Raw genomic sequence first — 123,083 nt, 5'->3', positions numbered from 1 at the left:
CTGGCATTTGAAGAGAACGCTTATGTTATCCGAGTTGGGATGTTCTTCCAAAGGTACTGAACACTGAATGGGAAAACTGTGGGTTTTTTGCGATAGGGTAAAGCCCTCTAGTGGTTAAATGTGGGCTAACCCCATGCACCTGGGGCAGTCTGGTGATGGATCTCATGGAAAAACAACATCCCTGTGTTCAGTTGTGCATCGATACACGCAGTGGAGTTTGCTTCAGATGGAGAACGGGCAAGTGCTGCTACCAAACTCTGTAGCCTTATTAGGTTAGATTCCTTTAAAAATAAAACTGAACAGGTTGTTCCGTGGGCAGCAGAACCTGGCAACCCTGCTTTTTATAGACCTGTGCCTTCTGGTTTATGTTTCTCTTACTCCCTTCACACCAAGCCTTGTCCCCTTTCATCATCCTCATGCCAAGCCTGGCTAACTGACAGCAGTCATGGCTATGGATAATTTAAAGCTCCATCTGTTTTTGGATGGGCTCTTGGTACGTGTGTGTTGATAGGGTGGCAAGCAGAACGCTGAAGAGCTGAGCTGTCCCAAATTTTCCTTCACTTGGACATTATTTGGGTCCTTCCTTCACGACTTTAGCTGTTGTCACATTAAGCTTCAAGGAACATATGTACCCTTCTGTTCAGCATCTGGACAGGCAATTTAAAAATTAGAGGGGGCAGGGCAGATTTTTAGGAAAGATTTGCCAGTACAACCACTTAAGCCTCTAAGGAAGACAAGCTAAAACCATCTTTGTTCCATGAGTCTGTTTTTAAGTCCAAAATACCATCCAAACAACCTGTTGTTCATGCACATATTTTTAAGAGTTATTTTCAGGACTATCTGCTTTGTTGTGTTTCTGATGTAAATAAAAGCCCTGGTGCATTGGCAAAGCACATGTAGAGCAACTACAGATACCTGAGCATGGATCTGTGAGGAAAACTGGGGGATCAGGCACTTGTTTATCAAAGGTGGGCTGATACAAGAGCCCTTTTGAAAGAACTTTGACCCTACTGGAAGTTCTTACTCTTCTGTGTTGTTCTCTTCTGTATGGTTTCTCAGAATGTGGGAAGACTATTTACCAGCTGTTCAATATTAAGGTTGAGTGCTTCCTAACAATTAGGGAAAATTTTGCCAAAGTGTTATGTAGATAGTTAAGAGATTGAAGTTACTTTTGGAAGCGTCAAAAATCAATTTTATTTTCAGGTAAAGCAGCGTAGTTAGAATGTGGTATATATACTTTATTTAGGAGAGACACTGATATTGCTGAGTAGAACTTATTCTAGTTGTGTTGCATTTAATTTTGTGGTATCTGGGTAATACAAAACATGCAAGGAACCAAGATGTAACATCTGCCACTTCTGGCCCCCACTGTATTTTTAGATTGCCTATCCTATTCATTCTTTGAGCTTAAAAACTCTTACCTCTTGGATTGTTTTTAAGCACAAGAGAAAACTAATTTATCCAAAAGGTGCTGATTCATACACTCGAGAAATAATTTCATTTTGAGTGGAAGGGTTGGAGCTTATATTTGTGGGTTAAAGTGGGGCCCAGCTGTCTGTGTTGGGGCCTTTCTGTCTATCCAAGTTTCTATTGAGAAAGTTCCTGGGAGGCACAGGGATGGCTCTAATTATTAACAAAAACAATGTTCCCTTTTGTGTTCCTTTAGAAAGGGGCTGTTCCATTTCTGCTGAGAAATACTCTGTTCTCAGAAATATGAGTGCAATATAGAGATGAAGATTTGTGCCTGCTCTTTCATTCCACTTTCATGTGCTGGAATCAAAGATACTTTGGAGCACTGCAGAGGGCAGTAAAAGTGCATGTTTAATTACAGGCACACAAAAGGGAGCTCTGAGTTGCTTTACATTTGTTGTAAATGCCAGGAATCTAATTATACTTACTGATTCTGACCTCAGGAGCAAGCCATAGTCCCAATAAAGCCCCTTCAAGTCTGTCATCTTTCACTGTTCTTTCCATTTCCAGTTTCACTTGATCTTAAGCCCATTATTACAAGGAATGGAAGATAATAGTAACTTAACAGCAGACAGAGGACAAATGGACTTCAGGGGAGGAAAAAAGTCTTCCTGACAGGATAGTATGGGCCTGCCTGTTTTTAAAATCCTTAGTGCTCTACAGTGGAAGTATCTGAAAATGTGTTTTTAAATTGTTTGAGAGAAAACTTTTTTTTTTTCCTGAGGATTTGAGATTTCTGAGGGAGAATTAATTTCAGGATTTTATCCACAGCTAACTAGTTTCAGAATATTCCTGAGCATTGAATCCGTATTATTTGACATGTGTTAGAATGTGTTTGTCTCCTACACCTACTAAACCCTCAGTGCTCTAATAGCATTGCTGTCTGAATTAAAATGACACATTGTAGCTGGACTGTTGGAATTGAAATCAAAGCTGGGAATTAGCAGCAACTGAAAGGAGGAGTGTGTTGGTGAGGTTACCATGTGTGGTGAACAGGGGAAAGAAAGTCAGAAAAAGGAATATAGAGAGAGCCAGTCTCATCTACAGACTGCTCACAGAATGTTGTACGCAAGGACATGGCAAATTAATATATATATATAAAGAATAAATTGACATTTTGGTGGTCCCCTGCACCAGAGCACTTATCTTGAATGAAAAAAGAAAGAAAAGTTAAGCCAGGCAGGCTTATCTGGAAGCAGACCCAATGCTTCCATATGCAGCTCGAATTTCTGCAACAATGTGCTCCAAAGATAAGAAATGTGTAGCATTGACTAACAAAGAATGGTCTGGCAGTGCTTAGAAGCATTTGATACTAAGTCTAGAGACCTGTAAATTTACAAAATAACCATTTACTATTTTTCTGACATTTGATCGTAAAAGATGCCTTTATTTATTGGAGAAACTAAACTGCCAGGAACAATCTTGGTGCTAGACCAAGCATGGCATGAAGTGTAAGGCACAGAGGTGAGGCTTCACCTGATTCTTAACCTATTTTCAATGGAATTCTGACCATTCTATAGAATACTTAAAAAGAAACAGTCTGACTTGTTCATGTTCTCCTCCCAGTAGTAAATATAGATATATCAATCATTGGGATTAAAATATTTGTGTAGATATATAATATTCTAAAAAATTTTCAGAAGTGTTGGCAGAACTGCTTCCAGTATGAGTGGATCCCATTATTTCTCATAATAATAATAGCAACTCCATAGACTGAGACACAGTGCAGTTTTTTGTTGGGAACTAAAAGGCTGGCTGGCTGGAACCTGCAGGTTTTGCAAATCACAGTCTGGGCTGGTTGAAGCAGTTGTATTCAAACAGGGGGTGAGCTCTTCAGAAAGTGTCTAGAACTGGGCAGGGATAAGATTCTCGTGGTGTAAAACAATTTCTGTACACCAAAGCTCTCTTTTTTAGTGAAAGAAAAGCAAAGCTGTCCCTCTGAGGAACTTGGATGCAGATCCTTGATGTGCCTGTGGTGGAGAAAGCAGCTAAACCTGGACTTACCTCCCTGCAGGCTCTTACTTGTTCTTAGTTGGGGACCAGGCTCTTGTGGTCAGAAAATATTCCCAAAGAACCTTCCTGTAAAAATGTCACCAAGTCTATGTTTTTACACCAGGAAATAAATTCCTTAAGATATTCCCTAAAAAAAACTCCTTAGCAAATCTGACATGAATTTTCAAGCTCTAATTCTAAGAGGTCAAGTGGATTTGGGTAGCATGCAGTAAGATAAACTTTGTCTGCCAGCACCAATTTTTTTTTAATAGAACCACAGGTAGAATTTAGGCCCTTTGCTGGAATCCAGCATTAAGTTATTTTGGGGTTTTTTTGACATTAATGCAGTATCTTAAAAAAGTTATGAAAACTCATGTGCCTAAGAACACTGAGATCTGAAAACTGTGACTTCTTTCATTGACCAACATTGTTTTTCTTGCTTTTATAGCCTCTCTTGGTTTGGCTGTGATGCATTAATAGTGGGAAAAACCCCACCAAAAGTGTTTTACAAATTAAAATGTGCTAGTGATGGCAGGGGAACACATTCTTGAAGATCAACTATTAACAACAAAGTAGAGCCCCCATGTGAACTTTGTTGTAAATCAACTAACAACATATTTAAAGCTGAGAACAGCATTTTGCTCTCAGAGTCTTGCTGCTGTGAGTTCTGCTTTTCATGAGGATGCAGATGAAAAAGGGATGATCCCTTTAAGAGCTTGATAGGTTAAGTCAGAAAATTCATATCTTGCACACCAGGCAAAAAAAATATGCTAGCAACTGCTGGGAAAATGACAACTGCAGTGTCTGATCGCCTGTCAAATCAATGAGGCTTTTCTCTCCTTTTGGTGAGAATTTATTTGCAGGGGTTGGTGAGCTGAGAAAATAAGATTCCTGACCTAATGGTCACCCCCATTGGTATCTCATTGTGGAAAATACTCTCTGCTGCAGTCCATTCAAGTGATTGGCAATGACAGCTTGGATGGATATTGTCAGTTGACAGGGCTTTGCACTCTCTCTGTTTTAAAAATGATGCGAGAGATCCCTTCCCCGGCGTGCCGTGCCACAAGTCGAGTTTGTGAATGAGTGGATGAATGCATGCTTCTCTCCTGTCATCCCCAACAAAAAAAAAAAAAAAAAAAAAAAACCAACAACAACAACAAAATATTCCAATCCCATCCCTGAAATTATATGCTAAGTAAATTCACACACATGCATTTAACAGGCAAATGGTGCCCGAAGGCAAGCTGAGCAAGTCCCTTCCAAACACTGGGGCTGTATGTTTGGGGTGGTGTTGTTTTTTTTGTAGTCATTAGGAATTTCATGGAAAATGTGAAACTGCCCATTCGATATGGAAAATCTCCATGAAAAATGTGAAATTCCAGTGTTTCCAGCAAGGTTTTGCTGACAGCTCATGCATGGAGAATAGCCTGAAAGACATGCATGCAATTAAGGGATCCATATAGGCGAGCTGGGGAGAACAACACAGGCAGTGGGGGATGTGGCCTTTGCTAGGGCCATCTGGTGTCTGCTCCTGGACTCTCCGAGGGCACCAGACCATTGAGAGAAGTGGGGCGAAAGGGGGGAAAAGAAAAAAAAAAAAAAGAAAACACAGAAGCTTCAGAGAAAATGAACCAAGTCTGTCGGAGAAAATCCCGGAGCTCCTAGGTAACCCTGTCCCTCCCCCTCACTGGATGCCCCGAGATGCAGCCCAGAGTGTGGCACACAAGTTTCTTGTCTTCACAGACGTGACAGCAGCGATGCAAATAACCGAGGTGGTGGGGGAGCTTAGCCAGGGAGCCAGGTGCTGGGCTGGGAGGATGAGGATGAATGGTTTGGGAGGGAGGGTGTCTAAATTGTGCTCTGTAACCACGTCAGGCCTGTCACGCCACTGCTTGTCAGGGGTGTGCGGTTGAGGAGATACTTCTGCACCCTCTCGTCCTTTCTTTGCCTTTCCTGAATGGTTTAGCCCTCCAGGGAAAGGCTCAACTGTTGTATTGATTCTGGAAGAGGGACTGAAAAACCTTCGTGTGTGTTACTGAATGTGGAGGGTAAAGCTGAGAACTGCAAACCCTCCCCTGCCTCCCCCCGTTGTGGCTGCAATAAAACAGTGTAACACTGCAGGTACTGACTGACTCCTCGCCTTGCCCGTGGTCATTTGTCTGCCGTCCAGTGACACCAGCAGCACTCTGTCACCTTAGCTCCCGATTTAACCAGGATTAGAGGGAAAGGGCTGGATGGTTTGTGGGCTCTGGGGGCTGCAGGTTCACAGAAGGGAACTCTGGGGCACAGGCAGAGCACAGCCTTGCAGTGGGCGTTGTTCTGAAAACATCCCCTGTAAAGTCTCTTAGCACCATCACTCCTGTCTGACAGGGCAGGTGTTGTGTCCTGTTTGATAGAGCAGGTGGGGACATACCTGCTCTGTGCTGCGGACGTGCTGAAGTGGGCAGTGAGCTGCGCTCGGAGGAGCTGCGTGGATCGCAAGCAGCACGGCTGCATTATCCGGCTGCACTGCCACAGCTCCTGGTGCTGCTGGATCACCCTCAGCTGGGATGTCTGCTCTGTGCTCCTGGTGCCGTGGAGACCAGGATTCAGTGGTGTACACAGCGGTACCACGTAAAGGAGTGTCCAAGCAGGGAAGGGAGTTGGGAACGAAGCAGGAGGCCAGTGGCTGGCTTACCATTCTTATTTGGGGGCTATTGTGCAGTTTTCTTGCAAAGCAAATAGGGCTCATTTGTACTGTTTCATTTGCACTGAAATGCCTCTTGTATGCCATGTTTGGGAGAGAAGGTGAGAAACAGAGGGAGTCACAAGAAGAGGGCAAAACGAAACACCGGTTGGTGTTACGTGGGAATTTAGAAAACGAAGCATTGGTTGGTGTTGTGTGGGAATTTAGAACACAGGTCTGCTCTGTGGGCAGGACAGATGACTTGAGGAGAGCCTGCCCATGGAAACATTATTTCTATTTAATGAAGGACAGGAAAACTATGCAGCTTCAGAAATATCACAGCAAAGTCATCTCAGTTGCCCTCTCACAGCTGCGCCATCAAAGGAATTACATTTAAATGTTTTGTTTGGACTCTTCTCCCTTTCCCCCTCCCTTCCCAAATCCCTGAGCACTCACCCCCACACACATGGAATATATAAACCATCCAGCCAAGGCTATGAGAGCCCTGTAGCGTGAGCTTTGCAATTGCAAAGAGGGAAGGTAAGAGGCTTTCGCTGTTCTCCAAATCACTGTCGTTGCAACTGGAGTAAAGCTGTTAACTCGTTGGCTTAACCAACTTTTCCCAGAAAAGCTTGGGCATCCTGTGCAGCAGTGATGCTTTGTTTGTAGAGATCTGTTTGCTTCACCAACCTGCCTGCAGTCCGGGGGAAGTGGAAGCAAAGGGACTCCTTGTTAGACCCCATTGGCTGAGACTGCAGCACAGCTTATAGCCTTGTTTTGGGGTTTGGGGAGTCATTTGCTTCCACCTCTCCTGATTTTTAGCTCTGTTTGTGTTCTTTTAAAGAGAGTGTCTTGTGTGGCCCAAGGAGAGCAGCGATGTGGGAGTGCAGAGCACAGGAGGGGCGAGCACTCAGCAAATTTCAAGAAATTAAAAGACCTACCAGGCGTTTCTGGTAAAACAGAATTATCTGTGATATGGGGCAGCAATTTAAGAAGAAGATACTGGTTGATGGAGAGGTCCTCGGGGAAGAAAGTAAATCCAGATGTGCAGCCCCTTCCCCTGTGCACAGCAACATCTCAGTTAATGCACTTGCCCTGTGATGCTGCTGGTTTGCAAGTGATATAATGTGGCATATATTGCCTGGCAATATATGCTATGTATATTGCCTAGCAGGGAGCAACATGCCTTTATTAATGTCAAATTCCTCACATTTTGGAAGGTGAGCATGTTGTTTTCATCACCATGGATATGCAGGGCTGCGGTTAACTGTGGAATTGGCTCAAATCGTAGGTATTGTCAAGGATTTGGGTGCATTCACTCCTAAAACCCATGGAGTAAGGTGGTGGTTTAAATACGAGTCAGCTGGGCCTTTGTCAGGGTTTGGCTGTGGATTAGGACATCTCATCAGCTGAGTGTTTTATATCGATAAACAACTCGGTGCTATTTTGTGTTTTATCTCATTTAGCTTGCAGAAGGCAAACCAGCTTCAAAAGGCAAAAAAAATAGCTCTGTAGTTCTGTAATATTACTATTGCTTAAATAACTGATTTCTCTTCTTCCACGGGGAAAAGGCAGAATTGTACCAACCAGGGCCAAATAACAAGAAGAACTGTGTTTCCCTTCATCACTCACATGTGCATGACTGGAATAGCCCCACACAAGACCAGTCTGGAGTAAAGGTTCTTTCACTCTGTAGATAAAAATAATTGTTCACAGAATAAGTCACTTTTTTTCTGTGACAGATTCTTCTGTATAAAAGGCAGTTTTGCTGTTGCTCCAATGGCAACAGCCACAAATAGATCTATCCAGAACCAATTGCACCAGCCAAGCCTCTTCCCTTGATTACTGGGCAGAATGTGGGGGAAATGATAAGGAGTGCATGGCAAATTGAAAATAAAAATGATGCATTGTTCTGTAATGCCGAGGCTTCACTTTCTGCATATGTGTCCTTCGTGCCATCGTCTTTTCAGGGGGAAAAATATTCTCATTCTCTCAAAATGCTGGTGGTCACTCAACCATGGTGAATGTGCTTGAATCTTAAGATTTATGATCACAATCCTGTTATCTGCAGTGTCAGGATGATTATCCCAGCAGTCCTGTGGGATCAACCTAAAAATTTTTGGACAAGAAAATTATTTGTCAGGAATTACAGCAAGAAGATGATTTGTTCTGAATTTGAAACAGACATAGTTATTTGCAGCTGCTCTGGCTGCCCCCGTCTCATCTTTCCCATGCTGTCCAAACAAGATGAGATACAGGTTCTGGTTTCTTCTGTCAGCATGTTCTCACTTATTTTCTTTATTTTACAGCTGTGAGTGTGCAATAGTGGCACTGTATCTTAAATACAATTTAAATAAATTTTTATCTTCTGTGTCCAAGGATTTGATCTCTTGTATCAGGGTCGGTATATTTAATGGAGCAGACATGAAATACAGAGAGGTCTCTTGTGTGCAGAAATCTGAAGAAAAGTGTCTCTTTGCCATGCAAAGCTTACCACTGCCCAAGTTCTAATCTCTTTAACCAAACAAAAGACAAGTCCAGTGACAACTGCACTACGTATTTCAGTATAATTTCTTAAAAATTTATTTCTCTGGTCAGCTTTCTGCAGCACTTTATCAGAAAATAAAAACTGGTCTTCAGACCAATGGAGTGTGAAAAACCATGAAGTTTCCCTGGAAAAGAGAGGATCACTTTTATACTTTTTAAAATAATTTCACGAACATTCTTTCTCTAAGCAACCTCCCCCCTCAACTATGTCTAGAGCTCATGCTAGAAATTAACTTCAGCATCTGTACAAATTTGAGCAGGTGGAAAGTTCTATAGACTTCAAGGACTGAAAGATACTTGTATCTCAGTGCTTTATAGATAACTTGTCTGATGAGATACCTGCTGCGGTAAATGGAAACCTCCCACTGACTTCAGATGGCTCCCAGATTAGGTGTTTGGGAAGGCCACAAACACCACCTGTGATAGAGAAGTGACTCAGGTTGTGTTACATGAGGTTTTCTGGCTCTGTCTGATTCCTCATTCTAGATGTGCTAATGGTGCTGGGCCTTGTCTTCTGCTGGACGTGCTGAATATTGTTTCTGAACACAGGGCTTCACCAGCACACAACTGGGTGGTAGGATTTGAATTCTTGCATCTATAATCGTAATTTGATTGACTTGAACATCTCCCATGAACATCCAGGGGCCAGGTGAGGATGTCTGAGAGGCATCTCAGAGCAATTATGAGTGGACTTCTGGGGAGCTCTGTGAGGTCTCTGGGCACTTGCTCCTCATCCTTCACAGTTATCTTGTCAAAGAAGTGCAGCAGAGCAGACTCCTCTTCTGTCCACGTTGCGCAGCCACTGATGACTCTGCTGTGCTGAAGGTCAGAGCCACTTGAAAACTGTTTATGTAAGTCACAACCCGACAGAATTCCAAATCTGTTAGTTGCTCTTGCATTCTTATGGTCTCCAGTGATCCTTCTAATCTGTCTATAATTTATAGCCACATCTGTTTTGTGGAAGAGGTGAGTCAAATTCAACGGCTGAAACAGGGCCTAGGTAATGCCCAACATCATTTAAGGCTGGAAGAGACCTCAAGACAACCACATGGTCCTGCTACTTATTTCGTACCATCTCTTGTAGTCGTCAGACTCCTTTGTAAGCAGGCACCACCATCACCTGGACAAGAGGTGCAAGCAGCTGGTTAAGAGTATGAAGATATTTTGTAGCCAGTGTCCTGTCTGCTGGGTGCTGGAACAGAAGACAAGGACAGCAGTACACGCTGAGATTTCTCTGGTACGCTATCCCAGCTCAGCAATCCGTGGCTTAAAGGCTTCCTGAGTTAGACATGCTTTTGTGTTTTGTGGCCCTTGGCATGCTCTCCCCCTGGAAATTCATTTTTCATGTCTTTGAATCCATGAAAACTTCAGCATGATAATTGATAAAAGATCCTCAGATGAAAGGAACCGTAGTGATATAAAAACAGATCTTGCAGGAAAACACCAGGATTCCTCCAGTATCATGAAAAATTCATGTAAACAACACAATGTTTTTCCTATTTATACATATATATAAAAATGAAAACAAATCAAAAAATATTCAAGGACTGGTAAAATCCACATGACTTTTGCAAAACCGTTCTTCTGTTTTACTCTTGTTCCTCTTACATAATGGAAATCTTTCTATATTTATGCTGCTCCTACACAGCCTAAGGGGTTTTGCCCATATTTACAGTGACTCTGTTTCTCTTCCTGCCTTGAGCTCTCACAATGACAGAAATTTGGGAGCTGTGGCTGCTGCTAGAGGTGTAGGTACCATGGTGTAGGGCTACTGGTGTGGCTTTGGAGTGCCAGAACCATCCAGCAGCCACCTACACCCCGACTCCCAATGTTTACCAACACAGGGGAAAGCCAACTGATATTATCACCAAAAACAAACATCTTAGTAACTTCCTGAGCCTAAATGGGAAGCTGGCTTCAGAGAAGAAATTCCTGCCTTATTTTACTTGAATAAAAGAGAATAATTTAGGTTAACAGGGACATGAAACCATCAGATCAAACCTCCACCCCACTCAGAAGACAGATAGCTTCAGTTGCTCAGGGTTTTTGTCTGGTTTAGTTTTGATTATCTCTGTGGATGGAGATACCGCCATCTCCCTGGCCTCCTGTTTAACCACTCTCATCATGAAGTAATCTTTCTTAATATCCATTGGAATTTCATTGATGCAGCTTGGATCTATCACCTCTCATCCTCCCACTAGGCACATGTGAGAGGGGTCTGGCTTCATGCTCTCCATAATCCTCATTCAGTATTGACTACAGGTGATGTAGTCCTTTCCACTCCCTGAAAAGAGGGTAGAGCTGTGAAGCAGAAGTGCTTAGGTCTCATCCCTCACCACTCTGGTTTTTGGTTTGTTTTCATTTTCTGTGTGACTTTGGGGTGGTGTTCCTTGCACTTCTCCTTTTTTTTTTTTTTGGCTCTCACTGACATGGCAGATTTTTCAGGTGACTTTCACTGTGCTTGGCTTCTTATATAGCCCCTGTTACTGTGGTATGATAACCCTGCTATGGCTTTATTACCACCTGTAGGGACACTGAAAATAAAAGACACATGAAGTAAAGACTTGCAGCAGAGCCCCTGGGTTGGTATGAGGGGGTGAGACCTCCAGAACACAGCCCAGGGCAAGAGAGAGATTTACAGCCCTGGGTGTGTGTCAAAGGCTCATGGCCATGTTTTTTGGCCGTTCCAGATCTCTACTAAATGTCTGAGCTCGGGGCCAGGACCGAGGGCACAGACCAATCCTCTCTGATGAGTTTTGCTGGAGGAGGGACGAGAAGCTTCTACTCCTTTCTGCTTCCTGCGGCGTGGAAGGTCACGACACATCCAGGAAAGGGCTTGTGTGCTGGCTTTCCAACCAACCTTGCAAAACCTGCTGCCCCTGTCCCCTCCCCGTCCTTGGCAGTGACCCGAGCAGCCCGGGATGTGTGTCCCCCACCCCGCCTGCTCCCTGGCAGCTGCCGAGCAGCAGCGCTTCCAGCTGTGCGTCTGGATCTGCTGGAGCGTGCCTGCTGAAGGGGTTTGTTTATCCGAGTGCCTCGAAGAATCCCCGCTAAAGCATTAGGGTGGAGACAGATTGCTTCTCTTCTGCAGGAGAGGGAAGTCTTGCACCGGGAACGGCGGAGTGGAAGGTGTTGGTTTTACAAGTGTTGACTCGGTCTCTGCAGGGAGGGAGCAGCAGAGCTCTGCCGAGGGAGAGCTCCCTGGAGTGATTTGCATCGCTCTGTTCCATGTGTTCAGTAAAACCAGAGCAAACCTGTCCACGGGCACTCCTTACTTTGGTGTACTTTCTCACCAGATTAAAGCAAACCGGTAGAAGCCTGGTTTTAATACGGTGCAGGAGCATCCATCCCTCTCCTCGCTCCGGGGGTTTGTATTAGTTTAATGAATTGCTTTAAATTAACATCTGGTTGAATGGGTGCAACTCTTTCATGTAGATGAGGCCTGAGGCCACGAGATAAACAAGAAGTGAGGTGAGAGGACCTCTAAATTATTCACAACCCAGCAGAAACCCAGATGAATGGACTGAGATCTATTTTTGTCTTTATTCTCCTACCTTTTAGAAGGAACCATAAAATGGCTGGAATAACTCTCAGCAGAAAGCCAGGGCCAGGGAGTGGGAGGAGAAGAACGCCAGAAGGTTATGGGTGCAACTCTTGGAGCTTGTACCTGCGAGTGCCTCATCCTAAAAGGCGGGGGAGCTGCCAGAGAGCTACACATGTGCAGCACATGAATGGGTGTAAAGAGGAAACACAGGGAAAGGCTGCAGGGCTAAATCCCAATCCCATTTAAAGTCAGTGGCACAGCTCCACTGACTAAGGCTGGCCCTCAGCCCTGAATTCATTTGTTCCGTGGGTTTGCTTGTGCAATTGTTAATCTGTGCTGATGAGCAATAATTGCTACAGGAAGGGAAAAGTGGAGAGGAGGCAGCGGCAGCACAGGAGCCCTGGAATCTGTCCTGACCCTGCCTGGACTCAGCATTTCACTGCATGGTTTCACTGTGCATTGCTGGAGGGGAGCATCCTGCTTGTGCCAATGCCACATCAAAGGGCAGTGTGTTGTGCAAGATTTCAGCATCCCAGGGTAGCAGACAGTAGCGGCCCGAGCTGCCTGTGAAATGAGCTGGGATATGGGACTGCAGCTGGATAAAGGCTCCCATTCCTTATGGAGATGTTTGGGAAAACTTAAAATCTGATCACTCACATGGAGGGATTCAGGGAACTCTTGTTGTACAGAGAAAGTGCATGTGACAGTCACAGAAGGGTTTTACATATCAGTGGTGGTTAACATCAGCCCCAGGTGAAGGATGTTGGTGTAACATTATCACAGTTCAGCTGTAGTTTTGTGGTCAGGGATGATAGTCATGGATGAGATGATGAGATTGTTCTCTGTCACCCCTAATTCCATCATCTGGGATTTTCTGTTGAGGGTCTTTCACCATCTCTAGCTGTGATGGGCCAGTGGCACAACTTCCATGGGCTGGGAGGCAGCACAGGACAACAGCAGCTGTTTTCCACTTTCAAATCCCCATCCCAAATGTGGAAGAGCTGGCAAGCTCCCATCTTTTATGAATGCCTGAGACTTCATAACTTCTAATCTTGGGTATCTGGTGCATTTTCTTCTCCATATCTTCCTTTCCTCAATCCAGCCCGCCAGCCTTAACATCTGGAGTTGGGTTGGGAAGATTACCAATGTGCAAAGGCCTGAGATTGCTCTAAACCACACAAGCCAGCAGGCTGTCCTGTGCTGGTGCTTTCCCTTTCCTCTAAACACTATCCCATCTAGTGTTCCCTACAAATAGTAGGTGGCTAATTTTGGTCTCTAATAATAGGACTCCTTGTCCACCCTTTATTTCCAAACTGGAATTAAAATGTCAGTATTGCTTTAATTTGCATCAATAATCTTAGCACGAAAAAGATTGGGCAGAACTGTTATTTCAAAGTGTGTTTTCAGACTTGGTTCTTCAGAGTAAATACCCAGAACAAGTTTTTCTCACGTTCTCTTTCACTCTCATTTCAAGCACTGAAAATGTAATTAATATATAACAAATAAAATAGAAAATATAATTAAAAACTTACTCTTCATTAAACCTACAACCTTCTGATTCGCCCAAAAGAGATCTGACCACTAAAGCAAATTTAGCTTTTTGTTATGTATCACTCAGATTAACAATTAATACTAAACAGCTGTACAGAAGTGTTTAAAAGAGTTTAAAAAATTAAGTTTTTACTTAGGAATTACTTAAAATTTTCACAGTCTGTTAATTATTTTTTGTTTCTGTGGTGTGACTGCCCTGGAACACTTCAGACTCCCAAGCCTGGTGTTTCACAGCTTCCGACAGTGAGGATGCTGCAGTTGGTTTATTTGGTTTACTTGACAGTATTAAGGATGTAGAGGAGTGAAGACAAGACCTGTTGATGATATTTCTGGGTAAAATGAATGAGCAGGGCAGCAGGAATATTTAAGAGAGTAGAAAAATGAGGCAGAACAGCCTTGGAGAGCGGAGCAAGAAGGAAAGTGACAGTCATTTGGAAAAGCGCAAGCTGGAGAAGCAGTGTGGTGCTGGGTGCAGCTCCTGGGCACCTCTGCAGAGGCTGCTAGCTTTTTAAAAAATGGGAAACGTGCTTTCCTCATTGTCTGACTGCCTCTCACTCCCACCTCCTCCTGCTTTTGTGCAACAGGAACTGTTCTTCACTGAATGCGCTGACCAAAAATAAACACATTTCTTAGATACCCTGCTTTAAATCTTCTTGTCCCAACATGACTTGGGTTCTTCTTGTTCTTAAAGTATGTAACCTAGTAAGGCTGACCCACTCAATTACTGAGGTAGTCCTTTAACAATATACAACAGAACGTTTCCAGAGCAATTTCAACAGTTCTGCAGCAATTTCAACAATTCCTAGTTCAAGCAAAAAAAAAAAAAAATCCCAACCCTGGAGCTCAGGATTCCAAGGTGTGCTTAGCTTACACTTGTTCTCCAGTGTGTTGTTTCCCTCTTTGTGCACCTCTTTCAAACCTGAGCTAATCCATCAAAGGCTCATCCACCTCTCTGTGCAGTCAAATATTCCACTGGACAGCGTTTCCTTCAGTCAGATGATATCTCGTTTTCCTCTGGAAGAGCTGGAAAATGCAAATCAAAATGGGAGGACCTAAAGCTCCCTTGGTGTCTGTCTTTGATTGAAGTCTGAGTGGTTTTGCAGCTTTTACTCCTTTGCACACTTTAGCTCTCCTTACCTAGTTACATCCAAGGGATAAAATCAATGCAATGCCCACCTACCTGCAAAGGAAGCTGGTGTGAGAGAGATAAATGTTACAATCCATCTCTAGATGGATCCATCTCTGGATGGATGAAGAACTTCCCTCAAGGGCTGAACTTGTAACAGAATTTACAGAATAAGACTTTATTTATGGGGCAATTATGCCCCCTGGTAAGTCCTAGAAGGTGAAAATGTTCCTTTCCTTGGTGGCATCTATGTTGCTAAATAGAATGGAGCTGATGTTGCTTTCTGGCACAGCCTGGCTACATAAAGTCGGTCTATGGTGCTGTGGTTTCCTCTGGGCCCTAAGACATCATTGTCTGAAGCTCAAAGTGCCCAGATCAATGCCAGGGCTGTGCTGTATCCCACCTAGATGGTTTTTCACAGTATGAAACTGCAGGTGTGTATTTTTGGTGAGCCCTGGTGTGCAGCATGAGGAGGAGACAGACATCCCTGAGGATGCAAAGTTTGCTGAGATGGTGCTGGAGGACCATGGGTGGAGCCAGAGCTGGCTCTGGACTGTCCATACTGCCATGCCAGGCATTTCCTGGGAGGGAACTGATGGGCAGAGGCCACAGCTATATGATGAAAGGCATTTCCAGTTTAGCAGAGTGCACAGTTAATAGTCCAGAGCTTGAATTTGATTCAGTTCCAGAATTAAGCACACCTGATCTCTCTCCAGGGGAGATATATATCTATATCCATACCTGTGTCTTTATATCAGTCGGGCAGACTGTGTCCCTCCACATGTTCATGCAGGCTGATGCACCAGTTATTTCCTGTGCTGTGGCTTTGGGTTGTTTTTGTCACACATAATATTTTTGTTAGTGGCACAGACTGACCCAGAGCACACAGTGAAACCGCTCTTTGCAGGTATTGTGACAATTCTGGTGTCAGCTTGTGATGGAAGAGAGGTTCCATGGGGGGATTTTTTCAGGATGGCTAAATATCTCCAGCTGCTCAAAAAAAACCTGCTGGGGTTGTAGGGAATGGCAGTTCTGAGGACTGGGCCTGAAAAAATTATTGCTGAGCATTTTGCTCTGCAAGGGAAGAAAAAGGGAGGGGATGGGAAAAGCGAGATAAGGTTTGTCATTCAAACCGAAACACGGAATAGCCTCACCTTATATCTTTAAATCTGCATCAATTATAATGCCTTGTTCACTTGCAAATTTCGCTTTTAAGATAAAGAATCATGCCTGGTTTGTTTGCCATTCCTACAGCCAAAGACAAGCTTCACTTACTCCCCTTTTATTTTCAATGACTAAGACTGAAAGAGCTAAATTACGTTTCCTCCCCCCCATGGAAACCTGATGAACCAGTGTGAACCTGCACCTGAGAACCCCCGGGAACGCCGAGGATTTGGCCACACAGATCGGACAGTTGGATGCTTAATTGCGTTCCGGGCACAAAGCCTGCCTGAATGTGCGTCTTTTATGAAGTGTGTGGGAGGCCAGCACAAAAAATTAGACCCCATTAAGGTGCCAGAAGGAGCAGAGTGGTGCAAAGGCGTTGCAGTGCCTGACTCTGCTGCCCAGAGGAGCAGAGTAAAATGTACCCTGAACATGTACCCTGAACATGTACCCTGAACATCAGCCTGGAGCTCACACAAAGATTTGCTGCAGGTGCTGGTAGAGAGAGACCTGGATGAATAGTTGTTTATGGAGCTGATAAATAAGGTTGGTGCCAGGAGCAAAAGCTCAGGGATAGAGAAGCTGAAAGGATGTGAGTGGAGCAGCAGAGCACAGGCAGAGCAGCAGGAGTAGCTGAGGTGTGCTGGGAGCACGTACACCCTGCAAGGCAGATGATACCTCAGTAAAAGGGTTCAGCCAGAGATGGAGGTGAAAAACAGGGCTTTGGTCAAGATAGGGAAGTGGTGAAGAACAAGGACCAACAAGCACAATGGAATGAGTTCAGGAAGTGCAGATTTTGTTAGATAAAAGAGCTGTGATTTCTCAATTTGTAAAAAAGATTAAATTAGCGGTGCGGCATTCACTCCAGATCTGTGTTTGCACTTTCCCAGGCTTTGCAAAGTAGGTGATAGGGAGCCTTTTTCTGGATGGGAGCCTCTTTATTGCTCTGTGTATCTTTGCATGAATTGCTATGGATGCTTGTAGCAGGAGTGAGATCCAGGCCTCCCTTGGAAGTAAAGTAGCCACTTTATGTGGCCCCTTTCATCATCTTGGTCACTGGGTGAAGATGCATTGTACTGCTGGCACACAGATGTTTGCTGCTTGCATCAGTCACGAACAAGCATAGTGTGTTATAAACAGACATGTTAATATTTTGAGTTTCAAGACCTTTTCAATCACCTCCTCATTATATTTCGTAGTCACAACCCAACAGAAGCACAATAAGCCAGTATAGTTAGTGTCCAATATATCTTACGGTGCTCACTCAGGATTTGTAACTCGGGGCTGTCCTTGGACTCTAAATCAGGACATGAGTGAAGTGCATTGAATGATCCCATTAATATAAATAGCACTAAAGTTAAAAGCAGGGCTCCGTGAAAGGACTTTTGATACACTGGCTACCGTCGCCCTCGAGTCAGCAGGTGGCATTATAGAACAATCAGGAATCACCAAACCTTCGCCGCTTCCCGCCCGCAGCCCCAGACCTGAGCCCACGGGGGAATGAGCATGAAACCCGCCTGTTCAGCACAGCTGAAACCGCACAATGAGCAGTTGCCAATTAGGGCCGGGGCTATTGTCTGAGAAAGGTCAAGTGTTGGCCTTGCTGAAATCTTTCAACACCGGCTCCGGCGAGATTGGGACTTAATATATTTTATACAGCCTGAAAACTCGCTTGGCCCTACTAAGGGCAGAGCCAGCCTTTCCTCTGCCCTTCCCCCGTATTCCCCAGGCCGGCAATACGTGCTGGGAAACCTCGGCGAGGGAGGAACCTGCCTTTTTAATCTGCTGCCACCTCCCTCCCTGTAGGTATTGTGGAAGAATTGAGTTGCTGGCAGGGTGGTAGAAAAGGAGGTGGTTTGGCAACGTGGGCAAGGGGAGGGTGTTTGGGACTGGGTTTGTTTTACCATCTCCCAAGAGATTTTCTTTATAACTCCGGTGGTACATGTTTTTACAGCTTACTACTTTTAGTATCTGTCACTTGAAAAGAATAGATGGTCTAGATACAGGGGGAAAAAAACATGTGCAAGCAGCAACACGTAACCAACAAAAAGAAAACTTTCCCATGAAATACCCAAGCCATACAGATGTTGCAGGGTGCTTAAGGAACCGCAGGTTAGGGAAAGACAGAGCTTCTGGCTACCTTCTGGACCCAGAGGCTGCAGATGAGAGCCTCCAAGCTCCCTGGGATCTCATGCCAGGTGATCTATCAGCCTAACGACCATGCCAAGACACAGTACCTTGCAGCAGCTGCAGCTGGCAAGGACCTCTTCCCAGACTCCAAACCAGAAACTGGAAGTCCACGTTTGCCTGTAGCCCCAATCCTGTGATGAACTGCTGCATGGAAGGGCAGTGCCTGGTGGGGTTCTTGGTGAAACAAGGGTTTACACGTGCACAAAGGCAGAGGTGAATCCTCTCCCTCAGTTCCCAGTGTGTGATGAGCTACTGGTGTCAGTCCTTTTACCCTTCCATTTGGGGCCAGCACTTATGGTGGCTTTCATTCCCAGCCCACAGTGATGAGTGACTGCGGTGTCCCTGCATGCCCTGGGCTACCGTGTCCCTTTGGGAGTGCAAGTTCAGCTTTCAAACCCCTGAACAAGAGCTGACCTTTGTTTCCACCAGTGGCACACTTAGGATGGGCTCAGGGTGGTCCTGGAGAGGATCTCAACCTCCCTGTAATTGCTGGTGACAACAACCACAGGCTGGCACTGGACGTGGCCCACACACTTGTGTTGTCACCACTGCGCTGTGTGACTTGGTGAGGATGTTTTCCAGTGGGCACTGGCATGGAGCCAGGCCACAGCCCAAGTTACTGCCTAAACCCACTGGTTTTAACGTGCTAATCCCCAAGTTTGAACTACGTGTATTCTGCGTGTGTGTGTGGTCTTGAAAACTCACCAGTCTACTTGCAAATTAAAAAAAAAAAAAAAAAAAATCCCTATGATATTTGCCCATTTGTTGCCATGGTGATGAAGGAGTGTGGGACAAAAGAAAGATATTCCGGTTGCCCCGGGCCTGTGAACAAGCAGAATCGGGGAAAGTTGGTGAGAATGTGCTGTTAATTGTAACCAGAAATGCAGCATTCAGCCACCACCGCTGCAAAGTGTTCTTCAAACCCCCTTTCATGTCCTGCCGTAGCAAAAGGACATCCTCTGAAAGCTGGGTGACAGGAACGCTGACAGCTGGACTTCCATCCCACCAGGCTAGACTTGGCCCATAAATTAGGCAAGCTGAAAATCCAGCCTTGCTCCCTCCAGGTATTCGTTTTCCTCACTTTATCGATAACCTGGCACGAGCAGATCTTGAACCAAATGTTATCTCGGCGCTGCCAGGACTTGCCGGCAGCTGGAGGGGGAAGGCAGCGCTGCTGACTCCCAGAGATAACAGGTGGAATGCAACAGGCGCTGCTTTTGTCTGCCATGACTTGTAGTTAAAGCTCTCAGATGCTGCCAGGCCCTTTGCTGTCCCAGCCTGCAGACCTTGCTAGACAGAGCACCCTCCTGCCAGCCTGGACAAATGCAGGCAAAAAGAAATCCGAGGCATTTCACAATTTCCAGGATTGGGAAAAGAAAAAAAAAAAAAAAAAGGCATAACCCCCCCTATAGAATTCCTTCCCCCATGCATTTGTGATGATAAGGAGGCACGATGCTGCTTCCTGGGTACAGAGTACAGGCTCAGAAATTAACTGTGATTGTTGGTTCTCACTCTGCACATGCACAACATTTGGCGTGAAAAGTGTCTGCATCTTCTTTAAATCCTTCTTCAATTGTGTGGAAGCGATGAGTTTAATTTAAACCATGACTGCTCCTACCTAGCTTAAAAATAAAATAACGTAAAAATAGAGCCACCCAAATCAGTCATGGTATCTTGGTCATGTTTATGCTACATACATAATGTTAAATTTGCCGCTACACAGATGGAAACCTGAAGCCCACTCTCAGAGCTACTCAGTTTGTAAAGTTTCAGAAGGCTGTTGGATCCATGTAGACTTGGCTCTTTCTGCTGAAAAATTATTTTCCCAGTCTCGACCTACATTCTTCTATTTGCAAGAACCCAGAAGACGATGCAACCTTCAGACCAATTCCACAGTCAGGGAAAAGCCAGCACCCTCAGTTCATGGGTGTGAGGATGCCCAGGCACGGCATTTTTAGAGGCAGTATTATATAGCTCTTGGTAGGTTAAATGGATTTTTCAAGAAGTGAAAGGGTGGTGGGTTAAAAACGTGCCCAGATCAAATGCAGTCTAATTGATGCAGTTTTAAATACAACGCTGGTCAATACAAAGATGACAGGATCTGGCTTATAGTTGTCAGAGGCAGAAAAATAAAGCTCTGCAAGGGCAGAATCTAGTCCCTCCTAACAGAGGACTGGCTCTCATCTTTCGTTGCTCTTTCTTCCATTAGCGTGATCTTTGATCTCAGTTCCTGTTAGAAATATCTGTTAACAGTGACGAAGTTCTAGGCCATTAACCAGATGTACAACACAGTGAGAAGATCCCCGCCACTAACAGACCATCTGATAAAAAAAGACACGTACAAGATTAATGCTTAATAATAATAATAATAATATTTTTCAGGAAAGAAGACACAGCATTTTCATTTCCTGCAGGATCTGTCTGCCATATTTGAAGCAAATCAAGCTCCTGGAAATGCAGTTCACAACAGCCCTTTCAGAATCATCAGTCCCGAGCATCCAAAGCCAAGCTAACATTTAACAAATAGAGGAGTTCAGTTTACCTATCTTCATTACTTGCTACTCACTCCACCACCAAGTTTTTGACAGAAAAGGTACTTGAACAACAGACATTACAGAGACTGACCTTGTAACAGGGTGTTGTGTTGGTTTTATTTTAACCTTGGTCTATACAGAGTGCAAATCCCTAAAGTTTCCAGCCCTGCACAGGTAACATTCTGGGCATTAGCTCCCATGGCTAATGCTGTGGAAGGACTGTACTCTCAGACAGAGCTGGGAGAAAACTTCTGAAAGGATCTGGCTGAGCCCAGGATGATGACCAGGTAAAGCTGCAAAGTGCACCTTTTAATTCACAAAGTCTTCCCCTGATGTAACTGAAACATAAACCCATGCAGGCAGTGTCCACTGAGGAAGGGACATCAGAAAAACCCAACAGTTTTACTCTAAGTTGTTATAGCCCAGTAATTTTGCACAGTGTTGATTGGCAACACATAAAGGAAAGATGTGTGGAACAATCAGGTTAGAGACTGCAATTCTATGTATTATATATCCATTCTTCATAGGCTCTGGCTAAAGCATTATTTAGTCCCATTCACAATCCTGAGTATTTAAAAGTTCAGTCTTAAGCCTACCCTTGCAAGAATGAGGCAGAGAAGGAGATCTGCTTTAAATGTAGTCCTAATTACTGCTAGAGAGCTTTTATGAATAACAGACCATAGCACTTCCTATTGTTTTACATTTTGGGCTGTTTTAGGGATTCAGGAGTGATGTCATAACAGGGGGAAACTTGTCATGGACACACATTAAACCCTGAACACAAGGAGAAGACCTTTGATAACAGATATTTGGATACATAGACAGGTAATTCAATAAGGGGAGAAAATACTTAAAAGCAATGAATTACAAATGAATTAAAGACATTTTTAGAGTTACTTATATGCCTGTCTCGGAAATTCTACCGCTGTTCAGAGAGGCGCATGCTGAACTGCAATCAAATTGCTATGTCCAGCTCTGCAATTTCAATCATTTATCCCACTTATAGGGGTCTTTTTGTCTTGAATTAGGCAAAATGTGAGCCCAACAGGAAATTAAGCAACCAAGCAAAATCAGGAAATTCACTCAAGTGGCTTAGGCAGTGGAATGCCATGCTATCTTCAAACTAAAACTCCAAAGAGGTTGAACTGCAGTCGGATTTATTTTCAAAGTGGCTAATGTGCTTTTAATTTGTACAAGGTTGGTAACCAGGAAAAAAATACACTGCTCTCATAAAGCTTGCCTTTAATTTTATTCACAGAAGGCCTCAGCATACAGACATAATGAGCTTAAAAATGCGCCACTTGTAAAAAATTTACAACAGCTATCTTAACGACAAGGTTTGAGACGCTTGTTTTAAATAAGTACTGTCTTTAGAACATTAAAAAAGAACTGAAACAGAAAAAGTACACTCAAAGATTGCACTTCTTCCTCTAAAAAACATATTTGATGATAGCCCTCCGGGAGGGGAGAGAAATTCTTTTAGCTGTTTCCAGCGGCCTCCCTGCATTTGGGACCTGCAGATCTGTATGCAGAGTATTTTAACTGATTTTTCTGGGAGGACAAGCTACATTTTTTTTTTGTTCACACAGAACACTCCACTGCCCTAAACCCTCAAAGCAATTTCTTGCTTGCAGATTACCATTATTATTTATCTGCCCAAAGTATCTAGGAACTCTTGTGGTGGTCCAGGTCCCTGTTATGCTGGGCAGTGCACCAACACAGAGTAAGTATATAATCCCTGCCAAGAGGCAAGAAAAGCCAAGCAGTGTCCTTTGGTAGTTTAATGAGAAGACAGAGGTTCCATGGTTGATCCTTGTTATGATTCTGGTGGTCCTCACTGTGTTGATACATTGCAGTTTTAAATTTTTTGGGTGGTTGTAAACGTGTGCTGCTGCCTACGTGGCAATGCACTGTGCCTGCCTTTGACTTAAACCAAGCCATGAGGTGCTTCATTAGCTTCAAGAGGAAGCCAGGCAGTCTCACCCTGTGGGTGCCAGGTTTGGAGCACTGGAGCACCAATGCTGCTTTCTGAGCCCTGTACCTGTATCATTCTCTTCCTGCTCAGCTCCTTTCTGTGAGTCAGGCTTTGTGCACAGCCTTCAGCTGACTTGTAACAACCCCAGTTTAGTATTCCAATAATGGCTATAATCAAATCTCCTGTCTTCAACCAATAGTGTGGCAGATGAGGGAGAAAAAAAAAGCACAGATTTAGAAGAGACATAAAATATTTCATGATGAGCATGGTAAAGCACTGGCACAGATGGCCCAGAAAGGTGGTAGGTGTCCCATCCCTGGAAACATCCAAGGTCAGGTTGGACAAGGCTCTGAGCAACCTGACTTACCTGAAGACATCCCTGTTCATTGCAGGGGGGTTGAACTAGATGACCTTTAGAGCTCCCTTCCAGCCCAAACCATCCTGTGCCTCCATGATAACACGTAGCCACTGTTGCGTGTCATCTGTGCCTGTCTGTGCATACCTGTACACGATGCAACAGATTTAAAGCCAGTTGGGCAACTTCAGCTGAATTTGGTAAAGGTTTAGAGACCTTTTGGAGGTTGCACACAATTCATGGAAGTAGCCAAATGCGAAGAAGACACCCTTCAAATGCTCCCACTGAAGACAAAGCCACTTAATCAGCTCCTGCATTCTCAGACTGCAGAAAGCACAGAAAAAAAACCTCGACACTTGTGAAGTTTTCTCCTACCCCAAGTGCAGAAAAAGATTCAGTCAGGACTTGCATCTTAGTCAGTCAGCCTTGAAACACATCCAAAAGACACCAAGTTTCATTGAAACATATTTTAAAATTTATTAGCTCCAATATTATCTCCTCCCTTCTTCAGAAGCATCCAAGATGTCTCATAGCTCAAAACACAGAACAGTTTAAATGGATGCTTTGAAGTGATGAGGAAACCCCTCTTTCTACAGGACTGATGGATGTCTCTTGCTCTCTGCACAGGGTTGATTGTGGGTCAAGAATACATTTCCCTCCCAGTCAGGGAAGCAAGGACATGAAGATTCATTTTTCTTTTTTTATCCCCTTCCTCTACAGCCAACAGCCTGACTGACCTCCTGAATCATTCAGGCCATCATAAAAGCCTCAGGCCATGGTGATCACTCTTGTTTTCTGCTTGTGAAACACAGGTTACTCTCCTGAGAGTGAAAATCCTTTAGTTTAATTGAAACCTTTGGGCTTAATATATGAGTATCTTTGTGAAATGTAAGAGCCTGAGGTAAGTGGAGGCCACACTGGGTGATCTTACGGTGCAGTTTGTGGTGTCTAGGGGGCTCAAGAGGCAGAACATCCTTTGCTTGAGTGAAAGATAGACAGAGGCAGAACAGGCTGTGAAGGGCTTTGAATGGAAAGATGAGGATTGTGTGTTGATACAACAAAAACAGAGCCACCGGAGAGTTAGGAGGAGGAGGCTAAAGGACACTGCAGCAGCAGAGTGAATGGGTATGAATGGGATGAGATTGGATTAGTGGGGGAGGAAAGGGAGAGAAAATGAAAAGTTCTGTTTGAGTCACAGTGGGCTCGATCTGTCAGTGACGTGTCTGGGACAGGATTTCTGACAGGAGGAAATTTTAGCTGGAGCAGAGGAGGCAGGTCTTGGAGCACGAGGAGAAACGTGGCGTTTGAATTGCCCTCTGCAGGGGAAATTATCCAAAAATATAAGATGTAGAAGAAAACCCTTTAATACTTGACTACACCTGATTATTAATATGCACAAATCTATGTGAAGAATTGATGGTTAAAATCTTGGGTGTGTATCACTCTGCTCAGCTGAAACACAATGAAAATGCATCCCTAAATCCCTGGTGTGATTTGATGATTAAAATAGTTCCTTCTTTATCTAACCACAGTCAATTTAGGAATGAGATGGAGTGACATACAGATATTACTGGCTCTGTTTTCCAGTCAAGTTTCATGTTTGGAAGATCTTTGTTTCCTGGAAAATGGTAGAAGATATTAAGGCCTGACACCATGAACTGCCCACTGCACATCTTCTACCACTTTACAGCAGATTTTGAGGTAGAATAAAAGAAAATAATATCTATGCAGGTATAGACAATTCTTACACTATGGAAGCATTTACCCAGTGTGTTTACAAGGAAAAATTAATTTGCTAATTGCTCTCTTAGATTTCTGCGAAAAGTAAAAGCAGAAAAGAACTGGAACAATGCTAACTACCATCCCCATAAAACAACAACAAAAAAAAGCAAAACAAAATGAAACCAAAATGACCAAAACCAAACCAAAAGAAAAAAAAAATGCAAACTCAACTCATAAAAAATGGGAAGCAGATGAAATGGCTCATACAGAAATTCTATATTAAGGATGGTGAACCATAACAAGTGTGGTACATCGTGCAAAGCATGCTTTAAGTAACAGGGCTTATTAATCAAACTTACTTGTTGGTGATCTGTCTTCCCTATGCCTGGTGTTGGAAATCACTAGAGGAGTTTGCAGGAGCTCCATAAACCTTGTCCTGGCAGAAAAAAAAAAAAAAAACAAACCTGCAAACTTGAGAACCTGCTGCACCTGTGCTGCCCCTGGCTTTTTCAAGGAGACACAAGCTGGGAAAAAGTTCTGGGCTGAGAAAAGGCTCAGTTAGGAGGTGAACAAGCCATTCGGAAAAGCAGACAAGTGCAGGAAAGGTCTAGGAAGGAAGCACAGCATATTGCAAAAAGAACAAGGCACTTGGAAACTTATGTAGGAAGGACTAGAAACTTGAGTAGGCAGAAGATGCTTTGGCTGAACTCTTAGTGATTTAGAGTTCTCAGGCCTGGAGCTGTTCCTCGGGGACTGCAATGGAAAGCTGAACAATGCTGTATTGGCTCAGCACTTGGAGCTTGATTTGCCCTTCTTGAAATCCAGTGGCTAATTCTAACCCTGAAAAATGAATTCTATCCTGGCCAGATGGCTCAATTTAAGAAGAAACAGGCAACTGTGTAGCTGGAATAGCAGGTAATGGAGGTGAAAGGCTGGGCGTAGGGAAAGTCAGCTGTGTACAGGGGGCACAGGATGGAGTCACTCTTCCATGAAATCCAATAAAACCTGATCTGGTCGTGATTAACTCAACATTTTCAAAATCCTTTTAAGAGTTCACAAAGAACATAATGTCTAGCCAGCTCATAGTGGTATATGAGAGACCCCTGACTCTGATATCCCAGGATGTCAGCCCTCTTCTTGTTTCAGATTTTGATGCCGAACACTTCTTTTCTTCTCAATTGTGGCTTATTTATTTAGAATTCTTATTGCTTTATTTCATTTATAGCAAGCCCTTGAACATAAGTGAGGAAAAGTACATTATACAGAAACCTCATCTGTTTGAGCAGTCTGAGCAAGGTTTACATTAAACCCACCAACTGATACATATAATTAGTGGCAGAACTTCCTCTTGTGCCCAGAACCTGTGAAACTGGTCAACAAAGAGAATGGAGAAGTGTGAAAAGCAGCTTTGATGGGGCTCAGCCATGCTCAAACATCCCCTCAAAACAGGAAGGATATCACAGCACCCCTCAGTACCCAAGCCCTGTCTCCTGTACCTGCTCTGTGTCAGACTCCAGAGTCAGTCCAGTTTCTTTCTTCACCCCCTTGCATGGGGACTCCCTGGGCTGGGAGACGGAATCCACATTGCCCTCTTGCTCCCAAGGGTGAGTGCAAAATGAACCTGAAAGAAACACGATCAGTGAAGGATTTTATTGGATCTGAACTCCTTCTGACAGGCCTTCACAAATTTGTCTTTTAAAAAAGAGGCCCCTTTACCATGATATGTATTTTATGGGGAAGCAGGTGAGTGGCTAACAGTGATTGCTACAAGAAGAGAAATACCATGATTTGGGATAAATTTACCTGAGAATTGCTATCCCAGCTGAGACCTGCTATCTCAACCCACTTGTCTTGCTTCCTTAACTCACTGTAAGAACACTATGTAGTAAATACACTAACTTTTGGCTTACTGATATTGGCTTAATCAATGTACACAGCAAAATACTTCTGAAAAATCAATTTGAAATGCTGTTGGAAATGCTTGTACGAACCTTACAAGCCGCTGTGCACGTTACGGAGTGCCTGAACTATTTTTGCACTTCATGTCTGTACATCAAATAGCTGCTGGGCTCCTTATCTACAAACAGTATGAAAATAACAGCAAAAAAAAGAAATGAGTTGCATAGTCTCCTCTGCTTCCCTTCTATATCTTAGGTGGTAATTTGACTAGAGTGGCAGCAGCTTAGGAGTAACACTCACACACGTAGCATTAAGGTCTCTCTGTTGTTTTTGCCTGAGAGGCAAAGCCAGTGTGTCACTCACGCCTATCTACCGTGTTCTGACAGAGGAGGGGAAAACATTCCCTTTCTTGAATAACTGGATATGTGACCCAGGTGTGGAGACAGGAGGTAAGAGCAACAGGACACAGGGGGTCAAGATGGGCCAAACTGAACATGTAGTGAAGACTTCTGTGATCTTTATGCAGGAGTTTAGGTGCATAAGATAATGCCCAGAAGGACATCTCAGAGCAGCCATGCCATCCATCAGTTCCACTAGGTGAAAACTGTCTCCTGAGGTTCATTCTGATTGAACCTATTTCAGCTCATTCTCTAATGTAAATAAAGCTTTGTGTCTCTAGTTTTGGGTTTTTTTCCCTTTCTCTCTCCTTTTTTTTTTTTTAATTTAGAAACCTGCCTACATTCATGTCTCACTGTTTGTTGGAAACAGATGGCCCTTCCTGAAGACACACAGTTGAGTGAACAGACACCGACCACTTTACCATGTGGTAGCATGCTTGTAATTAGATATTTAAAGTGCTAGACAATTACTATCGAACCTTGTCATGAGGGAAATTTAGGTCTGTGTTTACCAAGATCTGAATTATAAACTGGATCCCTGCCAGGGCTTTTACTCTTGGGTATAAAATGAAAGAAGACTCTGGCTGAACGCTGAACGACACTGATTAAAGCTGCCACCTGCCCTGTCTCAGACACGACCACTCACTCCTGTCTCCCACCCTGTCCCTTGGCTTTTGTTGACCACTGTATATGGTTTGCCCATGTGATGAGTTTTGGGATGCAACCAGCTGATCATAGGATGTACCACCTCTGTAACATCTCTAGTTTAGGGCTCAGCCTACCACCAGGTTTTGGACTACAGACAGCTAAAAGCAGCTCCACCCCAAGAGAAGTATCAGCCGTTATCACGATGGGAAAAAAGAGCTGATAAAGTTGGAGAAGAGAATGGAAAGTGATAAATCAAGGGAGACATTACAGGGGAGCATTGCAGAAAAAGAGAAAGAAGCTCTAAGAGTTATCTAATCTGTAAGATAATTTAATTACTGCAGAGTTTTGCCCTAGATGGAAATATCCAGCCTATGGAAGCTGGGAGTAGCAGCACTGGGTGCTGGGGGAGCGTGGCTGTGCCTCTTTCATGTGCCTCCCCCATCACTGCAGCCACGGCTGTAACTAAACAGTTGCAATCAAGAAACATCAGCTCCAGAAACACAAAGTTCCCTCAGGTTTTAATGCAGGAGGCTGAAGGAAAATATTGAGGCTTAACCGTGGGAAACATTACTGTTTCAAAACTCTGGAAAGGAAAACCAGTTTTACATCAAAATCTCACACCTAAGCTGCTCTGCTCCGGTGGAATCCTTAGACAGAATGGTTGTGAAAAGTAAAATTATATAATGACTTCATTTTTCTAAAAAAACAAAATTGTGATTTCTAAGTTTGGACAAGGATTTAGCAATGAAATGCTTTAGGGATAACTTGTTTTCAGTGGGGAATTCTGTGTACAAAACTGATTACAGGATGGAGCCAAATCCCTGCCAAGGACATGTACAGGATCATGGAAGCAGATGAGCTAAAATTTCCCATGCACTAGAATTCACAACAAGGCCAGGAGCAAAATGAGCACAACCAGAAAGCATTTCAAGAGCCAGGACTGAGCGATGGGAGAAAGCTGTGTACTTTCCTCTGTGTACCTGTAATCGCTTCTGAGATCTTTCTGAAGAGAGGCATGTGTTGATCCTACTGAGAACTAGAACACTAATTTAAATATTCATTGTATAATCAGGGAAAGGAATCTTGGAATACTATTTGAAAAAAGCACTACAGAATTGTACAGAGTGCAAAAGACGAGAGGACAGTGATGAAGACCGGAAGCAAAACTTTGTAATGCTGATTGAAATAAACTTGGGGTTAATTTTAAGGACAACATTTGACAGCCCAGAAAGGAAGCAAGCCAAAGTAAGCATTTCCCAGGAACACAATTTCGGCTTGGACTCCACACTTCAACAGTAACTTGGGCATCTATCGCAGCATGTTATCTTGTAATTCAGCAAAATTTCACAGAGGTTGCAGAAGGCTGGAACAACAGATGGTTGTTGCAGGGACGAGAAGAGCCTCGCTAACAGCTACACCCGTACCCCGCTAACGCTGGGCCTGTGGGCAACACTAAACGCGGGGTTCGGTTTCTCATGACGTGAAGGATTATGCACCCACACAAAACAGCCTCTGCCCCGACAAGCGCACGGCGCAATTGTTGTCCAAACACATCCCACTTCCCCGCCACGGCTGACTCAGAGCCGCTTCTGAGAAACTCCCAGAGGAACATTTTCTCCTGGAGTCAGACCCGGGGTAATTTTTCCTGCCCTCCGCTTCGAGGGGCGAGGGAAGGGCGGCATCGCTCTGGGGGGGACGGAGGTGTTTTCCCGGCGGAGGGAGGGAAGCAGGGAGCGGGCAAGCAGAGGGCAGTGTAAGCACATGGATGCAGCACCGGGAACGGCCGGGAAAGGAGCGCGAGCGCCGGGAGATGCTCGGGGCGGTGCTGGGGGTGCCTGGCCGTCATTCCCGAGGGTCATTCCCGGGGGTCGTTCCCGGTCCCTCTGCAGCGGGCCTGGCTCTGAAAGGCAGATTTACGTTACGCCTTCATTTAAAAAAAAAAACCAAAAACAACAACAAAAAACAACAGAATTAACTCTAAGTTCGGGTCAGGGTTTAGCAATGAGATGCTTCAGGGACGGTAACTCTTTTTTCAATGGGGAATTCTGCGTGAAAAAAAAAACCCTGATTATACGGGACGGAGCCAACCCCCCTGCCGAGGGTATTGGCAAGGATCACGAAGGCAGACGAAGCATAATTTCCCATTGCACGCGTTAGAACTCGCAGTTCAAGGCCAGGAGCAAAGAGAAAGAGAATTAGGAGAAGGAGGAAGAGGAGGAAGAGGAATGGGAACAGGAGGAGGAGGAAGAGGAGGAAGAGCAGGAATGGGAACAGCAGCGGGACGATGCGCGCCCCCGCCGAGGCTCCATCCGGGCACGCCATGACGTCATCGCCCCTCCGCGCGCGCCCGGCCCAGCCAATCAGAGCCGGGCGCGCCGCCGCAAAGCCTCCTGGGGGCTGTAGCCCCGCCCCGCCCCGCAGCTGCGCGTCCCCCTCCGCGACCGGGGCAGCGCCCCGCCCCGCCAGCCCCTTTGCGGGGCGGGGCCAGACTGCCCTGCCGGCCAATGGCGGGGCGGGTGAAGGGTCGGCGGGCGGGCTCCGCGGCCAATGGGCGCGGGCGGGCGGCGGAGGGGGCGTGGCCGGCGGTGTTTTGTTCGGTTGCCATTGAGGCGCCCGGGCCATACCGCGCGGGGGAGGCGGCGCGGCCGCGCAGGTACCGCGGGGAGGGCGGCCGTGGGCTCTCAGGGGGGTCACTTCAGCGAGCGCGGCCGCGCAGGTACCGCCGGCGCCGCGGGGAGGGCGGGCGTGGGGCACGGGGTGTGCGTGGGGGCTTAGCTCAGCGACAGCCGCGCGGGTGACGGGTAACAGCCGTGTCGGCGGCAGCCCGACGGGTAACAGGCAACAATTAACAGGTAACAGCCCCGCAGGTACCAGCCAGCCAGGCGGCAGCGCCGGGCGGAGCGGAGGGGAGGGGAGGCGGCCCCGGCCCCGCTGGCAGAGCCCCCCGCGGGCACCGCGCAGCTCGGGGCGGGCGGGGCGGCGAGCGCGGCCCGGGGGGACCCTGCGGGGCGGGGGTGTCCCCGCGGCCGCCCGTGCCTTGCACCGCACCGCTGAAGCGGCGGGGCTGTGTTGGATATTCCGCTGTTGTTGTCGGCGCTCGGCGCGGGCCGCGCTCCCCCCGCACGGCCGGCGCTGCTGCCGGGGCTGGAGGCGGCGGCGGCCCCGCCGGCAGGGACAAAACCCCTACCCTCTTCCTCTCCACAAAAAAAAAAAAACCAAAAAACAAAAAAACCAAGTCAACTTATCGTGTTTAATGGTGCCGCTTGGGGCAGGATCCGGGCACACGGGTGGGACACACGGCCCCCAGGGCCCTGCCCGGCCTGGCTCTGCCGTGCGGGCAAGGGATGGGATGGGAAAGGGATGGGATGATCCCCGCACCCGGCGGGGCTCGGACATTCCTTTGTGCCGCTGCCCTGCACTCACATGTCTGCAGGCACGTCCCCCCGTGATTTTAAGGCGATTCCCCCCCCCCCCTTGCTCAAGGATAGAGTTACCTCCGAGTAGGTGCGTGTTTTCCCACAATAGCCGCCTTCCATAGTGGTTCTTGGGTGGAAGCGGAGGTTTTCTTCCTTCCCCCCCGCCCCTCAAGCAATAGGAAAGTTGATTTCTAGTTTATGGCCCCCGAATTGTAAGGACCAGTTGGACTCAGTGGGCGAGTGAATGGGCTCATTGTGTCATTCCAGCTTTTCTAAGGGCAGTAACGTGGCTTTGTTCTGGTTATTTGGCTTATTAAATGTTTTCTGCCCTGCAAGAAGGCTGAACAGGAACGGGTTCTTGAGATTCTGGGTGCTTTATTGGGAGGTCGCTTTAGGTCTTGCGGAGGATCCTCAGGGCTGGCCTTGAGTCGGGGATCTGAACTCGCGTGGTCGGGATCGGCACGTTCGGGGGTTTTCCCCTTTGGGGAAAAGACATCTCCAGCACAGCGCTCAGAAACCAGAGACTGGGCTTTGGAGCAGCACCCCAGCTCTGGGGTTGCAGGGCTGAGAGGGGGCTGGGTGGTTCAGACCCGAGAAGTCCCTGGATTTTAACGTGCATACCCGATCCTAGGCCTTGGGATGAGTTGAGCCAGCTGGTCAAATCCATTTTCTGGTTCGCTGTGCTTACAATTAAAATTAGCTCCTGAGAACAGTTATTTTACAGCCTTTACTGTTGCACTGGCTCCCGCTCATCCGCCTGACTGATAGGAAATATTTTTGTCAAAACCGTTACTGGCAAGAACCAGTGAGTTTGTGTATCTTGTGGCAAGCTGAAGCATCTCTGGATGTGCTTTAATTGTGAATAGTCTGCTTGCTTCGAGCCTGGCTTATGAAACCTGGAGTACATTGTTTGCTGAATAGCACAAACTTTCCTGATGAAGCATGTGACTTGGTCTGGTTTTATTGGAGGTGCAGGGTACGTGTTCAAGCCCAGAGAGCTTGTGTCCTCCTGAAAATGCCTGGTAAAGAGTTGCAGTCGGGAGTCAGAAGGCTAAAAAACGTACATTTCAAGTAGATCTTAATAAGCTGGTGGAACTCCTAACCAGAAAATGCTTTTACTGCTCATTCATTTTGAATTTCTGGGAAATACTGTTGATATTAATATGTCTGCTATTTTTAATTGTCCCTATTTTTTGCATCAGTAGCAAGGTGTTATTCGTCATCATATGGAAGTACATGCTGCCTGTTAGACAGACTTAAAATACTGCTCTGCAAGATCATCCCCCTAAAGATATGATATCCTTTTGGGATGTTCCTGTGGTAGTCTGGCAGTCCTCTAGTGGCCTTTACCTGCCAGTGCGTAGCCAATAGTTATTGTCTCTTTAATTGGAGAATTAAAGTTGATTAAATAATTATAAAGTGATATTTTGAATTTGGGACAGTTAAATTTTCCTGCTTCCTTTTGAAAAGCTGTTTTTCTGCAGGGTGCTGTGATTCAGAAGAATGACGAGGCTGAAAGGAGAGTTATTTATATTTGCAACTACTGTGTTAAACTTTGCTAGTAGAGGTATAAAACTGTATTTATGAAAATATGGTGGACAGATAAACTGAAAGCCTAACTGTAGTGAGAAGACTGCAATTTATTGCATGGATTGCTTTATTTAAAACAAAACCTTGAAGGATTTATTCTTTCCTATAGGAATTCCTTGAGAGTCTGGTAGCCATTACTGTGGCTCCCTTTTTAAGTTCCTTTTTTTCCCTTCTCTGTTCTTTCTCCCCCTTCCTCTCTTGCCTCCCCCCAATCTACATTCCTTTGTGTTAACAGTGATGATGGCAGTTCTAGTCACCTCCTGTGGTTTGATAGATTATTCCCTTTAGAAACATGGTGTACTTAAAACTTTCCAAACACAATTCTTTCCTCACTCCTCCACTTTTTGGTGCTGGCTCTGAGTTTTGTTCTAAGAATTTGTCCTCTCTGGTTCTGCTTGTGAGTTTTCTTAAATGCTAGCAAGAAGTCTGGTTAAACCTTTAGTTGAAAATATTAGTATTTATGTTATGATTTACATTTCTCTTTGTGTGTGTTTATGGTCATAATATAAACAGAAATTTTGCCTTTTGGCAACAACGAGTTTCTCTCTGCCCTGCAAGCTCACAGGTTTTGTGCTTTCTTTAGGGGCAAAACTTTGTTTGCTTTAAACTTTCATTTTGATTTGTATGAAATAAACTTCTTGGACTATTTTTAGATTAGTACAGTCTTGAGATCTGATAGTTATGTAAGAATGATCTTGCAGGTAAACGTTTGTAGGACTTTGTCTTTGGTCTTACACAATCTGCGTATAAACTTAAATTTTGAAATGGAGTACTTGCAACTTTTATTGTAGATATTGTAAGTAACATAATCTTACTGGGGAGGGTGGAACTGCTCACAGAAACCTGTGAAGGGCTTTATGAGCACTCCTGAAGGAGGGGTTAATGAGCAGAGGGAAGCCCTGTTCAGTAATTCTAGGGAAGAAATTCATGGCTAGGAAAACAGGTACTTGAAATCAGGGCAGTATCTGATACTGTCTTGGTGGGTAAGTTTCAATCTCTTGACCCTGTACACCTGCAAGGGAGCTATTTATGTTGAAAATGTGGGGTTTTTTTGGTATATTATAAAGTTTGTGTCCTTAAGATCTTAGCACTGAAGTATTACAGTCCAGTGATAGATGCAGAGTCTGTACAGAAAAAAATCATCTTCACTGTCTTGGTTTCTCTGAACTGTAAACACTCTGTTAGGGGATTGAAACAGTCATATTTTCAGAAAAAATGGTTGTCTTTAAGGATTTTCTTTTCCCTCAAGAGGAGGTCTGTAAAAATAAAGGCAGGGGAGGGGCATATTTTTGATTCTTTCTAGGCCGCTCTACAAATTTTTCTGTGATACAGCTGGATATTGTGGTACTGTTGAGTGTAGAAAAATCTGAAATCAAGGTAACTGTCAGCTCTTTAACATAGCCATTTCTGCATTTTGTGCTGTTGTGGCTTTTTTTTGTTTGGCCAGTTTGGGGAATAGTGTCATGAACAAGCTGGCAAGAAGCTGCTCAGCTAACTGCTAATGCTTTACAGTGGGCGTAAATAACTTCTGAAGGCCGTGTTTCTGCTAATTTTTAGGTTGAGGGGAGGAAGTAGGCAGGGTTGTTACTAAATACATTATCTGGGTTATGGCTCTCAGTTTACTGACAGCATTTTTTTTTTTTTTTAAGCAAGCAGTTGAATATCATGCTTTAGATAAAATGAACTGTTTCAATTTGGAAATTTACTGAGTTACAAAAACAAAACTAATATAATTGCTTTCTGCTGCCTGAGCTTGATTTTATTTTAGTGAAAATGCTGGCTGTCATGTTTTGCTTGTTGGATATTAACAGTCAGATCAAGGGTGCTGATTACCTAAGGTTAGCATTGTTGCTCTGAATTTGATATGACAACATGGTTTTAAGTTCCTGTAGGAAAATGTTGGGAAAAATTCTGTCAGTGATGTATCAACTATATCAAAGTGCAGGCCCAGAGCTTTGGACATCCAGGGCCAGTGATGGAAGCTGCTCTTCAATGTGTGTGTGTCTGTCTGTAAAGATAGAAATAAGAGTGTGAAATCAGTATTTTTGCTTAGGGCTGTCATTACAAGTGTCATTTGCAAAACTGACTCAGTATACCAAGACCTACATGTCGTTGTGGGGAAGGCATCTGAGATGGAAGAAAGCTGTTCCTGCATTTGCTGAGCTTTAAAATTGGAACCCAGCTGGTACAGGAAATAGTTGAAGAAATAACTGCAGCACCACTGTCTGTACCTTTACTTCTCTGCTTTAGCCTGAGCTCTGTGATGCTGGAAGATAAGACCCAAATTCTTTTTTTTTTTCCTGAAAAATACTTGTTTTCCCTTGACACTCCCCTCACCGAACCAGCCTTGACACCTGGCCTTTTTTTTTTTTTTGTTAATTCACTTTTCTTAGGTTATGAAAGATCATGTTTTTAATTTGTCAATTTCTGCATTAAAGTTAAGGTGGGTTAATGTTAAAAATGAAGGAAAATCTTTACTGTCCTAATAAGACCTCATACAACAGGGCTGTGGCTTCTTTTCTACTGTCGCCTCCCCTTGAGCCATGAATGGGAATAATAGGAACTTCTGTCGGTGTTATATTAACTTTAGGTCCCTAATTTGCATCTCAAATAACATTATGAACAGCATTAATGCCTTCGAGGGCTTTGGGAGGTTTTTCAATTTGTAGGGTAAATGTATTTTTTAACCTAATTGGGCAGTTCATATTATTATTGCAGCATGTTTAATTTTTGCTCTGTGCAGCTCTTGTTGATGTCAGTGGCCCTAAATCATTCCTTCAGTGCTGTGCACATATGTTTCACCTTCTTAATTGTGGCTTTAGATTTTTGTCTTAGTAAAGTATTCCTCTATTTCATACAGTTAATGTTGGATATTGGGTGATATTTTTGTTCTTTGTTCTACCCTCCAAAGTCTGTGTATAGTGAAAATTCTTGTTTTAAGGGTACTATTTTCTCCAACTTTTTCTGCTTTTCTAATGAAAAATGCACTTTCTGTATTCCTTCAAGGTTTCTGTTGATCTGCTTTTGGTTTTAGAGGGAAGCTTATCATGTTTAAGGAAGGGTACAAGTGTGTCATTAGGGTCTGTGAAACCCAATTGCTTTATCAGCTTCCGCTGTCTAAAAGTAGCATGCAGAGTATGGAAGAGGTGAAAGTTTGGAGCCTCGTGTGTGTGCTGTAGGTTATGAATCAACAGAGCTATGGAAATACAGTTGAGGCAGGATGGGTCTGGATCTGTGGGGTTCTGCCCATTGCAGCTCAGCATTTCTCAGTCAACATGTAGGTGGCCACTGAGATTGCAGGTGGGTTTTGTATCACGTTATGAACCAGCCTTGTTTTCATAACATAAGAGACTTCTGCTCTATGGGCAGTTTTGATTTATTTGTTTTTAAGTGCTGGTCTCTATTTAGATACGTAGGATCTATTGGTATGTCTGTATAGTGTTTTTGATTAACTGACAGTTACAATTTCAATCCTAGTTAAAAAAAAAAAAAACAAACCTCTTTTCTCAGTTATGCCAGTGTGATAGTAGTGACAAATAATAATTCATTATGTCCTATTTGGAATGGGGGTAGTGGTGTGTAAGCGTGCCCCAAGACTACTGCTGTGCCTCAGAGCCTAATTTGATTCAGTATTTAGTAAGTGAGAGAAGAGAGGAGTAATGAAAACAGCATTCAAGAACTACTTACTTGAATTGGCTAAAATACAGTGTGTGTTTCTTCTAGTGGGAAAGGGGAAAGGAGCAAGTACCTGGCACTTCATCTTTTCATTTCTTAGAAGCGATGAAATGAAACAGTGAAGTCGAACCTTGATGAATTTGAGAAGTGTGAGTAACTTGGAGGCTAAACTGAAGGGCTGTTGCCTGCTTTAAGGGGCTACCAAAGGTTAAGACACAACAGCAGTGTCGCTGATGAGGAGGTTGTGCTGGCACTGGAACATGTGCCAGCATGTCCCAGTGCCAGCCTGTCACTTGGCCCGTTCACTTCCCAGGATGTATGGGGGTCCCCTTGAGCTTGGCTGCATATGTGCTTGCTGACCTCATCATTTTCTTCCATTAGCACTCCATCCTGACCAGACCTTTCTGGTTCAGTATTTGGATAAGAAATTGCTGAACTCCTGCAGGGTAAGGTGGATTGTTGCTCCTCTTTTCATGTTTCACAAATCAGAAGAATGTCAGTTAATAAAGCAGACAAGAACCTGGATAAATACTTGTAGTATTGAAAAAGGATAGTATTTTGTCTTTGGTTTATGCTTCTTAAGTGGCCTGTTTATGCCTGAGCTCTTAAGAGTTAATTCTCCTGTGCTTTAGTGACTTTAGCCTTTGCAGTTTAAATGTGAACACGGAACAGATTCTCTGTCTGTAACTAATGCTCTCTGCTCCAACTCCCCATCTGTAAAATCCTGCATGTTTTAGTTTTTATTTTGGATTATTTGGTTTGCATGCAGCACTTTACATCCTCAGGAAGTCCTAACCAAGCCTAAGGCAGTGGTTGTAAAAGCAAAAGGTGTGTGCATATGTTTGTGTGACAGTGCTTTGACACCACAGCAGTGAAAGCCATTACATCACCCTGCTGGGTTGTTAGGAGGCAAAGCACGCTTGTCTCTGGTCAGAAGAAAAATACAGCAGGATACTGCAATATTGTTGGAACTTGCATACTGCCACGAGAAATGATTGGAGTGGATTTATTTCTGTGTGAAGAAAGTATGAGGCAGGTGTTGACTTTTTTTTTTTTTTTTGGTATAGTAAAATAAGCTGGATATGCAAATCCTGACGTTTTAATTTGAAAAATCAGAAAAGTAACTTCTAGCTTGTTGAAACTAAACACACACCGTAGGAGGATAAGCAAAAACGTTGCAGTGGCTTGAAGTTGAGTTAGTCATTTAAATTGAAAAAAAGGCAGGACTGCAAAAGGTGTAGGCTGGGTGTGAATCCCCTGCCCCATGCTGGTATTGCACATCTAATGAGATTCATAAGAGGCTTGAGCAGCTCTTTTTTTTATTCAGTCCGGTGCTTTGCTGTCCTCAGCATTAAAACTTTTTCTGAGTATGGAACCAGACATCTTCCTTACTGCAGGTCAAGCTCATTGCCTAATTCCCTGGGCATAAGGGACAGCTATTCTTCCCCTTGTAGTAAGTAATCTTATAAAAATATTTGAACTGTGCTTTGCCATGTTCCTGTTTCCTTGTGTCTTGCCCTCCACCCTGCAACCTTGTGATACTTTTGGCCTAAATAAAACTAGTGTATTCAGGTCTTCCTGAGAGGTCATGTTTTTTCAACTCTTAATAATTTTTTTCTTCTCTCAGGTTAGTTCACATCAGGCTTTGAGCATGGTGCTTAAAGCCCAAGTTTGTGCTACAGCCGAGGCTTTCCTGAGCTGAGTGGAGTAAAAAGACTGCTTCGTGTGCCCTGGAGCTGATATTCCTGTTTATGCATCCCCATACATTTGACTTTCTTACACCAGCTTAACACTTGTTTCAAGGTCAGTCTGTTGATCCAGCCGAGCCCACAGCTTTCTTCTGAAGAATTTGCCTTCCTGTTTGTTCATTTAATCCTGCCTGAGCGCACCTTTCAGAACTCAGTTGTATCCTGTTACTTTCAGAACAGTTTTTCAACTTGTCAGAGTTTTATATAGAATTTTAAGGCTGCCTTGCAGTTCTTCCTGCCTTTCTCCTACTTGTAACAAGCCTGCTCTGCCAGCAGCAGATCATGGGAAGCACAGAAATGGAACTGAGCTGGGTTTTCCCACTCACCACTGGTAACTGCTCTCTGGGTATGGTTGTCCCCCAGGTATTCCACTCACTGTAGAGCCTTTGCTTACTTCCCAACAGCAGAAGTCTGTAAACCTTGGGTATATGATCTCACACGTTCTCTCCTGTCTCTAAACCCTGTTATTCTGATGTCCAAGTGAACCAGGTGGGTGCTGAGCACCTCTTTGTTGCTTTTCAGTGCTCACAGAAGGTTCCCACCCTCCCCAGAGATCGTGTGGAATGTGGGGAATTGGAGACCAGTCACATGAATTTTGACCTTTCTTCTGAAGGCAGGCATGGAATGAAGGCAGGCCTAACCCCAGAAACTGATATCCAGACTTTTCTTTTTGCAAAAAGCATGCCCTTTTCCTGTCTGTATTGAAATATATCACATAGCACTCCAAATCTAGTACTTTGCCAATAATTTCAGGTGTTGGAGTGACTGAAGTCATCTGTGGCTAGGGCTCTTTTAAGCTCTCCATTCTTGAGATGAAATTGCTCTTGCATTGCAAGCTGTGTGTTGAAGGATAAGCTCTGCTACTTGGAACAACTTTTCTTTAGTGTATTTTTCTTAGATTTGTGTTTGTAAGTTTTTGTTGACATCTCTATAGGCGCAATTTTCTCTCTTTGAAATCTTAGTTCTCGTATTATCTCCCCTGCCGAACTCTATTCACATAATGAATCTTGTGCTGCATAGAAATGCATTTCTCCAAGCCCTGTCTCTGTTGGGGTTGTTTGACCCACTTCTCTAAGTACTATTTGTTGTTGCTTGACTCCAGCACCTCTCCCTGTAAACTTTCAAACTATTTTGCATCTCTACCATTCAGTAATTTCCTTAGGCTTGCTCTAATCTTATGCCTTATATATGGTTTCTGAATATGTAGCAGTCTATTCCCATCACAGAGGTGTATTTGAGTGTAGTAAAAGTTTTGTTGTGCCTGGCTACAAGATGGAATAGTGAATCTTCTAACCATCCATTCCACTGTGTACTCTGAGGAGATGGACATCTGTCCTTTGAGATCTTGCTGCAGTGTTAAATTGAGCAGAAGTTTAGAAAGTCTGATAATCCTTCTCTAAAGATGTTGAACGTTTGCTAGCTGGGATTACCTCGGTGATCCCTTGGAACCCACAATATGTTACCAGAAAAGTAAGGCAGCATCACCTGGTGTTGAGAAGCTACAGGCAATGTGGGTGGTGAAATGTGTACTTCAGGCTGTTAATAGGTGTTTTTAAGTATTACAAACATGATAAGATGGCGTTATGGGGGAGCTGTGTTCAGAAAAGCTCTTTTGGGGGTGGGTTAATACTTGGTTGTGGCAGGTGTTTCTGTATTAAGTGTGATACTCAATTTTTAGTAATGTGGTCGGTTGCAAAATGCCACATGTCCTTGAGACTAAACTTTATAGTCCTGTTAAATACAACCTTAACCTGGAACTAGTTTGGGGAGGGAACCTTCCTTTCACCCTTTTCTCACTTGAGCACAACCTGATCAAACAAAACCTAGCCTATTTCTGAATTCTAAATGAGTTATTGAACTAAGTGTTGAACTGAGCCAAACTGAACTGAAGTAAATGCCTGTTGCACCTGCAGAAAAGGCTGCAGCTGTCAAAACCTTGTTTATCACTTCAGTACTCCTTGGTCCAGGTGCTCAGCCAGTGACTTCCCTTGCCACAGTGGTTTGTTTGAGATCTTCAACAGAAAAGATGTGACTGCTTCATGCAGACTGCAGTGTGCTTAACGTTTGCATGTGTGAAGATGCCAGGAACCCAGATGTCATTTCAGAAGCTTATTTTGAAGGAAATTTAGATAAAAGTACGCTTTTTATCAGCACTGGAAGATAATTTGAAAGACTTGAGTTTTCAGGTGAAGAGCTGGAAGGATGCTCTTGCATCTCTTATTCTTGACTTCATCAGATCTTAAGTGTGTTGTCCTTCAACCTGGTTACCAGAGCTGATCTTGTGAGAATGCTGTCATCTGCAAAGGTAACTGCCCAAGTGGGAGGACACAGATTTCCCTTGCAGACACTCGTGATCCTGTCCTCTCTCACACTGTTGCTGTCTGTGGATGTGACATGCTGAGCTTGCCAGGTGACTTATATGACACCCTTTAAAGCTGCTAAATTTCTGTCCCAGTCAGTGAAGATTAAAACTAAAGGCCTTCCTCAGCACTCATTTTTCATCTGGCATTTTTGTGCTCAAATGAAACAGTTATTTTGCCTTACACTGACTGAAGTGTGGTCCGCAGTACTTGTGTACTGATAGGCACCTGTGCCTGGTCACCTCCCATACAAGGGAATGGTTTTGCATTAAGGCTCCATAACCTGTCCCCCAGGAGTAAACTCCTCTGTGATTTGGAATTCTAGTAACTTCTATGAAACCACTTTGGCAAGTGAATCTTTCCTCAGAACTTCTGTAGCATTAATAAGTCATTCATTAAACATCTGATAGTGCTGAGGTAGCGCGCAAATGCTGAGCTTTTCCATCATGCAGAAGGTCGTCTTTCAGTATTTAAAGAAAAAAAAATTATACTTATGTAGCTAAAACAGTTCACTGTTGGGGTTTTTTTTCTGACTGAACATAGTTTTCTTCTCTTATATGATGTAATTTTGCTTGCCTCATGAGATTTCTTTTAGTTGATGTAATTATTACAGATGCTTTTTCTAGATACCTACTGTGACATGTACCTCTTGGTGTGTGTCTTGACTTGTAGCACAGCCTGTCCTGAATCCAGCTGTTCAGTGTGCTGCTGAAGGCTGAATGCACAGTGAGAAAGTAGCTGTTTTGCTTTTGAAATGGTCTGATGAACTGGTAAGAGGTGAATAGCTCAACTGAACTAGTTTTTACTGAAGTACCTTAATATGTCTGGCAAGAGGGATGTCCCCAGTGACACTTAAAGTAATATCTGAAAGCACACACAGTACTGACATGTGTGCACTGCTTTTGTCTTTGAAATTTCATTCTGTTATTTTAATGGGTTTTAATTTGTGGTCTGCTCATACTTGGGGCATTTGTGGACTGTTACTGAGGGCTCACAGGTAGTGGAGCAGTTTCTGTGTAGTGCAGGTCTCTTCAGAGACTTCACCATTCAAAATCTCATGGTATGTGTGAAACAGAAGTTGGACACCAAGAAATAATTAAGTTGATAGGAACTGTAGCTTTAGCAAAGTAAGGAGCAACAACAAGAAATTCTTCAAAGTACCATTCAGTTTTGGTATCTGTGGTGTGATAACTGGGACCTCTTTATCTTAAAGAAAATTTTTGCTGCTTAAAAGCTGTGTGGTGTTTCAAGACTTTATTTTCTGAATTCTAATGGATTTGGTAACTAGATGAATGTGGTAAAACTTGAGGTCTTTCAGTGGGCCACCTCTCAAAGTGGTGTCTCCTGCCAGATGAATTCAGGTTTCTTCAGTAACAAATGACAGATGGTCAGCCATGATAGAGGCTGGTTGGGGCCATGAGATGGAGCTTGGTTGTCAGTTACACAGCATATTTCATATCTGTTCAATGCATTTCCATGTTCTTTCAGCACAGATAATGTAGCACCAAGCTTTAACTACTTTATCCAAACCTGCTTAGAATTTTACTCATGTATAAACTCTTCTTTGTAATTCACCTTCTTTATACTTTTGGGCTTTATATGAAAATATGTAAACAGTGTATTTGTCATACACTCGTAAAAGGAGGATACACACATACATGTGCTCGTTCAGTACAGCTGCACAGTGATCTTCTGGAGAGTTACAATTTTGAGGCAAAGACAAACTTATCTTACACTGCTAAATTCAACATAGTACTTTGTCCTGAGAGGGAAATATTACTTATAGTATGAAGAATTAAGACAGTAAGGCTTGGAGTTGCTCTCAGCATTAAGATGTATGGATATTTACAGAATACTGCTCAGCACTTGAGTTCTAAATTTAGTACTATCTGCAGTTCACCAGCTGTACTATTTACTGAAAAATATTTGGACTGCCATAGGTTCCTCATTTTTAATTTCCACAGTTGTACACAAGCTAGTGTAGGGAGACTTCCCTGGGTGCAGATTATATAGCTCATTAGATCCCTGAAATGCCATGAAGGAGCATCTTAACCTAAGTGTTTTCCACCTGGCCCGAGGCCTCCAGCAAGAACATTTCACACTCGGGATCATAAAAACAAACGTACTAGCTGGGCTTTTTATTTTAAACAAGCCAACCAGATGTCTGAAACACTTCAGAATGAACCTGAAGGCAAACAGGAGGAGGTTTATTAGCTGTGTGTGTTTTGGGAGCAGGATGTATGGAAGAGATTTGTATAATCCCTGAGCTCCAAGCCCATAGGCCTTGGTAATAGGATGGGACTTCAGTGCTGATATTATTCCATTCTGTTATGGGGAAGCAGGATGTGTGTGGGGTAGTCATTGTTGTCACTGCCATACAAGTTGAGGGTCAGTGCTGTGTTTTTTTTCAGACCTGGGTATTTTTAAATCATGCACATGTGCCTGTTTTACTTCTCATTTTTAACAGCAAATACAAAGACAAACTAGGTGATACTATTCCTTATCTTTATTTTTTCCCTCTGGCTTCTCTAGCTGAAGGAAATATCTCAGCAGCAGGACCACTTAATTGTGATCTATTTCTTTATTCCCCAAGCCTCAGAGTAAAATAAAATCTCATGGGTCTTGTACACTCTGGATCACTTGCTTTAGTAGGAGTGTACAAGGTTTAGACTGGTGGTAAGTATATTTCTCCAAACACTAATATGTTGTACTCAAACACTAATAGTGTAAATTATTATTTGAGTCTGAATTTTGTATTTTACTGGAGGCTTTGTATACTATATAAATACTTCCATTGGTTTTAAATAGCATATGTATAAAAACAGTATGTGGAGGTGAAAATAATCTGTGTAGGACTTGAGCTCCAAGCTTTCAGTAATACCCTAGACTGGAAGTTACAGTAATACTCTTAAGTGGTGTTTTTGGTTCTGAACTGCTCAAACAGGCAATAACTCTTGGTTTGAGTGTCGTATTCTTGAAATAATGACATTAGCTCATTTAGTTCATAGTTATGGCAAAAGCCAGGGGCTTGGTGTTCAAGTGTAAAAGCCTCAGTAGACCAGGTTTTCTGTTCCTCAGCACTGTATGTTGTAGCTTTGGGATTTCTGCTGAGGAGGAGGAACAGTCCAGAATGGTACACTGAAGGGAGATGACTGGTCACAGGCCAGTGCTGATGGCTAATTCAAATGGAACTCCAAACAGAGTAGATGTAAATAGTCTTCAGCAGAATTAATGCAATCCTTGCCTGTCATTGTTGTGTAGATTATTTTAGGAAGGAGAACGTAAGTAACTTTAACATCTTGGAACAGGATCTTTGTACAGCATCAGGCACAAGGCACAGCCCAGCTCTTGTCCTGTCTGACAAAGACACTTTAAAAAACACAGGATGACTTGTCTGTGGTGTGAATATTAGGTGGTCTTCGGGTCTGAAAGACAGGTTTAAGCCTGGGAGACTGATTTCTTAGTGGTATGAGATGGCAATAATAAATGCTTTAACCTCTGGCTGGGTTGAGTTCTTAGCCCTAGTTTTCTGTAGTGATACATTACCTGCTTTAATTAGGTATGACCTGGATTAAGTCCCTGGAGCGTACTTCACCACTTCTGTTGCTTTGAGAAATGTACTTTATAAACTGTGACAAAGGTTTAACATTCCCTGTCTCAACCTTTTTTTCTCCTTTGTGGAAGGAGATTCTTCTCTTTGCTAAAAAAAAGAAAAACCAAACCACTGATAGTAACTTGTGAAGTAAAGGGTAGTATATTTATTACAGAAAACAGTTCATTGTGTAATAGAGTACAAAAAAATTTCCAAGTTCAAAGTTTATTAAATAATCTTTATTTTGTATGTCCTTCAGCCAAGCTGGGTGAATTTTGCATCTGAAGAATGAGAAACAATACAATCCAAGGCAATACCTCAGTATTACCTTTAACCTGTTTCCAGCACATCATCTGTCTGAACTTGCAAATTGGAAGCCAGCAACTGAGATCAGTGTATTCTCTTTAGTTCACTTCTGGTGCCTCTGCTTGCAGATTTTCTTCATCTCACACAGGAGGCTTTGAAAAAGTCTGTTTCTTCAGTTGGAAAACCGAGTGCAGCTTTTTCCCTTTGAATTTGAGGCATTTGTCAAATGTGTTGTGTTTTAAGTAAACTGAGATCCAAAGGCTGTGTATGATAGTTGAGGCTTTCCTTCCTTCCTTCATTCCTAGGAGCTCTTGTACCTGAAGTGTGGGAGATGGAGTAGAAGTGAGTGTGTAGGATGCAGCCTTATTTTGGGAGCAGTGCATATTTTGTCACAGCTGACTCAGTGACCAGTTGGTGTTAGTGATGATGCTTTAGGGTCAAAACAGTGAAATTTTGGGCTCAGTAGTGGTTTTCTGCATTTCAGGCAGGTGGACTTAATATTTGTTCTTGTCTACCTCTAGACATATTAGCCCATATCCTAGTTTGTAACCTTAGAGTGGTGAATTACAGTCCTGCCTTGCACAGTAAGTGCAGTATGTTCTTCAGCAGATGGTTTTGAGCTCTTGGTATTGCTTATGCTTCCAGAGCCTGTGGAATATCTGAGGAACTTGACTCCAGTGGCTATCTGTTAATGTAAAGGATGCTTTCCAGGGTATTTTTCTTGTTCCTTATTGTGGTTTTGTGCTGGAGTTGTGTCAACCTTAATCCAAGTCTGAACACCTCAAAATACTGAAGCTTCCTTCTAATAAAATCTGGCTTATGAAAGCACTTCATGGAGAAAGCAAAGAGGTTCTATAGCTGAAGAAATATCTCTTTGGTCCTTTTAAAGAAACTCCAAATTGCAAAAGTAGGAATTGGCTTCTTTACTTTGTTCAGAGTTCTAGCATGTGTAGAGTGGGGTGTTGAGCCTTACCTTTTTGTCACATCTGAACTGTTCAGGGAAAAAAATTATGATTTAAACTTAATTTGCTAGATACTCATGAAACAGTTCTTACAGAATACAGACTACACTCGTTGTCGTCCCTTTTGGTCAGAAACTGTTGTTCAAATACACTGTTTTGAAACTTTTTGTAGAGAACCTCAGAAAATAAAGGGGTGCTAGTTAATTGCATTAGAGAGGATCCCTCAAGTATAATGTGCTGGAAACTGAAGTGTCCCGCTCTAATACCTATCTCTGCATAATTTTATAGCTGCAGGAAACTTTCTAATTAAAACTGATTTTTTTTTTTACTTGATATGGAATTTTGGAAGGTTTACAGAATAGCCATACTGCAAATTGGTGCTAAAAAGAATAGAGTCCAAATAATTCGCTTTTAAGTGCCTGCTGTCGAGAACCTTTCTGGGCTAAAAGTTAATAATAGACTTATGTTGTAAGGAATGCTTAGCCTCCATGTGAACTTCTTAGCACTGTAGTAAATATGTATTTTTAGAAGTAGAATGTTCTCTTTCCTTTTGGAAGCTGGAATTTTGCATTGCCAGAAACCAGACATTCTGTAGGTTTTTTTTCAGATGGCATAAGGCATTAGCTTGGCAGTTTCTGAAAAGCTGGTCTTCCAACTTAGTGTTGCTTCAAGCATAACTGGGATGGGACAGACAATGCTCTGTTAAATCTTGATCAGTTCTGTGTGATGTTTCAATTTTGAAATGCTCCTTGGATGCTGCAGAAAGTGCCGGGAGGCAAAAAATCGCATCATCTTTCATCTAGAGTTTAGTAGCAAAATCATGTAGATCTGGAGTTAGTGCTGCTGGAGTGATTAGCTACTTTGGCTTGCTGAAGCAGAGATAATATTTTAAAGGGCCTACTTATCCCAATTGGAATTTTGACTCTAGTTAATCCTTTTCTTCTGCTGGGAGCAGGCTAAGTGTGTCTGCATGGGGTTGTTGGTAATAAGGGTTCCATGTAGCTCTCAGAGCAAAGATAGGAGATAGAGTGAAGGAGCAGAAAAGAGGGGACAACCTTCTGTGTTCTCACAGGTATAATTTTAGTACCACAGGCAGAAAAGATGGGGTTGCGATCATCAAAAAACACCTACATTTTGTGTTACGGAGAAATCATCTAAAAATCTTGTGATCTCCTCTTCTTTATCCAAGATGGAACTTCCAGAAACAGAGAAGAAATTGTTAGAAGTGTTTCAAACAAATGTAAATTTTCCCATCGGGATGAGCTGTTGCTGGAACATTTTGTCCTGCAGGATGCAAGGAGGAGGAGGAGTGGGTTGGAAATGAGTCTGGCTGCCTTACTTTCTTAGAGCCAAGAAGAGATTTTTGTATTGGCTTTTGTGTTCTTCATCAGGACTCTTCATCTCTTTGAAAGTAGGTTGTCAAATTGAATGAGCCTCTGACATCCTTTAATTGACTGGGAGGTTGGGTAGTCTGTATTTTTAGTAGTCTTCCCAAAAAAAGACACCAGTGATGTCACTGAGAAGATACAGAATTCGTGACATGAGCACTTCTTTTCTGTCTCCACTGTTAATTTTGGCAGAGGTTTTACAAGTCATTACTACTTGTGGCTAAACTTTTAAAGAAATAAAACCTCTCTTCTTTAGTAGTACTATAGAGGTAGAATAATGAATCTTTACTTTTCTCAGCCCGCAGAATGAATAAAACAGAACTTCTAAATGAGAGACAATGGTGATGCTGATTCAATCACGGCTCATTCTCCAACTGTGAGGAATGTTAGCTTTGGCTTGCATTTGGAGTTTGATTTTTATATTCCATTTATTCCTTTTCATTACTCTACCTTTCAACAATAAAAATAACTTCTTCCCCCCTCCTCACCTCCGCCCCCCAGCTTAAGGAGATCCTAGGAAGATTAAGTCTCTCCTAGGACAGAGACTGACTAACATCTTTTGTTGTGTATGTTTATCTTGGAGGTCTCAGCTTTCTAACTATTCTCCCTAATCAGACTGCATAAAGGATGGTGTGCTAAGGGAAAGGTGGCCATAATCTTGTAGGACTTCATCCAACTTGGCGCTCCAAGGGCTGTTGTTGCTACCTCAAGGCTTGGAGGATATCAGTGTTTGAACTTGCATGCCTGGCTCCGCTGCTGCCTGTAGAGACTTGGTGGCACAGAGGTGTGTGTGCCTACAGGTTACATGGAGAGCAGGGCAGAGCTGAATTGTGCCAAGGTCTGTGCCATGAGGCAGCTGAAACAAATGGTAATTCAGCAGGATCCGTGTTGCCCTAACAAGGATGGTCAAATGGTTCATATTACTGAAAATCCAATTAGTTTGAAGTGCCGAGCAGTTTGAGCAGATTCAGCCTGATAAGCATAAAGTGCGTAATAAGGAGAGGCTGAGAAACAAAGTTCACTGCCTTTAATTACCTCTGGAAAAACAGTATGGTGGAAAAAGTACATAAAGTAAACAATTTGCTCTCTCTCTCTGGGTGCCTTAAATACATAGCACAGCAGAGGGTCTTGAAATAAACAAAAACGCCCCAAAAGATGAAGATACAATGAGAAGCTTCCTTCTAGGAGGTAATAAGGGACAAAATGCTTGAAAATATTAAATATTAATAAAGTTTTAAAATAACAGCTCAGTGAAGCTAAGAATGCTTAAGAACTCGTAAGCATCTCTGGTCTCCTGGCAGCCAATATTAGCAAAGATGAGGGAAGCAATTCCTGATGGAGTAGAAATATTTCAACTAAAGTGAACCAGGATGTTGGTCACTGAGTTGAGGTGCTGAGGCTGCAGGGGTGATTTTTGGATCGCTTCGAGCTGTTAAGTTTGACTAGTCAAAGGAATATGAATTGTAAATGGAAAATGGGAGCAAAACATGTTGAAACCACGCTTCAGGAGGAGATGTCTAATTCCTAATTATAGGAGAATCTGCCTGGCTCAGTGTAGGAAATGCTGATGTCAACTGGCTTTCTTGTGTGGCTTATTTCTTTTTTTTTTTTTTTCCTGATGCTGTAGTTGGACAGGTACTGGGACAAGCAGTGTCAGCGTCCCACAATGTGCCCACACAAGCATTTGTGTCCAGTACATGGCAAACCAGACTGGGGAACCGATCCAGCTGGAAAGCAACCGTTCCCAGAAACAAAAGGAAGTGCTTTGGTTTTATCCAGCTATAAAAATTCCTTGATCTAGTTCTCTGTGATGAGCAGAAACACTTGTGCTGGCACACTGCTGCGGGCCACAAATAGCCAGGGAAGAAAATGTGTTGGCAGTTGTGATGGCAGCTGAGGTGTATCAAACTGCAGCCTAGAATGGCTTTTGTTGGTAGGAGCTTGTTGGTGCCATTTTGTCCCCTTAAACATTCATTGTGTCATCATTAACAAGAGCTGCCCAGTAGGAACAGATTTGTGGTGTAAAACAGTTAAAACCGATGTACTGAACAAGCATGTTTGAGGAAGATGAGGAGGGAATTCACTTCCAAAGCCTGCTTCTGATCTGAACTAAAGCCCCTACTCACTCTTAGGCCTGTGCTTCATACTGAGAAATGGAGTTTCCCCTCACAAGAGGAGCAGTAGAAAGTGGGAGCAGGTAGATGAAGGGTTGTCTGGCTGACAGCACCTTTTCACCCCCGTCCCAAGATTCTTGAAAAAATATCTTTCTCAATGGAGCATGTCTCCATTTGAAAAAGTATTGCTGGTAAGTGCGAGCTGCTAAAAAGAAACTTTTTTGGGGAATTTCCACATTGGTTGTGTTTCAGAACTGATTGGGTTTCGTGATGTGAGAAAGGGCCTGAGTGGCTGCAGCTCCCAAGTATTAACTTTCAGTAGGTGGTAGGATTTACAAATGCAGGTAACTGTACAATTCAGCATGATTCTGAAAGGGCCATGCTTCAGTGATCTCATTTGCTTTCCCTTTATCCTTTCATTCAATTGGTTCCTTAACTAAAATCTAATATCATTCTGTCTAGTCTCCTTATTTTAGCTTGTATTAAGCTGACTTAAAATTTCAGTGAAATATTTGAAGATGAGAAGTACAAAGTAAAATATTAACAAAACACTATAGTTAAATGATTAAAAATCAAAACTTTTTTTCTCCCACCTTTGGTAGTTTTATTTAATTTGTTTTTTTCCTTGAGGAAAAAAAACCTCTCACACAAATTCTTCTATGATCCTTCCAAACAGAAGTAATTAAACATTCTGCTGATCTTGTTCGTATTACTAGCCTCTTACTTGTGGAAATACTGATTCTTAATATGGATCTGAAAGTCTTTGCTCCAGTTACTAAGCTCTTCAACTTCAGTGTGTTTTCAGTCTGCATAGGGACAGTTTCTGACCCCCAGTCAGCCTTTCTTTTGACTTCTAGTCTGGGTTTCTAGATCTAGTTTGAAGCTTCACCCAGGTTTAAAAGGAACACAGCATTGTTAGGTTGTGCTACTCTAAATACTGCTGTGTTGACATGCTTGCCCTTAAACTTGCTCAGCACTTCATGAACCACACTTGGCTTTGACAGATGCTCATATGGAACAGTGTATATGTATATGTAACTTTGGTGTTTTTTAATATTTGACTCGATGTAATTTCAGAAGATGTGGTAAATATTTCAAGTTGTGTGCTTCCCCAAAAGACAGGGCACATCCATTAAAAACAGACCAGCTGAAGTTCCAGCTCTCTGGGTGGCATTATTTGTGGTGCAAAAGCACTTCTAAGCATCCTATCTTATAGCACATACAAAAAAACTAGATACCAGAATGATACCAAAACATGGGCAGAAGTTGTGTTTGTGGGACAGCTTTTGGGCCAAGGGGGCCACTCCGGTGAGGGTGAAATAGTGTATGGTTAGCATATGAAAATCATATTTGAGGATGTACTCAGAGGCAACAGGTTTAAAAGATAATCTAACATCACCATTAATACTATTAATAGCTTAGTTTTAAGGGGGTTTAACTTGGCTCGTGGCCTCAAGTGGCTTTTTTCCTTGCTACTACTGGTTATTTAAATAGCTGGTGAGTAGCAGTGTGGAAAAGGCAATACTTTATAGAAACATTAATTGAAAACTACTATTTTCTACTATTCTTTTTTACTGTAGACATTAAAAACTAGCAAATGGAAGTAAAACTTAAGGTCCTAGCAGCATCAGTGTTCCTTCCCCAAGCCTCATGTTGCTTTGTTTAAATTTGGAAATAACCTCTGCGTGGATCTCTTCCCTCTTTTTATTCCATAAGTGGTCACTGAATATGCTTGACCAAATTAAATCATAAGCAAGAATGGTTAGTGCAGTACACTAGAGAGAGGGGAGGAAATTATGTGGGGAATGTTTAGGATAAAAAGAGGCAGCTGGTGAACTGAGTGCTTTTGATTTAGATGACTGCTCACAGAATAAAGATATCTAAGTTGTTGTCTGTGATGCTTTTATGTGCATGGGAATCTGTCCTGCTTATCAGCGTAAGATCTGGTGTTTGCTGACAGGTAACAATTATGTAACCTTAAAAAAAAAGAAAAAGCAGGGAAGGATATATTAAAAGTAGCTGAGGGTTTGGGAAGTGGTTATAGTGTTGGAGCTACCCACTGCTCCACTTTTCTTTTTAAAGAGGGATTAGTGATGAAACAATGTGGTAGAATGTCTTGAAATGGCAAATAGTGTTAAACATGCAGAACAGTGTGGTGGATATCTGGGTGTTTCATATGCTGTTCCAGAATACCTGGCTAAGACTTCAGTAGTTTAAATGAGGAAAAGCTTAAGTCTTTCCTTCTGCCTTGGATCAAAATCTAGATAGAATCGGTTTAGTAGTAGGAAACAGCCAAATAAGACCCTCATCTTTACTGGGTATAAATCTCATCTCCTTTCTGAAGCTGTAATCATTGAAACCTCATTAGGAGTATTCTTTCATGAGTGGAGGCATGTAATCTGAATTGCCAGGTGTTGGCACTGGTCACAGAGGGATATATTTACATGAAGTATTTTTTCAAGTAAGAGTTGTGTTATTGCAATATTAACTACAATGTGCATAAGAATTTTTCTGACTCTTTTTCCTTTTTCTACTCCAATTTTACAGGAAATCAGAGATGATACACTGACAGCGTTTGGAAATAAACTTTGGCAGTAAGATGGAAGCATAAATCTCAAGACTTTAGGCCAAAACAGAAATGGCTCATGAGTATTGAAAGAAGAGACCGAAGAGCCTCCAACACTTCTGAGTGAGCAGTGGAAAAGGAACAACTACCATGGTAACACTAATAACTGAAAAGCTGCAGAACCAGAGCTTGGATGATCTGACCTGTAAAACATACAATATTAATCTGGTAAGGATCTACCAAAAAAACACATGTCACTCAGAACTACAAAATGAATTCAAGAATGTAGATCAGCCAGAATTCAGCTATTTAGGTTAGGGCTGGTTTGCAAAGTGGGGTGAGAGTTGTAAGAGGGGTAGAAGTCCAGCTTAAGTGTATGGTCCCTTCTTGAAGCGATGCTTTCTTGTTTTAATGATCTTTTTAACCTTACTGCTTCAATTTAGACAGCTGTCTTCATGGTGTTCTAATGACTGAAAATAATTATCAAATCTTAGGATTTCTTTTTTACTAACAAAAAGACACAAGTACTTGTGTAGGTTGAAGTTTTCTTCACTTCGTATAACCAAGAGCATGCTTCATGTCGTTGTATCTGATAACTCACAAAAATCCCTGACTGCCACACAGTTAACTACCAAACACTGGGGAAAAAGGAGAACAGGTCATCAAATAAAAACAGTTCAATTAAAAGTCAGGCTACTGTCAGACTGTTGTTTGATGCTAGTATAGCAGGTCATTGCTTTATCAGTGTCTCAGATGTCTGGTGCTCTGAAAAATTCTGTAATATTTATAGTGTCATTTTCTGCAGTTTAATCTCTGGACCCATGATGTGGTTCAAGCATGTTATTCAGACACTAAGGAATCTATTCCCTTGTGAATGAAATACTATCTACTCCTGAGTGTGCAATGCAGAACAGTCTCTCACCAATTTTAGATGCCTGCCTGAGAACCCTGAGACCATATTGTATATGTAATGCAGAATAGCTTTGTTTTACTGACTGTAATTGCAGTGACACCCTTCTGTAGGTCAAACTTGAAGGTTCCACAATTAATTTGACTAAAAGTCAAAGTATTGTTCAGCTTTAGTTCTGTTACTTTTAAAAATAATAAGCAGACATCAGACCTGAAGCATGTCACTTTTACAGTAAGATTCTGTACCTCTGTTGTAACTTGTATTTAAACAAGTGAACTGCTTCCTTATTTCATGAGCACAGAGCAGGTGAAACATATCTTGAATGAGGTGGAGTTTGTGCACAAGCACCTGCTATTCTCATGTGTATTCTCATTCCAGTGCTTTGTCCAGTAAGGATATCTAATAGGAGACATCAGTCAAGTGGTTTTGTTTTCAAAGCTGTAGCAGGTCCATTTAGAGTTCCTCCAGAAATTGCTCTTACTTTTTTCTTCATCTTAAATACATGCTATTCTTGAAAGGCAGATTTAAGGTCGCGGAAGGATGTTAGCTCTCAGAAGTGCTCACTCACTCAACTGGCATTTATTTTGTCTAGTTTGATGAAGCCCTTGGGTTTTGTAGGAGGATCTGCTGTATCTGTGAACTAGCAAAGTTATCGTTTGTAATTAATCTGGGCTTAAGTGTGAGCCAATGATGACCTGTAGCAGTGTTTGTAACTAAACATGTAGTGACATCTTGTAATTTCTAATTTCTGAGGTCCTAAAGTTTGCATCAATTTGGAAACTGAACTCTTTACTGATAGTCACTGTAGGTTTTGGACCAGAGACCTCGAAGAGTAGAGGAGGATGTATTAGTGCTTTTGCACTGTGTGGAGTCTGTACCAGGAGTATGTTCTGTAATGTGTTGTAGCTTGGTTGTGGTTTATTCCTGTCCTTATCTGTACTTACAATAAACCCTGAAAAAGAACAAGTGGAGCGGAAAATGGCACATGATGCCTCATCAGTTGTTTCCTCCTCACCCTTCTCCTGCTCCTCTCCTCCTTTTATCTGTCAAGTAATTGGTTTTGTAAGTGCTTTAGTTCTTCGAGAAAATGGGTTCTGGGGCCAGGAACAGGTTCTGTTTGTACACCATGGCACCCTGAAAAAGTGTGGAAATTGCGGAGTGAGGTGTGGGAATAGAGAAGCAACTGTGAATTAAAGTGTGCAACTAGGTTGCTCCCGACTAAAAGGGATTCCTGACTAAATGCAAACTTAAGAGGATAAAAAGTATCACTGGTAAAGATGATTGCTACATTTTAATAAGAGAAAAAGACTGCTAGTTGGGGGTCTAGTATCAGTGCTAGCACCTTTAGTCTTTTTGGCAAGAAGTTCAGGTTAATGATGTAGTTTCTGCTAATAGCAGCAGCAATTTAGAGCAATTCTGAAATGATCTTGCTGCACCTTCTGTTCCTTGTGCTGGCACAAAGTTTTGTGGCACCATGTGGTGAACAAACATTGTGAGCTGGTCAAGGATTAAGACTAACTTCTCTTGCCTGGGTTCATGTTGTTAACCCTTATCAGTTTCCTGGTACCTTTTGCAGTGCATCTGCACAAGTTGCCGTATTGGCACAAGGAGATAAAGTAGCTGGGGAAAAGCTGTTCTGTAATACAGCTCGTGAATGAGGGTTATAAAAGGCAAAAAAGAAGAATAGTGCTTTCAAAGCGATTTGCTATCCATCCAAGCTGGGCATAAAGACAACATGTATAGGCCATAGTGCACTTTTTTTATTTGTGTAAGCTCTATGATGACCGAGTACCTTTCTTTTATGTTGTAAAATACTGGCTGTACCTTTTTACTGCCCTGTTAAATGACATGCTAATTTCCCAAGGTGGTATAACTCAGGTAATTTGGCCAGTGCATGCTCAGGTATGTTGTATAGCCTTATCCTGCACCTGCCTTTAGAAAGAACCCCAAATGATTTGAGTGTCCTGCTGTAGAAGCAGGAAGGCTGTCCCAGGCTTTTACCTCGAGTGAGTACTGTAGCTCACAAGGTGAAGTCGTGTCCCTGGTTGCTCAACTCTACCTTGCAGCAGTGAGAAGTTCTGCAGGCACGTGGTGGCTTTCGTGGGTTGACAGCACATGGTTGGCTTCTATTCCCGTGAACACAGATCTCTTAAATCAAGAATCTTGAGGATTTTTCTGTACATTCTGACTAAGCTTGTACCTTTTGGTGTTTGAGTTGGTTTGTGAAGTAACAGCATGTGAGCTGTAACACTTCAGGGTGTGGTATTAAGAAGGAAATGCGAAGATCTCCAGACAAGCATTTGTGAAAGGAAGAAGTTCTACTGTAAAACCCTTCAGTGCATGTGGGTTTTCATTTTTAATTTTTGAATCTTGTGTTGAAAGACTCAGAATTGGGCTGACTTCCTTGGATGGAAAGCCACTGACCCAAAGACTTAACATCCTGAGAAAGGGTCAAAAGTTCCTCCTCACTCTTCCCTAGGTCGTTGTCTTTGAAGGATATTTGGTAGAGAGATGGAGGTCCAGCATGGCCTATTTAAACCAAGTCCCTTCTTTGTGGTGGTGGTTAAATTAGTACTTGAGTGATGAGCACTGACTTCCCTGTGGTTTGGAAAGAGTGCTGATAAATTGGAATGACTCAGATACACTTGTAAACTGGGAAAAAAGGTCTTGAAATTGAAGCCACTAATTTTAAAATTATGAAGTCCTCATTCTGAGAATAATGAGGAGGATAGCACAGGCTGTGAAGTTGTTAATGTAGTAGATTAGAGTGTAGAAGAATAACCAGAATTATTTTTGTTGCAGTTGGCTTCCGCGAGCAAAGAACACTTTTTAAATTAGTGATGGAAATTATAATTTGTTGTCAGCCTCACTTGCATGGCTCTACCACTTACTCAGTTCAGACTAGGTGTCTTCTGAAGTGAATATTTTAACGAAAGAACAGCTGCTAAGACTCAGTAAACCAACTGAAACTTGCAGCACCGTTCTGAATGTTGTACCACACGTTTCCTTTCCTTTTGAGCACAGTCTCTCCAGATGCACAAAAAAGGTTCTGTTTGTGAGCAAGCATTTCAATATAGATGAACTCTTTAGCATGAAGCAAACCATTCCAACCTCAGGTGAAAATTCAAGTTTTATTGTTCTATGTGTCTACCTTAAAATCTGCCTTTTTTGCCCTAGAAAATTCTCAGGAGGCAGGAGATCTTGGTGGGTGTTTTAATTTCTATTCAAAAAGCAGTAGCTGGAAGATGGATGTATTTCCTCTTCAGGAAAGTGACCTTGTTGAATAATTTGGCCTTATTCTAAAGGAAGATTTCCTTCACAAAGAGGGCAGTAGACTTCCCTGTCAAGGTTCTCAGCAATTGCAGTCTCTTTTCAATCATAGTCATAAAACAAGCACTTCATTGAGGAAGTTTCAGGTAGATCATAGCACAGAGGGAATGAATGGGGGAGGGTAGAGCATGGCCAGCCCAGGAGAGCTGATAAACTGGTTCAGTGCCCTGTTACAGTAATATCGAGTGGGACTTGTGCCATGTGCTGTATAGATATAAAGATCCTCCCTCCCATAAAGAATTTTACAGCCTGATAATCTACACAAGTTTGAACTTCCAGACATCATTAAAATGCACCAGCAGACAGTGTTTCCAAGTATTTTAGTTTCAGTTATAGAAAACCCAGTATATATTGTAAAGCAGGTTTGTTACTTATTGTCCCCTTAGTCACTCGCCCCTTATTTCAGTACCTTGAGCTTTTACTGGAAATGGTGCAGCTTGTTTTCGTTTTTCAGCCTGTGATGTCACATGTGATGTTCTTAAGGTTTTTGGTCAAAAAACAAAGAGCTTTTTGATAACTTAGCAGGATTCTGTGTAAGTGATCACTTAAGAGACAAGTTGCAGAGGAAATACATCTGGTCTGTCACAGAACTGAGCACTGACTTCAGTAAAAGCTGATCAGAAATAGCTCCAAGGGCGGGGTTGCTGTCTGTGTTGGAGAACATTTGCAGTTCTCTGGAGTACAGATAGTCTGTGTGTGATCCCACTTTTTCCATCCCACTTTTCCCCTCGAAAAATGCTTTCAGTGCTTCTCAGCTGTCAAAGATACAGTAGTTTAATCTTTACGTGATGGACAAGAACTTTTTAAAGTGGTTAAAGTGCAGGGAGTCAAACAACTTGGGCACTGGTGAAGAGAACCTTGTTAAAGATGCATTTGTCTGGAAACTATTTGTAAAAACTAAATTTCAGTCTAATAATTGTCACCCAGGATTATCCTTGAGTTTCTGTTCCTTCTGAGCATTGAATATCTTGCCCTGTGTACATAAATAACCTCTTAAACATCCCTAATTATTATGTTAATATTAAGTCATCTTACTGCCATTTTCTGTGTGGTTCAAGATAAATTAGCTATAAAAATTTTTGACACAGAATTTTGTCCCAAAAACGTCTTTTACTTAGTTACCCTCTGATAGTTGAATAGGTTGGTATTGCCTTCCATTTGGGGAAAGTTGTAGAGGAGGAATTTGCTGAAAAACCTTATCTTTAAGTAACTTAATTTGTTTCCCCTTTAGGGACAGCTGAAATGCTACTACTGCTGTTACTCTTGTATTCCATGTGAAGCCCTGGTAGCTGATTAAACGATTGATACTGATTTTTCAAAATATGGATACCATATAACTGACAGGTTGCAGGCTCCAAATGGTTTGAATAGGTCTAATTATCAGCAAAACCAATGGAGGTTCAAACTTGGAGTTCTACTGATTATTTAAAGTAGCTTCTTTAAAAAGAACTTTTATAAATGTATCTACAGGTGCAAATGTTAACTAAAAATGAAATGACTTGTCTCATGTGCAGATGCTGATAAAAAATAAGATTAAAGATCCGATTGGTGCCCAGTCCTTTCATCTGTTCCCTGTTATTTCCTACCTCTAAAACAATAACACCAAGGGAGTATTACCACAGCTTAGTGTTTCTCTTGTGTGGGGCTCAAGGATATAAAGTTGTCACTAGCACTGTGTGCTGCTGTACAGCAAAATAATAATAATAATTAAAAAAGCTCTGTAGCCCAAGGATGTTTGTTTAAAAATCGACTTTGTATCTGGAAAGGAAGTGTATGTACAATGCTATCTTCTTTGGCTATACACAAAGAACAATGTTCACATAAAGTGTGTTGCTCTTTTTTAGAGCAATCTTCCTCTCCATCCTGAGGTGGTGGTGGGGGAGTGAATAATGACCCTTGGGCTGATGGAGCCATGAGCCATTTATTTATAGCTCCTTTATAGGAGGCTGGCTGGCAAGCTCTATGCTTTGTCTGAGAAATCTAGACCATTAAGAATGCCTTTGTAGCAATATTTTCTAAGCAGAATTAGTGAAGAAAATGGAAAACATTCTGCACACAAACTTACTTTGTCTTACTGTGCAAAAAGATGTTTGTGAGGATAAGACAGATTTTTTTTTTTTCCTCAAGGGCTTTTCTACCTCGAAGAAATAAGAGAACACTTTGATACATTGATTATAAGTAAATGTAAAATACTAGCAAAGCCTGATTGGAACAGTGTTCATGGTGGTGAACCTCAAGAGTTTGTGTATTTAATTTAGATAAAGCTATTCCTGTCTCTTAGTTGAAGATGAAATGTTTTGCCTTCTATCCTTAAGATTGAAAATGGAAACCCAACTGCCAGATTGTACTTTCCTCTCCACTGAAATGAGAATTGGATCGAAGCTTTTTCATTAAGGATGAATTATCACTCTTAATTTTCCAGTTTATTCACATGAGCTAATGTTGCAACTCTTGAAACAGTTTGATACTTAGCAGTATATCAGAAAATGTTACAAATAATTACATACCAGAGGCTTTATTTATAAAGATCAGCTGTGTGGGAATTTCTTCAAGATATGCTGCAAACCCCCATTCTTTTAAAGGCATTAAGTGTACATATAGGGAAACTGGAAACTGCATGCAGTTTCCTTGAAGTGAATGCTGACTCTTTCCACATTTAAAACTTTTTTTCTCTGATTTCAGTACTCATCTGAGAAGCTGAACAAAAGTGGCAGCTTGTTCCCTTTCGAAATCAATGGTAAGTTCTTCAGAAACCTTAGCTGTGTTTTACTGAGGTAATTGGTATAGCAAGCAGCCTTTCTTTTGTAAATAAGGTGAGGGGGATGGAGCATGCTGCTGTAGAGCCTGCTGGTTTAAGCTGGTCTTTGAACAATACTGGGAATAGCTGGTTGTTAGTTTTGTACTTGTGATCTGCTTTGCATAGTAAAAAGCCCTTGTAACACTTCTTTTCTTGTTCAGTATCTGCTCTGGTGTACAGAAGCACAGTAATGCTGTTTTTCATGTTAAACATTTCTTCAGGTTCCTCAGCTAGTAAAAGTCTTTATGCACCTTCTTACAGTCTTTGCCACATAGAATATCCAGCATGTTGCAACCTACAAGTTGAAGTCCAGTGCCCTCATACAAGTGTTGTTTGCTTTTATTCCCCCTGGTCCTATTAGAATAAGAGTAAGTTTTATCTAGCAAAACCAAATGTTTTACTTATTGATATGTAAAGTTGGTACTGCTTTAAGGGATGGACTTGGAATTTTGCACGCCTTGTTTTCCTTAAGCATGGAGGATTTTTATTTGCTCAGTGGGACTCCCCATAAAATGTGAATCTTGGTTTGTGTGGGGTTTCAAAGGCAAATGGTGTTTTGTCTTAAATGGCATTGCCAACTAGGCAGGTATCCTGGTGGGAATCTGTTACAGACCACCCAACCAGGATGAAGAGGCAGACAAAATACTCTCCAAGCAGCTGGGAGAAGTCTCACAATGACTGTTGTCATGGGGTACTTCAACTTACCAGATGTCTGCTGGGAATACAATACAGCAGAGAGGAAACAGTCTAGGAGGTTCCTGGAGTGTGTGGAAGAGAACTTCCTGACAGAGCTGGTGAGACAGCCAACCAAGGGAGATGCCCTGCTGGACGTGCTGCTTGTGAACAGAGAAGGCTGGTGGGTGATGTGCTCAGAGGCTGCCTTGGATGTAGCAATTTGGGGACTTGATTCTTGGAGAAGTGAGGAGGGGGATCAGGAGAACTACCTCCTTGAGCTTCTGGAGGGCACACTTTGGCCTATTTGGGTGGCTGGTTGACAGGGTCCTTTGGGAGGCAGTCCTGAAGGACAAAGGAGTCCAGGAAGGCTGGATGTGCTTTGAGAAGGAAATTCTAAAGGTGCAGGACCAGGCTGTCCCCATGTGCTGAGAGATGGGCCAGTGGGGAAGATTGGTCTGGTTGAAGAGAGCTTTGGCTGGAACTTGAGTTAGAGAGTTGACATTTGGAGGAAGGGGAGGCAGCTCAGGAGGACTTACAAGGATGTTGTGAGGTTATGCAGGGAGAAAATTAGAAGGACCAGCTTCCAAAAAGAACTTAATCTGGTTGCTACCAAAAAGCCTGATCAAAAATTGTTTCTATAAATGCATCAGCAACAAAAGGAAGGCTGAGGAGAGTCTCTGTCCTTTACTGGATGCACGGAGAAATATAGAAACAAAGGAGGACAAGGCTGAGGTGCTTAATGCCATCTTTGCCACAGTCTTTATTGTAAGACCAGTTGTCTGGGTACCTGTACCCTCAGCTGGAAGAAAGGGGTGGGGAGCAGAAGGAAGCCCCCACAATCCAAGGGGAAATGGTTGGTGATCTGCTACACCTCTGAGACACACATAAGTCTGTGGGGCTGGATGGAATCCACCCAGGAGTACTGAGGGAGCTGGTGGAAGTGCTCACTAAGAGACTTTCCATCATTTAACAGCAGTCCTGGCTCACTGGAAGTGTCCTGGGTGATTGGAGGTTGGCAAATATGACGCTCATCTGCATGAATGGCCTGAAGGAGGATCTGGGGAACTACAGGCCCAGCCACTGTGGCTTTATGAAAGGTGGGGCCTGTTTGACCAACCTGGTCTCCTTGTATAACAAGGTGACCTGTGCAGTGGAGGAGGGAAGGGCTGTCAATGTTGTCTACCTGGACCTTAGTAAAGCATTTGACACAGTTTCCCACAGCATTTTTCTGGAGAAACTGGCTGCTCATGGCTTGGATGGATGCACTGTTCCCTGGGCAGAAAACTGTCTGAATGGCCAGGCCCAGAGAGTGGTGGGGAATGGAATTACATCCAACTGTTCAGTCATCAGTGATGTCTCCTAGGGCACAGTGTTGGGGCTGGTTCTGTTTAGTATCTTTATCTGGATGAGGGGATTGAGGGCACAAATTTGTGCTCTGGAGAACAAATCTTATGAGGAGCAGCTGAGGGAGCTGGGGCTGGAGAAAAGGAGGCTCAGGGAAGACTTTATTTGTCTCTACAACTCCCTGACAGGAGGTTGTAGCCAAGTGGGATCGATCTCTTCTCCCAGGTAACGAGTGACAGGACAAGAGGAAATGGCCTCAAGTTGCACCAGTGAGGTTTAGATTGGATATTAGGAAAAATTTCTTCACCAAAAGGGTTTTCAAGCATTGGAACAGGCTGCCCAGGGCTGTGGTGGAGTCACTATTCCTGGAGGTACTTCAAAGATGTGTAGGTGTGGCGCTTGGGGACATGGTTTAGTGGTGGATTTGGTGGTGTGAGGTTAGTGCTTTTACTCTGATCTTAGAGATCATTTTCCAGTCTAAATGATTATGCGTTTCTACCACATAAACAATTAAAACACAGGTGCATCTCTTCTTTTTTATTTTTTTTTCTTCCTCTCCTGGCCTGGGAGAAAGCTTCCTAAGTATTTTTAAAGATCAGACCAGTCCAAGCTGGGAAATTGTCCTACAGTAGATGCTAGGAGTTTCAAACATTAGCTGGATCCCATTGTGTTGGCTGTTTTACTTGCATTGAATTATGGATGGTCCCTGCCTTGAAGAGCTTACATGCTTAAGGCAAAGCACAGTATGTGGTTGTACCCATCTGAAAGAATAGAGGAGGAAGGACAGAGGAATTCTAATAAAACATGTTTGAATAGGCCAGCTGTCTGCACAGTTAAATGATTTTGAGACAATAGGGTGTTCTTTAAATAAGATCCAAATAAACAGGATAATCCATGACATACTTTGAGCATGGAACATGTACAACTATTTGAGTTTGCAACTTTTAAAGCTACTCAGCAAATCTTTTATCTATTAACTACTCTAAAACTTAGCTTAGACAGTCAACCATAAGAATATACTAGTATTTAATGTTTAGGCTGTATCTAGGTTCTTAAAATAGGCGTATGGGAAAAACTTGCTGTTTTAAATATTCTTTCTTTAAAACCAGGATAAGTGAAACTTACTTGGCTAATTGGTTTAAATTAGCAAATTTTCTAACCAAGCATGAAGCACTGTTAGCTGGCCAACAGTTTTGCTGCTTTTCAATTTGCAAATCCAAAGTCTGCTGTAGTTCTTCTTACACTTCATTGTATAATGTGGAGGAACAGCTGTAAAATGTGCAGAATGTTCTCAAAGAAACGCTTCACAAAAGAGTGAGAGGCTGCACTGGCAGACTGCTTTTAACCCAGCATTGCCACTTCAGATGAGAAGTTGTGCACTATGTCTGCATTCACAGTAAAACTTGCAGGAGGTTCTTAAGGGATACTCAGTTTATGCATTGAATTAAGGTGGTTTTTTTTCTTATATCCAAAGTGTAGTGGGGGGGAAGGTAGCAATCTGATTTAACTTTATGCTGTTTCTAATTTAAAGCTTTTCACACCACAGAATTTGAATACCCTTTGCAAGTTTTCTTTAGTAAGGTGTTCTTAACAGAAAAGCTTAACAGCCAAATAAAGAACAGCTGTTTGAAGAGATTACCCTGCTCTTGCATTAAAAAAATAAGAATGAAAATTCCCCAATGGGTTCTCACATTACTTTTTAATTCCTTTTGGTTGTACCTGAGATTGTTCACTGTTATATGTTTTAACTGTGGTATGTGCTGTGCACTAGGAAACTGTCCCTGTTGTTCTCTGAGAAACACAGTGCTGTAATCATTCAGTATACAGGGAGAAGTATTAACAAGGTGTATACATTAGAATGCTCAGAGTGGCTCCTGAAATACTTCAGTCTTCGTGTTTTTGGAGTTTTCTAACGATTTTTTGAAGTGAATGCTTAATTATAGTGTGAAACTTTAAGAGCTGGGTATTTGTGGCTCATCCTTCTGAGCTTGACTTTAATGGTTTTACATTAAACTAGGTTTAAAACAAATAGGTTTTTTCCCTTTTCATCTTTCACCTGTATCTTTTTCTGTTTTCAGAAGAGAGTCCTTGGAAAGCTTTAAATGGGGGTTACCCAATCCAGGCTGACACAACAAGGAATTCAGCTTACCCTTTCCCAGTGTGCCCATTCAGCACCAGCACTGCCAGTAATGGTAGTCTGCAGTGGCAGCAGGAACCTTCCAACACATCCATGGTGTCAGGATGGATAAGTGAATTAAACCTTAACGAAAACTCGGGTCAGCCCTTGGCACCACCAACAAAGCGCCACTGTAGGTCCCTCTCGGAGCCAGATGAGCTGGCTCGCTGTCGGTCGCCGTGGAAGCCTGGCAGTTCCAAGGTTTGGACTCCCGTGTCAAAGAGACGCTGTAACAGCGGCGGCAGCGCGACCTTGCAGCGCTGCAACAGCCACGGAAGTGCAACCTTACAGAGAAGCACAAGCATCAGTCTGCCACAGAACATACTGTCCCTAAACAACGTCTTCACTATCACCAGCTTCAACACATCACCAGTACCCAGACCTTCCTCTGCCAGCAGCGGGTTTGTGGACAGCAGCGAGGGCAGCACGAGCTCAAGTACCCGCTGGAATTCCGGAGGCCCTTGTGACTTTAACCCAAGGCGCCGCCTCTCCCTCTCCCAGGAGCACATCACCGAGACAGGAAATCTCTTGCCTTCAGCCAACAGCACTCCCACCTCCACACCCGAGCTCAGCCGGCGGCAGGGCCTGTTGAGGTGCCGCTCTCAGCCTTGCGTCCTGAACGAAAAGAAAAGCCGGCTGAAGCGCAGACGGGAGGAGGATGTACGATGGAACAGGCCATCGTTAGACTTTTTTAAAATGACACGGGTGAGATTTTACTTTCCTCAGTGTGGGCAGGGGACTCTTGCAGGAAGGCTGTTTCTAGATAAACTGCGCTAGTTTGTGGTTGTTGCAGATTTGCTCGTGTCCCTGTGCTGATGGATATCACCTTCAGCAGGGTAGCAGGCTGCTGTAGGCTGCCATACCCTCTAGCAACTTACATTTTGCTTGCAAAACCTGGTTCTTGAAGCCCGGTCTACTTGATATCGAGTGCAGAGAACTCTGAAAAGCTGCTTGAGGCAGAGGCCAAAGAAAAATGGCTTGATTTTTCAAAAATCAAGGAAACCACAGAGAAGGGAGTGAACATGGTAGCAAAAAACTTATGTCACTGTGTTCCCAGGTGCAAATGATTTCTAAGTAATCTTATTTCAAATCTGTTTAATTAAGCCTCCCCTTACAGTTTGAGTAATTCCATAAGGCTAAATAAGAGCAAGCAAGCCCCTATAAATGGATTAACAAAAGAAACTACTAATAAGCAAGTTGGAAATAGTGTTCTGATACGGCAACTGCAGGTGCTCCAGCTCAATGGAGAGGTGTTTTACTCCCAGTTATTCAGAATTCTGCTTCCCTCCTGAGGGTAAAGGTGCTTATACAAAAACTAGTAAACCTAATTCATGCCTGTAACTTTGCATGTAATACAAATGCTTGTACACAGCTTTTTTTTTTTTTTTTGGAGGTTATGTGTCCACAGAGTTGAGTGCTACAGTTTAACATATAAAATTCAATCTTGTGGTCAGAGAACACTTATACTTGTGAATATAATCCTACTGCCTTCAACAGATAACCAGACCTGGAAGGTTTGTGTGAACCGGTCTGTTAAGAGTAGTGAGGAGGAGGTCGTTTGCAGAAGTAACAATAAAAATTTAAGGAAAGGATGTAGTTTTGCACCAGTGTCCCTTCACTGTGCAAAGGAAAAGCTGACTAGAATGGGATGCTGGCTAAAATGTCCAGTTTGTGGTACCCTGGCATTAGCGGGCTTTACATAGAAACGTCTGGGAAAACTGGTAAGGTGTTGGGACAGAACTATCTGATGTTAACTAATTTATATCCTCTTACCTAAAAGTCTATATGATGGCATCTATCCCTCTCTTGTGCTTTAGTGAGTCAACTTCCTTTATATCTTAAAGGTTTTTTTTTCTTTAAATGTAAATACTTTTTTGGTGAAGCTCTGGGGGGAGGTAATGGGTCAACAAACCATACAGGACAATCTGTTTGCTTCTTGACGAGGTTGGTAACCAGCTCTGTTCTAAATATGAGTAGACAGTGTTCAGAGTTTTGGTTAAGATGCAAGTTTACTAGGTAGCTAATCAGATCTTACCTGTTTCTCTGTGTTAATCACTGCTGGGATTAGTTTGCTAATCTAGACCAGAAGTATTATCAGATTTGCCTTTCAACTCCCCGTGTGGTCTGATGCAGGTTTCTTTATGTAAAATTCAGAACCTGCCTCTTTTTGTTTTGTTTTGTTTTGTTTTTTTTGGCTAGACTTGATGCTTGCATTCTTTGGGCTCTGAAGGTGTTTGCAGTATTTCAGACTGGCAGACCAGTTTCATTTGCTCAGATCTTACACCTTCTAAGTAATCCATATGGCGTGGGTATATATGGAGAGAACCTGATAACAGCCCATGTCTATAGGAAGCTTTTTGGCTGTTTAGATTTGCTGCAGAATTGTAGCATTAGACTAACATTCAGCCAGTCTTGACTACTTTTTCCTGTAAGACCTATTTTGAAATGATGTTTTCATGATAAGCTCAGTAGTTTATGCAACAAAGTTCATTCTCCAGTGTCAAGGCCTGATGGATGTTTTTTCCAGCTGTTTTCAGTAGAATCTTCCTATCAAGATACTACTGTGTATTTAATCAAAGGCAAAAAGTATAGTTTGGAGATACATCAGTTTCCAAACATGCTAAACTTTAAAAAAAACACCTGTTTAAAAATTAGGCAAGTACTGAAAACATTTGAAGTAAAAATTGTATTAAGTTTACAAGAAATATTGGGGTTTTTCAGTATGACAGTTTGCTTACCCATTACATTGGAAGTCTTCATATCTTACCTTCTGCCCGTGCCCCAAATCCTGGTAGATGTATATGCTTTGAAACTTACATTGTGGTGTTAAACAAAAATTGCTTCTGTGCAAAATATTCTGAACTAATACTACAGAAGGCTTGTTTTGAAGTGTCACACAAGAAGTGGATGTGTCCTATATCTGCATACAGCTCAGTGAAGATCAGGACTAAGATTAGGGGAAGTTCAGTAAGACCTTTCTTTCATGTATCTTGATGGTTCCATATTGTTCCCAAAAATACTTTTCCTGTGATTTCAGATTCACTTCTAAGTCAGTTTATGAAAGACCTCTGTTGGAAACAAGCGCTTTTAAGGATTTTTGTTCTGAGCTTTACTGAAAACATTTTGATGTCCTCAAATCTTCCTAAAAAGCTCAACTTATCAAGTAGTTGCTCAGAACCAGGTCAGCAGTTAGATGATATCGCTTGTGGAGAACTTAACATGGGTCAGCTATGCCTGATGATAGATCTGAAGGTGCTGGGAAGGGAGAATTCTCTATTCTGCAGTCCTATTTTGGAGCCACGACTGCGTGAAGAGCAAAGTTCTGGGGCTGCAGATGTTTCTGCCAATGCTCTGGAGTCCTGAGGGCTCAAAGTTGCTTAAGGCTTTTCAGCAAGGAGTTCTCTCAAATCAACATTTATCAGAATTAATGATTTATTTACTTTAACCTGAAGCAAGGGCTGTTGTATCTAAATGAAGATCTTGAATAGCTGTGGTTGGATGAAGCTTTAGAAGCAGAAGGGGATGAAAGGTGGTTTTTGGTTTGATGTGTTATGTTTTCTTGTTGTTGTTTCTGTTTTGGTGTTGGTTATTGTTTGTTTTGGGTTTTTTGCATTATTGAACAGGGTTTTTTTGCTAGTTGAGTTCTGAACTTTGTGATCTGCTTCTGTCCCTACTTATTTGTTAAATTGTAATACTAGAAAATCAGAAGTCTAATTCTGGAAGCAAAGTTTCCATTGTCATTCTGTTTTAATCTTAGAATTCATAGTGAGAAAATTCAGATTATTAATCTATCCCTACCTGTCCTTTATTTATGTGCTTGTTCATGGCTTGCTCCTTCCTCTTTAATATTCTAATTTGTGCCTTTATTCAAAAGAAGGAAAGAAAACAGGCAGCTCTTAACATCATAAACTGTTTATTTCTATGTACTTTGATTTTTTTATTCATCCACAGACTTTCACACTTCATTCCCCCTCTGTTTTAGGTTTTTCATGGCCTCTTGGGAAGGAATATGCCATATCTTCAGCTCTCATGTACAATGCTGCATTAATATCCAGTAAAGAGTGTGATTCATGTAGGTAGAAATAGAATTAAATGATCAGGCAGACTGCTGTACACCACTGCTTAGCTCTCACATAGTGCTAAATTCTGGAAGGATCTTTTTCTGGAATAGAAGCTGAAAATACAAACTCGTGAAACATCAGACCTTCTAGAACACGAAGACAGCTGTAAAAACAAAGTAGAAAAGACTGTAGGAAAAGATAACAAAATATGATAGCTGTTTTCAGCCCCTAAGGGCTCAAAATTACTTTTTCTATTCAGTTATGTGAGCAAGAAGAGCTGTATGAGTTGTAGAGCACCCAAATAAGAAACTGCTCCAGTGAGGAGTGCAGGCAAATCCCATCACCCTGGAATTTGAAGATGACTGTGTGGCAAAGAGCCTCTTCGGGCTTGTGCTCTCCTGCTAATATGCTCCATCTCAGAGGCCGCCACAGAATGAGCAAAGGTGGTGTTTAGACTGGTAACTGCAGTACAAGGACAGAAATGTTTCTCTACTGAAGTGGAAACTGCTGAGCTTTTTCCAGTGTTCTGCTTCATGAATTATGTCAGTTGATCCTGAGGTGCGACAAGTAAGGAACAGCCGAGAGGTTGCACGTGTTTTTCAGTGTGTAAGCAAGTCCTACTGTGACAGTGAGATTTAAGTCTGTTTCAGATCAAACAGCACACTCTAGTTTGAAGCCTTCCTGGTGTTTTAACATTCTTGTGCTGCTCCACCCCCCATTGTGGTGGCATGGGGTTCCAAAAAGTAATAATCCTGGTATCATACTTAAAAATCCCAAACTACAGTAGCATGTTATCTGAAGTGGTCTGTTTAAATAGTTAATACTAAGTACCTGGCTTTAACCACATAAGTAATAGTTTCAACTATTCAATATTATGGCATCTCATGCATTAATTAGCATTAGACTAGGTAAGACAACACAATGATAAGTTTTAAGGGTCTCTAAACAGTGAAGGAACTCAGGGACCGAAGTTGTGATTTCCTAGCACAGGGGACTTCTCTTCTTAGAAATGGTTTAAAGTCGTCTGGATTTTATAGTAGTGGATTTTCTTGGTGCTGAGGCAGATCCTGAGTGCCACACCAGGTCAGGCCAAAGCTGTAGCTGGCACCCTGCCCAACCAGAACAGCTGCTTTGAGGGATGCAGGAACAATGAATGTGCAATGTGATACTTCCTCCAGCATGGCCTGGCTCCTGCCACTGTGCATCTTGAGGCCTTCAGAGTGTGCACTGGTGGTTCAGACTCTGACATCCACTCGTAGAGCTCTTTTCTGTTGATGGTTTGCTCTTTTTAACCCCACATCTTGGACCTTCACAGTGTTACACAAGAGTTTAATTTTTGTAAACAGTTTGTCATCACCTGCAAATACCTGAATGCTTGGTTTATTATCTTTCCTGAAGTTTAAGGTCTTGAATAGGCAGAACACTTGTATAACTTTGATTTTTGAAGTAAATTTAACTAAAATTATCTCTCCTTTATGATTATTAACTTTATGCTGCAGGTCACAGTGATGTAATGCCTCTGTATATTAAGGAGGGTTTCTTACCGAAATGAGTGTGAACACATAAGTCAAATATGTCAATTTAGACCAAAACAGCAAAATAAGTATCACTTACATGTGAGAATAGACAGAGGAACTAGTTGATAGTGATTTCCACAGCAGTTTTAAAATGTTGGGAATGTTGGGGCTGGATATGTTTCCTTGAAGGGTTTGATGAGGTTGCAGTACTTAATAAAGGGCAGAACACCGCAGCAGTGCTGTGACTGAACTTGGGTCAGATGAGCCCTGCTTCTCCTGCAGAGATTTTCTGTGGTGTAACTCCTGATCTCTTTTCTCCAATCTCTGCATCTGCTTAGTTGAGTTTTCCTTTGTGTGGGCCAGTTTGCAGAAGCCAATGTGAATAGATGCAAGGGTGAGCTGTAATACTAATTATTTTATATAAGTAACTAAACCAGAGTAACAAAACTTGTGGTTGCTATCTGAGAACTCTCAGGCATTGATTTTGGGCTTTTTGCCCCTTGAGGTTACTGTAATGGTCAGTATGTGGACAGGTTTATGAATTAGCCATACTGTGACCTCACTAAGTTTAAGCAAAATAAGCTCTGAAGCATTCTCCTTGGATTCCTAGAATTCTTGTTGTTCAGAAGATTTTGAGTTATGCCCTGTTAGGCATAGTTACAGTAAATTTGTTCACTTTGATTTTGCTACAGCAGAGTGGATTAATGTTCCTGAGCTGCACAATCAGTGTTTCTGCTCTAAGTAGAACCCAAGAATGGACATGGCAAAGACTGTTTTCCTGCATGTGAGTAGTGTAGTGAAGTAGCTGTTCTCTCAATGTTAGGCTTTCTCCCAGGCTGCTGTTTTAGCACGTGCAAGATAAGTGGTACAGAGTCCCTTACAATTCAGTCAGGGTGTCCTGTGAGTCAGGCCTGCACTGGCTAAAGTAGGTTAAGTACTGGCTCATGAAGTTCATTCAGATTGTGTGCTGTAAATAGTAACCACGTTTCTTTAAATAGCTTGAGATGCTTATGTAAAGCTTGTAACCTCCTGTCAAAATGGGAACAAACAGGTTATTTGGGGTAGATGTAATTCCCGCTTGCGGATGCAGTGGAGTCAGCAAAGGCTGTTCTCTGCCCTGCACACCAGTGTGGTGTGATTTGGGGAAGATCTTTAATACGATTGCAGGTTTTAATCACTTGAGCTCTTGTGGTACACTTGCAAGGTGTACTACAGCATCTCTTGTTCAGTGTGTAGGCCTGATTGTTTTGGTGATTTTTCTTTTTCTCCCCCTACCTGTGGATGACACGTTGCAATTCAGTGGTGCATTGATAAAATAGATGGTAGATGTCCTTGCACTGTGTGTGGGGGTATCTTCTGCTGCAGGGCACCCCTGATGCCCTTGGCCTTTGGAATATGGCTTGTGGAAAATACAATACAGATGAGTAATATGTGGAGAAGGATTGGGCTGGGTTGGATTGGGATCAATAAAATGGTAGCAGATGTAAATATGCAGCACTGGTGGTTTTCCCTTTGTATTAGCTGAAGGATCAAAAAGAACTACTATGAATGAAGCAGTTCAGCCAGGGACAGAATTTTAGTTCTTGTTTGAAATTTTAATACCTATTCCCAGGGGAGCCTTTAACTTAGCAGAAAATAAAACTAATCCTGGCCTACCTGTGCTTTGAAAAGCAGTTCTGGGAATTTTTTTCTTCCCCTGGTAATAATTTCTGTAAGTGATCATAAACTGAGAAAGCAAGAGGTAACATCATTTGTATTTTAAATATCAAGATTGTCAAAAATCGTATCAAAATTGTCCAGCTAAATAAATCAGTAGCTTAAATCCACTTCTAGGCACAAACATAATTTATAGCTGAAAAGAAATTGTCAGCAGTGGACCTCAAGAAAAATGTTTCTGTTTGCCTGTACAGTGTACCTCTACATGTAAGAGGCTGAAGACTTCAATATTTCCAAAGTGTGTTATTTTTTTTTCTTTAAGGGTAACCTTATGTCTTGTAGGACAGATGTCTGAATGGAAATGAACACAGTAAGATACTTGTAGGTTTTCTAAACAGCAGCAGAGTGAAAGTAAACTACTGCTATGCCTGCAGGATTTTGAGCAATGAAGTGCGAGTCAGCTGCAATCTGCTAGAGGTTGGTCAAGCTATTTTATTTGTTCATTGGAAATCAGTTAAGAATCCAGAGAATTGCTAAGATCAGGAAGAAGTTGTCTTTGGAGAGGAACAGGTAGGTGGAAGGCTGGAGCAGTTTCCTGATATGTCTGTTCTTGTGGCACTTACAAAAGGGAGATGCTTCTTGAGCAAACTTCAGTGATGGCCAGTGACAGTCCCAGCACCACTGTGATTGTGAAACAGCTCAGAAATTACTGACCTCTGCACCTGTCTCTGGGTAACAGGTGTCTTAGGATATTTCCAAGTGTTTTGATTTGAACTGTATGTTAAATCTGCTTCTCTGAAGCTGAGCAATACACATCTGCTGTGTAGTGTGATTAAACCTCCCATATCCTCAAATTAAATAAAAATAATGTACAGCAGTTTGAGTCGAAGTTTGTGCTATCAATCTGTAAAAACCAGTTGGGGAATTCATGGGTGAGGAAAGATGTCTTAAATCATCCATTCTCATTCTCTGTTAGTGCATGATTACTTCCCACAATATATATTTTTCTAGTATTTGGTCCTCTGTAGCCTTTTAAATGCCTCCAGAAATGTGGTTTCCTTAGCAGATAAAGAGCCTTTTGTGGGGAGCAAAGGCAGTTTCACTTAAGCTGTAACATTCATTCAGACTTACTTAAGATAGTGTCATGTATTTTTGGATCTCTTTCCTACTGTCATGATCATATCTTGTGGAAATAGAACTTTGAGCTTCCTGGTCCTCTAGTTAATGAAAATTTATGAGTTGTCTTAGTCTCTATTTGAAAGCAGCTTTTGCAGGAGGAAGGATAGCAGGTATTAAGTATGGTATCTGGAGCCCAGGAACCTGTACCCAGTTACACCTTTCTGTTTTGTGAAACGTTTACTAATGATAGCTTTTTTTACCTGAAATATTTTTTTTCATGAGTTAGAATTACACAGGAGCAGTAAGTAGGGTTTTGCTCTAAGAAATCATAGTCAAGGACTTGGAGCTTCTTGCAGAACTTTGAGGACTTGAGTAGGACCAGCTGAAGTGTTCAGCTGGATCTCCATTTCCAGTCAAACATTTAGACTATTCCTTTTGCTAATAGTTAGGTCTCTGAATAATTTAAACCTCTTCAAAGGACTCCAGTAAAATAGGTTAATGAAATGAATATTTTGTAGAAAGTGATAAACCTTTTCAGTCGTCTTAAGCTTTATTTACTTTTGTTTGTGAATTGTTATACAGGTGCTGCTTACTGTGTTGAAGTTCTTATGTTAAAAATAATTGGCTGCTGTTTTCAAAACTGAAAAAAACCAAAAACCAAACAAAACCCCAATAAATTCCTTAACATGTATTGCATCAGAACAAAAGTCTGTAAGTAGACTTAAACTCCAAATGTTTAAAAAAAAACCCCAACCAAACAAAAAACCTATCCCAAACCAGCACAACTTTATTTTATGCAGTTATAATCAGCATAGCATTCTTTTAGATTTCTTAATCATGTGGTAGCATCTAGTGCTTGTCTCTTGCTGTGTCCATTGTCTGAGCAGGAACTTGCTTAAATAGCAGTAGTATTTTCGGGGAGGTGTGAAACTATTTTTGGAGTATACATTTGTGGCATAAGTAGTTGACTTAAGCTTAAAGACAGCTTTGTAACCTTGTCATAAATCTGTATTTTCCACTGGGCGTTATGCTACTATCTGACAATCAGTTTTGAGTTGGATTTTGTCATTTCAGGCATAGTTGTATGGCTCTTTCATCCTTCTAAACCTAAATAGATGAACTGCACATCTGTTGTGTGAAAATAACGTAGGAGGTCTCTAAATTTTTCTGTTTCAAGAGTGACTTTGTTAACATCAGTTAAAAGGCTTATCTATAATTACACAGTTCATTATTAACACTGTGGTGTTGTGAAACTGATGTTCATTTTCCATCCCTTCCCAGATGATTTTTTAATTTGAAGTGCTTGAAAAGTATTTTTAAAGCTGGGTATTATGCTTAATAACTAGCAAAACAATGCAGCAAACTAAGTTTTAGCTTTTAAAAATTAGTTCAAACCCTGTACCAGGTGAAATCAGAAGTTCTCATGGAGGAAGAGCCGAGTCTTTTCACCAAAATGTGTGTAGCAGCATTGCCTGAGGACAACCTTTGTGCCATGAGTGACTCTAAAGGGCCTTTGGGAGAACAAACATTAGGAGCTTTTGCTGCTGATGGGGAGGTGCAGAGACTCAAGCTTGGGTTTTAGTTTGTTGGTGTGCTGTGATGAATTTTTGTGGAAGTGAGAACAGTTTAATTTCCTAAAATGGAGAAAGATGATGGATTATACCATTCTTTCAGAGGGAGGCAAGTACTGTATAAAACTTCCAGCGTCTGTCTATAAGAAAGGCAGGACAGGTTGTAACTGAACTTGACAACGATTCTCATAGGGCTTAAGATCCCAGATGATGTTATGGTCTGTAGATACTTGACTCATGTGGGCTTTCCATGTAAAACTTGTGAGCTTTATCCAAGTGTGTATAAGGAACATGTAGCTCAGCTCAAAATGGGGGGAAAAAAATGCTGTGGATTTAATTGTCAGAGACACTGCCCTGTGGAATTAATTTTCCTTTTGAACAGTATGTGAACCTTTATGTTTGCAATCCATGTAGTAGATTGTGTAAGCTGTGAGGGCTTCCTGGCAGAGCAGTGCTGGCTGTAGAGTGCATTTATTGCAACAGGGAGGTGTAGGAGACTTGTGTAGCAGCAGCCTGGGTGGATGAGTTTGGATCCTCTTTGCTTTGATGGTAGATGTTGAATACCAACAAATGAAACTGGGAAGGATGCCTGGATTTCAAGGCTTTCAGTGTTTCTTTTCCTTTGGAAAAAAAGTGCTTCCTTAAGCAGAAGCACTTCTGATAGCAATTCATGTTTGCTATATCAGTTTCTTGAACTTTACAGTTCAGGTAGTTCCACAGTTGAACTAGAAATTCTACAGTTGGATGCAACTGGAGAAAAGGGCATCCTTAGTTAAATACAAAATGGGATGTTGAAACTACTTCTTGTCAACTTCCAGGTTTTTTTTTAATCTGGGATGTAGCTGAGATTGAGACTCCCCCCGTCCCATTCAATAAAGTGCTTATTGGGAACTTGAGTTTAATTTTTTCCAGAAAGCTCTGTAAGTGGAAAAAAGTAACTGTTAAACTACCTATTCTTGTTCTGAATTACAGGCCCTCCTTCATCACTTGCTTTAGTTTTCTTGTGTTTTGTTATGTAGATGAAGACATGCTAGCTGTGGAAAACTTGATTCTTTTCACATCCACTCTTGTGTAATATTAAGTTTGGGTTCTCCAAATTCTTATATTCATTTTTTTTAAGGGTGTCCTTAAGCAAATGGCAGTGTGCAAGGCATTGGTGGCAATGCATTATCTTCTCTAAAGCTGTGCTTTCCTGTGGTCATCCTGCAGCGTGTTGGTGTTGTGCATGCAGTCTGCTTTGAAATTATGGAGGGTTTGGTTGTAGAAGCCACTTGGGTATTTGTTTTTCCCTTCCTCACTCCCCTCCCATTGCCACCCCTGTGGTTTGAGTTTTGTATGAAGAGGACTCAGAGGAAGGGAAGCTGAATTCCTTTTCCTTGTTTTCATCTTTCAAATACAATGGTGATTACAATGTCTGCATGGAACAGGCATTATATTTTGGTAATGATGTTTTGTCTCAAAGTGAGTCATCTGAACTGCCAGGCTTCAGAATTAGACAGTCCTTAAGAACTTTCCATATGAGGAAGCAATAACAGACTTGTGGGATGGCTAATGAATCATGGATAATTAGTGTCCTGCTCCTGCTAAGCTTTAGCATCTGACAGGTATTTTTGCTTTTAGTGGGATGGTTTAGAGAAACATTTTCTACCGAGTTTATAATTTGATCTAATGCATGAAACCTTTAAATGTCAACTTTTTTATAGTGTGGTACAAAAGCAGCGTGAATTACTCTCACAGGGTTACCTGTTGGGCTTTTTTTTTTGTTCACTTAGTTCTTGTGAGTATATTCTAGGAGAGCAGAGATTAAAATTTAATCTATTAAAAACAATTGTTATAGTTGGGGAGACAAGAGAGATATTTTTGCATGTAGCACAAGCTTCATATTGATTTAGGTGAGCAGAAGAAGTATCCTTGATATATCACAGATTGTGTTGCTTTACCTTAGTTCAGAGTACTACAAATAATTACTTCAGCGAGCTAGAGGTTTCCAGTTACCAGTATTTGGCTTGCTTTGAGAGTGACCTGGGGTCCTTAATTATCAAAACTCAGTTTCTATTCATTGGGAGAGTCCTGCCCATGGCATTTGATGCCTCTGCTGAACATAAGTGGTCTTCCAAATCCATGCTATTTCAGTGCTTCTGATGGAGTTCATGTACAGCTCTGTGGATGGTGTAAAACTAGGGAAATTCTTGCTGTTAGTGATGAAGATTTTTGACAGTAGAGCTGTTAGCATTTGTAACTTTCCCAAGGAACAGCCATTATGAGAAGGAAGACCTTTCAAAATAGGTGTCTTAGAGCAGGAAAGCTTTTCCTAAGAGCTCCAGTGCACATCTGAAGCTTGTTATGTAATCTCAGACTTATGGTCCTGTCCCAGGACCTTCAGCCTTTACCTTCAGGCTTGAATTTGAACTCGGTTTTTATTTTTCCAATCCTGTTTTAATAAACAGGCCCAATTAACTGAGACTTGTTTTACTGTGGTGTCAGTGTAAATACCTGAGGATGAATCTGCAGTTTGCTCAAAGTTGCTGGAGATAATGCAAGTATTAAATTTAATGTTTTTGCTTCTTCCTGCCATGACCAAGGTGAATTACTTAGGTAGCTTAAAAAAAGAGGGAGCAGGGGGTTGGAAACTGCTCTCCATCTAGGGCTCCATTTCAGATGCGTCTGAGCTTGGGTAATCCAGATATTGTGCAATTCCCTCCTTCATTATCATAAAAAAGGTACTTTACTTATAGCTCTAATTGCTAATTAATGTAATCCTTAATTTGTTAGAAATACCTTTTAGGCTGAGCACTATTAGAGGGGAACATTTCTTTCCAGTCTTGCTCCTTAAATGATCTTTCTGTCAAGAACAGATTTAAGTTTGCCCTGCTGAAACATAACTGACAACTACATTCCAGACCAGGGCTGTACAGGTCATAAAGTTTCTTAAGAAGTGGCCTTGTGGTTTTTTTTCCTAACCACAGCAGAGCATTTTCTTGACCTAGTTATTTTTCAAAGACAGATGACTGTTTTTCTTACCTTGAATTTTGTTGCCTGAAGGGGTTATTCTGATGGCTTGACAAAGGGTTTGGAGAACCTTTAGTCTCTACCTCTGTTACTGTTGAATTTGGATGCTATTCTGCCCAGCTGTGTTCTTAAAAAAAAAAAAAAATTGATACTTGAGCTTGAAAAGCTCCTTCAGTAACAGGCCTTGAGAAAGGAAACCTTTCTGTCAGCACGTAAGGCTTTTCTTCCAGAAGAATGAATCTTACATGGTACAAACCTAAAGTATGGAACTGTTCAACTGGGAGTCAAATGGCAGTTAAGCATCCTTACAAAATGCGTGTCTGTGTTCACTGGGAATTGGCAAGCTGGTATGATGTCTGCTGACTAGTTCCACATGGTCTAAAAACTTTTTTCCTCCTAAGTGTTGCCAGCTTCTTTCCCCGTTTTACTGGGTCTGTGTGTGCCTGCCTGTGCTTGTGTTTTATAAGGATGTTATTTGCTGCTGTAGGCTCTCGTTCTCTTGGAGGGAGGACAACAGAATGGAATGTTGGAAGCAGGAGTAATTCTTTTTATATTACTGTGTGAGACCAGGACATGTGCAGAATTAAGTAGTTTACACAGCTTGCCACTCTTCACGTTCTGTTTGATGTATATTACTGTTCTGTGAGTCCCTTTTGGCTTTGCTCTGAGTTCCCTTTGCTCTCCTTGCTTTTCTGCTTTCCGTTTGGGGATTTTTCAAGTTCTTTGGTCTGGTGTCAAAATCCTGTTTAAATTCCCTTTTGGAGAATAACCGTGCAGAAAACCTTCCTGGTGCTGAGCATGGCAAAGTCCTGCTCTGTTTTCACGATGGCAGTGAGGAATATTCTATGCCTTCTACCATAAAGTTCCAGTGGAACTGAGTTCTCTGATCCTCTTCTGTGTGGTGGTGTGACCAATACTCAGCTGGTGTCTGCAGTTACTGCATAAATCCATGGAGCTGTTCTTAGGCTGCTGCAAAAAATGCCTTATATGAAACATTCCCTGATAGGTAGGCTTGGGATCCAGTGACCCTGACGTTTGCTGGATGGCTCAGTTGTAGCTGTAGCATGTTGGAGGGCCAGGCCTGAGAGTATCCAGCATCTCTGTTGCTGTGTGAACTCCCTCAGCATCTCCCTGCCCACTGTTTGCTCCCAGTCACCCCTATTGTAACAAAAGGACTGTGCTCCTATCCAAACTGGCTCAAATGGGATCTTCTTTACTGAAATGTGATCGGCACTTACTGAAACAGCACTTGTTATGACTTGTAGTTGTATTTTTCTAGTGAATCTGTTTCTGCAGACAGTGGTTCTGCAAGTTTAATGTTACTGTGTTAAATTGTAATCCACTTAGCATGTTTCTGGCTTTTTCTGTCTTAGTACATATTCTGAACAATATGAAGACCTCTGGGTAGCCATGAGACAAGTCTCACAAGTAAGATGTATGGCACAGTCAGCAGGTAGATGGTGGTGACAAAAGAGTAAAAACTGCCCAAAAGGTCTGTTCCCAAGCAGAATTTAGGGCTGTTTTTTTTTTTCCTTTGCCACTGTCAGCAGTTTGATAGTCTGGAAGTTAGTGCCTTAAAGCTATGGGTTAAAAAAAGCATGCTATTGTACTTCAGGAGGGGCTGCCAGCATTGGAGGGGGAAGGAGGGAATGTCCTCTGCAACCTTTTTAGTGTATGCTCTAGGTCTATGAATAGCTCTCAATGCCTGTCTCTTCCAATTATTATTTCCCTGAGCAGCACTATTTGTAAAACTGATGTTCTTTAGATGGCCTTTGGTTTCAAATGTCTTTTTAAGCGTAAATGCTAATTTTTTTTCCTTCAGGTATGAGTCTGTTGATACATGCTGGATCTTCTACTTTGGGAGTTTCTCATGCACCTCTGAAATAACTTCAGTTCAGACTCTTGTTTTGAGTAATGACAAAACCAGCTGCCAGTCATACAAAGCAAAAATCAATATTCTGCTGCGTTCACTGCAACTAATAGTGGCAATGTGAGGTGTTTTTCTGTCCTGCAGTAACTTGTGGGAGTAGCAGGAACTGTGACCTAAATAGGAAAGAGATTCAGACTACTGCTACAACATATTGTCTGCAGAGTGTAACAAGTGACAGGTTTGGGACACTTTGAATTTCTCCTCTGCTTATCTAAAAAAAAAAAACAAACAAAACCACAAAAACCCAAACAAAAAAACCCAAACATCTTTCTTTTTTTTTTTTTTTTTGCTTTCATATCTTACTGGAGATATTGCAAGCAGTACTGCTGGGCTGCTTTAGCTGCTGTCATAGAGGGGTGTTTTGTTGTTGGTTGTTCTTTTTATTCTGTAGTAGTGAGTCCTTCCCTTATTGTGAAATGGACTTAATTGTTCCTTCCATGGGGGATTATTTGATTTATTGTCATTCAGAGTGAGGGTCAAGTCCAGTTTTGTAATGATAATATAGTTTGAAATGTGTATTAGTAGTTTTACCTTTGGGTTACAGCAGAAATAACTTGATCCCAGAAATAACTTGATCCTTGAAGTTCATGCTTGGAAACTGTAAACCAAGGGATTACAGAGAAGGAAATGAAGAGGAGGGGCAGGATGTTGAAATGCATTTTCAGCGAACAGTCCTATTTGTAATAACCTCTAATCTGTAAGAACAAACCTCAGTGGAACTGTTAGTGAACTATGAGCGCTGCTGTTACTCCCTCTGTGTTAAAGCTCCTTCCCCTTCCACATGTCAATTCCAGATCAGTCATATTTCAGTTCCTTAATGTGACTCATACCTTCTTTGATTTTTTTTTTTCCCCCTTCCATCTGAAAAGGTTTTGTGTACACAGAGTAAGGCTGCTTTCACCCTTCACTGACCAGCTTGTGGTCAAAATATTTTTGTGTGATCTATTTAAATATGTTCTGAGATTTTTGATAAGTTTGTGCTTGTGCAACGCTCCCCACCCTACTAGTTTCTATTCCTCAGCCTTCTTGGTTAGACTCAAATACTGGAGAAACATCAATCTCCAGGAAGTGATAGCTGTCAGATGTATAGCCAAGCTGAAGTCTCTTGTTGAAAGAGGTTACACAGGTTCCCAAGCTTCAATGTACTGCAGAAGGCAAGTGAATAAAACAGAAGTTAACGTGGTTTGGTTTTCTTTTAAGATTACATGTGAGCACCAGCTAAGATGGGGTTTAATTTGAACTGGATTTTATTTTTCATTCCCAAAATGGTTGGTTTATGTCAGAAAACTTCCATGAAGAATAAGGTTGTGAGTAATTTCTTAAACTCAACTCATGCTGATTATATCACTTGTCCAAATTGTGTGTGTTCCTTGGAGCTCTTCCTTCCAGTTGATCCCTCTACAGTGTGCATGTTTAGAGAAAGTTATTGCTGATTGTCCCTTTCCCCATGCTAAATAAACCAACTGAACCTTTCCTACCTCTAGCTCTTTTCTTAATACTCTACATTTTTTTTTCTGTTTGCTTTTATTCTCTCTCCTTTTATGGCTGTATTGTGTTGGTGACTGCAGTCACTTGTTTGTCTTGTCCTGCTCTGACCCTTCCAACTGATGAATTCCTCGTGATGCAGTTTGATAGTGTGACCTTGTGCTTTTCTATAAATGTGCCCATGATATCATTTCAATCAAGTTCATGAATATTCCAGCCTTCCTTTATGTGGCTGATGTCACTTGACTTTAACTAGTGAAGTGTGTTAATATCATGTGCTCTTTGGGGCATATTTTCCCCTCCTTTTCACCAGTTCTCAGATGCATTCTCTGTAGATGGCCAGCTCCATCTTTGTGCAGTTGTTTTGTATTGATTAGGTCTGTCCTCTATATGAGGGTCTCAGTTATTGGTGCACTGAGCCTGGCAGAACTCAAAAATGATGGTTTAGCTGGACATAGATAGCATCAGAGTTGGGATTACCTCTGTGTGCCACACTAGAGGTAAACATACCAGTGCTGTCAAGTACTAGAAGAGATATACTTCTTTGAAAACGTTTGATCATGATGATCACTGAATGGATGTTCAGGAGAGCATTTAAGTTATTCTCTTCTGGACTTGTTTTTCTGCATGCTTTATTGGGGTAAGCAATCGAGGTTCAACGCTTAGTTTATTTTTTGTAGGCAGTGCAAGTTCGTTGCTATGAGGGCTTTTAATGCAGACTGTATCTTGACTTTTCATGCCAAGTCACTATGTCATAGTGTGGTTTTGAATAACTAACCCTTTTCCTTTTGGGATAAGGTGTGACTTCCAAGACTAGTTGTGTCATGCTGCTGTTATTGGCCCCCTTGGGCTGAAGTCTGGTCGCTCAGCTGCCTTGCCTATCTTAGTTATGGAAAAGTGTTTTAACTTGCTTTGATTATGTCAATAAGGGTAAGTAGAGTATGTTAGGAGTTGCAATTAATTGCTGTGCTGAGAGGAGTGTGCGATCCTTTCAGCTCTAAGGGATGATGAAGATATGCCAGGGCTGAGGTTTTTCCCTGGAACCATATTCTGGTTTAGGTCTGTTTCTTTGGACAGTAAAAATGGGCATGTGAAAGAGAACCAAACTAGTAATTCAGATACAGTTCAGAGGCTCTTTAAAACTTTCTCAAGTCTCCACCCAAGAAACTTCCTGTGAGATCAGTACACACAGGAAGAAGATAAGGAGGTACCAGGTTTAAGTTGGATTAGTGCAGAAAACTTGTCTTTTATGGGGGTTTTGATGTTCAGAAAGAGTTTTTGAATTCAGTGTGGTATATAAACGTATTAGAAAAAAATAACTTGCTGCAAAATTGTTTCCATAAGACTACTTTAGTGTAATGACTGCTGGGGATTTTGGATGAAAGAACAAAATTGACTTATAACAAATGCAGCTGCAATCCTGAGATGAAATGAGCTTTTGTTGTGAAAATTATGAGGGTGAAGACTTATATGTATCTGTAGAGGGGAATTTGCATTTTGAAGTGAGAATGGTTTAAGTTTGCAAAAAGCAAGAGGAATATTCTCTATTTTAGAAGAGTTATCTGGGAATCAACAGTGTCAAGAGGCCTCTCCAGTCTGGGGACTTTATTGTGGAAGGGAGAGAACAGCAGGAAGGTCACCCAGTGTTGATGGGCAGTCAACTGGTGAGGATGTTGAGTGTTTCTGGAATCCATGTGGGAATTTACCAGGATTCAAGTGGTCAGATGAGTGAGTTTTTTGCTGTGCATGTTGAAGCAAAGGATTAAAGAATTTTTGTTAAATGAAAAAAGTTGTGAAAAAGAAATTAATATGGTCACTTTCAGGCAAGTCTTTTTGAAGAAAATGAGGACTAAATGAGACTAAAGTTCTTTTGAGTCTTACTAGTTTCTTCATATCTTGGTGTTTTGAGTTGTCCACCTTTCTGTGCAAGTAGAGACCAAAAAAATAATTATTTTAATGTGCTTTTCTTTAAGTCTTGCAGTCTTTGGTTTTCTTAGTTCTTGAATAATTTTCTAATCTGAGTCATTTTTATGTATGTGTAGCAGAGGGAGCTGGTTTCAAATTTGCTCTTCAGTGATCAAGATTGAAAGTGTCAGTTTGGAGTGAAAAATACTGTTTGTATTTGGGCAACACAGGATGAAGTTAAGACTCTTGTTGTTTTGATACCAGGAGGTGTTGCAGCCTTTTTTTCTTGGCGACTCACTGTTGTCATGGTTATAATTTCTCTGCACTGTTCCCTGTGTTGGAGATCCCACCATAGATTTTTGAGGTTGCTTTGCCACATGAACACATCTGCTGTGTTGTGTATCTGACTTTCAGGAAAATACTTTGATCAGGCATCACCTGTCTGGTTTAAATATGCAATTAAATAGTTCAAGTAAATATTAGCATTAGCTAGCAAATAAGGTGGTACCTTGGAGATTAGGCCTGTTGTAATAATGAAGTGATGGAGAACAAAATGCAGCTCCTGAACAGGAGTTCTTAACTCTGAAGTGCAGTAGAGGGTAGTCAGAGATGAAATACAATTTCTAGTATAAATCATCAACAGGGTAAGTAATAGATGGGTCTCTCTGTGTTAAGCTTAATTTTTCTGTCAAAGCATGTGTCTTGCTGACTGTGTTTTTTATAAACCTGTAATGGCTACACTGGTACTTTGACTTTTTAACAGTAAAACTACAAAAATGTGAAGAGCTTGTCTCAGCTGCAGTACCCTGTGTGAAGCAGAAGCCCTGGTGGCTTTCCATTTATTAGTGTTTTTTTTTTTTAAGTTGCAATACTGATATGACACACTTTATCTGCCTAAGAGCCTTTTGTAAGAGTCTTGAACTTGCAGTAATTAAAAAAATGAACTTAGTTCATTCAGAGCTCTGTGTAATGGCTGTTCCATTGATCTGAATGCTTGCTTAATAGTACTTTCATTTTTTTTAACTGTCTTCATACAGCTTTGAGAAAGTAGCAAATGTATCCTCAGTTCTTAAATGGAACTGTTTCTGCTTACTCTCACTGTGTACTGAGCGCCAACACAGGAGTTCTGTGTGCTGATAACTCCATTATTAATGTGGTAACCTTGTAAACTTAACCAAGTGACTAAGCACTCAAGTGCTCAAATGATACAAAACCTGATAAACTGATGTAAACTAAAACATAATTTCAACAACTATTTTAAGTGTAACTAAAACATTTTGGAGCTAATCTTGACAGTTTATTTTTTGGGGGTCCACAAATCCTGTCTTCTGGGCATTGTAAAGAAGGATCACAGGGGAGGCAAAAATGCAGAATGCTTTGGAAACTGGGATCGGAGGGAGGATTTAACTTTTTTGCAGCTGTTTGAACAAATTTCTTTGTTCAACCTTGGGCCATTGCTTCCAGCTGCATGAAAGCCAGTGAACTCATCTGAACTGAATTTGTGTTTGATTGAATTCCACTTAATTAATGCAAGGTATACAGGATGATTTGACAAAGGATATCTTTAGATTGTCAAACGTGTTTCTCCTGTGGCAGGGAAAACCACCCTCTGGTTTTAATTTGAAAACAGTACAAACATTCTTTGACATGAATTGTTTTGCAGTATCACCAAAGAAAGCCTGGAATGTAAGAATTTTATTTTTCCCCCTAATCAGACTGCTGGTTTGACAACTTGTTATTTTGAGTGGATAAGTTGTAGCAGGGCCCCAAGTATGTATGAGTGAGTTGAGGCTTGTCTGTGTAGCACAGTTATCAAGTGAGAAGGGTGTGGGTTTTGAGGGACAGTGGTTATTGTAGAACAGCTAAATGCAGACACTTTTCTCTTAGTGCCTCTTTTCAGTTCTTTCTCTGCAAGTGGAAGCCTTTAATTATGACTGTTTTCCTCTAAAAAGGGAGAAGGGGCATGTTTTGGTATCTTGGGGTTTGCAAAAATGGGGACCTCATGGTCACACTGGTAGAATGTTTTGAATGTGAAGTATCTCTAGCATAAAGGTGGATCTCTGTTTCCATGATGCAGTGGGATAAAGCAGAGTTATATTTTGGAGGCCTGTTGAAAATGTTTAACTTCCAGTATTTGCATTTTTGGTAGCCTACCATTCCAGGATCATTGGAATCACTGTACAGTGTGCCTTGATCAGAAATATCAAAGTGTTGACACTTTACATGCAGAATTTTGTGCATGTAACTATATGTAAGTGTAAAATAGCTTTTATTTCCTCATTGAAGGGACATAATGCTTCAGTGCAGTGGGAAGGGAACACTGTGCACATCAGTGTAAGGGGGACGAGGAGTGGTAGATTTCACACTTGGGTAGACACTCAGGTTGCACCAGAACCTGGCTCAGTGTCCCTTCTGGATGCCCTGCTGCTTCACTGGGGTCACTGGTGCCTGTGTGGGTCTTGAGCCTCTTCTCCTTCTACCTTGTCCTTACCCAGGAGGGATGCATGGAACAGGAGGCTGCAGTACAACACTTGGTAATATTTCTATCCTCCTGCTAAAGAAACTCCCTTCCCTCAGCCTAGCCTGAATAGTAGAACTAGAAGTCACATAGCCCATGTGGTCCCTTTTCTCATGCAAGAGGTAGACAAGTTTGTCACAACTCAAAAATTCTGTTTATGATTGGTTGGGCCACTAATTACACTTAGAGGTTTTATAAATGCAGAATTTAATGGAGCCTTTAAGAACCAGGGGTTGACCAATTTAAACCCTGCAAAGGTTCTGTCCTTCTGGGATAGAGTTTTGCAGATACCAGGTGGTGTTAGGCCTGGCTGTTGATACTGTGTGAGGTTTTTTCCTTTGTATAGTTATATTTTAACTCTCAGCTTTCAGTTCTGTGTTGATCAGTGTGTGCTTTGCCTGCCTTATAGACTAATGAACATTAAGAGCGAGGAGCAGGAGAACTTTGTGGTCTTTGCAGCATTCAGACAAGAATACTGTGGTATAAATTGCTCAGAAAACTTTTACTCCTACTGAACTTCAGCTAATGCTGGGAAACCTTATTTCAGCTAGTGTTATAACTTGACCTTGTTAAAATACAAATGTTATAAGGGTATTTAGACTGCAATTGTAGGTTAAAATAAGTGATATGAAGTAGTGTTGTGATGTACAAGTAGCATGAAAGATCTTAAATAGGATCTTAAAACGCATGTGACAGGTGCTTGTGGCTTAACTGTCATGTCCTATTTTGTAGAGCTTCAAGGTTACTTTAACTGCTGTAGTGTGTGCTTAGAGTGGCAGAAATCAGATGTGCTTGAAGCACAGTCAGCACAGAGCCTCTCTGAAATTCTTCATTAGTGCACAATAATAAAACTGATCCAGAGGCCGAGACTTGTGATATGCTCTAAATCCTTAAAATGTAATCTTAGTGTATTGGTTTTCCCCTTCTCTCTTTTCAAGTTTTAATTAGTTTACTTTTGCATAATAGCTTGCCTAGCAGGGGTTTTTTGATAATGTTATTTGTCATACTTGTTTTAAGGATACCTACCTGAATCAAAATATAGACTTGAGTGTTACCAGGTGATGGTATGTTCCTGAAGTGCTCAATGCACAGTGGCTGTTGTGTTTAACATTTAATGTCATTTGGATCAGGTAGCCCTTGTAACTTGAGCGTGTGTTCCTATAGAACCAGAAATTCCTTTACCTTGAATTTCCAAGGCTTGTTAAAGTTGAATGTCCCAGAGCAAAAAAACTTGCTTTTAAAAATTTTGTAAAACTCTCATAGTTGGCACAATAAGGTGTGTTCTCAGGGTGTGCAAGTGGGCAGTTGGGCTGGTAAATGGCTCTTAAGCTTGTTAAATTGAAATACTTGGTCAGGTAAGTAGGAATGTAATAATGTAATATGAACAGAAATATTTATCTTCTCAGTGAAGTGTTTAATTTCCAGACTCACCTCGGATTTGTAACTAGAGAATATATACACTCCATGTTGAAAAATACTGTTTTCTGCTATTCCTGTTCTAAAATAACTGAACTCCTTCTGTTGTTCTCTCTCCTAAGGAGAGAACATATCTCCTAGAAAGTTCAAATAACCGTATGAAGAAGTAAGAATTTTCTCTCCTCTCTGCTACTGAGTCTAAGCTACTTCAATTGTAGAAAGCATAGGTCCTTAGTGTGATAAATGATCTTAAGTGGCTTCAGTATCCTGGAAAGAACTTAATTGATTCCCATCTTTTAAGGGGCTATTACATTCTTCATTGAGATCCAAACTGTCTGGTTGCTGCCTTAGCTCGTGGAAAAATCCCTGTTCTAAATTCAGGTTACCTTACCTCTTTTCTGTGGTGGTTGAACTCAAGTGCCTCAAGTCAATAGGGCACCTGGATATCAAGGGTAATGTTTTTGTTCCATCTTGCAGTGATACAGCCTGATGCAAAACCAATTTGATTAAACTTCAGGGTTACATTTAAGTCTAGTATAGCCATTCATCACTGTTTAATGAGGGTAGGATTTTGTAAATGCATACTTGCAATACCTGAAGTATGCACCCACTTCTTAAATGTTATCAACTAAATACTTGCATTCTCACCTTTGGCTTGAGTAAAGTATAATACAGACATGTTCAAGTGGCCTCCAGACACTGGTAGTGGACCTAAACCAGCATGTGCTTGTGAAAATACAGCAGTTGTAGAAAACAGTGAACTATTGGAAATGATCAATGAAATTTGTGTACATGTCATAGTAAAATGCTTCTGTTAGGAGCAAGGGTGATACTGCTCCAGATCAGAGGAGTTAACACTGAGTAAGTTAATGTAAGTGTTCTTGTAGGCTGGTATTGCTGTTTTCATTCTAACAAGCATCAGGAGACAGGGATTTGTTTGTGGCTGCTTGAAGAGCACATATTTATATATGTATTTGTATAAAGGTTTTTCTGTACCCTGTTCCCTGTGCTCTGCTTTTGGAGATTGGAGGCCTTGCCATGGAAACATGTTGCTGAATAATGATCACCATGAGGACTGGAGTAATACTGTTCAAAGTGCTAAGTAGTGGTAACAACCTTATTGAGGTTAAACAAATATTTCTATTGTATGACCCTTTTCTTTCAAAGTCACATTCTTCAAACTATACTCTGCTTTTGGAGCATTAATTTTGAAATTGGAGGTTGAGGATAAACTCAGACTTCACTTATGGATTTTATTAGCTACTTCACTAGGATAAATTGCAAATCTCCTAGTGGTTCCTGAATTTTGCCAATATATGATTTGATACAGTTGGAACCAGCTGTATATCACTTTTAACACAGGCTTGCCATGTAAGGTTATTGACTGAGAAAGGGTTTCAGTGTTGAAGTTGTGGATCACAATTGCTTAGACCCCTTAGACACTGGACTGGAGGAGAAAGATCTCTGAATGGATTAGGATATAAATGCAGGTTGTGCAGACTCTTCTGACTTGCCACACTTCCTTTCACTGGCACCCAGCCATCTCTCAGATGGGTATGGACTTGAGAGTTAATCACAAAGTCCTTTCTTTGTGATCACTGATTTTTAAGGACAGATAACTGTTGTTTTTCCATGGCCATCTGGTGTGTAAGGGAAGGGTGGATGGGCCAGCCTTATCCTGGCTCTTTTTGCCATCTTCTCCAGTCAGTTGCTTTCTGGGGCTGTAATTCATCTGTCCTCATAGTCCTGTCTTAATGCATAATCACAGGAAATATGCATATGTGCTAGCTAGTAAGGTGGCAGCTTTGTAAAGGGAGTCAGGTAGGTTACACCTTCCAAATCTGTATAAAAATGCATGGTTTTGTGCAAGACTGATACTGCATGCAGACAAGTGAGATCCTTGCCTACAGGAAAGTTGGATGCTTTGGTACAAGGCTTGCAACAAACCACATTTTTGAAGACTTCCAGATCCTCTGATTATATTCCTGGTTAATCACCAGTATTAGTTTGTTCTCATGTTGTAATGTATTTTCAGGTTATGCAACAGCCTCAGGGAATTGAAGTACAAGTTGTAAGCGTAGTTTTTACTCTTAAACATACTTGGCAGTAAGTCCTAAATTTCTTGCGACAGTTACTGTATATGTTGGCTTTTGTCCATGTGCTTTATGTGGCCACTGAAAGTACTGCAGACTGTTTCTCTCCTTTGCACAGCTTTTATTGAACTCTCAGTTGAGGCAAGATTGTCTTTTAAAGGGTGTCCTCTTAAAGCAGGACAGATTTGGAGCTTTTTTTCCCTTGAGAGGGACCGACCACTGGGGACATCAGTTGGGAGCAGGTCCTGTGCTTTGGCAGATGGGGCGCAGTGGTTGCTGCTGGGGCGTGTGGAGATGCCTCTCACCAGGAGCAGACCTTGAGCATCCTGGCTGTGATCCTGGGAATGGCCTGACTCTGTACCACGCTGCCAAGGAGCCCTTCCATCTACCTGGCAGTTTGTTGTACTTGCTGTTAGAAGTGCTGTTCCCTGTTTCCTCCACCAAAAGAAGCGGTGAGCTGGAAGGAAACATCCCGAGGGCTGCTGGGTGGGCATCACTGTTACATTTCCTTCACAGCCTGAAATTATCGTTGTGTAATGCCAGTGCCAAATGAATGCTACATTAATCAATAATATGGATTGCTTGAAAGTTTCAAAGCCCTCAGGACTCTGTTAGAACCCGTTCTAATAGCTGTGTGTATATCTGTTGTGTATTTGTAGAATTTGATTTTGACCTATGTGCTATGTGCTGGGATTTATTTTGGGTTTTTTGCTGCATGCAGTCTACTTCCCAGGAATGCTTGACTTGTGCTGCAAGACCTAGTAAACCAGTTTGCAACCCTTATTGCTGCTGCCCTTTGCAACGAGTAAGAACTCCACGAGCTCATATTTTGGATGAGTCTCCTGCCTTTGCTCTAAAGTAAAATTTCTTAATCTGACACAGCTAACAGTAAAGCTTTTGAATATTTGTGCTACTATTTTGGGTAAAAAAAGGAAACTTCTGTGAGCCAGGAGGATAAGATGAATATATTGCTGCTATCAAATGCATTTCTGAGAACTTAATCAGCGTGCAAGTATCCAAAGCCTTGCTTCCCTTGGAGTTCAAGGAACTGGCAACCCTTTCACTCAGTCCCTCTTGTCACGCTGCAGAGGCCACCAGTGTTGTGTCACATACTAAAAGCAGAATATTAATGTGAGCTTGAAGAGGTAATTTGAGGTTTGGGGGAGCTTTTGAGTGGGTGGCAGCTGCAGCTTGAAACTCCTCATCTCTGAGGCAAGGTGCCGGCAGCAGCTGCTTATGATTTGTGTCTCCCCCTCTTAACAGCAGCCTGGCCTGGCAGAATGTACTGGTGACAAAATATCTATGGGTTTAATGAGGGTGAAACTTGGCAACTATGGCCCAGAAAAGCACTGCCAGGAGTGTGAACACTTTTCAGATGGCTTCATGCAGTTAATGATCACTTGTTTCTTTCCAGATAGTAACCTCCTTTGTGTGAAGCACATTGCCCATCGTGTTAAAAAAATCTGCTCAGTTCTGTGAAGACAGCATATAGTGTTACATCAGCCCAAGACTGTCCTTAGTCAGCAGGTTTGATTTCCAGAACATGATTAGGAGGATTGCTGCACAATAAATATTCCGTGTGATCCTGATCTTGTGCTTCAGTTTAGGCTCTGTGCGTTCTTTTAAATGGGCAAGGAAGAGGGAACTGGGTAAAAGTGTGCTCTTGCCTAAGCAAGGGAACAAATTAGAAAAACAGATGGTGCTAAAAATAATTTATTACTAGGGTCTAAATATGGCTCTGTGATTCCCCCCCCCCTTTATAAATAATGCAGCTATAAATCCTGCTAGGTATCAATAAGTATTGAATTAACTCCAAACTGCTGAGTGTTACGGAACCCTTTTGGCAGCTTTCCAAGCTTGGTGTTGCCCTTCATTCATAGGATCAACATTTAATTCCTTAACAGGGGAAACCTGAAGAATTCATCCTCTTTGAATGGAAACATAGATGCAGGGAGCTTGAATGAGTAGCCACAGGCAAAGGCATCCCACTGCAATGGAAGGGGAGCCGTGCTTGATGAGTTCCTGCTAGGTCACAGCCAGGATGAATCTCCCCCTTTCTTTCCTGAAACGCATGAACAATCAAAGGCTCCTTTTTTATCTATTGTTGCCATGGAGGGCGTCCATTTAAAGTTCAAATTCCAGCAGGCTTGGGAAGAAGGAAGGGAGGTAGGAGTAGGCTGGGCTGGGAAATGATGGGCAAGCATCAAAAGTGAGCTGAAGACAAGCCAGCACTTTGTCCTGTGACAGGACAGACCAGGCTGGGGGTACTTGGTTTTGAATGGATGCCTGGAAGTTTTTTGGGCTTGTGAATGGAACGCTGCTGAGGTGGCAGGCGCAGGGAGCATCTGGCGTTCTGCTTTCTTTGCGCCGGCAGAGCAGATCACAATGTGAAATCAGGCCCGAAAGGGCATTTAATGAAGTGAGCCCTTGTGCTTGGAGGTTCCCTGCGCTCTGACAGCGAGGGAGTGTAAGCCTTGAGGAGAGTGAAGGAAAAGAAATCTCATTAGGGATGGAGGTTTCTCCCCCCCCCCTCTCTTTTGTAAATGGATTCTGTAACAAATGTCTTGCAGATACCCAGAGCTTTCCAGAGCTGTTCAGCACTGTTGCTTTGCCATACCTGGAGTTGGCTTTGTATGTGTGCTGTACTTTTCTGTAAGCAGTGTGCTAATAAGAGGAGGAGGCAGCTTAGTATCTGCTGCAGAGTTGCTTTTCCGGCAAGTTCCTGTATGCACAATAAGTATTCATTGCTGAAAGAGCTAATGAGTACCAGACCAGCTGCATTTGACATTATGAGAAAAGAAAGGGGCCATCTATGGACTCACAAGCCAGGTTTCAGCCAGCTGTGGATATTTTCTATTTTAATAATTACTTATCCTGTCAGAAAATTGGATTATGCTAAAATTATTGGTGATGTTGCTTGCAATACAATACAATATTGAGTTAAGAGCTATGGTCCAGTGTTATATATAGGGTACTTATAGTTAATGTGCCTAAGCTGCACCAGAGGGTTTAAAGAGAGGTGAGAGCACTTTTCTCAGGTTTTACCATCTGGGTTTTGGCAGGTGGCAGGGGATTAAGTTATTTTTTTCCCTTGCTCTAAATTGTAAAAGATGGTGGCTAGCAGAAGTGTTGAGTAGTGTTTCATCATTGATATGGGAACCTTTTTCAGATGTCTTGGCAAAAAATGAAATCCCAATGTAATCTTTTAAAATATATTAGAAAAATGGGTTATACCTCTTCAGATTTAACTCAGGGTAATTTTGGGAGAGTGTGCTTTAAATTTTCGGTATTCTTGTAATAACATGCTAATAAAATTAATAGATTAGTGCATTTCTATGGTACTTGAATGGAAAGACTCTTAACTCTGAAACTAGACTTTGGTCTTCTATACTCTGAATATTATCTGTTGTGAAACTTCCCTTGCTTTTTGATAGTCACTTTCTGACTTGATGCAATATTTTCTGATTCACCAGAGGCTTTGCTCTGCAGAGAGGTTTATTAAAACCACTTTGAAAAGTCTAAGTTTAACTGTCACTTTGTCTTTTGTTAGTCTTGCATTGCATAAATCAGTTCCTGCTGCATGTCTATAGTGGTTCATAGGTGTGATAAAAGCAGAAAATGTGAGTCAAGCCTGTGAAAATGAACTGATTGGAATTTCTCTACATCATTTAGTGATGTCAGTTCTTCCATTAGAATGGGAAATATTGACCTGTTTGCATGTTTTTTCAAGTATATACAAACTGAAGAGAAATTTGTCATTGTTTTGGTGTTGTTGGGATTCTTTTTAAACTGCTGTTAGATGCAACTTTTAATTGAGTCCAGTTAATAAGGAGGTAAGTGATCTGGGAGGTCTTGGTTCAGTGCTGAGGTGAGCTGCAGATAATCAAATATCTCATCTTTTCCTATACTTGAAAGTCCTCAGTTCTTTATATGCTGACAATGACACGTGCTTTGCAATAAAATTTGGGTATTACCAGAACTGGAATTTTAAATAAATGAGACTTCTGACGGGTTTCCGGATTTCAGTTTTCATTATTGTTGCAACCATATGACTAAAACTCAAAAGGCTTTGATGGTATGCTAGGAGGCTTGCAAGCTGGGGTAGCATGAACAAATCAGAGGTTAAAACAAAGTATATGTAATACTTGAATGTGCAGCTTTTTAAATGTTGCAACTTTTTGGGGCAAACTCTGCTTCTGTTACAAAATAGATGAAAACTGAGGCCATACAGTGAGAAGTTGAGCTCAGTTTTAGTGTTAGCCCAGTGTGTGTTTTAGGCATTTGAAGGTTGACTGTTACACAGGTCTTGTGTCTACTTCTCTTCTGATTTGGTACAATGTGTTTTAAAACATGTATTTTTTTTCAGTGCAACTGAAGGATAAAGGACCACTTTAAAAAAAAACATGCTGAGCATCAACTGCTGACACATTGTCAGCTTTGGCATTTGAACCAATAAACCAATTTGTCTGAATTGCGTTTATCAAACAGAAATTTTAGCACAAGTTGACTTGGTGTTAAAAATATGCAGCAGTCTTGCCACTTGATGTCAGGAACATCTCCCGAGCCACATCGTTTCAGAAATGTTAAGAATGGTCCAAAATCAAGTACCAAGCTAGAAAAATGCAGTACCATGCACTGTACACTCCCAGTCTCCAAAATTGATTCTGTTCCTTCTAAACAAATGTGTTGTGCAACTTGTCCCTGGAAATAATTAGTGGCGAGGGTCCACCTACAGCTTGAATTAATGCCCCTGGAAGAATTTACTGTTAAATTGTGGGGGTTTGCATTGAGTTGAGCAAAAGATCCATAACAGCACTTGTGTTTTGTCTGTGTGTGTGTCTACAGCCTGTGCGTGTCTGTGTGCACTTTTATAGCAAGATCTTAAGGTTTTGTTTTGGACAAGCATTTCGGTAGTGGAAAATTGGTCTGAAGAAGGGGCGAACTGTTCCCAAGCTGATGAGGTTGTTTCCCTTTCTCTCCCATCCCCCTTCCCTGGCAGAAGTGAACTTTATGGCCCAATTATGGAATCCCTTAAAATGCTAGTTATGATGGAGTTCCAGCATAACCCAATAATATAGGTGAGGCTGACATCTGTCAGTAACTAATGAGGACAGCCTTAGAATCAGGATTTGGAGTTTACTTCTCTAATTTCTCCTAAATTCGATCCATCACATCAACTTAATAATATTGGACCTGAGGATAAAAAAAAAAAAAAAACCACACACACAAACATGCAAGAATTTTAAGAGAAGTTGGTTACATGGATGTATTCTAACAGTCTGTGCATATGTGATTCAGTTATGAAAGTAATTGTTTGCAGCTCATAGCAAAGTCATGAAGGAATAAGACCTTGGCTAAACTGTTCAGGAATAGAAGTTCTCTATAAAAATAGATGACACATAAATGGCAGGAAATGAAGCCAATATGGTCATGTTTTGAAGCCACAAGGGTCAAATCCTGTCCTGTGTTACTCTGGTGCATAATCAGTCAACTTAAACCCTGTTACTTGAGAACAGAGCTTGGCGTGGTAAAGCAAACTTTGAAATGTCACTGATTATTGGGAGTTTTGGGGAAACACAGCTACAGCTTTTTCTCCTCTTGTTTAAATGTATGTAGTTAGAAACTGAGAAACCTCAGTAAAACTCATGGGGTTGGAGGTAACTTTTGTGTTTGTTATTTCAGAGCTGATTGTTAATTCCTCTGTCAGAAGAATAATACATCAGAAGGCTTTGGCTACCCAGGGTGGTCTTTGTTTTTGGATCCTGAATGCTGAACGCTGGGGCATGGTACTGCAAGTACTGCAAGCAATCATAGTCTTGTTAAGCAGTTTTCTTGCACTCCTCCTTATGAGCATGTGGGATGTGTGTGTGTAGCTCATGCTAATGATGTGTGTGTGCTTTCTTATTTCCCAGTTTAAAATACAGAAAACTACATATATCTTTTGTCTGTGTGAATTAGGTGTGGTTTAAATGAAGTCTTTATAAAATAGTTTGTTCATATTGCTAATGAAGAGGGTAATATGCTTTTGAGTTGTTTCTTTCTTCCAGAGCCTGTGTTCCTTTTCTGAAAGGAAAGGTGGTAGTTTTTGAGTTGGAAAACGAGGGAACAACTCTGGCAAAACATGAATCACTTCTGTTGGGAGAGAGCATGTGCTTACATTGTTTCCCCTCTGTGTGCTTCTACTACAAAACCAGATGTGTGTGTCATCCCTGTATGCACACAAATGGTGCAGCTGTTTGCTCATGACACCGTTGCTCATTAGTGCTGTTGGCTGATTGGGTTTGCCAGACTGAAGCCTCTTGAGCTTGTGCAGCTCAAGCACGGTTAGAGGCCCAATTCCACATTGTCCAGCCCTTCAGTCTGTCCATAAAGTGAATAAGTTCACTGTCCATATTAGAGATGTGCATAGGGTCTAGTAGGGAGTAGGAAAATCTCTAGACAAAGGTGTGCAAATACAGTTTGTTTCCCTTAAGGCAGAGAAATTTCTTTGGTCCTGCAGAGACCCCAGACTGCTGCTGCTGCTGCTGAAGCAAGAACAGAGCAAGAACCTTCTCCCAGACCATTCTTCCTGCTCTTTCAGTGCCCTTTTCAGTCCTTTTTACTGTGGCCCTTTCCTGTGGAAGCCTCTGTTAGTGCATCAGTGCATTTCAGATGAACACTGCTGCTCTTATCTAGTAATTGTCTTGTTTGGCTTAATCTTCCTTCTCCCTGGCCCAAGTCTTGCACTGTTATTATGCAGCTGAACAAAGCACTGTCACTGTGTTCCACTTTGACACTGTATTGATTATCAGCCCCTTCAGGAGAGTTAAATCCACTGTGTGAGCCTCCTGTTTTAGTTAATGGCATAATTCATAGCATCTGTAGGTATTTGTGCTGGTCTTGGTACTAAGAACAGCTGAAACTTTTTTCTGCTTAATTACATGCAGGTGAAATAGGTAGGCCTGATGTTTGTAGAATGTAATTCCATATTCTTACAATAAAAGCTTGCATGATTTATACTTGCTCAGGCAGGGAAGGTAAAAGGTTGCAGTTTACAAATCCACTGAATTAGAAAATCTGAGAGACCAACATCTTAATTAAAATTCCATATTTTAAACTTTTTAAAACGCAGTTCAATGTTGGCCTGGATTTTATAAAAGGAGAAAATTGCTATATATGCTCACCCTCTTCATATTAGTGTTGGTGTTGAATCATATTTTGACTGCATTACATTAAGTACTATATTAAGTCAGCTTCCAATTTATCTTTAAAGCAAACAAAAGTTAACCCCTGTCATGAATGGTCCTGGACTTTAGAAACTACTAAACCCCAACACCTGAGTTTCCCCACACCAAACTGCCACTATCAAAATTTAATTTACAAAGGAATAAATACAATATGTCAGTAGTGGTTTGGCTGCTTAATTTCAGTTCCAACACTTTTAGACTGACAAACTTTTTCTTTAATCTGCTTAAATTCTTTAGTTTATCTTACTTGATGTTGGAACTTCATTGAGTGCATGTGCACTGCAAACATGGGAAGAGGTGAGCTGACAGTTCTGAGGGGCTGGGTATGTTCTCAGTTTAGATGATCTTTGCAAACCACTGAAAGGGAAAGATATTTAGCTTAGGTAATTTAATATCATATGTGGAGTGCCTACGATGAGTAACTCTTATGTGTGAGATTGGGGCAAAGAGGAAACAGGCATTCAAGTTGAACTTCATCTGTCGTGGTTGTAATTCCTGATGTATTTGGGAACTGCCTCCGACTTTGCTCATGGCTGTTTGGAATTTGGTGTGATAGCAATGATGTTGGCTGGGTCCTAGAAGTTTCCTAGTGAAACAAGTAGGCTGCTTCACAGGTCTGAAAACTGCAGTGCATGAGCTCCTGGAATCTCCTGACCCAGTGCAGGTGACCATGTGTGGACTGCAGTGGTGCTCTGTCAGAGAACTGGACCCCAAATCCCCCCCAAGTCTTTGTGCATTTTGCTTTTCTCACTTACAGACTTTAACTATTTAACTTAAATATTTCTATTTCATTGTTGTAGTGTTTTGTCAACTAATAGCACTAAATTAAAAGCCAAATTAAATTACAGGTTCTTGCAGCTTATAAACAAAACTTGTAAGGATACTGTGGCACAATTTCGAATATAAGCAGAAATATCTAGGCCAATAAATAGATCAACTTCTATGGTAGACTACACCAGAAAACGTGCATGCTGAAATCTAGAACAGTCTGGCTGGTGGGAGATGAAAGTCTGTTACATCATGATGTTGTTTAGCATATGATGTGCAACGAGTTGATGTCAGTTTCCTTCCCTTCCTGAGCACCTACATCTAAAAAATTAAAATAATCTTTGACGATACAGCAGAGACAAAGCACTGAGCAACTTTCATTTCGTGTCATAGCCATATTGCTGTGTGTCAGCTTGTATTGATTTTTAACTGGGTCTTTGGCATTGCAAGTAGGATTTACCTTATTTGACTACAGGAACTGCAGCAGAAATTCTTTCTCTGGGGGAAGGAATGGTTATTGTAGTTCAGTGTCTAATTACGTGGCAGAATGCTAGAGGTTGTGTGCTCTCATTCATATCCAATGTTCTGTATTTTTTCTTCTTTCTAGCTATATATGACAAAATAACATTGCAGTTCTAATGTATAGAAGTACATTTCAAATTTCCAGGAAAACGAGGCATAACTGCAGAGTGACAAAAAGTGAGCACCATGTTTGGTTCCCAAATGATTTTGATCAGAGATTCAGTTTTGCCCATGAAGGTTTTTCTAGGGATTTGGTTGTGTTTCTACATAATACATAAATAGAAATGGGTTTGTTCAGTACTATTTAAACTCAGTGCAAGAAAAATAATTACTTTGCTTTTGGTTTACTTCAAATGCATAGCTTAAAAATCTGCAGTGGTTTTTGACCTGAAGTATCTTCTTAGACACTTGAATTTAAAAAAACTTAATGTATTCCTACACCTTTAATTTCTCATTTGAACAGGGAGAAATTCTTTCCCACTTAACCTTTGATTTTTAACTTTTAGCGCATTAGCAAGCCTCAAGCATATCACATTATGGAGAATACTACTTTGTTTTCCTCCTGTCAGCACCCCTTTGTACCCATGAAGCAGTATTTCTTCTCGACTGCAAGTGTCTTGAAAGCGAAGGTTATCTGGGAATACTGAAGTGTTCACAAAATGCTCAGTGCAATTCAAGACAGAAAAGTCAGAGTCAAATGTCTAGAGATTTAGTCTACAGAAAGATTAATAGTTTGTTACATCAACACAGCATTTTTATTACTATTTTTCGCTTCGTGCTCAGTGGAAGATGCCGGGATTAGGGACTGCGATGGGATATTTTTTAATCTATACAACCAGCTGACATTTCTAATAATTTGCACTAAACACTGTACATATCTCCAACTTCAGTTGTCACAAGTTGAAGATATTAATGCGAGTTATTAGATACATGAAGTGAAAGTTGAGTTTGCAGGGAGGGACTCTTCACATCTATTTGTGGTCAGACGTGATGTCAGGGGATGGTTTGTTCAAGGGCAGTTCTCAACACGACTGTGAGTTGCTTTGCACCAGCCTTTTGTGACAGTTCTTATAATTTGGAGTCCTCCCTTAAGCCTCCCTCTTAGCTTCATTGAATGAAGCCTCCTCAAATAATGAATTTATACCATGGTTGGACTTTGTTGTTGCTGAGACTTAACTGTGACCTCTTTGCGGGCAGGTTAGTGCCTGAGACGCGAATGTGTCGTGCTGTTTGTGGTGCTTCTGATCTGAAGCTTAACCGAGTTACCAGCAGTAAAGGCATTTGGTTTTGAGCCAGTCTGACTAATCTGTAGGAAACATAAGTCAAGGAAGTGAAGCAAGGACCGTGGAGCCCTCAAAGGGAGAAGTGCAGCCCATCTAACTTGCTCCATCTCAGACTGTCTGGGTACAGGGAAGCAACAAAAAAAGCCACATGTTGCACCATGCTTGGGCTCTGCCATTTTGATTTGCTCTTGGATTGGATGCTGACACTCCAGGAAATTCCAGGATCTCCCAGTCATGAGCACCATTGCACCATCCCCATCTTTTCATGTTCCTGGCAGAGAGACCTTTACAGTGAAGAAATCCTGTGTGCCAGTATATCTTTCAGCAACATATCTTGTGTTGTGCCGTCACAGGCAAAAGTCTCAGGATGGGACAGAAGGCAAGCCAGATAGCGAGCCTAATCAGTTTGATGAACTCCCTCTCTTCCTTAAGCCTGTGACTTGAGGGTGCAGCCCATCCTGTGGTGATAACTGGTGCTGAGGAGCGGTGGGATGGGCTCAGGGCTTCTGCTGGTTTCAGGCTTCCTCTGCTCCTCACTGTGTGCAGCTGCTGCAGCTGCACCTCCCGAGAGCAGCTGTATCTTCCACCCCCACTCAAACCCGAGGGGTGGACTTGGAGCATGATGGGGGCATGGGGGACAAGCATGAGAACTGCTGCTCCCATTACACACTAGGTTTTTGTGCACGTAAATGTCTTAATTTTTTGTCCCCTTGACTACTGTAGCAAATGCTCTAGTTTTGTTAGTAAAACAAAAACAACCTTTTTATTGCTTCTTATATTTGGAAAGTTGATGTATTACGGGTTTCTGAACTGAAGGTTTGGTAAAGAGTACAGACATTAGCTTCCTTTCAGGCTGCTCTGGGCCTTTCTTGTTTGCTTTGTATGGCAAGAGTCTAGAGAGATTTCTTTTATTTCCTTCCCCACCATTGTTTTTGGTACAAAGTTGGGGTTTTTTCTTAATATTCAGACATTTTATCGCCTCCCTTCTTTTAAAACTCTGAGGTTCTTTTTTTTCCCTTTTTTTCCGTCACACAAAAGAATACTTTTAGCTGATTGAGTTCTATCCATTGCCAACTGTGGACTCTTTTGTCTTGCCAGTCCAGCATCCTTTATGAAATGAGGACCATTGAGCAAGTACTCGCAGGCTCCCCACTGAGCACAATTGTGCTTGAAAGGTGTGGTACTGTACCAGTGTAACATGGAAAGCTGCAGTTCAGAGGCCCTGAATGCATTGCAATTTCTACCTTTTGCTTTGTGAAAGGAGCGGGATTGTGCTGCGAGATAATAAATCCACCTATTTTTAGTTTGGTGAGGTTGTGACAAGTGGGTGAACAAAGAACCAGTTGAATGCACTTGCTGTTGTGTTGAAACCGGCTAAAAGTTCCCATTCAAGTGGTTTCAGCACAGTACAGCTAACAGGCAATTTTCCATTTATGTACACAAACCTTCTAGAAAGACAGCTGTGTGGTTGGATTAATTTCTGGCAGTAAATTGAATAAAAGATATTTTGAAGGGGGACTTGGGAATTCCTTTCTTGAAACACTGAAAGCAGAACTTTCAAAGCTTTTCTTTATTTGGCCCCTTTCCTTCCCAGTGCCTACTGTAAGATTTAAAGAACTGAAAATATTGTCCCCTGTATGAAGATACACAACAGGATGTGTTCTTTTTAAAAGCAGTGAGATAGACTTGAGATTAAAATATCCTTTAACATTTTCTACTTTAAAAATATACTGTTTTGCTTTATGAGAGAAATTCATACCTGTTAGTCATAGAAATAAACTCAAATGTTCTTAAATATTTGTATTTGAATAAGCTATAAATGAGCTATATAGAAGTGTTTTGAAAACGGGAATGTATATGTCACCAAAACTTCACCATAGTGGGGTTTTCTCTTTTATGCAGTTGTATACAGGCACGGCTAATTCAAATATCTTCTGAATTTGTTAAATTTCATCTAAAAAGTACCCAGAGATACTGGTAAGATGCTTAAGTGGGTGCTGATGTGTTATGGTGGAGCGGGAACATTACCCAGTGCTCTGGAAGAGCATCTGGAATACAGCACACTAGGAATGTTGCAATGTTCCTATTTCAAATAAACAAATATAAAATACTTAAGAAATGACAGATTGGGAGAGGAAGCTGGAAATGGGTGTGAAAGTCGGCCTTTTTCCCTGCGGATCTACTTGTAATAAAATGACCGCTGTGTGTGAGACTGGAGCCACTTAACCAGTAAGACACTGAAAATCAGTATAATGTTATTCTCCTGTCTCACACCACCTCAGAAGACCCCTGACTATTTCCCCTTCCTCTCACTATGTGGTTGTATGAGGCAGAATTTAGAAGTTTCTCACTTGTTAAAATCTTAAGTTGTGCTGTCTGTATATTTCTTTTGGTTCTTAAATGCTGCTTCAGGATTCTAGTCAAGGATCCCTTACAGCTACATGAGGGACTTAGGCAGAGGAAGCACATTTACTGGGGGTTTCTTTTCTTTCCTTTGTCTAAATAAAGGCAAGTACCCCTCTGGTTTTTAAGATACTTTAAACTTAAACAGAATTGCTCCAATTCCTGAGCTCCTTGTTCAGACGATACTCAACTGAAAAGACAAGCTAAGCTGACTCTGGAGCGAGATGTTCCCAGTAGAAGCTTGGGTTCCTTCTGTTTGGAGTTTACCCAAATGTGCCAGTTGCTCTACTGACTGTGGCTGAGGTGACGCCTGAGGGCTCATTGTCTGCATGAGAAATTAATTGTTGACCAGGCTGCAGTGCAGCTGTCTGACCTAAATGCTGATGTTACCAAATGCTCTGCTCTGGATTTGCCAGAAACCCAATACAGCGAACTGGGCGGGTGCGTGCACTTCCTCATGGTAGTTGACCAAAGTTAGGTTTTTAGATATTTGTTCATAAAAAAGAAAAGAGACTCTTTTTCTCACAAATAGGAAACTACATAGGCAAAGTATCTGGGCAAACCAGACTGTAGTAAGTAAATACTATTCTTCCTTTTTCTTCATTCCTCTCGTTTCCAGGATTACTTTAAACACGTGATGCTCTTGAGTGCATACTCTCAAACCATTCAGGAATTTAAGGAATTTATTCTGCTCCTCCTGTACAGTCACGGTTAATATATTCATTACTACTCTTTTTTTTTCTTTCTTTATTGCAGACTTTAAAAAATTCCAAAAGTCTTTGCTCCCTTGACTATGAAGATGATGATGATGACACACAAATGAAGACAATTGTGTCATCGCCATGTGACTCAAATGATCTTATGAACATCATCACCCCTGGCTCCAGCCCGATGAAAGAACAGCAGCTGGATGAAGTCAGGCATCACGGGTCGTGCCAAGGTGGCTTCAAAACAAGGGATTATAAGAAAGCAGACGCAGTGTGCGAAAGCGACGAGGACACGAGTGATTGTGAGAGCGCCGAAGAAGGAATCTTTCCTCTAGACTGTGGGGACCTGGACCTAGAGCAGATTGAAAACAACTGAGAACTCCAAGTTGTGTGCTAGAATCAGAATTGTTCTAAATTAAAGTGATAGAGGATTACCTTTGCCATGCATAATCCATGTCCCTGAATCTCTGTATTGCCTGTCTTGGGCTGTGTTAGAAGAAATGTTTCAGGTGGGGGAAAAACGTGAACCATTGTTACCTGTTTAGTCTATTGGTCAATACGTGGATGACAGCAAAATAAAAAAGTAGGAGGTTAAATGTTATTTTGAACATTAAGGAATAATTTTGATTAAAAATTTCCTAACAGATATTTTGCATTTTTATGGCTTTTACAGTTCTGGAGAAAAAGCATCTCTATTTTGAAATGAATTTTCAGAAGGGCATTCTATAAAACTAAATCTGTCTACAGTGATTCTGGTGCGGGTCTATGTTGCTTTTGTTAAAGAGCTTAATGTGAAAAGTGAACTGCATAATGAATTGGTAATAAACCTTCAGATAGAACTCTTAAATATCTGGTTGGCAACTGGTCCAAAATACTTAACTGCCGTCTTTGACAGTGTCTGGTTAAAAAACAATTTCATAACATGTACAAGTGTTTTGTTTTTTTTTCATACATTCAGGACTTTTTGATCAAAATATGGTAGTGACCTTAAAGGTTAACATTTTCCATTATTTTACTACTTGAATTGTTTTCTAGCCTGAAGCAATGCTAATTTAGGTGGGCTAAAACTTGCAAGTAGCTGCCCACCTACTTGGTCATTATGTTTTCTGTGGTTCAAAAGAATGTACAACAAGAGCACTTGAACTTTTAGACAGGGACTTTGTAATGATCAATTCCCCAGGAGGTGATCCCTTCAGCAATACTAGAAGGAAAATAGTCCTTGAATTAAATAAAATGACATTTTGCTTTGCACTTGTGTCTGCTTATGACTTTTACTATGGGAAAATGTGTAGTCTGTGGCAGATTCTGTGATGGGATACTTATGTGCAGAATTGGGTGGAGTGGAAGGGCAGATTTCTGGTTGTCTGAAACAAAAGTTGACATCAGGTTTGTCTGGAGAGATGGGGAACAACTCGTGCTGGATCCCAAAAGTGTCTCAGTGATTACATACACTGGAATGATTTCAAATGTGGTGCTGCATTCATTGCAGACTATTGCAACACATACTGATTTTGTTAGTTCAGCTGCAATAAGGAATTTCCTCAACAGTGGGGAAATGCATCTCGACATGGTTTTAAATTGGATAAAAAAGGGGAAGCTGAGATTATGGCATTTGAGTGCATCATGTTAGTGTGCTAAAGTGAGCCAGCTCCTACTGTAACTTGTGCCATAAAACCAAAATACAGCAACGTATTTAAAGTCAGCTAATGGAATATGATTAAAATGAGAAGAAAATCTCTTAAGACACATACCAAAGGCTGTAGCAAGATATGATACAGGATCCAGCTCTGTGGTTCAGGCCAGCCTTTAATTACTGAACCAGTGTTCATAGCTCAAGATCTGTACAAAATTTTAAAAGTCAGGGTAAGTCAGTAAGATGCTCTAAACTTTTTTCTTACTCTCATAGCTCCTACTCCATATGGAACTGCGAGTGGCAGTGATGTGTGATACTGGGTGTGTGTGTGTAGTAAGGTGCAAGAACACTGCAGAGACTTGTTGGGTTCTCGATGTGTTAATGTATATTTTGTGTGGGAGAAGTGAAGCTGCTCGCTGTTGACAAAAATCATTCTCCCTTTTCTAGATGAGTTAATAAAGGAGTTGCTGTTGGAGCAAAATTTCAGAAGCTCCTGTTAAGTGTCTCACCCCACAGGTACTTGCTCTGGGGCAGCACAGAGCACACAGATGGTGACATGCACATCCCTGCAGCTATTTGGAATAACCTTATGTGGCAGAGGATCACTGTTCTTGGCACTTCCTCAAGCAGCAGCGAGTGAGGTACAGCCAGTTCCCCTCTCGGGTACATGGGAAATGTGCAATAGTGTGGTGGTCAGACACTGTGGGCAATGGAACAACCCAGCTCACTCCTGGACTGCAATTATTGGTTGCAGAACTACTTTCTCATTGTGTATTCTTCTTAATTGAGCAATAGAGATAAGTAAAATTGAATCAGCTTTAATGCAGGATCGTAGCAGAGGCCAATAGTACAACTGGGATCACTTAAAAGCTAATTTACCTCTTTGAAAGCACTAGTTAAAAGTGTAATGGCATGGAATGAGAAAGCTAATGTGGCAATCCATTTAGCTCTTCCTCCCCCAAGGAAGGCAAGCTCCTGCAAGAAGTAAAAGAAGAAAATACCTCAGAGGACGTGAATAGAAGGAGGTTGAGATATGAAGTGTCAGTGAAAAACTAACAAGAGCTAAAGCTATAAATAAGAAGATAGTGATAAAGCAAAGGTGAAAGTAAAGAACCAGATAATGTTTGTTCCAACTCTGAAATATGGTCTGGCTGTGGTCTCAGTGAATTGACTTCTCCAGCCTCAAAGGTAAGGTTCTAGCCTTACCTTTAGTAGGTGTGCTGTTTTCAGTCAACACAAAGCCACATTCCTACCCAGATCCTTAGGGTAGGAAGAGGTTTCCCAAAGGAAGGTACACATACATTTGCTTATGGTTACACAAGTCTCAGTCTCCTGCTAAGCCAGCTGTTAAAACTGTAAATAGCCCTTTCATGGAAACACACAAAAAGGAGTGGGTTTGGATACTGAAGAACAAGTTTCATGACAGTAGGAAGTAGTAATTATCTAGTTTAGGCTCGTATTAGTCAGTGACAAGAAAATAAGCGGTTGAGCAGCTGTGCAGTGACACTGGCAAATGAGGAAATCTGCTGGAAGGAATCTGCACTTTGTCTGCAGATGCCAGTGTAATCACCCACAGTGACAAAAGGAACTGTTGGTTAAAACTTCCTTCAGATGGAGCTTTGCATCCCCAACGAGATCTGAAATCCTACTCTAAAAGAAAACAACAGACGATGAGTTTGGTGCCTTTGCTCTTGCTTATGGGATGGTGTGGTGGCTGTTGGGCAGACACAGAAGGTGGTTTGCAAGAAGGGAAAGCGTGGTTTCAGAGATTGGATTGTGTTTGGAAGCGGGCTGAGCGAGGCTGAAAGCAGCTCTTGCTCCGGGAGTGGTTTCCTTCCACCTTGCACCCAGTGTCAGAACGGAAGGCCGTGTTGCGTGGTGGGACTGTGGGAGTTGCTCTGGGTCACTTATCTTTCATTTTTATTACAACCTGGATAACAAAGTAGTATGCGCGTTAAAGCTGCAGTCAACAGGAAGCTGGACAGATGTGGAAGATAAGATAGCATTAGAATTCAAAATAGTCTTGGCAACTTGCAGAAATGGTTGCAGCAGGGAGGAGATGGTGGGGAAAGACAAGATCCTTTTTATCAAGGCACTAAATTTAGGTAGGGGGAAACAAATGCACAGTTTCAGAGTGGTGCCAACTAGTGGGCACTGTTTCAGATAAAGGCTCTGGCAGCTTGTCCTGCTGGTGGTAGAGAAGCTTCAGGCTGGGGTTCACAAATGGTTTGGTGAGACTGAAGGTAAACCTGTGAGTATGGAATTTGAGACGCTGTACAGGACAGGAAAGTGCAGTGGGCAGGGCGTGACTGATACCTTGAAAATGTGGGGAAAGGCACCTGTGAGGATGGAGTGGAAGAACCGAGCTTGAAATCATATGGTGGGTGGGGCTTAAATTGTAGCTAGAATGAGTGATAGTTTCTTTTAGGGCCAAATACAAAAAAGAAAACAAGGATAGGGAGTCACTGTACAGATGTGTGGGGAGCTGGTAGTAGCTGTTCCACAAATGGAGATCTGTTAAGAGCAAGCATCTGTCAGGAGCAATAGCAGCTCAGCAATTTTCAGCTTGCTTTGGGGCAGGGGAGAAGGCTGGCTGACTTTTCACAGTCCTTTCCTGTCCCATTTTCCTCTGGATCTGTGCAGCTTGCATCTCTGGGCAAACCTAAGTGTTTCAAGGTAAATAATTGTTGGAGGAAGAGGAGCTGAGGTGGCAAAGAGAGCACTCTGGAGCAGAGAGGTAGGAGCTTCCAGTGCAGGGTTCAACTGTGATCTGTAGCTCCTGCTCAGAGCTGACATTTCTTAGATTATAGGCCCCTATGGTGTAAGTTTAGGCTTCATCATGTCTCAGAAAAATGTACTTGTCTGTATCCAGGTCCATTTTGGGGTGGGTGGTGCTTAGTGAATTTACCTTTATTTTCAAATCACAGGTAAGGATGCTGCTCACCTCTTGGTGTGAAGCTGGCCTCTGCAGTACCTCTGCAAACACACATTTGTTGGAAAGCTCTTGGTGGCTGGCAGATGCCAGGATAATTTTTTCTCAATCTGTTCACTGTGTTTATTTTGCAAACTACACATTGTTTGTTTTTAAAAGTACCAGAGTATAGATCTGTGTGCTTGCACAGTGGGCTCTCACAGCAGGGCTCATCCTCTCATTAGGAATCATCCAGTGCTGCTCAGCAGATAACCTGGGAGGTTTCCTTTGAGCTCTTGTCATTGAAAAAGGTGACAGCCATGCTGGTGGCACGTGTTGCATGTGCTCAGCCTGCAAAGGACCCAGTCCAGGAGCTGCCACTTCCACCACACCTCTGTACCTTTCCATCAGCATTTTAAAGGGATGAGCATCAAACAGTCAGGATCTGGGGCCCTGCTGCTGTGGCTGCTTGTCCTTGGACCCCTTGGTGGAGCTTGTTAGTTGTTTAATGGACACAAAATGCAGTTTTACTGGAGCATTGCTGCCATATGCTGAGCAGCCCATTCTGGTGTGTTTTCAAAGTGAGTTTTGACATCAGTTGTTTTGGAGTTTGTGTGTAATTAACATCATCCAAGTTACTGCTCCCACCACCATCTGGTCATCACAATAGTCACTGGCATGCTGAAGTGCTGGGTATTTACTAGGGGAAAATGAGGCTGCTTTCACTATCTGCAGCTTCTTGGACCCATCAGCGGTACTGCTTTTATGGTTTTTTTGCTGTTGTAAAGTGCTTTTGAGATCTGCTCTGTGAGTGCTTTGAGCCAGGGAAACATGGCACGAAGTCTATGGAAACAAGTTTAAAACTTCCTTAGAGCAGCATTTCGCTTCTTAAACTCTTTAAAACCCAAACCATAAGTTTAAATGTTTCATGATGCCTCAGTTTGCACAAAGAGCTGTGGTCTCCTGATTCAGGTAAGCTTGTCTGATGTGAGCAGTGATGTGAACTGGAAGTGAGGACTGTCCTGTAGAGTACTCAAAACTTGTGTCCCACTTTCCAAAACAGACTTGGCTGAACTCCTCCCTGCAGCAGCGTGGAGCAAGGATGTATTCCCAGAGCTCTCAGCTATGGACTGGGGTGATGTTCAGCTGATTTTTTTCTTTGTTCTTCCTTTCTTCATCTTACAGCTTCTCTGCATGAGGTGGTGGTTTGAGACACTGTCTGAACAGGTTTCTGGAAGTGTCAGAGCTGTGGTTCATGATCAGGTGGCTACAGCAAGGGGCAGGTCAGCGCTGTAGCCCTTGCTTGTGATGTTGTGGTAGCAGCGGGGTTGCTCATCAATATATAGGGCTGCTCACATCTCAGGGAAGCAGGTATCCCTCAAAATTCATTCTCATGCAGTCCTCAGACAGAGGAAGAGGGACATTTCGGAAAAGAGAGGCAGAGGATGGCCCTGTACTGTCTGCAGCTTTTGCTTTTTTTGCAACCAGTGAGATTTCAGTCCAGCACTGAATGGGGTGTGTTCCCATGAAGATGGAGCATGTCCTTGCATGAATGGAGGATCTTGCATAATGCAGAAAGGTGCACGAGAGCGAGCTGTGAGTCTGCAGGCAGCCTTGCATCTGCTGTTGGCCAATTCTGAGGCACTTTGCCATGTTCATCTCCCTCTAGCGCGCAGTTCTGAAAACCTTCTGTGATGTAAATCCTCCGCTGAAAGAAGATATGGAAATATACTAATTGTCCAGATTTGGTCATCAGCGTTGTCCTGACCTTAAGACCTTTGTAAGTCCTATGGGGAGTGGCTGAGGCAGCTGGGGATGTTTAGCCTGGAGAAAAAGAGTCTGAAGGGAGAACTTATTACTCTCTACAACTACCTGTAAGGAGGTCGTAGGCAGATGGGGGTCAGGCACTTCTCCCAGGCAATTAGAGACAGGACAAGAGGACACAGCCTTAAGCTGCACCAGGGGATGTTTGGGTTTTACGTTAGGAAGAAATTCTTCACAGAAAGGGTGATTAGACATTGGAATGGGCTGCCCAGGGAGGTGGTGGAGTCACCATCTCTGGAGGTGTTTAAGAACATGGCACTGAGTGACATGGCCTTGTTGACAAGGTGGTGTTGGGCCATGGGTTGGACTTGATTATCTCAGGGGTCCTTTCCAACCTAATTCATGCTGTGATTCCATGATAGTATGGATCCACCAGAGGGGAAATGAGATACATGCTTTACAGATGTCTTCATAGCTTTTTACTTACCAAGAAAGCAGCATCCATGCCTAGGGGGCATAGGATTTACTCTGTGAATTAAGTCTGGCTGTTGCAAGATGATCTAGTTCTGATTTTCCACTTCTGCTCAGTTGCATCCACCATCCTCTATCAGTTTGAAAAATCGCGTCCAGAGCTGGTTTGTTGGAAGGATTTGGGTGTTATTTGGGCTACCTGGGCAGCAGCAGGGAGCTGGGACAGCAGATGCTTGTCACAGCCTGCAGGAAATATTTAGAGAATAGAGATGCTGAAATTTTAAATCTTAAATAAGAGTTTACAAACTGAACTGCTTTTCCAGACCTTAAAGCAAGGTCAAAATTGGATGAAATTTTATGGGAATCACAAATGCCGATTTGTGACAACAGTTTTGGGACAATTGAACCAACCCAAGGCAAGTACCTGACATGGAAGAACTTTCATTTGAACACCTTTAGGTCATTGGAAACAAGTCTAAAATCAGGATCTTGTAATGGAAAATGTTGGGTGACCTGGTCTTGGAGCTCTTCTCCATCATGTAGAGCAGGGAAGTGTGTCTGAATGGTCTGTCTGATGTGAATGTTCTGCTTTCAAATGTCATTATACTGGAGTCTGTCTAGGCAAATGAGAAAATAGTGACAATGAGAAACAAAGAGGGAAAACCCACAGAAATCAACAGAAATATCAAAATCTGAATAGGAAAAAAATCTCCAGTAATGTAAACCATAGTTTAAACCAAAAGGCTTGGAGACAACGTTTGAACTGTAGCAAATGCAAGTTGTTCTACCCAGTATATTTTTGGACTGAAACCAAAACCTTTCCTTCTAAAGGAAGGCACTTCTGTAAGTCAGCCTCAGCCAGGGCTAGTGGGAATGGCTGGGATAGTCTTTAGGTACCAACCTCTTTGACTTCTCACCAAGACAAGTTTCCTAAAACTATTGCCCTTGAGGAAAAGAATGTGAGTTTAGCCCATAGCCAAGAAAGCACTGGGACTGTAAGTCTTATTTGTGCATACACAAAGCTGTCTAGACCTTGAACTGCTGAAGATGTGTGTTTCTTGCACAGTAAGAGCTGTTCAGAATGGTAGCAGTGACTCCAGAGGCTCTCAGGCAGGAAAAGAGCGACTTCTAAATGTTGTTTGTTTGGGGGTTTGTTTTGTTTTGTTGGGGTTTGTTTGTTGGTTGGTTTTTCAAATTTGCCTAATGCTGCGCTTTCACAGAATCTGGTATCCAGAGTTACACCTGTTGCTAAATCCACTTCCAAATAGTAACATCCAGCCTCATTTCCACACCTTTCTTTCAGCTTCCCTCACACTGAGGTGCTCTGGTGGGAGACCATGCAAGAGGGATGCAACGCTGTGCTGTGTGCTGGCAGGGGCACCTGCGAGAGCAACACCTGCAACCCAGTGAGCTGGGTGCTCTCTTGTGCACTCTGTACACCCTTGCCAAGCACACATGGGTGCCCAGGAACACTCCCCTTGGAAGCCAGTGGCAAAAGCTCTCCAGGGCTGCACCCTGTGGGTGGATGTGCTGCACCGGCACCTCTCACCTTGCCATTGCGCGTGCGTGGCTGTGAAACACGCGGCTCCCGTGAAAGTTGTTCCTGGAAAGCACTCCATGTGTCTTTGCTGACACCAAAACCCCCACCATGGTGTGGTGGGCAGCAGGATGCAGGGATGCAACACAGCCAGGACAGCAAACACATGGATACAGGGAATTCAGCACCCTTCCTCTGGGCAGAGGTGGAAGCAAGGCTGGAAAAACATGACCGGCAATTCATCTGGCTGGAGGCCTCACACCATTTCAGGTGTTGAAATCCACCCCTGCAAACTCTGAACTGCAATTAGTCACACAAATTGTCGGGCTCTTGAGTGCTGAGCTGCGTTGCTTGGAGAGGGGGAGTCAGGAGGGACACACAGGCAGTGGGGATTCACGTTGGGCTGGGGCAAAGCTGCTCATCATGGCAAGTTGTTTGTGGGGAAGGAAGGTTGTCTTGGATTAACAGGTCAGTATATGGGTTTCCAAAGCCAGTGGAAACAGTGGATCATGGATATAAAGAGTGGAAAAGTACTACATTTTAAGACACTGTGTGTGCAAGCCACAGAGAAATTTACTGCACTTGGCAGCAGCATCAGCTGCGTGTAGCAACACTTTCAGGTAAGCAATGCTTATTCTCCCATAGTCTTCCTATCCGAAATAGTAACTTGATGCATCTTTCAGATCCTCTCTGTGCCCTGCTGGGAAGCAACCCAATGAGACAGCAGCAAAGAATGAAGAAAAATCTCACCATCATCTACAGAGAGGAGGTGTTTTCCCCAGAAAGATCCTTTTTGACTTGTCAGGTGTTTGAAACTTGACTCATTCCCCATGTCTCACTCTCTCACCAGAAAGTTGGTGCTTCCACCAATGTTGATTCTTGCAAATAGCTTTTACTGTCCAATTTTAATGCCTTTTGCAAGTAGTCCATCTGAAAACACAACTGATTCCTATGGAGATGGTCCAGACCACTGGGAAAATAATGTGTCTTTACTGTCTAGCAGATTGGTGAATATTTTTAGTAAAATTTATGTAGAATCACAATGAGTTCCCCTTTTTTTCAGTCTCTCTTTTGTAAGTGAAATGAAAGGTCTGATTAACAGAGAAATCCAGCATTTCCCTAATGAGGTTAAGCGATTAGATGAAGGAAATTCATGACCACAGTATATCCTGGCCTAGGAGCTCCAAGCAGCAGCCTGCCTTTTCCAGACTGGGAGCAATTCAGCTTCCTGGCCATCCTTTTTTTCTTTGCAGTAGGGATAGAAATATGGTTACTTTATGTATGACAGGACTGCTAGGATGATTCTGGGATGTGGATGCCAAGGGAAGAATTCCACCAAGGAGCTGTGCTTTCCTTATTACATCTGCTTAGACACTACAATGCCAATACACACAATTTTAATTACTTTCTTCTACGCTCTGGGGTCTGTGCTCTGATCATGTGCTTGATATAATAGTTGGGACTGTACCTTAAAACTGGTGAGAGAGCCTGCAGTGGAGCTGGGGATGGATTCAAGGATGCTCTGCTCTGCCTTCTGGTTTGCTCCTTGGCTGAGTGCGGCTGAGAGCTGGTCCTCAGGATTTTTAGCACCAGGAACATTCTCTCACCTGGTTTTCCCAGGAGGACCCAGGTGCTATGGCACCCTTTGCATCCTGGTTGCAGCTACTTTAGCTGTAGCACAGCACTCCCCCGATGGATTTAATGCATCGTTCTGTAGCCTGATTAATTTTTCTTTTTAATTTTCCCGCTCAGGCTGGAGGCTGACAAGGTCTGTCTCCTTTATGTTAGCCTCAGCCAGGCATGGACTTCAGTTGGGGCAGTTTAACGAACAGTCAGCCCTGGCCTCATTGTGCTGCTTTGTTTTTGTGGGTGTCTGCACCTTTCAAGCGAGCTCCAATTAGAAGAGCGGGGGAGAAGAGGGGGGAAAGAAAGGAAGTAAATAGAGGCAAAATGATTCAGCTTTCAGCAAATGCGTGCAGCCTGTTTATCAGACAGATGGAGCCACGTAGTGGATGGCTTTGCTGCAGCCTGGCCCCCGAGCAGGTGGGTATTTTGGAAAGGACGGGCGGTTTGCCCCGATAATTCGCGGCCGCCCAGCTTACACCGGACATATGTTGATTACAACTTGCCTCGGCTCCTGCTGTTGCAGGAATCAGAACATGTTCACCCCTCCCCACTGGCTTTAGAAAGAAATTACTGGAATAAAAACAAAAAGAAAAAGTTACAGACACTTGTTGCACTGGAGTGGGAAGGACAAATGAGGGCTCAGAACCACCCAGGCACGGTTTCACTTAAGTACTAATTGCCAAGTGCCTTTCATTAAGAAACCATCGTGGTTGTCCCAGCAGCATTTTGAACATATATGCAGATGGGCAGATGGCCCTTTGCTGTAGTACAGGCAGACGCATCTAGTGTTACAGATGGATTATTATGTTGATTCATCACCAAAAGAAAAACTTATCTCACAATAGGGCACTCGTTTGAGCACGGTTCCTTCTCGAGCTTATGTTTCTCCTCAGTATTGCCAGCTTTTACTGCTCGAAACAGAGTTTTCAATCAGCAAGGCTAGTATTTCCCCTTCTGGCTGCATAAAAGAGAAAGAAAAAAGTGTAAGAGCCTGTCCAAGAGTAAAATGGTCCTCTGGAAAACCTAGAAGGTGTTGTATAACTTCAGCTACTGCTGGGCAGGGAGTTCACCTTTCCTAAGTGGTATCAACTCTTCATCTTTCTGACTGCTGAACTGTGCTCATTCCTAGGTCAAGTCCTCCATCACCAGCATGAACAGAAACCTTGTGTTGACCTGAAAGAGGAGTAAGTTTAAAGCTGAAGATGGTGTTTCAGCCTCAAGCGCCAGCATAGCTATTGGATTGGCAGATATGGGTCCAAATGCATTCTCCACCACTGTGGTGGGATGAACATGGAATTTCCACAACCAATACCAAGAAGAAGTAAAGACTGCATGGTATCTCATCCAGTTATTTAAAAGGATACCTTGCACAATGTGGGGGCAGAGGCACCGCCCCAGGTGACAAGACAAAGAACGAGGTGGATGTGGATGCTTGGATTATGTCAGACCGTGGCTTTCCTTGGGCTGGTGCCAAAAAGGTCCTCTGACTACTCTCATGGTCATCATCCTGCAAATTTTGTCACAGTCTTGTCAAAGGTAGTTCTTTTCCTGGGGACATCCTCCATGGGAAACTGAAGCAGTGGTGGGAGGAGAATCAAGTAACAGCCTCTTATGTCATTTGCCACCAGCTACACAGCAGCTGTGACAAGAATATCACTCTTGTTTCACCCTGTTTAAAAAAAAAAAAAAAAAAAAAGGAAGGGAAGAAAAAAACCTCCTCATTTTCTGCTTGACCTTGATACCTTGATGCTGAATTTTTTATCCATTAGAGAAACTCATTTCCTGCTCCTTATCTACTCAGCCTTTGTAACGTGGTGTTGTCATCCTGAGCAGAACTCTACCAGAAGTTTGGACAACAAGAGAAAAGCAAACAAAAGATGAACTCAGAGATATGAAATCTGGACCTGCACTTGCTGCAAACAAGGTTATTCTAAAGCTGGATGTAATTGCATGCTTCAATAAATAAGCAGGAGCAGAAACTGCCCCACAGCGGAGATACCTGTCCCTATGGTTGTGTCAGTCTCGAGTAGTCCTCTGTCCTGAGATCACACCTTTTCTTTTCTCTTCACGAGGTGTGATTTAACACATCCATCACCCTAGGGTGGTCTGGGGAGTTAAAAATCCTCTGATCAATGGCATTTCTCCAAATAAAGGGGTAAGCTGTGTGCCAAATGCTGAAAATTACCCTCGAGAGATGCCTTAGATTTACCATTTGTTACTAGGGCCTTCTACCCAGGCTTGATGCAGGATTTTAGGTTTCCAGAGTGTTTCTAGACAGTCATTAGACATAAGAGTGTCTGGTTCACAGCTTGCCTCAGTGATACCTGCTCAAGGTTTGTGTCCAAACCATCGGTCCCAGTTACCTGCACATGGGGCTTGGTGATGGTCTGTAGGGATGGGAGCTGCTGGGGACTCCAACACGTGATGAAAGCCTGCAGATAAGGGAGATCTCCAATAAATAAGCAGAGGACTTATCTGGGTTGCAGAACAGACAGCCATGGAAGACAGCACAATTTAGGATAGCCACACATGTAAAATACCAGGAAAAATGGTTGCATAACATGAAGAATATTACACAACGCGGGGAAAGTCATATAGTCCTTAAACCAGAAAACGACCTTTTGGTTTTAGTTTCTGAATGACATCAACTGAGATTATGCAACAGTTGACCTGCCTGTAAAACAGGGGATTTGAACTTTACCTACATCCCCACCACACGAGTCGTCAATTAATATTTGCAAGGCAGTTGGAGGACTTTGGATGAGCGACTTTGCAGGTACAAAGATATGCCTTAGAGTCTCCTCACCAACAATTCATTGTTAATGAGTTAACCTTACCCTAAAATGCCTTATGCCTGGAGACTCTGTGGTCACCCTGTGGATTTATTGGTCATATTCAAAGAGGGAAATGGTTTTTGTATTGGACACATGATACCTGCTGTGCATCTTGCTGACCTTGGTGAAGGCAGAGTGAATCCATCATCGTATCAGAGCATGAAAATGTATCTGCTTAAATGCACTACCTATATCTAACAATACAAACTTCAGTGGTCCCCACCTCCTCCAGCTATCCAATGCTGCAAGTGTGATGTTATTTCCCAAACTCCATGGAAGGCTGTAAAAGGGAATGACTGTCGGCACAGGAAGCTGTTTGGGGCAAGATTTGGTGGAAGGCCTCTGCCTTCAGCAGCTCCTGCTGTCACCTCTATGATCTGATTTTTCAAAGAGCCTCTAGGTTCTAGGGGAAAACCAGAACCATTTATTTGCCCTGACTAACTGGGATTTGAACTAAACTTTGAAAATCTGGCCCAAATATTTCTCCTATAACAAAAAAAAAAAAAGGAATTTCTATTTCTTGGAGTTTTAGTTGTCAAGAAAATGCTAGTGTCTTTGTTATCTGAGACAGAACCCTTGAGACTCCTCATGTCTGTATTTTGCTGAGAGGCAGTATCTTCCTAGATGGCTCAGGAAAACAAGGCAGTCAAAGCAAAGAGGTGTAGGAATTGTAGGATAGCAGTGATAACATCTTCTGCGGAGTTTATAGTGACCTCATTGCTTTGCACTGTGATTTAGTTGACTGTTTTAAAGAAGAGTAAATAAACCAGGGGGAAACAGGCAGCCCACCAATTTGAGGAAAAAGGAGAGAAAACCAACTGTTGCTGGAGCTTGTTCAGTAGGTCTCTGCAAAGGATGGGCTTGAGCTGTCAACAAGGCAGGATGTCTCTTTGAAGGTGAGAGACAACATGAGCATTGAGGTTCTGCTGCCTTTGAAACCACCTTTGTGCCAGCAAGAGCTGGAGCTTCTCTGCAAAAAAGGTAGGCTGGTGTTTCACAGAGAGAGCTGATAAGAGCAAGTGGTTTGCTGACCAGGAGATAAGCAGGTTTCTAAAATGCCTTCTACCTATCCAGGTCGGGATGCAAAAAGGGGAGCTATCTTCTCTGCTGCCTCTAAGATCCAGAAGCAGCATCTGCAAAGCAGAGGTTATATTAATGTTTGGTAGGGTCCCCTCCACTCTGGCTGAGGTCTCTTTTTCTCTGGGTGATTCACATCACCTACAGCCTCCATCCTCCTTTCCTACTTGCAGAGTCCCAGTTTCCAAGCTGTTGGCCCCACTGCATAAAGGAAGACGCTGGCGCAGCGTGTTAAGACCAGGCCGAACATTTATAGCACAGAATAGAAAAGTAAAGGTGAAATGTGCAGCCCAGGGCTCCCAGTTCTTTCTTGTGTGCTCCTGGGAATGGAATTTTTGTCCATTGGACTTGAGCTGCTCTAAAAAGCGCAGAACAAAAGCCGATCTTAAAAGTGATCCGCAAAGGAATAAATGGCAGGCTCACTCTTTGTTATTCATGTATGGTGCTCAAAGAGCACTTGAAATGGTTGGGATTTTCTGCTGAACATTTTCTCTTTTTTTTTTTTTTTTTTTTTTTAAATTCTGCTTGGGTTTTGGGGGGTTTGGGTATTTGTTCTGGCAGTGGCTCAAACATATGTCCCTCCTGAGAAACATTATGACTGGCTGGGAAACCCATACATTAGTGATATGAGGGGACACATGCAAGTGAAATGGGCAGAAATGGGAAAAGCTGGGTGGTTGGAGGGGTAATATTCTCCAAGAGGCAGCCTGGCCTTTGTCTCTTACTTAATTTTATTCCTGCCTGCCCTGTGCTCTGTGCCACACGATTTACTCACTGAATCATGCTCGGCAGCCGTATTCACAAGCTGGCATAAATTTATTTTTGCCTGCTGGCCAATTACACCAACTGCCTCAACTGTTGTTTATTTTCTTCTGTTGCATCCTCTTGAGTTACTGTTAACAGTGTCCCTTTTGAGTAGAGATGGGCTTTTTGGCACGGGGGCCTGTCGGCCTGCCAAGCTAATGGACCATATCTGTTATCTAACTAGTTGTAAGGGCTTCGGTTTCAGGACAGCTTGCAGTTGCTGTGGCCACCTGTAGTGCATTGGCAGGGGTGGAGGCCACTGCCCATGTGGGACCTGTCACCCCAGCTCAGGAGTGTCCCTTGGCACTGACCTGCCCTCAGGGGGACACTTCTGGGCTTTGCCTTGGGAAACAAATGCCCTTGCCTGGCTGAGGGTCTCATCTCCCCCCTGGCTGCGAGTCGGGCTGTGCTGGGGGAGCCTCACTGCCCACACTAGGGACTAGGAAGTTCCCAGCACACACCTGCTCTGGAGGCTGCTCCTCCAGGCAGGGAGGCACCTGATCATGGGGAGGCTGTGGAAAGGAAGAGCCCTGAAAGGCAACAGTCCCTTGAATGCCCAGGACTGGGGAAGAGGTCCAATTAAAGGAGGAATTAATCAGCCTGAAAAGTAGATTCAGGTAAGGTCATCTTTCATGCAGTGCAACTATAACTCTGTACCATTCTGAGAGGCATCTCTGTGCACCAGTGATACCAGCAAGGATGAGCTTTTACCTTTGCAGGATGCTTTGGGCACACAGCACTTGCACCCTGTAGGATACCCTCGGATTCATTCTCCTAGCTTTGTAGGATGTGCTGAATTTTGACCAACAGAAGCTGTTTGTGTCTTGCCTACGTGCAAATTTGGGGCCAACTCCACTTAAATCATCCCTGGCTTGCAAAATACTCCAGCCATCTGAAAATGGGCCTGGTTGCTTTGCTATCTCTCTGGTTCTATTTACTCTGTTTGCTGTGGGTTGTTTACTGCCTGCCTTGGAGACTCATCTGGGAATTGGAAAGCTGAGCCATGTCGTTTCTTTCCCAACAGCCAGGGTATCCCTGTGCCAGCAGATGTAGCAGGGTGTTGGAGGACTGTGGCCTTCCTGAGACACAGCTACAGCCCCAGGAGCACTGCACAGAGACCGAGTGCTGATGCTGAACCTGGAAGGGGGGTTCAGACCACAGCCTGCATTTCCAGGGCTGCAGTCAGGAGGAAAACATTGCCTTGCTGTTTGACAGAGCGCCTTTGAACTGTGCTTGCTCACCTGTGCACTCCTTGTTGTGTCACGGGGACAGTTTGTGTGTTCACCTTTTACACTTGGCACCTCTGAAGGGCTTCTCCTGAGCATGGCAATGGGCATGTTTTAGCTGGTCATTTTGAACAGAAGGGTCCTGGGCAGGGTAAGGGTCCTCAGCTTCACCCAGGGAAAAGCCTTTGCTACCCTTGTTGTTGATGTTTGTTGCTGGAGTTGTGGGAGTGGTCTCAACTCCCCAGGTTCATGGAGCAACAGCTTTGCTGGTAAGCAGGAAGATGAGATCTGTGCCATGGCCCATTTCTGCTCCTTTTGGGCACAATTTTTTTTTTTTTTAAACTTTTTTCTCCCCACCCAAGCTATTTCACCTTTTGTTCTTCACCCTGAGGTCCCTGTCGAGAGCATTGGTGCACAGGTGCATGTTGTCTGCACATCATCCTTTGCAGCATCACTGGGGGGTCAAATCCAGACCTGCCCCTCTAGAGAAGGCTCAGCTTTGCACTATCATGGATTTTTTCCCATACCCTGAGAGAGAAACACATAAGCTTTGGTGTCCAGTTCCTCTCTTCTCCTGAGGCTCTTGGCTTTTCCCTCCCAGTGTGCAGTCCAGATAGATACCCCCTAGGACACTGATGACAGTCATGACTTTTGTCCCCACTGTCTCTGCCCAGTGTCAGGGGTTACAGTGATAGGAAATTGCAGAGCTGTCCAAAGAGGCTTTCCTTGCTGGAAGGTGGTGCTGTGACCCCTTACTCTGCTCTGAGGGAAAAGTGGCTCTTGTGTTTGGAACCCAAGGTTTGGCTCCTATTTAAAAAAATTTTCAAAGCCCAGAGCCCTACAATCATGCCTTTGCTGCAGGAACAAGAGCTCTGAAAGTGCCACAGCAAATGCTACTCCCATGCAAATGCAACCTGGACAGGGCAAAGTCTTCCCACAACTATTTGGCAGCACGCCTGAGGTTTGTAGGCCAAAAGCATTCACAGGTGAGCATGACGAGCAAACTCAGCAGCCTTGAGGGGTGAGATTTTCATTCCCTTTGAGCAACCTTCATGAGAAACCCTGTCTAGAACCACGGCAAAACCATTTCTGGGTGTGCACGACATCCATGACTGTGCTGGGGGCTGGCAGAGTTGGCTGCACCCTGTTAAGAGCCGCAGTGTCAGGGTGCATTTGCCTTTGCTTGGAGGCCTGTGACAAAAAGCCACGCTCCGAGTGGCTCTTCTGAGGCGTTTGGCTTTCTGCTCCCCCGCGAGTGGAAGGACGTGCAGGCGAAGACGGGCCTGGTGCTGCCAAGTTTGGAGTCATTTCCTTCTCCCAAGCGCTCGAGGCTGTCTGGAGCAGAGGTTGTACTTGAGGCTCATCTGTAGCCCTCAGCAAACTTTCCATAAACAGGAAAGAGCCCTGGGGAGGCCAACAAGGCAGAAATCAGCCCCGCTCTGATCTTTTGTTCTTCCCCTCCCCTTTTGTCTTAAAACTAACAAGGCGTCGCTTGATTTGTTGCACTGAAAGCTGCCAGATGGAAGTGAAACTCCTTCCTTCAGAACCCGTGGCGGGGCTCAGTGAGGCCTGAGGCGCTCAGGGAGGTTTCAGGGGCTCAGCTCGCCACACAGCCATGGCTGGAGCCCATTTCCAGCTGAGGACAGGCCACCTGCCGACCCTCACCCTGAGTGCAGCTGACACGCTTAGGGAGGACAGCGGGTGCCAGCACAGCCACTGCCTGAGAGAGGGATTTGGGGTGCAGGGGTGCAGGATGTTATCTCAGCCCGCTGTCACTTTTTGTTTTGTTTCCTTCCTTGATGTCCTCACTGTGAAGGGGAGGGAAACCTTTTGTTTATCAAATGTTCTCTCCAGCCTTTCACTGCAGCCTCCCCGAGTGCCAGAAGGTGGTCGGGAAATCCTCCCCTGTGCTAATGAGGCTTGTCCTGCTCTTAGGGGACAAAGTGCCCAGGACTCCATGGCAGAAAGCAGCTCTGTCAAAGTAGATCTCTCCAAAATGGAACAAAAAGGGCTGATCCTCTTCTGTGTGACCTATTCCCAGCACTTCCAGATTTAAGGGGCCTCTGAAAACATGAATGGATGCAAAAATGAGAGGTGCAATGCAGAGTTTGGAGGCATGGTATAGTGATAAGGATACCCAGCTGGAAAAAGAAGTGGGAGCCAGGACTCTGCTGTGTGCCTGAGTTACCAGGTCTCATTTCCCTCCACCTGGCCACTTTCTAGCCCCACGAGTCTTTCCTGTGAGGGTACCTGCCTTGATGCCTTGGTTCCCTCTGTTTAAGATGCCTTCCAAGCAACATGGGTATGTTTTCCAGGTGGAGGAGGAACTCTTTTCTCATGTCCTAGGTAAGCTCATCCCAGTGAGCAGTACCACATAATGCAGCTTCCAGCAGCTGTTTCAGGTTCTGTAATGCTTCAGCTGACTTTCTGTAGCTCACCTTCATCACTTGGGGCTGCACCTATGTGTAAACCTTATTCCTCTTTGGCAGCTGGACTACCATTGAAACCATCATGGGAGTTTCCTTCCAAGACTCCTTTCCTTTCCCTCCTGCCCAAGCCCCCAGAGGAGCATGTGAGGATTTGGATCCATTACACATCTGCAAGGCACTTGGTTGTAGAGAGCCACATCATGAGGTTATTATACACTGTGTGCACCTCAGTGGGGGTGAGGTGGTTAATGACTAACTTGTAAAACTGCTCGATGCATGGGTGAACTGAGTAGGTGTTTTCAGAAACAGCTGAGCCAGTTTCCCCTGTCAGGATGGGATTGGGTGCTGGCCAACTTTCCTGTCACACACTCTGCTTGCAAAACTTTGTGGGGTTGAGTTTTGGTTTCTGAAACCTGTCAGGCACAACTAAAATGCGAAAGTGGCATTGCTTGGTTTTGCAGGACTCTGTAACAGACCTTTAGCATTCTGTAAGAAGCTGAAGTCAAAATACTACTGTCAGGAAATTGCCATCTGTGACTTGCACATTGATTATACCAGGAGTAGAAGCCCAAATCCATTTGGATGATGCTTAACATACCAAAAGCTCAAGGGGTCTGTACGTAGTTCTGGAAAGCTGGGCTTGAGCACAGGTGGGAGCTATGAACCTGACCATTTTGGCATCCTAGCTTTTAATAACCTGTATCATAAATCTTCCCGTGTATTTAAACACTCTGTATGGAAGTCTTCTTAGAAAGGATTGTCCACCAAATACGAATTTATTCAGCTGTCACAAAAGCACTTGTCAGTTCAGGTCCCTGCTTCTTATGGCAACATGTCACCCAGACCTGGAGAAAGCTCTTTTTGACCCAAGAGTCAGACTGCTTTTCTTTCAGTGGACTCATTACCTGGGAACAGTTACAGGCAGGTCAAATTTTGTGCACCAGAACCCATTCAGGCCCATGCAATACAGTGTCCTCTACACTGCTCTTGGTGCCCAGACCTCTTCCTCCAGGCTGGTGAACCTGTCACATCCCCTGACCCTGACATTTCTGGAGAGAGTAGAGACTTCTAGAGTGATGATTAGCTCTCTTACAAAACTGGAAATAAGAATTTCCACCCACTGATACTATTCATAAGTAAATAGTAACGGCCTTAAACTGGAATCCCTACCGTTCCTGATACCAAAGAATAATAATAAATCAAAGACTACATGGTTGTTACAGTCCCATCATGGGGCCTGTGGATGTGAAAGATGCACCTTGTTTTGAGCCATTTATCTTTTATTCTTATCACACTTGAGCACCTGTGAGTCAGAGGTCTGTCTCTTGCTCTCTTCCCTTCTCTCAGTCTGAAGGCTGAAATTGGGGGTTTCTGGTAGACCTTGTCACGTACATGTAATTTGGCCATCGGAGAATGAGATGCCTAAATGATGTCAGGCTGCTGATGGGCCTGTCCTCTGCACACATTAGGGGCGGCATCTGGGTGCACAGGTGTGAATTGTGCAGTTGTGCTTTTTGCAAGGAACCTACGCCGGGGCCGAGGGAAAGCAAACCTACGGATGGAGCAGCCTGTTTCTGGTGTCATTGCTTTGGGGATCCACCCCAGCATCAGCTCTTTGCAAGCTGAAGAGTTCATGCAGTCACTTGGCACACAAATGCCACTCCAGGTCTCTGATCAGTGCTCCCCTCCACGTCACCTTTCGTAGCTTTGCTACGGGGAAATGTTGATCAGGCAGGGCTGGCTGAAATTTCCAAAATTTGGGGCTGCGAAATGGACTTTAAATTTTGTTCTCTCCCCTTCTCTGGCAAATCCTGTCTCTCCCTTTTTCAAAGCCTCTGAGCTGGAATTTTCAGACAGTTATTCACAATTACCTCAGTCCTTTTCCTGTGCATGGCTAGGATGATTTCTCCCACATACATTAATCTGTGCTTGACACTGACTTTTAACTGTGGGTTCATTGCCTGATTATTCAGCATCACGGCATCTTCCCACAATTACTCACATTCAGGCTTAGATCTGAAAATCTTCGATAACTTCTGGTACTTGATCATTGGTCATTTCACCCATCGCTCATCCCCTTTACAGATGACTATGATTTGCACTAAACATCTGAAATTCCAGTACAATTTACAAGGTGTTAGGGGATTTTCCAGAAACTTTTCTTCTATTACATATGTCACAATGTGCATATAAGCAAAAATATACACCCATATGTCTATGTTTGCACACATAGCGTAATTTATTATTCTTTTAATTTCCTATGTCCTAACCTGGTATGAGTTTATGATAAACCACGACAATAATTTCTTTAGAGAATTTACCAGCTGTCAATGCTTTTCAAAACCCAAGTGCAGTGAATCAACCCAACTGCTCTGGCCCTCGTGCCTGGCAATCCTTCAAAAATATCAGATGGATTTTTGAGGTACGACTTAGCTTTACAAACACTGTGTGGGCTTCCATTGATTGATGGATTGATTGCTCCATTGACCAGTCTATCCACAGAATCATAGACACACTGGTTGGGAGGGACCTCTGGAGACCCCTAGTCCAAACTCCTATTCAAAGCAGGGCTCTTGCCCATAGGAAGTCAGGCCGCTGCAGCCTTTGTGTGGCCAGCTCTTGGAAACCTCCAAGGCTGAAGTTTCTACTCTCTCTACAGTTACAGATTCCAGAGCTGCCAGTCTGAGCCTTCTGTGTTGCATCTGAGAACCTCTTCTACTACCCTTTGTTATTGTGCCTTGCTTTACCCTCTGCCGGTAGCAAGAAGAGTTTGTTTCCACTACTTTCAGCTCTTCTTTCAGTAGTTTCAGTCAGGGTACTCCCCATCCTTGAAGATACTTAAAAGTGGAGCAGACAGCTCTGAAGGTGACCCTGTTTCAAGCTGGGGTTGGAAAAGGGGTCTCCAGAGGTACCTTCCAACCTGCATTATTCCATAATTTTGCAATTAGGCTGAACTCTAACAGTAGGTTCCTCCACAAGAGACGTCAGGCATACTTGAGAAGCCTTGGCATGTTGGAGCAATGTGAACAAGCATTTCATCCTTGTGTTTGGTTAGCGTTTCTGGGATGTGCCCATCTTGAGAAAGGCGCTGTAAATTGATATTCTGCCACTCTCTTATCTTGGGTTGTCAGTCCTTTATTGGACCTAGTGCTTGTTGTAGTAAAATGGTGACTGGGAAACAAGGCTCATGTCAGCCCTTACCAGCAGGGCATTCTCTTGAAGATAAAGAGCTGGGAGACAGCCGGGCAGGAGCAGCAAACCCTATCAGAGCCAGCAGCAAAACACTTAAATGCTGAAGTAATTCAGCATCTGCTCAGAGCAAGGACTACCCATATGAAAGACACTGATCTGTCATAGACTTCAAGGCTGGAAGGGATTATGATGATCTTTCAGTCTGACCTCCTACATGGTTCAGAACCATACGACATCATTTTGCATCAAGCTCAGAGTTTCCAAATGAGCTTGTAATAAAACTCCTGAATGAAGGACCCCATTTTGGGGAGATCATGGTAAGATAATACAGCTGGGAAAAATACTGTCTATTTCAGTGCTTTATTTCAGCTTTCAGCCTCTGGGATTTGTGTTGGTGGTTTGTTTTGCTGGTTTTTTTGTTTTGTTTTGTTTTGTTTTGTTTTGTTTTTTCTGGATTAAGCAGGTGATAACTACCAGGGGAAGTTTAGCCTCCAAGAACAATTTTGTCCAACTTTCCTACCTTTTTCAATACCTTCTATAGAACCCAGAAGAACTGTTTCTGGTTGGGTTGTAGACATTTCAGATAGCCTGGACCCTAACTTGTTTCTGCTAACAGGGATCCTCTGTAAAACAAGAGATAATACTACTTCCCTCCCTCTCACAGGTGTTGGCTGTTAAAAAAAAAAAAAAGACCATTAACATTTCTCAAATGCTATTAGTGGGAAGCAAATATTAAGTCAGTCAGAGATCAGAGATACTGCATTCCAAAGCATGGTTTAGTACAGCAACATTATCTACTGGAAGCCAAGTCCTCTGATATCACTAGAAGATAAGAGCTGTATTTTCCTATATGGATATTGGTGTTCTGAATGAAAAGACATCATCTGAAAACAGTTGTGTACATCAATAATTGGATACACATGAAAGAAAGAAGGTATTTGGTGAAAATAGGAGTTAATTGTTTCACTTTTAAGGGGCCTTGGGATAAGGCAATGCAGACCTTGTTAAGAGTATTTCTCATAGGAAAAGCCTTATAAAAATGTAAAAACAGAAGCTGGTCTATTTGAGTCAGTTCATCTGTTTACTCTAGATGGGGCTTTTACTTGTAATGGAGCCAGTCGTCTCAGCTATCAGCCACACCATTTACAGTCAAAGGCTAGACCGAAATAGCTCCCAGGTCCTTCTGATTTTCTATTTTTGTCAGTGATCTACTTAAATGCTGACTATATCCCACTTAGGGTACTCAGATCAGTCTAATTGGCTAAGCATCACTTGGCTGCACAGTGGTGGGGGAGTGGATCACCTCTCTATATTTAAAGTGGATGAATCTGTGATGTCCTTGTGGTGGGTGGCTGTGGGCTGGCCTGGCACAGCCAAGTGCAGAGTCACGGCTGAGGGCTGGGGAAGATGCCCCACTTCAGTGAAGGGCTGGTGTCTCCCACACTGTTTGTTGCTCTGTTGCACTCCAGATGTAAAGTGCTGCGTAGGGATGAGCAAGAGAGTGAATGCTCTCCCTCTGCTGCCTCCCATTCTTGGGGTCACCTTGTCTCCTGAGAGGCCACCAGAGATGGATCCAGCTTTCCTGGTGATGGGAAGTGACTCAGTGATGTGGGAGTGCTCTCAGCCCCACGTCAGGGAACGAGTCTCTGCTCTTAGCTCAG

General features: G+C 42.4%; 1 protein-coding gene across 4 annotated transcripts; it reads left to right on the top strand.

Moving 5' to 3' along the window:
- The first annotated feature begins 30,362 nt into the window (after positions 1-30,362).
- On the top strand, positions 30,363-101,169 carry FAM53A (family with sequence similarity 53 member A). 4 transcript variants are annotated; one of them, XM_050338246.1, is made up of 5 exons: positions 30,363-30,433; positions 51,479-51,725; positions 58,420-58,474; positions 62,632-63,434; positions 99,968-101,169. In XM_050338246.1, the coding sequence occupies exons 2-5, from the start codon at positions 51,648-51,650 to the stop codon at positions 100,292-100,294; spliced, it is 1,263 nt and encodes a 420-aa protein (XP_050194203.1). In that variant the 5' UTR covers positions 30,363-30,433; positions 51,479-51,647; the 3' UTR covers positions 100,295-101,169. The 4 variants fall into 4 exon arrangements, with proteins under 4 accessions (XP_050194203.1, XP_050194204.1, XP_050194205.1 ...); XM_050338247.1 differs by having other exon boundaries at positions 30,411-30,496; XM_050338248.1 differs by lacking the exon at positions 30,363-30,433 and adding an exon at positions 38,071-38,264 and having other exon boundaries at positions 62,635-63,434.
- The last annotated feature ends 21,914 nt before the right edge of the window (positions 101,170-123,083 follow it).

The sequence above is a fragment of the Myiozetetes cayanensis genome, unplaced genomic scaffold (genome assembly GCF_022539395.1).
Source record: "Myiozetetes cayanensis isolate MyiCay16 unplaced genomic scaffold, myiCay2020 scf7, whole genome shotgun sequence".
Lineage (NCBI taxonomy): Eukaryota > Metazoa > Chordata > Aves > Passeriformes > Tyrannidae > Myiozetetes > Myiozetetes cayanensis.
Note: the sequence above shows the minus strand (reverse complement) of the source record. Positions and strands in the feature narration are given on the sequence as shown.

Bases quoted from the DNA above. Each gene is read 5' to 3' on its own strand.
- FAM53A (XM_050338246.1), top strand. From the start codon at position 51,648: ATGGTAACACTAATAACTGAAAAGCTGCAGAACCAGAGCTTGGATGAT. The intron at 51,726-58,419 runs GTAAGGATCTAC...CTCTGATTTCAG, and splicing joins AAACATACAATATTAATCTG to TACTCATCTGAGAAGCTGAA. The intron at 58,475-62,631 runs GTAAGTTCTTCA...TTCTGTTTTCAG, and splicing joins GTTCCCTTTCGAAATCAATG to AAGAGAGTCCTTGGAAAGCT.